The 144,179-nt window shown below is 36.6% G+C and overlaps 9 protein-coding genes and 2 long non-coding RNA genes across 15 annotated transcripts; 7 read left to right on the forward strand and 4 right to left on the reverse strand.

Annotated features, from left to right (window-relative positions):
• Positions 1-7,042: 7,042 nt before the first annotated feature.
• LOC110901777 lies at positions 7,043-10,778 on the forward strand. Its single transcript, XM_035982382.1, has 7 exons — positions 7,043-7,742; positions 7,824-7,979; positions 8,112-8,243; positions 8,322-8,570; positions 8,642-9,741; positions 9,812-10,102; positions 10,177-10,778. The coding sequence occupies exons 1-7, from the start codon at positions 7,043-7,045 to the stop codon at positions 10,588-10,590; spliced, it is 3,042 nt and encodes a 1,013-aa protein (XP_035838275.1). The 3' UTR covers positions 10,591-10,778.
• An 11,954-nt stretch (positions 10,779-22,732) lies between these two features.
• Positions 22,733-27,221, forward strand: LOC110899427 (mitochondrial carnitine/acylcarnitine carrier-like protein). Of its 2 annotated transcripts, none has more exons than XM_022146314.2 (4): positions 22,733-22,894; positions 23,179-23,252; positions 24,528-24,919; positions 26,564-27,221. In XM_022146314.2, the coding sequence occupies exons 3-4, from the start codon at positions 24,528-24,530 to the stop codon at positions 27,060-27,062; spliced, it is 891 nt and encodes a 296-aa protein (XP_022002006.1). In that variant the 5' UTR covers positions 22,733-22,894; positions 23,179-23,252; the 3' UTR covers positions 27,063-27,221. The 2 variants fall into 2 exon arrangements, with proteins under 2 accessions (XP_022002006.1, XP_022002007.1); XM_022146315.2 differs by having other exon boundaries at positions 22,874-23,061.
• A 1,496-nt stretch (positions 27,222-28,717) lies between these two features.
• LOC110899426 (protein HAIKU1) lies at positions 28,718-30,893 on the reverse strand. Its single transcript, XM_022146313.2, has one exon. The coding sequence runs from the start codon at positions 30,181-30,183 to the stop codon at positions 29,026-29,028; it is 1,158 nt and encodes a 385-aa protein (XP_022002005.1). The 5' UTR covers positions 30,184-30,893; the 3' UTR covers positions 28,718-29,025.
• A 6,788-nt stretch (positions 30,894-37,681) lies between these two features.
• On the forward strand, positions 37,682-41,529 carry LOC110899425 (ribosomal RNA small subunit methyltransferase nep-1). Of its 2 annotated transcripts, none has more exons than XM_022146311.2 (7): positions 37,682-37,801; positions 37,908-38,213; positions 39,295-39,532; positions 39,636-39,746; positions 39,983-40,065; positions 40,800-40,857; positions 41,241-41,529. In XM_022146311.2, the coding sequence occupies exons 2-7, from the start codon at positions 37,917-37,919 to the stop codon at positions 41,318-41,320; spliced, it is 867 nt and encodes a 288-aa protein (XP_022002003.1). In that variant the 5' UTR covers positions 37,682-37,801; positions 37,908-37,916; the 3' UTR covers positions 41,321-41,529. The 2 variants fall into 2 exon arrangements, with proteins under 2 accessions (XP_022002003.1, XP_022002004.1); XM_022146312.2 differs by having other exon boundaries at positions 37,693-37,801; positions 37,878-38,213.
• Positions 41,530-43,408: 1,879 nt separating this feature from the next.
• On the reverse strand, positions 43,409-63,209 carry LOC110899424 (kinesin-like protein KIN-7O). The gene is made up of 34 exons (XM_022146310.2): positions 62,969-63,209; positions 60,060-60,149; positions 59,143-59,261; positions 58,905-59,018; positions 58,742-58,823; positions 56,796-56,863; positions 56,631-56,705; positions 56,391-56,536; positions 56,206-56,308; positions 56,019-56,099; positions 55,851-55,919; positions 54,998-55,057; positions 54,756-54,914; positions 53,697-53,753; positions 53,369-53,614; positions 52,705-52,770; positions 52,515-52,610; positions 52,274-52,405; positions 51,844-51,975; positions 51,415-51,546; positions 51,010-51,105; positions 50,129-50,251; positions 49,934-50,047; positions 49,063-49,149; positions 48,781-48,984; positions 48,184-48,357; positions 47,072-47,278; positions 46,477-46,566; positions 46,267-46,407; positions 45,969-46,145; positions 44,699-44,863; positions 44,502-44,621; positions 44,338-44,415; positions 43,409-43,803 (listed from the first exon to the last, which is right to left on the reverse strand). The coding sequence occupies exons 1-34, from the start codon at positions 63,090-63,092 to the stop codon at positions 43,582-43,584; spliced, it is 4,149 nt and encodes a 1,382-aa protein (XP_022002002.1). The 5' UTR covers positions 63,093-63,209; the 3' UTR covers positions 43,409-43,581.
• A 34,094-nt stretch (positions 63,210-97,303) lies between these two features.
• On the forward strand, positions 97,304-102,730 carry LOC110899423 (probable ADP-ribosylation factor GTPase-activating protein AGD9). The gene is made up of 7 exons (XM_022146309.2): positions 97,304-97,558; positions 97,664-97,782; positions 99,227-99,656; positions 100,366-100,626; positions 101,103-101,225; positions 101,352-101,453; positions 102,318-102,730. Exons 1-7 carry the CDS (start codon positions 97,490-97,492, stop codon positions 102,423-102,425), a joined length of 1,212 nt encoding a protein of 403 aa, XP_022002001.1. The 5' UTR covers positions 97,304-97,489; the 3' UTR covers positions 102,426-102,730.
• A 988-nt stretch (positions 102,731-103,718) lies between these two features.
• Positions 103,719-105,676, forward strand: LOC118485976. The gene is made up of 4 exons (XM_035982539.1): positions 103,719-103,944; positions 104,051-104,187; positions 104,253-104,350; positions 105,172-105,676. The coding sequence occupies exons 1-4, from the start codon at positions 103,827-103,829 to the stop codon at positions 105,386-105,388; spliced, it is 570 nt and encodes a 189-aa protein (XP_035838432.1). The 5' UTR covers positions 103,719-103,826; the 3' UTR covers positions 105,389-105,676.
• A 342-nt stretch (positions 105,677-106,018) lies between these two features.
• LOC110903271 (transcription factor GTE7) lies at positions 106,019-108,469 on the forward strand. Of its 2 annotated transcripts, XM_035982540.1 has the most exons (3): positions 106,019-106,313; positions 107,152-108,141; positions 108,214-108,469. In XM_035982540.1, the coding sequence occupies exons 2-3, from the start codon at positions 107,881-107,883 to the stop codon at positions 108,388-108,390; spliced, it is 438 nt and encodes a 145-aa protein (XP_035838433.1). In that variant the 5' UTR covers positions 106,019-106,313; positions 107,152-107,880; the 3' UTR covers positions 108,391-108,469. The 2 variants fall into 2 exon arrangements, with proteins under 2 accessions (XP_035838433.1, XP_022005020.1); XM_022149328.2 differs by having other exon boundaries at positions 106,019-108,141.
• Positions 108,470-130,514: 22,045 nt separating this feature from the next.
• On the reverse strand, positions 130,515-131,910 carry LOC110903270. Of its 2 annotated transcripts, XR_002571804.2 has the most exons (4): positions 131,530-131,910; positions 131,365-131,444; positions 131,154-131,270; positions 130,515-131,061 (listed from the first exon to the last, which is right to left on the reverse strand). It is a non-coding gene; the product is annotated as an uncharacterized LOC110903270 (long non-coding RNA). The 2 variants fall into 2 exon arrangements; XR_002571803.2 differs by having other exon boundaries at positions 130,515-131,270.
• Positions 131,911-132,672: 762 nt separating this feature from the next.
• On the forward strand, positions 132,673-133,901 carry LOC118485977. Its single transcript, XM_035982541.1, has 4 exons — positions 132,673-133,110; positions 133,198-133,334; positions 133,446-133,543; positions 133,610-133,901. The coding sequence occupies exons 1-4, from the start codon at positions 132,831-132,833 to the stop codon at positions 133,833-133,835; spliced, it is 741 nt and encodes a 246-aa protein (XP_035838434.1). The 5' UTR covers positions 132,673-132,830; the 3' UTR covers positions 133,836-133,901.
• A 150-nt stretch (positions 133,902-134,051) lies between these two features.
• LOC118485978 lies at positions 134,052-136,076 on the reverse strand. Its single transcript, XR_004877834.1, has 2 exons — positions 135,821-136,076; positions 134,052-134,259 (listed from the first exon to the last, which is right to left on the reverse strand). It is a non-coding gene; the product is annotated as an uncharacterized LOC118485978 (long non-coding RNA).
• Positions 136,077-144,179: the final 8,103 nt, after the last annotated feature.

Here is a 144,179-nt window from a genome sequence, read left to right on the forward strand (position 1 = left end):
ATTGAATGAATTTTACATAGGGTTATAGAGAGGTTATGCAGACGTTGCCATGAATGGAAGATCAAGGAGGAAACAATGCATCGTAGCTTATCAGTGTTCGTTTTCTCCTCCTATTATGGAAGTGCAAGTGTCGGTGAAGACTTGGTGTATAACTTATTACATAATAAATGTGAGTAAACCTTAAAAGTCATTTTTCTTTACTTGCTAAAATACAACTAACTTATAATTACCTATATACTATATATATTACGGAGTTCCTTCAACTATAATGCTATTATGCTATTAAAGGCTTGTTCCTTTTATTAGTTGTGGTGGGTATTGATTGGTGTAGTTAATAGGATATCCCTTCTTTGAATCACAAGCAAAATGGATTGCCCAGCTGTTGTCTGGCAAGAGAAGTTTGCCATCAAGAGATGAAATCCATTGAAGATTTCTATAAATTTAAAGAGTCTGTTGTATGTAATTCCTAGGCATAATATGCACGATATAGCCGATTTTTAGGTAACCATGTTCGTACTCCATATGCATACCAAGAGATGAATTTTTCTGATAAGTATGTCACAGATTGGGGTTTTTAGTAATACCAAAAAATACATTATTATTATTATTATTATTATTATTATTATTATTATTATTATTATTATTATTATTATTATTATTATTATTTTATTTTTATTAAGGTCATCTAAATTGATGTTGAACCTTCTGGTATATGTGGGACACTCGTAACGATTTGCTTTTTTTTAAGAATCAGTGGCGAAGCTTGAAAATTTCCACCGGGGGGTCGGAAGTCACCGAACTTAAAAAATCTATATAAGTTTAAAAAATTTTATAAAACCGGGGGGTCGAAAACGTATATACCTAAAAAATTCTACACGAAACGTACATACATAACACTATTGAGCGAAAAATTCGGGGAGTCGAGCGCCCCTCCCGGCCCCTTTAAAGCTACGCCCTTGATAAGAATGAGCCGATCTTTCGATAATATTGTGGATGACATCTTAGCTTAATTATCTTAATTTTAAACAATCAAAAATAGGACGAAACATCAAACTTTATCTAGGATACTTGGAGAAATTCCCCCAATAGTTGTTTTTTTTTGTAGGTTGTCTATTTGTTTTGATTTTTGCCTCTTTAGCTTGTATGTTTCCAGCTGCGCGCTGGCTGTTTTAATGTGATTATTTGTTGCTGGCGAAAAAACATTTGATGCCGAACCTTGAAATGGTTGTAAAACCTCTTTTGAATTGAATTATATGCAGAGAGGTGCTTCAGTTTAACTCAGATTCCTCATTTAAAATACAATTGTTTATGGCTCTATATGGCTCTGAGGTAGCCTTGCTATTATAGTAGGTCAAAATGTTACATGTGTATTAATGATAAGTCTTGAAAGCTCATCGTATAAAGCTATGTTTGATAGATTGATATACTTCGAGTCAATTTCGTGGCCTGCAACGCAACGCGCGCGGGTCCGTTTTCTAGTTATTTCTGAATAGTAACATAATAGTCGATGAGGTTCTAAAATAAGTTCGGTTACATAAATAAATGGAATTGGTACTCTTTTGTGTTTGCTTCCGGGGTTTGCTTCAGATTATATCTTAAAAGAATGTGTTTTTTGTATTGTGAGACCAAAAAATATGTTATTTTGAATACAACTCTGTTTTTTTCAACAGAATATATATGAGAAAAAATAAGTAAAAAAATGTTACTGATATGTCACTTACTAGAAAAACACTTTAAAGTATAAGTCATATCGAGGGCGGATCCAAAATAAATTCCAATGGAATCACTGCTTCAATTTCATAGAAACAGACATACAAATTTCCAAGTCAGATCAGGTTAGTTACATAATAAAAATACGATACAACAATAAAAAAAAATTGTCATTGGAATTTAAAAAACACAAAATGTTGTGGTATTTACGAATTCTGATAGAAAACTTTGAATTGAGTATTGGAAGTTGGGCTCATTTATTGGGAATGGGCTTATAACTTATAATTTATTGGGAAATTGGCCTGTAATAATCTCATCTAGACCTTATTGGCTATTAATAATCCCATCTCAGAATATTCCTCCCACCAGTCCCACTTTTCACCTATTTTTCCTACAATGGTCCCCCGTTAAAAAACTTAACGGAGTTAAGCTTTTTTCCAAATTTCAAACAGATTTTTAGGGCTTTTGATTAGAACGACGATACGAGTCCATTGATGTGAAACTTGCCTCGAAACCGTGCTCCAAACGATGAAAACGGCGCTTCAATTCGGGTGTTTAAATTTCCAATTAAACAAAATCAAGTCACTTGGAGCACCATTTCGAAATAAGTTTTACATCAATGGACTCGTATCATCGTTCTAATCAAAAGCCCTAAAAATCTGTTTGTAATTTAGAAAAAAAAAAAAAAAAAAAAAAAAAGCTTAACTCCGTTAAGTTTTTTTAACGGGGGACCAATGTAGGAAAAATAGGTGAAAGGTGGGACTAGTGGGGGGGAATATTCTGAGGTGGGATTATTAATGGCCAATAAGGTCTAGGTGAAACTATTACAGACCAATTCCCCTAATTTATAAAGAGTTTTTCTAAAACCATTTGTAGTGGTTAAAAAAAATAATGCTCTCTCCATGGGGCATTATCCGACACGTGGCAGTCTAGTCAGCATGGGGCGTTATTGCAAAAGTGGTGTAGTGGGAATAATGCCCAAATAATGCCCCTTCCAATCATTAAACAAAAAAAGGCAACCTAAATGATCATTGGTTAGTCAAACATGGGAATAATGCCTATTGGCCACATGCAGCGTTTTCTTAATAACGCCAAACGTGATTTTCTGAAATTTTTTTTTAATATAACGCCTAGTGTAATGGATGGGGGCGTTTTGGGGCGTTTTTTTCAATTTTTTTAAAAAATCACGCCCCACTACGGATGGTCTAATGTATCCATCAAAATTCATGGGTTATTTTAATTAATGGAGTCACCGTCCAAAAAAAAACAGTAGTTTCACTCGAAAAACCTGTATATACTAAGGCTATGAGGTGTGGATGGAGTCCCATGGGGCTTTATCAAATCCACATAGGATTCACGTCACCTATGGAGCCCCCTTTAATTTATATGGTGTGGATGGAGCCCCTATTAAACAAAATTAAAAAAAAATATTTGATTGGTTTAGAACTAGTGGACCCCACCAAATATGTGCCTATGGGCGCTACCGGGTGTTACCATGATGGAGCCCCATCAATGGCACCCCATATGGGTGTGGTGATAAAGCCCTTATGGGCGCTATAGCTGGTGATGTGGCGGGGATGGAGCCCCATGGAGCCCCCACACCTCATAGCCTAATACAACTCTATAAATGCGAAAAGTAAATGTATTATGGGGACTCCATAGTCCTAAGTATAGATGATAGTGGTTCAGGTATGGCTAATCTTATACTCATACTCGGTTGTAAAATCTTATCTTATCTCATACCCAGTCAATTACCCGTCATGTATTTGACGAGTATTTAGCCATTGAGTAGATCTGTTAGGGTTTTCATGTATATATATTTTTTTCACTTTCCTTTATAATTTTTATGTTCTAAAAATCCATATAATATATTAAGTTATGATAAAATAATATATATATATCATCATCGCCATAATAGTTGATATATTTAAAAATGTATATATGATATAATATTAATCTCAAAATGTAATTTTGCATTTCATAGCATATAAATATTAATAATATCATAAAAATATATATTTGAAATGAAAAGTTTATTTTTCAAATAATAAAAAGCTAAAAGAATGAAACATTACTAACAAATATGAATACTTGAAAGTTTTCCGGTATATATTTTGGTAAACGAGTATATAGTTTCGGGTAATCGGGTCGGGTATCGTCTAATCCCAAACCCGCGAAATATTTTTTCCATACCCACACCCGATCCAATACTCGTCGGGTATTGGGTATACCCATCCCAAATGCTTCGGATTTCGATATATCCGTCGGACTCGGGTATATTTGTCATCCCTAGTCCTGAGTGTAAGTCCATCCATGCTGGCCTTTAAACCTAAAAAAACAATCCCATGACATGACCTTCAACTTTTATATATGTTTTGGGTAAATTGCTAAAATCGTCCTTAAGATTTGGGTATGTTTGTCAGTTTCATTCAAAACAACTTTTTTTATCATATTCTCCTTCACATTTGGAATCTTTTGACATTTTCATCCCAATGCCTAATTTGCTTTATTTTTTCTATCAGACATTGAATGAAAATAACAAAAAAAAAAAACCCAAATCTCAGGGACTATTTTAGCAAAAAAAAAAAAGTTACACGTTTGAATGAAAATGACAAAAAAAATTCCGAAGGACAATATGGTACAAAAATGTTGTTTTTGATGAAATTGTCAAACATGTTCAAACCTCAGGGACGATTTTGGCAATTTACTCATATGTTTTTCAAATTTTGTAGAGGTTCATATGTATTTTTTTAACTTTTATAAATGTTCATACATATCTAAAAAGTACTACAACAAATAAAATAATTGTTCTCAAATAACATAGTGTAGTTCAAATTCTGTAAGGTGTAGACATAAAAGTATTTAGAATTATATTAGTATAATGCATAAAAATAAAAAACAATTAATTGTTGAGTTGACAAAAAGAGAATCCCTTAACTTAATCTTTAGTTTTTTTTAACGGTAAGGAATGATGTGTCAATCACCGTGACACCGGGCGATGTGGTCAAGGTTGACTACTTGACCGTCGTCGGCACCTTAGTTCTACCCCGATGCGCGGAAACCCGACCTCCAGCCGCCCGAATACACGACAATGGAATAATCGGTAAAACCTTCTCTCTCATCCAAGTCGAATCGGCGCCACTTGTATTCGCTCTTCACTTGGATGTCGCAGAAAATAATGAGGAGAGTGGGAATCGAACCTGAGTCACAAGGAACAATAATTCTTTCCCCAATTTGGCAACTTAATCTTTAGTTAATAGGAGGACCAGTCCATATTAAATATAAAACGTTAGGTACAACCGGAGACATAAAATCTACTAAGACAACCCACCAAAGCAAGTGTTGGCATAAACACTAACTCTTGACTTAAACCCTAAATACTTTATGATAAAAAGTTCATACATATGACCTACGTTATTCTTGTATTACCACAACATGTTACTAAAAAAACATATTTTGACCGACGAAACATTGATCAACGAAAGTTCAGTCCACGGATCTAGCGATGCGTAACTTACCTAAAAGAAATTATAATTTGTCGGTAATATTTCGAAAATTGGCGTTGGATAAGAAAACTGATATTGTGGATGGATATTTGCGGAAGTCTTTTCAATATATGTCGGGCAAACTTGTGTGATCTGTTCTGAAGAAAAAAATAGATTTCGGATAAGTTTTATTACATGTATTTCAAGTATTTGTCTAAAATATGGGTTTGATTACATATACTCTTAAGACCTCACTAATTTCCACATACTACATTTGAAGAAAATTGAGGGTGAGTGAAGAAACACGAGTTCTAATTAAGGTATTAATTAGATGGGTTTATGTTCCTTTCATAGAGGTTAATCTTCCTTTAGGTATTTGAGCTCCGACTGGCTACTCAACCTGCAAAACAGAACACCGTTACTCGTTAAGAGGGGAATGTGGGGGTTTCCCTCTTAACCGGGCTCCGGCGTGAGAATAAGCGATTGCTTTGAGAGTAATTAAGTAGTAAAGAGTGAGAGCCGAGAGAAAAGAATGAGTCACCTGAGGAATGAAGGTCTCTATTTATAGCCGGAGAGGTGTAAGAGGTTGTGGGCTGATGGGCCTTGGGCCAGAAACGGACAACAACGAATATACTCTTTGCCTCGCTGGCCTCGACTGCTTAGTGGCTTCTAGATGCTCGTCGGTGCTGGCGCACCTTGATTGGAGCCACGTGTCATTGTTGTCGGCCTTGTTGTCCCTTCTGTCATCAGCAGACAAGTGGAGATCGTGGGACAGTTGTCCCCGTCTCTTGATTGGTGCCATGTAGGCGTCCTTGTGTACTTATCGTCAGAAGATCGTGGCGCACGATTGAACAGAGCCTGCTGGACGCTCATTGGCTCTTTTTACTGCCACTTGTACCCTGTGTACCTCTGTAGGTAACAGCGCGTCTTCCTATGGAGAGGATTTTGTTTGGTGGCAACTAACCCGCGCGGGGTTAGTGTGCTCACTTATACCATTGTTTTTATACTAAGTGTTGCTATCTGAGTTTATTATGTGCTCTTCCTCGCGCGGGGGTAAGTCACAATGTGATGTGAGCTGCGCGAGGTTGTTATTATCAAGTTGTTATGCTAAGGAGTATGGTCTCACGTGCAACCTGTTATGAGGTTTGCGCGACTTTTTGGGACCATACCCCTTCAAGTCCCCCCAGTCCAGTGCTGCACCATGCGCAACGCAAGTGGTTGGAGCTCTGGACTTAATAAAAATAAGAGAAGGGAAATTGTCCTTTTGGTCCTGACTTGTAAGGCGCATGTAGAAAACTGTTGTTTTCGATGCGCAGGTACTAGGCAGGTGTCGAGTGATTTCTTGTTTGTCCTTTTAAGCGCGCGGGGTTATAGTGGTTTACGTATATCTGGCGCGACTCATATGACTTCTGCATGAAGTTACTTGCATGTTTTATGGCGGGAAACTTCGAAATTTGAACTTCTGACAGGTTGGTGAGATAAGTCGCTGAGGGCGACGTTTGAGTTGACCCCTGGCACGGGTGTCATCATGCCGCCTGCGGCGGTTGCACTTCATGTCAGGAGAGTGAGGCCCACGCGCGCGTGGTAACCGTCACTCCTGGTTTCCCGCTTGACGTGGCAACCTTCTGTTGGTTAGCCTAGCGGCTAGTGCGGCACGGTTACCCATCGCATTAAATGCGATGGGTATAAATATCCGAAGAGAAAGGTGAGAGATTCACTTTCTCTTCGTTTCTTCTCCGATTTCCTCTCAAAACTCTTTGAATCTTCAAAGTGTTCTTCATTTTCTTCAAGATTTCTTCAAATCTTCAAGCCTTCTTCGAGCCTTTTTTCCAGATCATCTTAAAAACATGAGTGAAGAGCATCAAGAGGTTGCTGCTAGTGAGGAAGGACCGGTTCCAGTCCTTAGATGGGACTTAGGTCTGTTCGAACAGATCGTTCGAAGTTTTAGGTTTCCGCCGGAGTGGGATGCCCGGTACCCTGCTCAGGGTCAGACCGCGGCTGATGCCCCACCCGGTTACATTACTTTGTTCGAAGACTTCTTCCTTCAAGGAAACTTCCGGCTGCCGGCGACTAACTTCTTTGGTAGCATCTTGTCCTACTACAAGTTTCATATCTCACAGTTAAGCCCACCTGGGATGGTGAGGGTGAGGCACTTTGAGTTCTTGTGTCAATCCCACGGCATTGAGCCGACGGTGAATAAGTTTCGTGTCTTCTATCAACTGCAAAGAACAATGGGGTTCTTTTCTTTTGCTAGCCGTGGTACGGCTAAGAAGATTTTGTTGAATCCTCCCAAGAGTTTCCATGACTGGAAACCCAAGTTCTTCTTCATCCGGGAGGAAGTCTTGCCAATAGCTATGCCGTTTAGGGAATGGACCGAGGTTATACCAAAGGAGGACCTTCCTATACCGAAGTCTGCTCAGTGGTATCAGCGGCTTACCGCAACCCCTAACCGGGTATTTGGGGAGAATGTTCTGGTTGCTGCCAAGATGAGTGACCAGTGGTCACCTAGTAGCAGGGAACTCCCGGTCTTGAAGATCGGGGATCAAGGTTAGATACTTTCCCCCTTTTTGTTTTGTTTCCGAGTACATTCACTTAACTGGTTTCTTATACTTTGTTTTTGTTGTGTAGAGACGCAACTCTATCAGGCTGCCTTCCCAGCCTTTGGTGGCTCCATGGGCGTTCGCCCTCTGCGCGATGATGAGGAAGGCTGGTATGACCAGATAAAGGGGAACTTCATGCTTCCTGCTGCTGACGCCTTCGCCTCGCCGCCGGATGCAACTGAAGGTGCGCACTATCTTAAACCTCGTCCATTGCGCTCTGTGACTTCTGCTGGGAAAGAGACTTTCTATCTTTCCAGCGAGGAGTCAGTAGGGTCTTCGAATGGCGAGTTAAGTTCGTTGCCTAAAATCTTTGCAGGTGTGTTGCGCGATCTGGGGGTTGACCCAGAGGAGAAGAAGAAGAAACCTTCGAAGAAGAAAAAGAAGGCGGATGTTGAAGTGACCAGCAAGGGTCCTGGCGCCAGTCGCGCAACTACTGCTGCTGTCAAAGGTACGCTTCGCCTCCGGCAACGTGACTTAGACGATTACGTGATAATCAGTGACTCTTATGAAGGTTTATCATATGCAGCTATGGGAAAGACTGGCGCTGGTGGGTCAAAGGGCTCTGGGAGCGCGGGTTCTCGTAACCCGGATGCTGACGCAACTCCATCTCATCCTGAGGATGAAGAAGAAGAGGAAGAAGAGACTGCCCCGTTGATTGGAAGAAAGAGGGGTAGAAGCGAGGCGACAACTGGTATGGCCTCTGCGCCTGTTTCAGTTGTTATTCCCGTTGTTGGGAAGAAGAGCAAGTTGCGCTCGTTATACCAGTTTTCTCCTGGTATGCTCTTATCTCCCTTCTTTATAATTTAACCTCTTTTTTGCTCAAGTGCGTTTGCTTTATTCTTGTAGAGATCAAGAAGAAGACCCCTGAAAAGGGGGTTAAGTTTGTTGAACCCAGCACGAAAAGACCTAAGGTTGCCACTGAACCTTCCGATTCTGCTGCGCGTGATGCTGCGAAAACTGCTGAAGCGCAGCAAAAGGCAGAAGAGGATCGGAGGAAAGAAGAGAGTAGGATTGCTGTGCAGAAGAAGGCTGAAGAGCTAAAGCGCAAAGAAGAGGAAGAGAAAAAGAGGAAGGAGGAGGAGGAGAGAAAGCTGGAGGCGGAGAGGAAGAGAAAAGCGGAAGAGGAGAGAAAGCTGAGGGAGGAGGCGGATAGGCAGAGGAAGGCGGAAGAAGCGAGGAAAGAAAGAGCTGCCGATCAGTCTTCTGTTCAAGGGCAGTCTGGTGTCCCAAAACCTCCCCCCGCTGCGCCGATTGTTACTTCTAAGGGGTTAGGGCGCTATGTGTCTAGTGGTGCAAGCTCTGGAGGAGCTGGGGGCTATAACCCCAATGTGATAGGTGCGAAGGATACCGTCGGGGATATATATTATAAAACTTATACTGAAGAGGAACGTGGTGATGCTCCTCATCAAGCCCCTTGGAGCTTAAGGCAGAAGGATACGTTTGTTGAATTTGGTCCTTCTCGCGATTGGTACTTGAACCAATTCACTCCTGGCGAAGTTAACCGTCAAAAGGCGAAGCCGCATGAAATGTTGTACCGCACTTACATTCTTGCCGAGGCCAACGCTCGATCTGCTAACCATCAGATAGTTCGTGAATGGCGAACAATGGTCAGAGAGCGCGCCGACTGGGAGGCTTACCGAGAGCGTGTGCTAAAACGTGTTGGTGAATTTGAGAAGGCTAAGGCCACATTTGATGAGGAGAAAGCCAAGTTTGAGGCTGATAGGAAAGCTGAAGAGTGGGGTCGCGAGGGCCTGCAAAAGAAACTTCATAATGTGGAAGAGCAACTGGCCAAGGAGAAGGCCGAGTTCAAGCGCATCTGCGCCCAGGACAACGAGCGCGCCTATGCGGCTCGACAAAAAATTGTTGGTCTTGAGGCTAAGATAGCGGAGCTGACATCGAAGGTGGAGGAAGCGCAGGTTGAGACAGCCGCTAAACAACAGATGGAGGTTAGTTGATTTTCCTTTCGTTTTCTCCTTTGTTGTTTATAAAATTTCTAAGTCATTTGCCAACTTCCAGGTTGAGTTGTCTGAAGCTAAGGTTCAGCTGTCCACCAAGGACAAAGATCTCCAGGCCAAGGACGTTGAGATTGCGGAGCTCAAACGTCGCTTGGATGAACAAATCGACAGATGTGAGTCCCTGGAGATCGACCTTGAGGCAGAGAAGGTCAAGGCCATCGATGCTGAGGAGGCGCGTGCTGTCAGCACTGCGGCGCTTAACGTGGCTCAGACAAATTATTCTGAGGCCCAAGGCATTGTGGACACGCTTGTTTCTGAAGCAGAATGGATGCGCACTCGGGGAATAGTGCTGGTAAGTCCTTTTTGCCTTACCTTTTTCTTTAACATGTTGAAGAGTTTATTCTTAATGCTCCTCTTTTGATGAAGGTTGCCAATTCCATCTTGAACGCCGGCGAGCTAGATCGCGCTGTTGCTGCTCTTACGGATGCGGCGCGTGCAGTTGGTCATCGAGGAGGTTACCTGGAGTGTGCTGATCACGTTGAGCGAATGCTGGGACAAGAATTCGATACAAGTCATTGCTCAGTGACGGAACAAGCTGATGCTGCGCTGGCCAGTGCTGAGAACTCATATGACAACCTCTCCTTGCCCATCATGGACTTGGTTGTTAGTGCCTTGAAAAAGGATGATTGGTGTCAGCGCCTCAAGGTGATCCTTGATCCACCGATTACTGTTGAATCATCTGATGAGGAAGCAGCTGGTGATGATGGCGGAGGTGATGACGATGGCGACGATGGTGAGGGGAACGAAGATGATGATGGTGAGAAGAACGAAGACAAATAGAGTAGGTTGTTAGTTTGTTGATAGGCGTTTGTGCCTTTGTTTCTGACTTGATTGTAAGTGATGCGCTTTTGCGCAGTTTTAATGACAATGAAATGTCTTCGTTTTTTCTGTTGCAATTATTGCATTGCTGTAAAAACTTAGGTTAAATTAGCTCGAATAAATGGAAGCGTTTTCTAAGCATAAGGTGGCTACCCGGTCTCGCGCTTTGTTTGCGGAGGACCTTGGAGGTGGTTTTGAACCATCTCAAAATGCTGGAGTGCTTTCGCGCTAATCAGAAGTTTAACATGCATTTGTAACGAAAAAACAATGTAATAGAACATGTCGTATGTTTTTATTCAAATCAGAAGTTGGCTCTTAGGCCTTCATACATATATGCCAATGGCTCGTAGCCGGCGTGGCGAAATTGAAAAATGGCGCGAGGTCGAAAAGGTTACATGTAGCATTTGCGCAATTGTTGCGCATTCCAAGTTCTTGGTAAGATGTGGCCATCTAAGGTGCGCAATTTGTAGGCCCCTTTGCCTAGGACCTCATGAATCAGATATGGGCCTTCCCATTTAGGTGCCAATTTCCCTGGGCGTTCCGCATTTGACGCTTCGTTGTCGCGAAAAACGTACTCCCCTGGATTGAAGGTACAAATGCGAACCCTTGTGTTGTAGTACCTTTCCAGCTGGGTTTTGTATTTGGCCTCTCTGATTTTTGCGATTTCACGCCGTTCTTCTAATAAGTCTAAGTCTAGACGCCTTTCTGCTTCATTGTCAACCGTGTTGACCGTGGTCATTCGCGGCGAGGGCAAGCCAATCTCTGCCGGGATTACCGCCTCTGAGCCATAGACTAGGCTGAAAGGGGTTTCGCCGGTACTTGTCTTTGGCATGGTCCGATGAGCCCATAAAATGCTTGGGAGCTCATCGACCCATCCGCGCCGCCTTGTTCCTAATCTGGCCTTTATCCCTTCGACGATGCTTTTGTTCACACTTTCCACTTGTCCGTTGCCTTGTGGGTGCGCAACGGAGGTGAAAGTGTGCTCAATGTTCATCTCCTTCATCCAGTTCTTAAGATCGTCTGACGCGAAGTTGGTGCCGTTGTCTGTCACGATCTTGAGCGGGAGGCCGAATCTGCATATGATGTGTTCCCATATGAACTTGCGCACAATCATGGCTGTGGTGGATGCAAGGGCTTTGGCTTCTACCCACTTCGTGAAGTAGTCGACAGCTACTATGATGAACTTTACGGCGCCGGGGGCATCCGGGAAGGGTCCTACCATGTCAATTCCCCATTGCTGAAAGGGCCATGCGGTGGACACGGGGATAAGATCATTTTTAGGCCGCAACGTTTTTGGAGCGTGCCTCTGGCAAGAGTCACACTTGCGGATCTCCTTCATTGCGTCAACATGCATACCCGGCCAGTAGTAACCGGCGCTCATGATCTTCGCGACGACCATCCTTGGTCCGGAGTGGATGCCGCAAATCCCTTCGTGGATTTCCCTTATCAAATAATTCGCGTCCTGGGGGTCCACACAGCGCAGTAGTGGTCCCAAGAAGGATTTTCGGTACAAGATACCGTTGTGCATTTCGTACTGTAGGGCTTTGTTTTGGATCTTTCTTGCTTCCGCTTTGTTCTCAGGAAGCACCCCCTCTCCCAAGTATTGGATGATAGGGGTCATCCATGATGTCTGCCCTGTTTCGATTACGTTAACTTGGCGCAGTAAAACCGATGGGTTTTTGAGTACCTCTATCCTTACATCCTTGGCTAGATGTTGAAAGGAGGTCGAGGCGAGCTTGCTCAGGGCATCTGCGGGCTTGTTTTCTGAGCGATTGATATGTATGACTTCGTGGGTTTTGAATTGTTGGAGCAATTCTTTCGCTTGTTCCAGATATAAAGCCATGACTTCACCCTTCGCGTCGTATATGCCATTTACTTGACTGGCTATCAGGAGTGAATCCACATGTGCGCGCAAGTTTTTTGCTCCCATCTTGATGGCGAGGCGTAAGCCTGCCAGAAAAGCCTCATACTCAGCTTCATTGTTGGTGTTCTTGAAGTCGAGCTTAATGGCGTAAGTAAACTCGTGCTTTTCTGGGCTCACTAGACGTAAACCTGCTCCCGCGCCATCTTCATTTGATGCCCCGTCAGTGTAAAGCATCCAAATCTCCTCTGCTGTGTTTTCCTTGGGCGTCTCTACCATCTCACACTCCTTGATTTTATCAGCCGGCACTTCTGTGATGAAGTCGGCGAGGACCTGCCCCTTAATGGCTGGGCGCGGCCTATACAAGATGTTATGGCCGCCCAGTTCAATGGCCCATTTTGCCAATCTGCCTGATGTCTCAGGCTTCTGAAGTATAGTGCCAATGTGGAAATTGGTAAGCACAGTTATCACATGGCCTGTGAAGTATCGGCGCAATCTTCGGGAGGCGTGTAGTAGCGCAAGAACCAGCTTTTCCATTGTGGAATATCTTGTTTCTGGGTCTGTGAGTATCCTGCTGACGTAATAGATCGGGGTTTGCACGCCGTTCCTGTCTACCAACAATACTGACCCTACTGCCTTATCCGAGGAGGACAAGTACAGCACAAGGGGCTCTTTTTCAAACGGTGCCGTCAGCGTAGGGAGTTCGATCAGACACGCTTTCATTTGTTGAAAAGCTGTTTCGGCTTCCGGGGTCCATTTGAACTCTTGCTTCTTCACACAGTTGCGCAACGTGCTAATGAAGGGATACGACTTTGCGGCGTGATTGGAAAGAAATCGATTTAGCGCGGCCAGCCGGCCGGCTAGTCGTTGCATTTCCTTGATGTTCCTTGGCGAGGGCATTCGTTCTATAGCTTGTACCTTCTCTGGGTTCACCTTGAAACCGCCGTTTGTGACAATGAAGCCCAGAAACTTCCCTTCTTCCATGCCAAAGGAACACTTGGCTGGGTTTAGTTTCATATTTACGCTGCGCAATGAGTTGAACGTTTTTTCGATGTCTTTTAACATTTGGTCCTCTTCGGGACTTTTCACCACTAGATCATCGATGTAAACCTCAATGTGCTTTCCGATGTCACCTGCGAAGGTTTTGTCCATCAAGCGTTGATAGGTCGCGCCTGCATTCTTTAAACCAAAAGGCATTTTGGTGTAGCAGAATATTCCAAGATCAGTCCTGAAGGCTGTCTTGTCTTCATCTTCTAGCTTCATCTGCACTTGATGGTATCCTTTATAGCAATCCAGAAAGCACTTCCATCGGTATGGCGCGAGAGAATCAATTTTTTTATCGATCTCAGGCAAGGAATAGCAATCCTTTGGGCACGCCTTGTTGAGATCAGTGTAATCAACGCACATGCGCCATCCGCCATTTGATTTTTCTACCATCACAGGGTTCGCGACCCAGCTTTGGTATCTTACCTCTCTCAGGATTCCAGCCTTGAGCAACTCACATACTTGCTCATTCATCGCTTTTGTCTTATCCGCGCCTAGGCTGCGCCTTCGCTGGACTTTTGGTTCTACAGAAGGGTACGTGTTTAAGCAATGCTCAGTTATGTTGCGCGGGACGCCGGTCATGTCTGACGGGGTCCAGGCAAATATATCCATGTTGCGGAACAGCAGTTGCTTTAAATGTTTTCTGATGTCTGACGAAATGGCGTGGCCAATTGTCACTGTCTGCTCTGGGTACTTGCGGTTTAAGACCCATTTTTCTGGCTCGGTCGTAGAGACCTTCGCCGCTTTTGTTGGGCGCAGCTCTTCAGTTGACATCACTTCTTTCTTGGCGTATATGATTGCGACGCCTGTCTTGGTAGGAAAACCTATGGCAGAATGAGGTGTTGAAGTCACCATGTTTAGTTCGCCTTGTGTTTCCCTTCCAAGAAGCACATCATGCCTTGATTTCACTGGCATTACCATAAAGTTCACATTTGTTGTTCTTGAATGTTTCCCGTCAGAGAGCGTGACAGGGAAACTGATTTGGCCGAGAGGGAAGACCATTTCATTGCAAAAGCCGGACAAAGGATAATCGACTGGCTCGAGTCTCGCTTTGTCTTCTTCATCGAATTGATTGAAACATTGTTCGTAGATGATGTCGGCTGTGCTTCCTGGGTCGATGAAGATGTACTCTGTTTCATAGTGACCAATTATACCAGTAATGACGACGGGTCGTGTAGCGCGAGGACCGCCGCGCACTACTGGGAATATGACTTGCTGTTCTTGCCAAGAAGGCTCGTAGGGCCGTTTGCCTTTTTCTCTCGCGGTGTATCTTGGTCCGTTGACCATGTGAGTCTCTAGCCGTCTCACTTTTTTGTGGCTGCCTTCATCGTGACGCTGGAGCTGACGGGTGTCCTTGCGCACATTCTTCACTAAATGGCTTAGCTTGCCGCTTTTGAGCGCTCTTTCGATTTCCTGGCGCAAACTGTAGCAGTCATCGGTCAAATGCCCCGAGTCTTTGTGAAAATCGCAGTACAAGTTAGGGTCTTGCCCTTTCTTGTTTGTCATTGGCCTTGGCGCCTTGAAATCGACATTCTCCGTCATTAATACCTCCTTTGGAGTTTTTGTGAGCGGAGTCCAGTGTTTGTCACGGTTGTCGTCTCTGATTGCTTTCTTGTAACCGATTCGGTCAATCGTATCTCGCGCATCTTCTCTGTAACGTGGCCTGTCGTCACGGCCTCTGGGTCTCTCAGACTTCCAGTCATGACTCTTGTACTTGTTGCGCTTGTTGTTGTTGTTGTCGCGCGGCCTCTCGTTTGCTCTTGAAAATCGATCTTCGGAGTAATAACCCTTTCCACCAGCAAGGGACTCCTCGGTTTGCGCGACGATCTTTGCTGCTTCCATCAGTTTATCCCACTCTTTTGGCATCCCATCTTTGCCTGTGATGGTTCTAATGAGGCTATCACAGCGTATAGCCTTCTTGAAGTGGCAGCGCATGAGTTGCTCACTGACGCCGCCAATCTCTAAACATTCTTTGTTGAAACGCGTGATGAAGTCCTCCAGACCTTCACCATCCCTTCGCCATATGTCTTCTACTTCCGCCGTATCACGCTGATAGCGACGTTGTTGGCTAAAATAGCTTAAGAATTGTGTCTTGAAGTCTGTCCATGACTTAATTTTTCCGGGCGGAAGGCTGTCAAACCAGGCGCGAGCCGCTCCGGTCAGCGTTTGAATGAACAGGTGGCACCACATGGGCATGTTCCAACCTCCCATGCAGCCCACACTCGTGAATGTTCTGACGTGGTCGTCTGGGTCAGTCAACCCATTGAATTTCCCAACGGTTGGGGGTAGCTTCTCTCGTGAGAGTGGTGCGAGTGCGATTTTCGGGATAAACTTGGAGTGTTCCGCAGCTTCCGCTGGCCTGTAAGCCAGGCGGAAATCTCTTTCAGCCTCTTCTGTATAGCCAATGTGTTGTCTTGGCTTATAGTACTCGTGGTTTTTTGGTAAACGATTGAAGACTGACGACTCTTCATCACCTTCCCATGTAGGATCATATGGGTCGGTTTCTTCCCATTCATTGTTCATGTTGCGCGGCGTGAGCCGGCTGTGAACAGGGCCTCGTTGAAGGTTCGACGGATATTCATAGTGACTATCCGTTTCCCCTCTTGTATCGCGCGTGTCTTGTACGCTTACACGTCTTGTAGGGGGAGGCCTGTTGGTTTTGCCTTGAAGATTGGCTGGTGGTGGCATTTGGCGCACCCCCTGACTAGGAGGAGTGACCAAGGACGGTTCTGCCGTCAACATTGCTTGCTGCGCGATGAGCGATTGGTATGCTGCATTGATAGTGGCGATGTTCTTGGCATACCACGAGGCTGGGGTTTCGCCCTCTGGTAAGCCAAGTAATGCAGATACATTTTGAGGTGGCACCGGGTTGGACGGTCCTTCGCCGTTGTTACCTGGGGTGGCCATTTGTGTGATACGGGTAACGCTCCCGCGCTGACCCCCCGTGTTGGTGATCTCAACTTCACCTATCTCTTCGATTTGGGCTTGGAGGTTTTGGACTCCTTCACCCAAGGCCGTGTTGGAGTTGGCTCCGAAGCCGAACTCTGGAAAGATTCCTTGACCGGTCATAGTCGAAGGATGAAAAGATGTCAAAGGCTCAAATAAAGAAGATGAGGGTGGTTATAGAAAAAATCGGTGGGCGCCAATGAAGAAACACGAGTTCTAATTAAGGTATTAATTAGATGGGTTTATGTTCCTTTCATAGAGGTTAATCTTCCTTTAGGTATTTGAGCTCCGACTGGCTACTCAACCTGCAAAACAGAACACCGTTACTCGTTAAGAGGGGAATGTGGGGGTTTCCCTCTTAACCGGGCTCCGGCGTGAGAATAAGCGATTGCTTTGAGAGTAATTAAGTAGTAAAGAGTGAGAGCCGAGAGAAAAGAATGAGTCACCTGAGGAATGAAGGTCTCTATTTATAGCCGGAGAGGTGTAAGAGGTTGTGGGCTGATGGGCCTTGGGCCAGAAACGGACAACAACGAATATACTCTTTGCCTCGCTGGCCTCGACTGCTTAGTGGCTTCTAGATGCTCGTCGGTGCTGGCGCACCTTGATTGGAGCCACGTGTCATTGTTGTCGGCCTTGTTGTCCCTTCTGTCATCAGCAGACAAGTGGAGATCGTGGGACAGTTGTCCCCGTCTCTTGATTGGTGCCATGTAGGCGTCCTTGTGTACTTATCGTCAGAAGATCGTGGCGCACGATTGAACAGAGCCTGCTGGACGCTCATTGGCTCTTTTTACTGCCACTTGTACCCTGTGTACCTCTGTAGGTAACAGCGCGTCTTCCTATGGAGAGGATTTTGTTTGGTGGCAACTAACCCGCGCGGGGTTAGTGTGCTCACTTATACCATTGTTTTTATACTAAGTGTTGCTATCTGAGTTTATTATGTGCTCTTCCTCGCGCGGGGGTAAGTCACAATGTGATGTGAGCTGCGCGAGGTTGTTATTATCAAGTTGTTATGCTAAGGAGTATGGTCTCACGTGCAACCTGTTATGAGGTTTGCGCGACTTTTTGGGACCATACCCCTTCAGTGAGTGAGGTAGAAGGACCTACAAGCATGATTGCAGGAGTTGTAAGCACATACCAAGGATAAACGGAAGTGTGTCGAACACCTCCAGGTGCAACCAGTGGGCAGTGGCAGATCTAGGAATTTTTTTTCAAGAGGTTCCTTTTGATAGATTCTCACTTTTTTTTTTTAAATCATACAAGGTTTTCACAATTTTTTTCCAAACCGAGAGGGTTCCTAGAAACCCGAAAACCCCTTGGATCCCCCTCTAGGTGCAACATATCCAATTTCATACTTTCTTAAAAGAGAAAGTCAGTGTCCAATGCCACCGACCACCCTTTCCTTTTATACGTTTAACCCTTCATTTGTTTCTTTTCACCATTTTATTCCCTCCACTCATTTGCCTATGCATTTACTGGATAAAAGCATTCATTTAGAATTTGTACACGTTGGGCGTTGGCTAAATAATGGCTTTATGAGTTGTAACCGTCAAACCCATTAGACCAAACTTAAAAAAAATTACAACCCATGTAATACATTTATTTAACCCATGTAATATACCGTGTTTTTAAAGATATACTTTTTTTATATATTTAGTATATATAATTAGATTTATTTAAAGCACAAAGTCGGTGGTTTTTACGCCACCGACACCCCCACTTTTATACTTTGCTACAATCGCCCCCTTTACTTTGAATTTCCACAATCTAGCCCTCGCCTTTTAAACTTTGCTATTATCACCCCTCTACTAGCTTTGCTTTTCCACTACCCCTTAACTTTTACGTATTTACGCCACAAATCATCTACTTTTTCATTTATACTACCACCCCTCATCTTTTACACACATTTCTGCCATCACCCCTCTACTTTTACACTTTGCCTTTTCCGTCGCCACCCCTTCAACGCTTTTCCGTCACCATCCCTCTACTTTTATACTTTCCATTTTTACCCTTCTACTTTTATTTTCCCTCAAATTTTAGACTTTGAATTTTTATCCTTTGCAATATTACTCCATTTTAACCCGTAGATTACTACTCTTACTTTGCAAATGCCAATGCATTGTGTTTTACAAAATGTCTTAGACATTGTGTTTTACACTTCATTTCTACCTTTGTGTTTTACTTTTTTTTTTTTTTTGTAATTGTGTTTTATGCATTATGTTTTACATTGTTTTAAATTGTCTATTACACATTGCGTTTTATGAATCGTGTATTGTCTTACTACATGTTTCCACCCACCGCGTGCCGCCGTGTGCCGCCACAACGCGCGGCGGGAAAAATCCTAGTTAACTATGAAGATGGATGAGTAGGCTCGTCTGTCTAAGCAGTTTGACGCCTTTATGTCACTATGTGTCAAGATTGCCGGCCCTCCTCTTCCAACTAGAAAATAATGGTATTGTATGAACATTTTTTATATTATTACACATTTACATAGAACTGTTACAACTTTTTTTTGAATATTTATTGATTTACAAGAATTTGTAAATGTTTTAAACTATTATGTCAGAAAATAAGAGTTAAGCTTTTTTTAAGGCTGGATAGTGTGGTATAAATCCTCTAGGGGTTTTATCACGTCACCTCAGTATAATGTCAACGTCACGTCACAAATGGGGCTTTAAAGTCTCATAATCATTACCTAATTATTATTTTTATTTTTTATTTTTTATTTTTTTAGTTTATATACCACTAAATGATATACAAGAGTCATATAATATTTCACAAAACCCTTTAAAAATTACACCAAAACAAAACCCCCTTAAAAAAAGACAACCTTTTAGAAATCACTTAAGTGTCTTCTCCCTCGTACCTTTCACACCTCACCACCTACCTTCTCTCAAAAACAGCCATGGAACCTGCAACTCAAAAAAATGGTTATTTTGACCAACCTTCCCTCGATCTCCTCAATGTTGCTCGTTAACGTGGTGGCGGAAGAACCATGGCGTCCTCCCTTTAGTGGCGGCGGTATAGAGGTTGGCGCCCTGGGGCGCTAAAAATGGTGAGGTGGTCGGGTGGTGCCATGCCACACCCTCCGGCCTAAAAGCTAATTCATTATGTTGTTATAAAACATAGGTGTTGTTTGTTTTTTCAGAGGTAAAACGTCTGCTGTCTGCGGACCACATTTGCAGACATCTGCAGCTGAAGAGGTGGACCAAACCTCCGCAGTCTGCAAGAAGAAGAGTGTTTGTTTTTTAACTTAACAAAGCAAAGATCTGCTGAAAATTCCGAACAATTCTCACAGTTTAACATGATCAATTTCCGAACAATTCTCACACTATCATCACGCGTGTACAAGGAGAGATAGGGAAACAAACAAGAGGGGATGGCACTGAACTACTCATATTAGTCTACATTGTTTTATGTTTACTTCTGTAAAATAAAATCATCACTACATGATCTTGCCCGTTCGATTGTAAACTTTCAATCAAACATATTGTATTCAAAACTTTCTTGTTCTTGTTATATTTCATGCGTGAATTGTGTCTTATTCTTTGTTGATTACATTTTGTTATCATCTGCAAGTTTCTATCTTGATACACGCTTCGGCACTTCCTACACACGGTAGTCGTGGTAGACGGTGGTGGGTGGTGGACGGTGGTGGACGGTGGTGATCGGTGGTGGTGGGTGGTAGTGTTTAACCCGCTGCAGACCTTAGAAGATCTTAGAAGTGGCTGGACCAAGTCTGCACCAAGAAGACCTCGCACAGACCTTTTTTAATGAAACGTTTTCGGAAAAACAAACAGTCTGCTCGTGACAATGTTTGCTCGTGGTTTGCGCCGCGCACACAGAAGAGGCTGCGCAGACCTTTTATGAAAAACAAACAACACCATAGTGCTTTTATGTGTTTTCTTATACTGTTTTTAATTTCAGTTTCACCTCTCATAATAAATGATTTCAATTAATGACAAGTAGGGATGAGCTCGGTACCGAAAATCCCCAAAAGTGGGTACCGGTACCGAATATACTCGGTATGGTACGGTTCGGTATCGGTACCGGTACGGTACCGGTATTTGAGGGTAAAAACAGGTAAATACAGGTACCGTGCCGGACCGGTGCCTAAAATCTCAAAAGTCGATGCCGAAAGTGTACCCGGTTCGGTAAATTTGGTACTAATACCGAACCATTTGTTCATCCCTAATGACAAGTGACACTTCCTGCTTCAATTTATTAATAATATTATTCACTTAAAGAACTTGGTGGTGACGGTGGTGGCGGTGGTGTAGTGGTGACGGTGGTGGTGGACTGGTGGGTTTGCGATGGTGCTTGGTGGTGGTGATGAAGGCAGAGAGAGAGAGAGAGATCGAGGGAGGAGAGTGTGACGGGGGTGGGTGGTTGCGACGGGGGTGGGTGGTTGTAGATGGTTGTGGCGGTGGCGATGCAGAGAGAGAACAGAGGTTTGTGTGTGTTGAGAAGTGAGAAGATCTTTTTATAGAATAAAAAACAAACCCTCTTCTCCTTGCAGACTGCAGACCTTTGGTCCAACTCTTCTCCTGCAGATGCCTGGAGATGTGGTCGCAGAATCTTTTCCCGCAAGAAAAAACAAACAGCACCTAACTTAGAGAAGAGACATCCATGTGGTTTAGGTGCGAAGTCAAATCGTCACCTTTTTTCTGCAACTCAAACTCCATTGTTGATTGTTCACCTCTTTCTCTCTTTCAATTACACGGAGAACAATGTCAGTTTCAATTTCAGAGTTTAACACGATCTTCACCACATGCAATCCAAAACTCTTAACACAATGATGACAATCGTATCCCACTCAATTTTCCCCTTCTCATCCGTAGTGCCAACAAAACCACCATACTTGACCAGAATTTTCCCCGATTAACGACCATAAGGCTCCAATTATACTAGGAACCAGATCAAACACAAGTCTAAAGAACAAGTTGGCTCGAACCTCAGTGATCTCGTTTTGGTGTTTAAACTTAAAGAACTTCCATTATTGAGCCATCAGCCAAGATTCAAGTTCCCCACATCGTCATTTGTATCTGTATCCCAAAGCGTGGACATCCACAAAATTCCTAAATCGATTATGAGCCCTAATTCTCACTCACCCCCAAATCTAGAGTTAATGCCATTTTAGTCCATGTGGTTTGGGTTATTTTGACAGTTTGGTCCAAAGGTTTGAAACGTTTCCATTTTAGTCTAAATAGTTTCAGACATTGTCATTTTAGTCCACTTGGTTAACTTCATTCATTTTTTCTGTTAATTAGAATGGCAATTTAGTCATTTTTTATGTAATTCTGCTAACTAGAAGGGCAATTCAGCAAATGACCGAATTGCCCTTCTCGTTAACATAAAATGGGATAAAATTAACCCAGTGAACTAAAATGGCAACGTTTCAAACTATTTGGACGATAATGGCAACGTTTCAAACATTTGTACTAAACTGATAAAATGGCCCAAACCAGAGAGACTAAAATGACATTTAACTCCCAAATCTATTAATAACCAACGAATTCCCCAATTTCTACAATTTTGTTAATTCTACTCATTGATTTCATTTTTTAGTAGGACGTTACCGGTTTATCAATGGAAACACTTATGTGAGCCCCCTATTTCAACACTTACGGTTTATAACAATGATTCTTGCTAATGTTTTGATTTTATCGATCAGTTTTTGTTAGATGGTTATCTGGTTTTGTCAATCAAATTTGATTATATAATTTGATAATGGTGGTGGGTGATGGTGGTGGTGGTGGTGGTGTGGTGGAGGTGGTGGTAGGGACGTAGATTAATGACTAGAATCAGTTTAGTGTGAAATGTTTACTCTGTTAGCTCCAAGGACTCAAGTTGTAGCGTTTTTCAAGCCATATGGACTCAAGTTTCCAAAATTTTCCTTAAGGGACTCAACTTGACTCCGTCCCTAAACCGCAGGGATGCAAATTGCACTTTACTCGTTAATATTATATAATTGTTGAATAATTACCACAAGAGCAAAAATCTCTAGCGTAACACACAATGGGACGAAAACCTGGTTAAGCTCGGGAGTCGAACTGACAACCTCACACAAGGCGTAATTCAAATCTTTCATCGTCTATACTCACCTCATATGATACAAATAGGAACTAAACACTTGAGTATACGTTAGAAAACCCAATCATCACTAAGCCACAAGTGGTGGATATATTGACTAGCATTTAACTTTTTTTTTGGGATATTTGACATACCACACGATTAATAAAAAGAAATTGCTACGTGTGAATCAACCCATGACCCTATTTAGCCAATCGAATAGCCTTATAAAAAGGGCGAATTGACTCCAAGATCGCCGTATCTTGTAGACTTTTTCACAGCCTTTTGACAATTTGATGATCACCAACTCCAATTAACATTAGTGGATGATGAATTCAATATCAGGTCACAAATTCTCAGATTCATCTCGTATATTAGGGCCCATTTCCGAATTCATTCGATTCAGATTTGCCCATTTCTGAATTGATCTCAAAATCTCTGATTTCCGATTTCAAACCCTTTAATTATCGATTTTGAACAAACCCTTTTGACCCATTTTGTTTTTATTAATGGTAGTTAACAGTGGCGCTTGTTTAAGATCTTTGCTCTGTTTTTTACTCTGTTCTTGCCCATCATTGTATATTTCTTCTCTGTTTCATTAATGTTGGTTTGTTTTATTGTTGTTTTAGATTGGATTCTTTGAGGGTTTGCAATAAGTGTTCGCTTGCTGTTCTCTGTTGGATTCGTTTGATATTCTGCGGAGGTATGATTTCGTTTGTTAAAATGCAGTATTCGTGTGATTTCGTTTGTTGTGATTTGCGGCGGTGTTTCACATTCATCACACTCATCACGCGGGTTTTCACAGGGGCGCATTCCCCCCTAATACTTATTAGGGGAGTGGATTTCTGATACGAACTAAAAACACGACACGAACCTAACACGAAGTTCGTGGGTTTAGGTTTAGTCTAAACGGGCTAGGGTCAATTTCAGGTTGAACCTGCGAACCCGTTTAGGTTAATGGGTCGGGTTCGGGTCAACCCGGTCGGGTTGGCATGTTGACCCGTTTAAAATGTATTAAATTTTTTTACAAGATGTTTTATGTCATAAATTAAATGGGGTGTTTATTTTTTTTTTCCAAAATTATAACTTTAAAAAAGAATTTAACATAAGGTTTTATAATTTAAATATAATTGTATTATATACATTTGTATTTATTAAATAAGTTTTAATTTTAATATATTAATTTCAAATATAAAAAATTCAGGTTGAAAGGGTCGTGTTCGGGTCAACCCATGAAATTTTGAGTCGTGTTCAGGTTCATATGTATCATAAGATTTTCGGGTTGGGTTTAACCCGCAAACACGGCCCGTTTAGCACTCCTACCCCTTATTGGGTGACCGTGAGAACCGGTTATCGGAAATTCACAGAACCCCACCAGTACGTCCTATCCAATGGGGGTCATATAAAACGCAGCTTGTGTTGTGTTGGGTAGGTAGCCTTCAAGGGGAAGTTGGATTCGAACCTAAGGCCTCTGCTAGAGTTAGGGGTGTAAATGAGCCTAGCCCGAGCTTGTTTACACTCGAGCTCGGCTCTTTTAACTTACAATAGCTCAAGCTCAACTAGTTTCGAGTTCTAACTTAAAGCTCGAGCTCGGCTTCTTTATTATAATTTTATATATAACAATTATCATTATGTATATATATATGTTTATTACATTAAATAAAAATTCATATAAAGGATGGGCTCGTTTAGGCTCGGGCTTGGGCTCGTTTAGGCTTGCGAGCCTACCCGAGCTCTATAAGTGAAGCTCGGGCTTGGGCTCGCTTATTAAACAAGCTTAATTTTATAGTCGAGCTCGTTTAAGTTCGACTCAGTTCAACCTTTTAGTGAGTAGCTAACGAGCAGCTTGGCTCATTTATACTATTTACACTTTTAGCTAGAGTGACTCGAAATGCTTAGTGCCACCCATAATGGTTTACTTTGGTCAACTATGAAGGTTGAATTTGTGTTGGTTGACATAAAAGTAATAAAATTGCAGATGGCAGAAGTAGCAAAGGACTTAACTGCAGGAACAATAGGAGGGGCCGCACAGTTGATCGTCGGACACCCTTTCGACACTATCAAAGTCAAACTCCAAAGTCAACCGACCCCACCACCAGGTCAACTCCCTAGATATTCTGGCGCAATAGATGCGGTTAAACAAACGCTAGCAGCTGAAGGTCCACGGGGTCTATACAAAGGCATGGGGGCCCCACTTGCCACTGTGGCAGCCTTGAACGCTGTTCTGTTCACAGTTAGGGGTCAAATGGAAGCGCTTTTGCGGTCTGAACCTGGTGCACCCCTCACAGTGAACCAGCAGGTGGTTGCTGGAGCCGGTGCTGGATTTGCTGTCGCCATTTTGGCCACCCCAACTGAGTTAATCAAGTGCAGGTCAGTGGTTTTTCACACAACTAGTTACCTTAGTTGAAAGATTTTGACTTTTTAAAATGTCAAATATACAAATTTGCAGCTTCGAAATTGATTGATCAGCTCTTTAGTTTTCTTGAAAAGTTTAGGGATTACTTTGTCAAATATTTGAGTAAAGTACAAGGATGGTCCTTGTGGTTTACCAAAATTTTGGATTTGATCCCTAGCTTTCCAAAAGTACATGGTCACATGGATGGTCCTTGTGGTTTGCACTTTGTAACGCATTTAGTCCCCAACTTTTTTCCAAATGTATATGGATGGTCCTTGTGATTTGCACTTTCCTTTAGTCCCTAACTTGGACCTGGTAAAACTGTAGTATATGAATACCATCTAATTCGTCAAGGACCATCCATGTACTTTTAGAAAGATTGAGACTAAATCCAAAATTTTGATAAACTACGGGGACCATCTGTGTACTTTTATAGCATTATTACAGATGCAAGATGCAACTAATAGATCACATTATGGTGGTTAGTGTTGTTCAAATATATAATTTGAAACATTTAAGTTTGACCTCTAAAAATCAAAGGTGAGAGTGTTTAATTAATTATCTAATTAGGGTCTTGATTTAAAAAAAAAAACAAGAAGCGCACAAAAGCGAGGAGGTCTAAACCGGATGGTAAAGCGCAAAAGCGGCGGGTTTTTCGTACCCGAGCGATTATATATATTTTTTATATATCCCATAGGGTTTTAGCATCCCTTATCCAAACTATAGTTATAAATAATGTTTATATATGATTTTACGTACGTATACAAGCGAAAAAAACCTATTGTACTACAGTTTGATGCATAAAAACACCCACAATACAAAAGGTGCGAGCCTCGCTCTCAAATTTTCCCAAAAAATGCGCTTGTAAAAAGTGTGCCTCGGCCTACAAAAGGCGCCAGCGGTTGCGCCTCGCGCCTCAGGTGCACTTTTTAAAACCAAGATTAGGACAAACAGACGCAATCGGTTATAAGGTTATTTAATTATTTAGAGGCGAGATAATTGGTTTCGTACTACTTGCAACAAACTTATAATCAAAATGTATAAGAAAATTACCTAATTACATTGTTTTTTAACCTAACTAGAAAAAATTTCCCATGCAATTGTGGCGGAAATTTGGTCGGTATTGTTCGATTTGTTACGTGTCGATACAGTATTGCAACTTAGTATAGCAATTAAAAGATAAAACCCAAAAAATAAAGTTGTGAAATGTCATATCAACACATGTTTTACATCGTTCGAAAACCATAAAAACAAATACCGGTATCACTTCCAATAATACCTGGAGATATATAAAAATAAGCACATCGTAACGCTATACTCCAAAATTTACAAAAAGATGATGTAATAAAAGTAAATTATGACAATAAAAATAAAACAATAAAAAGTAGACAAAATAATAATGAAACAATACATGACTTATCTCCTTTTTCACTTAGAATTAGTGAAAATGTCCTATGAATATTATATATTTCAATAACTTAAATAACAAGAATTTGACATTCAACTTACTAAATGATTTTTACAACTTCTAACAACAAAAGGACATTGGTTAGACTTAATTTGGTTATCTGTTTTCTAAACACATATCCAAACACCCCCTTATACGTTTCGAAATGTAGATTGCAGGCCCAAAGTGCACTAGCCGATGGAGCAGTAACCGCCGCAGTGAAGTACAGCGGTCCATTAGACGTCGCTAAGCAAGTCTTGCGGTCAGAAGGAGGTGCGAGAGGTCTGTTCAAGGGACTAATTCCCACAATGGCCCGTGAAGTCCCGGGAAATGCAGCCATGTTCGGTGTCTACGAAGCCCTGAAACAGCATTTTGCTGGTGGGACCGACACATCAGGTCTAGACCGTGGTTCATTGATCATAGCTGGAGGTTTAGCTGGAGGTGCGTTTTGGGCTTCAGTTTACCCTACGGATGTTATCAAGAGTGTGATCCAGATTGATGATTATAAGAACCCGAAATATTCGGGTTCGATCGATGCTTTTAAAAAGATTGTTAAGACTGAGGGATTTGGCGGTTTATACAAAGGTTTTGGACCCGCAATGGGAAGAAGTGTCCCGGCTAATGCTGCTTGCTTTTTAGCGTATGAAGCTGTGAGGTCGAGTCTAGGTTGATCTTAAAGGGTGATTTTTCTACGCGTTTTCTTTGCGTTTTAGAAACAAAGATTGTTATGATAGTTTGATTTCGAGTTGCTTCGTTTGCTTCGAGCTCGGCCTAGAACATTTTATTTAACAAAATGATTTTGAAATAATAGGTGATTTATGTTACTTGAATTTTGGCTTTGTTTTATGTTTTGTTTGGCTTTTTTTCTATTTTAAAGGCTCAAAAGCAAAGCTTGATGCCTAAGGCGCATCAAGGTTCAATTAATCCTGTGTGAGCATAACTAGTAAAGAACTCTAGACACTTCGAGTCACATGCATACACATATGATTGGTTTTAAAAAGCGAGAAGCGCACAAAAGCGACAAGGTCTAAAACCGAGACGCAAAGCGCAAAAGCGGTGTGCTTTTCATACCTGAGACTAAAGATGATTATATAATTCTTTTATAGATCCTATAGGTTTTTAGTATGGGTGAGCAGAAAACCGATTTAACCAAACCAGACAAAAAAACACAAATAACCGAATCCAAATGTATGATTCGGTTGCGGTTTTGCATTTTATAAAAACCAAAAAAATCCGAACCGAATAACCTAAAAAATCATATTTTTAATGCTTTTTATATATCGATTTAAGAATTATTATTTTTGTTCTTAAATGTTAAGAACATTATTATTTAGTATATATGATTAGATTTATTCAACCCGTACAATCACGGGTTTTTATTATTTGGTATATAAAATTACATTTATTCAGTACAATACATGGGATTCTTAGAGATATAATTTTAATATATAAAATTACATTTGTTCAACCCATGTAATAAACTAGATTTTTAAAGAATAATTTTTTTAATTTAGTATATAAATTACATTTATTCAACCCGTGTAATACACGGGGTTATAACCTAGTAATAAAATATAACATAAACATTAAATTATTTTTTAAGGAACGATCGCTAAAACCGAAAACAATCGAAACCGAACGGTTTTTAAAAACCGAACATTTCGGTTTCGGTTTTACCTAAAAATTGTGTGCACCTTAATTTTTAGCATCCCTTGTCCAAAATATAGCTATAAATAAGATTTATACATGATTTTACCTAAGGCTAAAGGGTGTGGTCATGACCCCCCACATAATCGCCATATCACTCACCTCTAATCCACCATTCAAAACCACTATCCCCTTTGTTATTTTCATATATTTTTGTCTCAAAATCATCAAAATGGGAGGGTTATGGTAATCGTGGTTCAATCCACGCCAACCACCATCAATCAAGAAGGGGGGCGGTGTAGCCTTTCATTCATGTTCCTACGTGGCGAATCATGTTCCAACCATGACCCCCACACCCTTCAGCCTAAATGTACAAACCAAAAAAAAACCTATTGTACAACAATTTGATGCATAAAAACACCCAAAATACAAGAGGAACGCTCCTCAGCCTTGATATTTCCAAAAAAAATGTGCTTTTCCTGCGCTTCTTGTTTTGCGTGCGCCTCGGCCAACACAAAGCGCCGGCACTTGCGCCTCAAGTGCGCTTTTTAAAACCAATCACATATGACAACTGATTTCAACTTCCATTCAGACCAAGTCAATTCATGATCATGACAAATCATAAACCATGAACACATACTGTGGAGTTCAATATAACCCAATATATATATACGAATAGTTAGGCATCACATAAAAAGAACAAATTCCAATAACCATAAACGTATCTTGCAACAAGTCTACAAACTGAAATAAATTTAATGTTGACTCAACCTGCATTTTCTGGTCAACCACCTAATGTAAAATTTTTCAAGAAATAAACGGATCATCAGTATTACCAACTATATAGTCTAAACAACCATTCAAAGTGTATAAACAGAAAAACAAAACAGCTTCCAACAGACTATTTTACCGCCAATTTACCTTATGTTAAGGTACTGCTGCAGCGATGAATCCATACAAAGTTAGCGTCTTTCTGCCGTTATCCGTCTAATCCCTCCATCTCGGACTTGAAATCGAGAAAAACCCTGGTGACGGAAACCCCATCCCGGGCGAAGGTGGCGGTTGCGGTCCGGAACCGAACATTCCCGGTTGCGTCATCGGTGAAAACGAAAAATTTGGCGTCAACGGTGGCGGATGCTGGTATCCGGGAGAAAGTAACGGGTACGGTGATCGAGGCGATAATAAGTTTAGGTAACCGGTAGGTGACGGCAGAAGAAACTGAGACGTTGGTGATGGTAATGGCGGTAACAGCGGCGGTGGTGGGCCGTTCATTCTTGGTGAATGTAATGGCGGAGGTGGGCCGTTCATTCTTGGTGATGGTAATGGCGGAGGTGGGCCATTCATTCTTGGTGACGGAAGCGGTGGAAGAGGTGGACCCGGGCCGCCGTTCATCCGATGTGACGGAAGAGGTGGTGGACCGTTCATACGAGGAGACGGAAGTGACGGCGCGAGCGGGTAAGGTATCAATCCCGACGACTGTTGCTGATGTTGCGGTTGCTGATGCGGTTGACTTTGCATTTGGGATTGACCTTGATGATTTTGATTATACTGAGGATTAGCTTGCGGCTGAGGCGGTCCTTGTGTTGAATCGATTATCGAATGCTGAAGGTACCGCATATACGCAGAGATAGGAGACTCCGCAGTGTTCGACCACCCCGTATGATCACCAGAACCCGGTGGTGCCGCCATAGCCGGCGGTGGTGGCCGTTGCTGACTGTTATAAGGCGGCCTAGCAAGATTACTACCACCATTATAAGCACCATGAACTGCACCATTTATCGGGCGTTGAGGGGGCATCTGTTCCTGCGGTGGCATATGATGAACGGCCATTCGCGGTCTACTTACGTTCAACGGTGTTAACGGTGACGGACGGTTCCTCTGCAACCGCATACTAGGCGGTCTAGGCGAGTTATGTGGCGGTCTAGGAACCGGTTCCTGAGACTGTCGTGAAGGTGAACCCGTAAGCTGTTGAACAATACTCTGAAAATCATTCTTGTTAATATTGTACACTTGAGGCTGCGGTTGTTGTCTAGCCGGATTAGCGAAATTCGGTTGGTGTAAAGGACTCTTTCTTATATTCTTCCCAATCTTGTTCACACCCAGATAATCATTCCCCCGATTCCTCGAGTAATCTGAATTATCCATTTAACCTAAAAATCGAACCTTTTTTCTCCGAATTAGCAAACCCTAAACCCTAACAATCTCGAACAGTCGAATGATCAGAATTATCCATTGTTAGCCTAAAAATCAAACCTTTTCTCCAAATCACCAAACCCTAAATAATCAGAATCACCCATTTTTAACCTAAAAATCAAATCTTTTTTCCCCAAATCACCAAACCCTAAACCCTAACAATCTTGAACAATCAGAATCATCCACTTTTGACCTAAAAATCAAATCTTTTCCCCAAATTACCAAACCCTAAACCCTAACAATCTCAATCAAACCCTAAAACAGTTAATAATCAAGAAAACGAACACACCTGTGGATGAAATCGAGTTCAAACTCCGTACGATCTCTGATTGTGAGGTAAATTAGGGTTCTAAAAGCACTTATTATGGTGGGTGCAAAAGGGAATTTGGGGGGATTGACTTTTGAGTTATGAAATTGGAGAAAAGTTGCGTAAGATTTGAATGTTTCTTGGAATCTTTTTGAGTGAAAACGATTAAGGGTTTGAAATGATGGAATTTTTGGAGTGAAAACAAAAACCCTAAATATGAGGGAGCGTGTGGATTGGGGATTTGGAGTCAACGATTGATGAGAGCGAATTGAATTAGAAACAAAAAAAAATTGTAAAGAATAAAAGATGGATTAGGTTACAGGGGAGATCTTCATTGGCCAACTTGGCCCTCTTGTGTGTGTGATGTAATGCATACGTGTTAATATTTGTGTTTTTATTGTATGGATGTTGTGACACTTTGATGATGGGTGGAAAGGTAGTGGACCCCATTAATCAAAACCGTCCAAGATCGCTATCAGCCTAAGAACGTGGGGTGTGGGTTGGGGTAGCGGTTACCAAGCAACGCTGGCTAGATTACATCGGGCTAGCGTTGACAATGGTTTTACCCCGCTGGCGTGAGGATTAAAGGTGTGATTATGTTAAGATGTATATGGGCGTTAACCCACTACATGTAGTCTGATCATTGGGTATATCGATGCTTTATGGATGGTTAGATGAACGAGAGATGGTTGAACCAAGGGAGAGAGGTAACAATGTCAAAGAGAAAGCAGATCGGGGAATCTATGCCACTAATCGATTCGTAGAGGAAGGGGATTTTGTGAGAGGGAGAGGAGAGAGGTAGGTTCATGAGCTCATTGGATCTTTATGAGAAAAAATCCATCGGTTTCTGAACTTCTATGCACTAGTGAACAAAAAATATGGTAAAAATCAATCAGAAGAAGTTGTGCTTTTGTCCTTATTTAATGGTTAACGGGTAATTAAATACTAGCTAAAACACCTTTTTGAAAAAAAAACCAAATTAACAAAACGGTCATTGACTTTTGATTTTTCTAAAAATATATATCAGTTATGTGGTAACACGTGACGGTGCAGGTATTGTACATACACCCCCCCCCCTATTTTTTAATAGTTCAGTGACTTTATAAAATAGGACAAAAGACTAGGTTGAGTGGAGTCGTAACATGTAACACTTTTATGGGTTTGCAAAGTTGGTTCGGTTCAGTTATGGAGGTTTAACCATGAAACACCCTAACACGCTTTAACTGAAAAGACGCAGCGGAAAATACTTACCATAAAATTTCTTTCATTATGAATGTCTTATCATACTTGAAGTTCATTCTTAAGGTGACACATTTACAATGGATACAACAATCGAACTCATTTACAAAATAAAAACATAAACTATGTTTACTAAATTAGCTATCCAAGCATTCCCGTACAATCTAACTTGTGACTCGGCCTTCGATCTCCACGCCTCGGTAATCCTTCGGGACTCGTACGACCTACACTTACCATACAATTTCAAACGTTAGTACTCATTATGAATATAACAATAGGGTAGGGATATGGTAAAAAGTGTCTAAAATGTAAGAAGGGTAAGAAGTGTTTTAAACCATTGGATATTTGATCTAATGGTTGAGATCAATAGGGTATAAAAATGTAAATTGTGTTTTAATTAGAGGGACCTTATGTAAAATTGAAGGCCAATAGTGTCTTTTTCAATGTTTGAAATATGGTAACCATATCATACACGACCAAAAAACTCCTACATTCACTCCTTTTTCCTTAAATATCGGAATTAATGATTCACCTTAATTGTAGGAGGTCTTTGGTTGCATATTCGTCATACATTATCATAAAGAAAACTGTAATCAGGTTCATGGCATGGTGTTTTAAAACAACTGGATAAATTGACTATGATTCAAGTCATGGTGTTTTATCTGGAGACATTGTATAAAAATCGTAAACCCCATGACTATGATTCAAGTCATGGTGTTTTATCTGGAGACATTGTTCATGGCGTGGTGTTTTAAACATCTATGCTTCAAAGTCATGGTGTTTATCTGGAGACATTGTTCATGGCATGGTGTTTTAAACATCTATGATTCAAGTCATGGTGTTTTATCAATACACAACATTCCCAGAACATCTATGATTCAAGTCATGGTGTTTTATCAATACAAAATATTCCCAGATTTTAAAACACCATGACTATGATTCAAGTCATGGTGTTTTATCTGGAATCCAAAAAACATTGTAAATCATCAAACAAACAGACGATTCAAGTCATGGTGTTTTATCTGGAATTCAAGTCAGATAAAACACCATGACTTGAATCATAGTCAATGTCTCCGGATGTTTAAAACACCACGCCATGAACAATGTCTCCTGATAAAACACCATGACTTGAATCATAGTCAATGTCTCCAGATGTTTAAAACACCACGCCATGAACAATATATCCAGATGTTTAAAACACCACGCCATGAACAATATATGATTAAAAGATGTTGCGATTAAAAGATGATGAAGAAGATAAAACAATCAGATGTATAATGTTTCCTAAAATTTCTCCTAATTCAAAATTTGATTCATCCCTATAAAAACTCATCGCAAGTTTTTTTTTTTTGGCAGTTATCTTTGAAAACAATTAAATGATAAGAAAGTTAAATTACTAATATACCCTTTTGAATTAATTAGGATAAAGGACACTTGTCACTCCCAAATTATTTCTCACACTTCTTACAAAAGTCCCACTTTGTACAGGATCCTCTACCTATAACAATATTCATACACTTTCACTTTCCATTTCGTAATCCTTCGCATTTAGGCATTTCCGTCTGAGTATCCACTCCCTTGTGAGACTTCAACATGCTACCTGTATTATTCTACATTCTCAAGATACACTGTCATTAACGTCAATACTCAATCGTATTGAAGACATACGAGCATACGAACTTACCTACTGGCATACAGATGTACATACACACTTGCATGCATACATAAAACGAATCATAACTACTCATGTGTATACCCTCACTCACACGTACATATGCTTACATAAATACATAAATACATTCATCCATACCTATTAACTCGTACATACCACTTACCTAATTCCCCATGAATTACTGTCGTATCATAAATGCAAAACTTGGTATTCATACCCACTCTTATACCTGCTTATTTATTTGTTAATCGTATTGGAACAAGGTTAAATCTTTACATGCATATCCAATACTTAGTTCATTACCCCGCATACTCGCTCCCACACCCCTACTTTACTCTCCCATCATAAACGCAATTAAAGTGTCATTTGGGTATGTTTCGGGTCTTAAGAAAGAGTTCCATACTCACCCGTAACTTGCATAACCGTTTGGTAGGGTTGAGGAACATTATAAATGCTTAACGAGGCTTGGAATGGGTTCATGGGATACGAAATCGAAGGAAAAACAAGGAACTTCATAAACTACACATTTGCATCAGCCCTCCACCGTAAGCTACGGTGGCTACCGTAGCTTACGGTGGCCCCCAAAACCCTACGACAGCTTTAAACTGCCTTACGGCAGAAATAAGGTTCCAGCTCCCACCGTAGCTTACGGTGGCACCCTAAGTTACGGTGGTGCCCAGATCAGCACCCCATTTTCACACTAAAATTCGCATAACTCGCTCGTTTTGCATCCGTTTCACTTGAAACTTGTTCCTAAACATCCGTAAAACAATTCCTTACGTATTAGCCTAAGAACCCTTGCCCGGGTCCTTAATCATTACATATTTTTATTACCAATTCCTCACTCATACTTATTTATTCGACCCGTTTGGTCCCACAAACTATCTTCGACTATCTAGATCATTACTTATCTTAATACCTTCATTTATTGTATACCATACATAATTTCCCTTCCTTCAAAAACAATAAAATTCTTATGTATACTACGAAGTGAGTCGGGAGTCACTTACCTTAAGCGTTAGTGTTCATGACTGCTTCCTCGCCTCCGCTTGACCCGTTAGTCTTCCATTCTTTGGTCCATGCTAGTGAAAACTCCTACCCATTCATGCCATCATATTCAAAACATTGTTATTACATATATTCATCAACACTAGCATTCAATTACAACCCAAACGGTTGCTTGACTTTCGTTAAATAACTATTAGCATGCATAAGACTCGCATTAGCAATTTTACTTATTCTAATCCATGCTAATTTCATTCACCATCATGTATAGCACATTAAATAATTTAACTTGTATCCCGTGATCTCTCTACCCTTGTAAGTGCATCCAAAGACCTAGTCGTGCTATTCATACATTGTTGACTTTCAGAAAGTCAACCATCTTACTTACATACTTTTATCATATGATCATATACTCATCTAAACCTAGTCGACCATACCAATGATACCATTTACATTTCATAATCATGGTGTAGGACACACACACATACATAAGTACATGATCAACAAATTACATATATGCACACGTATCGTCAACTCAACACATACTAACATAATCATGATTCTATAGTTGGTAACCATATTCAAAGCTAGAATTTGACATAATCTCGACATTGTTCTTTACTAGTAAGTCCACAAACTAACCATTTAGTGCATATCCATATCCAAAATCACCATTTAGTCACTAGTCCAACACATGATATGCACCTCATCATTCAAGCATAGAGTGCAACTCCTAATGCATAATTCAACCCAAATCATACCATCAACTATCCCATCTTACTAAATCCTTCTTCAATGTATCTTCTCATGTTTAATTGTCATCAATCATGTTATTATCAAACTCTACACATGTTCATCCATTATTTAACGTTTAATTTCACATGCTAGCTTATACTAGGCATTTCATCAAACGTGTGCGTACACCTTTTAATGCACAATGTACAACTAATTTATGCATATTCTCCTAATCTCATACATAGTTCATCCAATCCTCTTACTAATTAGTATTTATCATTCATACATAACATCAAGGATATCAACACCATATTTCTTTCAATTCATTTAACAAGAATTCATCATACCCACATAGTAAAATCAACATGCAACAAGAATTAGACATGGATGATGATTCAACTCATCATTCTCACCATAACTAATGGGTTTCACCTTTAAACGTCAAATTAACCTAAATAATGCATAACCCATGTTCTATATTATGATTCTAACATATCCTCATGCTTAAATTTCATTCCAATTCCCGATTTACAACATAACCCACTTCGTGGATAATCACCAAACTAGAATTTAAGACATACCTTATGATCCCCTCGTATAGGTGATCACAAATTCGTGTTCGGTTCTGGATTTGAGCTTCGTTTACCCTTCCAATTTGATGGATTAGATGAAGTTAGGGTTTTGGCTTCATGAGAGTTTCTGCTCTCTCTAGAACACACGATCGTGTGTGTGTGTTTGTGAGTGACATTTTTTTTATTAATTCAACTTTCAATTTAACCCATTTTAGCCCCTCAAGTTGTCATTAATTATAAATGGGCATAACTTTCATTCCTTTAATTGTTTTTGCCATTTTGTTAACTTGGTTAAATAACCTAGTCATTCATTTCTTGATGTACCATACGAGAACGTTTAACGATTATAAACATTCGGATTTTGGGGTGTTACAAACCACAACTATAACCGAGTTTCGATTATGGAAGATTAACCATAATCATAAATGACGGTTGGTTACGGGTCGTTTTGATTAAGTTTGGTCAATGTTTCGGTTGTTGTGTTCCAAGCTTGGTTATGTAGGTTCCAATCTCGGTTATGGTTAATCTCAGCTAACGAAGTTACATTAACCATAACCATAACCTAATGGTCGGTTAATCAAATTCACTTAACTATAACCGATCGGTTTTGTTGATTATGTTTAATATCACGATTCGTTTTTCAGTTATGGTTAGTTTTTTTGCTCACCTCTAAACACACTAGACAACTTCCACATAGGTCGTGGACAAAAGTGAAACTAGGTTCATAAGGAGTATCAAACCGCAAATATTACCAACACATTTTATGCACGATTCTTATGGGTAAGAGGAGAACTCTACACTTAGGTTTGCTTGAGCAGGAGTGCACAAGATCGATGTTACGTTCGTTTTTTGTTTTTTTTAACAAAAAATGTAATTTCTACTATATTACACAAATAATCCTACATTATTTCCCTTTCTCCATCTTTAAACCTGAAACTTCTTCGTTAAGAAGCATATGCATCTACTAAGTAGGATAGTCGCATGTTAGCCAGATGTTGCATTCTTTTCCTGTCTCTTTTTTTTCGGACGATAAATTTGGATTACTGACAGACCACTGGAGTATAATCGTGACACCATCGGAACCACCCGATCATATCCATCTCCACTAGGCATAATGCATCTAATTTAGGAGTAAGCTTAATAAATATGGGAAAAAAACCCATTGTGGAAATCAAATCCCAGGATCTATTGGTCTCAAAGTCTTAGCTCATCCCCAAAATGTCACAAGGTTATAGAGTAACGGGCTCTCTCTTTTTGCTATAATTAAATGCCATTTTAGTCCCTGTGGTTTAGGTCATTTTGTCAGTTTAGTCCAAAGGTTTAATTTTTCGCATGTGGGTCCAAAAAGGTTTCACCGTTTTCATTTTAGTCCGCCGGTTAACTTCATCCATTATTTATGTTAACGAGAAAGCAAATTCGGTCATTTTATATGGCCGAATTGCCCTTCTAGTTCACAGAATTACATATAAAATGACTGAATGCCCTTATCGTTAACATAAAAAATGGATGAAGTTAACCTAGTGGACTAAAGTGGCAACGATGAAACATTTTTGGACTCACATGCGAAAAATGAAATATTTGGACTAAACTGGCAAAGTTATCCGAACCGCAGGTACTAAAACAAAATTTAACTCTTTTTTTAACGGCAAGGTGTCACAATTTTTTAACGACGTGCCTCTCTTCGACCAGACGTGAGTGTCTTAACCGTGCCCCAGCTGGCATCAGAGAGTGACCGACGTCCAGGAAAAAACCCCACAGATACCTCACCCTCACTAGAGTTTGACGAGTCAAGAGCCACCACAGAGGGGAATAAACCGTCTCAAATGAAATCAAACTTGGGTATCATAGGTAAAACCCAAATGCACGAGTTTGACTAAAATCATTCCTTTTAACTATAGAAACTATTATTAATATTTTTTTCTTTTTTTAAACGGTTAATACTTTTTCCTTGCCGATTTGCTTCAATACCTACGAGTTGAAACGAAACTTAACCCACGCAGCCGCCACCACTCTTCAATCTCTGCCGCTCTTCACTCCAAGGTACTATTCTTCATCATCACCCATACATATCCCCTGTTTTTCATACTAATTTGAACACCCATTATCCCAAAACCAGTACTTATAATTCTCATCAAACAAACAACAGAAGAAGAAGATGGTGAGACCATATGCAGTTAAAGGCCACAAGAGGAAGAAAAACAAAAAAGAAATATATGATAAAGAAGAAGATGAACAAGAAAATGTTGAACAAGAATCAGAAGAAGAAGAGGGTGTGCAGAAGAAATTGAAGAGTGGAGTTACAGAATCAGATGAAGAAAAAGCAGAAGAAGCTGCACAAGAACTTGTGGGGATTCCTGTTAGTTTGAATGAGAAACAGGGGAATGATAAGAATACTCCTTCTGTTGTTTTTGTTCTTGAAAAGGCTTCTTTGGAAGTTGCTAAAGTGGGAAAGGTTAGATTTTTGTGTTTTTTATTTTATTTGAAGTTTGGTGCTTTATGCTTGATCATGATGTGATTGATGTGGTTTGATAAAATTGAAAAAAAATGGTAAATGAAGTTGCTAGATTAGTTTTTTTAATGAATCTATATATGTAGAACTAGGGCTGCAAACGAACCGAATGAAACCTTGTTTTGTGTTCGTTTGTTAACAAATATATGTGTTCACGGACTGTTCGTGAACACTTACCGAACGAGATTTTATGTTCGTGTTTGTATGTTAAGAAAATGGATGTGTTCGTGTTCGTTTGTTAATTTTAAGCAACGAACGAAAACAACGTTCATAAACACAAATGAACACAAACTAATTTTCATGAACACAAATGGAAACACACGAACACAAACGAGCGTTTATGAAAACAAAATATATTATACACTGAGACTGTGGGGTATGGTGGGGCGGGGGTTTGGGGCATGGGTTGACACGTGTAATTTCAAAACTCAATTCTCAAACCCACTTTGGATGGGGGGTATGGCGGGGCTTGGGTTGGGGCTTGGCTTGGCAGTTTATTAAAAAAAGACACATGGCCACCAAGCGAATAGGAGCCCGCCACATAGGACCACTAGCCCGCCCCAAGCCCGGCTTAAAACTCCCGCCCCAAGGGGCCACACCCCAACCCAAGCCCCATACCCCATAGTCTGACACTTGTTAAATATTTTATTTGTCGGAATTTTGAAGTATTTAAATAAAATATAAAAACTAAAAACATCAGTGAACTATCAAACATAAACGGACATGTTACCGAACGTTCACGAATATAAATGAACGAACACGACCTCTATTCATGTTCGTTCATTTAACTAAACGAACGAAATTTCTTGTTCGTGTTCGTTTGTTCTTTATAAACGAACGAACTTCCCGTCGAACCGTTCGCTGAGCGTTTGGTTCGTTTGAAGCCCTATGTAGAACCCATTTCTCTTTTTGCTGAACTTGGACAATGGATCCTATTATGATGGTAGCTTCTTGTAGTTCAACATTTTTTGTGGTTATTTTATAAAGCCATTTATTGATGCATTTTATATTTTTGTTTGTTCAGAGTTATCAATTATTGAATTCAGAGGATCACGCCAATTTTCTGAAGAAAAATAACCGAAACCCTGCAGAGTACCGGCCCGACATTTCTCATCAGGCAATATTAAACATCTTAGATAGCCCACTGAATAAAGCTGGTAAACTAAAAGCTTTGTATGTGAGAACCGAAAAAGGTGTACTTATCGAAATCAAACCTCATGTTCGTATTCCAAGGACGTTTAAACGTTTTGCTGGAATCATGTGTAAGTTCAATGGGTGTAACTTTAAAGAATTTAACCTAAGTAAACGTTTATGACCTGTTTGACTTTATTAACTTTGACTGTTTGACTTTCTTGATACCAACAGTGCAGCTACTTCAAAAACTGAGTATTTCGGCTGTTGGAAAACGGGAAAAGCTTTTGCGTGTGATTAAGAATCCTGTAACTCAGTATCTCCCGGTCAATTCTCGCAAAATAGGTTTGTAATTTTGTTTCAAATCTCAATCCTTTTGGTTGATTTAATATTACTCTCACCGTTCCGTTATAATCTGTAATGTTGATTTTAAATGGTTTACATAAAACACTCGATTTTATCAAATATCTATGAATTATAGCAGTCTCTGCATAGCTTTTCACAAGAACTTTTTTATTTTACATTTTTACTTATTATTACAATGCGAAAAAAAATATATCTAATGTCGTTTTGCGGAGCAGGGTTTTCGCATAGTTCAGAAAAGTTGGTTGATATGCATGATTATGTGGCCACGGTGGACAACGATGCAACTCTTGTTTTTGTGGTATGTAATTATTGTCACAAGCAGTATAGGATTAATTTATTTTAGAGTTAAATGCCATTTTAGTCCCTGTGGTTTGGGTCATTTTGCCAGTTTAGTCCAAAGGTTTCATTTTTCGCCTGTGGGTCCAAAAAGGTTTCATCGTTGCCATTTTAGTCCACTGGGTTAACTTCATCCATTAGTTTTGTTAACGAGAAAGGTAATTCGGTGATTTTATATGTAATTTTGTTAACTAGAAGAAGAATTCGGCCATATAAATGACCGAATTGACCTTCTCGTTAACAAAAATAATGGATGAAGTTAACCCAGTGGACTAAAATGGCAACGGTGAAACCTTTTTCGACCCACAGGAGAAAAATGGAATCTGTGGACTAAACTGGCAAAATGGCCCAAACCATAGGGACTAAAATGGCATTTAACTCTTTATTTTAAATTCAATATTTGGCGTTCCAAACAAATCATCGTTAGAATGCCAAAAGAAACTTTTTTTTTTTTTTTTTTTTGTAATAACATACAAGTGTAGACAAATTGTATATATGTGGAGAAAAAAAAAATCATACTTGCCATTTACCGTCTATTAACTTGCTCATTTATGCAAAGTCTAGTGTTCTTTTGGCATTTTAAAAAGAATAATGTTGAATTGCAAAAAAAAAAAAAAAAGAAAAACGAGTTTGGTCAACGGCTCCAAACGTCAATTGGTTGTTGGAAAATATTATCTTAACATATCTAATGCTCAGGTTGGTGCAATGGCCCATGGCAAAATCGAATGCGACTACATAGAGGATTTTATATCAAGTACGTTCGTTTTATACATGCATAACGTTACAAACTGCTTAAGATGTAGGGTGTCAATCTTGTCGGGTTCGCAGATTGAATTGCTGAACCCGAAAATAACTCATATATTTATATGTTAAAGACATCAATTCTAACCCGAACACACTTAAAATCATGTAACCAGAACACGACCCTTTTATCTAAACGAGTCAAACAGATTGTCGTGTTGTAAACAGATTGGTGGGCTGTTAACAGTTTGACGAGTTGTAAAGGGATTGTAATCAAGTTAATAATTGGGTTAAACTTGTTAACACAACCTCCGAAACCTTATTAGTTTCGGGTTGGGTGAGGAATTGCCGCCCGTTATTATGTTTATTTTCTAAATCTTGGTACGTTTTTTGCAGTTTCTGGGTATCCGTTGAGTGCGGCATACTGCATTACAAGGATAACCAATGCCTTGGAGCGCAAACACGGGATTGTATGAACACGGTCCTACTTTTACTTGTAATTTTGATACATGATTAAAAGATGACATTTTTAAGATAATTTTCATGTTTTTATTTGTGATCCAGTTTTGACATTCAACTGTTTTTTCGTTTCGGCTATTAACTTTCAGAAACCTAAAACACTGTAGGTTTGGCTACTTATGATTTTCTAAGTGTAAAATCTTCAAGATTCCAGCTTTGTTATGAATTTCTAGTGGTTCAGTCATACAAGTAATTTCTGTTTCCAAGCTGTTAGCTTTTCTAAATATTCAAAATTCTACTTAATTTAAGAATCGTATAAACCTTTATTGTAAACAGTATGTGAACCTAACTCATTGGTTTAACCGAAAAAAAAAACCGCGCAGTTCAACCCTTGCCAGCCACTGGCATGCGAATCTGTAACTGATCCGAAAAATAATTTGAAACCGATTGATGGGGAAACTGGATTTTTTTGAAACTGGATACAATACGGTGGGATCCGGCAGATCTAATCTGAATTTCAAAAAATTTCAACTCGCATTATTTTTTTCCGGATCTTCTTACATTGGATCCAATCCGGATTTTAAAAATCCGGTTTCTTATTTTATATATGAATTTTATCGAGTTTTTCTGTTATATGTATTATTTGTTTGGTATATTTTTTATCAGGTTATGTGATATTACCTGTAAAAATCTACAAGGATGAACTTTGAAGAGTTTATTTTACTTGTTTGTTAATAAATTTATGTTATCTAAAACCCATAAACAATTTTATAAATAAACAATACATGATTTTTGTTAGTTTAATCTAGGGCTGTTCAAATTGCTCGGCGCTCGACGCTCGTTCGATGCTCGCTCGGAAAATGCTCGAAATTTGCTCGTTCGATTCAGCTCGATTAAAAAAATGCTCGGTTCAGATCGGTTCGGTTTGTAAACGAACCGAGCACGAGCAAAGGTCCGCTCAGTTCGGTTCGGATCGGTTGGCTCGATTTATTTTTTAATATATATATATATAGAGTTCTGAAATGAACTCAACCCAATATATATATACATATATATTTGTGTTTGTGTGTGTATCATTTTTAATGAAATGACCACAGACCAACATTAACAACGGTTGGTCCAAGATCCAAATAGAGCTCATTTTTAAGTAATTAGAATCGAAATTCAATACCAATTGTCCACTATCCAATACTTAAATGTCCATTTGAGTAATTGGGTCAAAATTTCAAATACTAAAATGTGAAGCGTCGTCGATCAATACTCAAGTCTCAACCCCGCTATTTGATTCAGAAGTGCAAGAACATATCAAAGCCCCCATTGGCCATCGTTATTCGATTTCTCTATCGCCACTCGCCAATACGCCAACTCGTCAGGGTTTTGCTTCAATTGATTCATTCAATTTCAAACTTCCGATAGAACAAGGATATGTTTCAATCGGTCGACGATTTATCTTCCCGCTTAGTTAATCTCGATAGAACTAGTTGAGTGTTTTTGTATTCCTTGTTCTTTGTTAAATTTTTACTTGTGTTCTATTGGACGAAATATCAGAGATGAAAACTGCACTTTATTCTAATAACTAGCACTCCCATCGTCACTTTCCTTGTTTATTCTGAGACGCTCGATACTCCTCGACGTTTGCTCGAAAAATGCTCGGATCGAAAGACGCTCGCTCGACTTTGGCTCGGTTGAAAAAACGCTCGGTTCGGTTCGGATCGGTTTGTAAACGAACCGAGCACGAGCAAAGGTCTGATCGGTTCGGTTCGACTCGTGAACAGCCCTAGTTTAATCTATATATTTATTAGTTTTAAAAAATCCAATATCTGGATTTTTGAAAAATCCAATATCTGGATTTTTGAAAAATCCAGCTGTGGATAATCTAATCCAGGTGTATAGGATCGAGTTTTATGGACCTCCGAAGTGGATAATATCCGATGCGGTTTTGACCATCGTTTTGCTTTATCCAGATCAGATAAAATCCAATTTGTGCACCTCTACAATAGCATGTGAACTAAACAAATGAAGGGTTGATTTTATTTGGTTACACTAGTCGATGATGCACAATACGTACATACAACACATAAGAACGAAACACCCAAATCTTAACAGAATTATAACATCCAATAATACATTATAGTTAGCAATGTTTACATTACAATTTGTAGAAGACAAATAAATTAGACCCTTATCATCCTGCCCATTTCTACCTCCAAAGACGATCAAAAATGTGATATCCGACGTGTTTTTCAATTTATGACAAACTCTGTACACAAACAACAAATCATGAGGAAAGAGCAACAAGTTGTTTCTTGAGATTGAGGATCTCACTTCCTCGTGACACCAACTCTTTCTTTAACTTCATCGTAGCTTCTTCAAATTGCTTATGCATGTACTCTTTCTCTTGTGCTTGTTCTTTGCATCTCACCCGAATGCTATCCAGCTTTGTCTGTGCCCCATGCAGCCTCATTCTCAATTTTGCTGATTGTCTGCTGTTTTTACCCTCCTGTTTAAAAAAAAAAACCAAAAACATAAATAAAAGATGTCGAATTTGAGTTATTTGATATATTAATACGAGTAAAATGCTATTTTCGTTCCTGAGGTTTGGGCAATTTTGCAACTTTTGTCCAAAGCTTTGTTTTTTCCGCATCTGGATCCAAAACGTTTAAAAAACTTGCAATTTTCATCGGGCTCGTTAACTCCAGCCATTTTTCTCTGTTAAGTCAGGGGTATTTTCGTCTTTTTTATTTAGTAAGGGTATTTTGAATACTTGTACATTATGCTAAATGCTTGTACATAAAGTGAAAAAGACTGAATTGCCCTTTAAGTTAACAAAAAAGACAAAAATACCACTAACTCAACGGAGAAAAATGGATGGAGTTAACGAGCCAGATGAAAATGGCAAGATTTCAAACCTTTTGAATCCAAAGGCGGAAAAACAAACCTTTGGACGAAAGACCCAAATCCGACCGAACCTCAGGGATGAAAATGGCATTTTACTCTATAAATAAATTTATTTGACCAAGAATAAAGAGCTTACAATATGAATCTTGGGTTCTAGAGTGGAAGTAGATAGTTTCATTTTTAGATCTTCAACTTCAGCTTTTAAATTTGAAAGCTGATAAAAAATAAACAAAATATTAACATACCGTTAAATAAAATCCCTGATAACAACAACGAAGCTTAAGTCTTTTACTGTTCTACCTTTTCGTTACATTTTTCCATGAGCAATTGTTGTTCGGCTTTATGATTCTGCAATTCTTGAATCTGAGTCAGCACTTCGTCTCGTTCTTTTGTAATTTCAAGAAGCTGATTTTGTAATTTCTATACATAGAAGATTATAGAATTAGTTTTTGCTTGATGGTCAACAGGGTATCAATATTGGGAAACTAAATTGAAACCTTGAAATCATCTATAGGCACTGAAGTTTGACCGAACTCCTTCACTTTGACTGCCAAGTCATCTCTTTCCTTACTAAGTGCATCCAGATCCATCATAAGTTTATCGACTTTTTCACACGCATTTCGATGATCCAAAGAAAGAGTTTCTAGCTTTGACTTCAAAGCCTGAAAGATTATCAGTATTTGCACGTAAAAAACACACACACACACACATATCAATAAACAAAACTCTGTGGATTTTATGTTAATTTATAGGAAACAACGTACTTTTCGTGAATTTCACATCTAAGCTTACATGCCCAACAAACCCATATATATTATAACACCGAATTTATCAAAGTCTTCGTGATCTTGTGTTAATGAGTGTAAAAAAGACCCAATCTCAGTTGGTTGATTCAAAACCTACTAAATCCACAAATAAAAATGAGTTTATTATATTGAGGAAAGTGAGAAAAAAATTAGATCTGCAGCTAGCAAGTGATTTTAAAAATTAAAAAAAAAATAACGTGTAAAGAAATCTCGTAAATATTATGAAAGTAATTTCATATTGAAGTTATAGGAAGGACTCATAAATAAAGTAAATTCATGTATTCTATTCAAATTTAGATTTAGAGTGAACTAGCAAAGTTACCCGCGCTACGCGGCGGGGTTTCTACCGGTATCACATCGGTTTGGGACGGTACCACTACTCGGTATAGCAATCGAAAAAAATATGCCAAAGAAGATGTCGACGTGTCAACGATCCAAATCGTAAAGAAAATTAATTTATATTGAATTGTATTATTGTGACACACTAAACCGTAGGAAAAGTTAACGTTTTCAAAAACACAATAAAGTTCTATAAAAATATAACTTCAACACTAAAACTTGTGGCAAGAAAGAAACACCAAAACTATTGGACAGTTGTAGCACCATCCAAACACAAATGAAAATGGTGAAGGTTTGATAAATATTCTTAAAGACACATGTAAGCTTACAAGCAAGAGTGCATACCCTATTGTACAACATGTTAAAACTCTTGTAATTCACTGTACAACCTCTTCAAATTTGTTAGTATATATAATTTGTGGAGGCAGTTTAAAGTCAATTAAACAAAACTACGTAGTTTTGATGTTAATTTATACAAAACAACATAGTTTGAGTGAGTTTCACATGTAAGCTTACATGCCTAACAACCTCATACTCACTTTCCCCATATATCTATGTATTGAAGGGTATGGTGACAAATTAGTGTAAAAGTAGAATATAGTTCAGAAAAGTATAAACTTACATCTTCGGTTAATCTTCTCTGATCATCAAGCAATTTGATATCATTCTTTAATTGCTCAACTTCAAGTGATTTTTCCGCACTGCACACCTTCTCCGCTTTCACTTTCTCCTCCGCAAAAGCCAGTTTTTCACTGATGACCTGACATTCTTCTCTGCAGACCTCTAATTCGTCCTTCGCCTTAAAGTAATGCAAAGATTATCAATTATTGGAAATTATGAGAATAAAATATTCCAATGAAAAAATGTAATATATAAATACAAAAAAAAACAGAAAAATAACTTGACCGATACGGCGATACCTTTGACATTGCATCTGTTAACAAAGCAATCTCAGTACTACACGATTTTGCTTTGTTTTCGATGGCTTCAACTGAAGCTTTTTCTGTCGTGGACCATATAGCCCTTTCCTCCTCGATCGCCAGAAGAGCATCGGTAAGTTGCTGCATGTCACCCGACGTGTTAACAAAAGTCAACCAATAATATTATAAACAAACTTACTAACTCAATACCATAGCCATTTCTTCCTTTTCCTCCAGCAACCTACTAATAGAGCTATCTGCATTCTCATTACGTTGTGCTACCTCTTCTAGTTCGGCCCTCTGAAACAATAAAAAAATAATCATTCTCGAAAACACAACTGACGCAAATACATTCAAAATACGACTGAAAGAGTAAAATACCAATTTCGTCCCTGAGGTTTGGCTAGTTTTGCGACTTTCGTCCAACCGCATCCGGATCCAAAGGGGTTTGAAATCTTGTCATTTTCATCATGCCTGTTGACTCCATTTTTCCTCGTTAAGTCATGAGTGTTTGTCTTTTTTGCTAACTTAAAGGACAATTTGGTCTTTTTCACTTTATGTAAAAAAAGAACGAATACGCCTGAAAAAGACCGAAGTGCCTTTAAGTTAACAAAAAAGACGAAAATACCCCTAACTTAACTTAACAGAGAAAAATGGATGGAGTCTACGAGCCGGATGAAAATGACAAGATTTCAAACCTTTTGGATCCAAATGCGGAAAAACAAACCTTTGGGCGAAAGTCGCAAAATTGGCCAAACCTCAAGGACGAAAATAGCAGTTTACTCCAAATGAAATCAGAACTTACAAGACTTGAAACCAGCTCCTCTAATTTTTGCAACTCTGAGTTGGAAAAGTTTAGTTTTTCAGTTAATTCTTCTACTTCAAAGATAAGTGTTTCAGATCTGAACACCGCCTGTTGTGTTTCGTCATTAGCAATTGCTAATTTTTCTTCTAGAGAACCGATAGTTGTCTCCATCTCAAATGCAAGAACTTCGAGTTTTCTGTACTCTTCCTGTGAAAAAAAAAACAATAGGGATTAATTATAAATTCAGCTTATATATTGATATGAAATCCAGATAGCTTACATGCTAGCAAGTCTTTTGATGTCAGACAGAGATCTTATTCATTGGTTTATTCCCTTTTCCTTTTCAATATTTTGTTCTATTACTATTTCATTTCAGGAAATTAGCATGAAAGGTAAACAAGGATCCCAAATTTGATAATAAACTAGGGGTGTTCATCAAATCGAATCACGAATTTTTTAATTACTCGAATCAAGTTTTTCAAATATTTTTTTGCTTGGATTCGAATCCAATTAAAAACTGGTCAATTCGAATTCGATAAAATCGAATAAATTGGTTTTAATTCAAATCATTTAAAATATGTAAATTCGTTATGGGCTATTTGGGCTTAGTAATGGGTGAATTTAGATTATTTATACTAAAGCCCAAATTTATATGTGCATATTGTACATAAATATAATATAATAAATAAATATGCATAATTTAAATTCAAATTTAGAAGTAAGTTCGTATTCGAATCTTATTCGATTTACTAGACTCGATTTCGAATCGAATTCGAATTTTAGATGATCAAATCGAATAGAGTCGACTTTCAAATTTTTGGAATTCGAATCAAATTTTGAACACCCCTAGATAATATGAAGATCATGAAATTCTCTCATTAAAAGGAAGGAAGATAAAATTTGGGATCTTTTATTTACCCTTGTTGCCAATTTTCCATTTCTCTTATAATAATATTTCACCTACTAGGCTACTAAAACTATGTTGTAAATAGCTCTTATGGACTTCTGGATGTTATAAAAGCGGCATCATCATATCTTAGTCCACTTAACAACCCTTATTTTTCGTGCATTATTACATACTCTTATGCAATTAGAAACCAACTTCAAATCACCTGATCAACACCAGATCCTTTGACTTTTCTTGAGTCAAAAATATTTGAGCTTCTATCCATAACTGAATCACGCCTTCTCCCAGCAATTGTCTCACGTTTGGTCATATCACGTTCAAGAATAGCCTTCTGACTGTGTAACCGTTTTATTTCTCTCTCTGCGGATGCTTTTTCACCCTATATATAAAATATTTAAATATACAATTAGACAAAACTTTTTGTTAATCATTGCATTATAAATAAATTACAAGAACGGTCCCTGTGGTTTACCAAAATTTTGGATTTGGTCCATAGCTTTCCAAAAGTACATGGATGGTCCATGTAGTTTGCACATTGTAACGCATTTAGTCTCCAGCTTTTTCTAAAAGTACATGAATGGTCCTTGTGGTTTGCACTTTGTAACGCATTTAGTCCCCATCTTAGACCTGCTGAAACCTTTAGATTTGTTGCCTGAGGGCTAAATGCGTGACAGAATGCATACCACAAGGATCATCGGTGTACTTTTGAAAAGCTATGGACCAAATCCAAAATTTTGGTAAACCAAAGGGACTATTCGTGTACTTTACTCTTGTATTAAATATCAAGTAATGAAGATTTTACCTCTAACTTTGTTTTCTCTTGAATTGTATTTCTTAACTTAGACTCTGTTTCTTTAAGTTTTGCTTTTGTTTTCTCGAGATCTTTTCTCAAACTTTCCTTCTCTTTAAACAAGATGGAAGATGAAAGGCGTGATATCTCATCTTGGAGTGTTACGATTTCAGAAATAAGTTCGTTTTTTTCTGTTTCATAACGTTCAGAAAGTTCCTGGATAACAAAAATAAATAAACTCAGTACGTGTTCACGTATGGGAGAGCATAGAGTTACGGTTGACCGTTGACATACTGTTAAATCCCTTGCTGAGTTTTCACTGTTCAAAAACGCTTCTTCAATCTTTTTCTGCAGGTCCTCAGATTGATTGTACATAAGAAGCTACAACCACAAAACATAAGAACTATGAAGATAAAAGAGCATGAATGTATGTAGAGGTGCTGAGATTGCAAAACGGTCAGGTTGGGCCGGTTGGATAAGGGATTAAAACGGGTAACTATTTTGTACGGTTTGAAACAGATTCAGTTGACTGAAACATTTTGTGTCCAAAATAAAGAATAAAATGCCATTTTCGTCTATGAGGTTTGGCCAGTTTTGTGACCTTCGTCCAAACGTTTGTTTTTTCGCAGGATCTAAAAGGTTTAAAATCTTGACATTTTCATTCGGCTCTTTTAACTCCATCTATTTTTCTTCATTAAGCCAAGGGTATTTTCGTCTTTTTTGTTACTTAAAGAGCAATTTGGCCTTTTTCACTTTATGTACAAGCGTTTAGCATAATGTACAAGTAGTCAAAAAAACGGAAATACCCCTTTAAGTTAACAAAAATAACGCAAATACCCCTTTAAGTTAACAAAAAAGACAAAAATACCCCTGACTCAACGGAGAAAAAATGGATGGAGTTAACGAGCTGGATGAAAATGGCAAGATTAAACCTTTTAGGTCCAGATGCAGGAGAACAAACCTTTGTACAAAAATCGCAAAACTGGCCAAACCTCAAGGACTAAAACGGCATTTCACTCAATAATAAAATATAGTTTGAGACTTTGGGAGACTTTCAACCCATTTGACCAATTCTCTTGTAAGCTATTTTGTAGTTGTTCACTTGTTTGAACTGTTAAAGACAAAGTAACCGAATAGACCCATTCATAAAGTAAATAAATCATACCTTTTCGCGTTCGAGGTCATCTACTTTGGATTTCAAGCCAGCATTAACTTTTCCATAGCCAGCAAGTAGTGTTTTTATTTGAATAAAGTCAATGGAAGAGAAAGACCTAACACCCTGCAAAAGTTAATAAACTGTAACAAATCATGATATTTACCAGGCTTATAATTTACTGATCATGAACTTGAAAAGACTCACAGCAATAAGTTCCGACAATTCACTACAAGTTTGCAAATGTTCATCCATCATCGACTGCACAAGAGTTTTTGAATGTTGAACTTCAGATTCTACTTCTTGGAGGTCTGCTGATAACTTCTCATCCTACATCACATTATGTGAGTTTCAGGTGATATGAGTAACAGTACAATTATACATACAATAAATATGCTATTTTGTCCCATCAATCAACTTTGGCATTAACCAACTTTAGCCCCTCAACTTTAATAATGACATGTTTAGCCCCTTAACTTTAATAATGACATGTTTAGCCCCTCAACTTTAGTAATGACATGTTTAGCTCCTTAACTAAAACAACTGTAGCCCCACATTTTTAAAATTAAACAACTTTAGCCCCTAAACTTTAATAAGACATGTTTAGCCCTACATTAAAAAACTTTAGCCCCTCAACTTTCATAATAAAAAACTTTAGTCCCTCAACTTTAGCTCATCAATTTTAATAATGACATGTTTAGCCCCTTAACCAACACAACTTTAGCCCCTCAACTTTAATAATGACAAGTTTAGCCCCTTAACTAAAACATCAAACTTTAACTCTCATGATTTGCTTATTTTATCTACGTTTCGAACCCGCTACGGAGCGCATGTGGTAACCCACTAGTTAAAATTAAGAATTTATCAGCTGATATTTCTCCCCTGCTTTTTATAGATTCCAATGGTGTTGAGGTTCCGTGTAACTTTTATATAACTTACTTTCACTCTTACCCTGCGGAGCGCATGTGGTAACCCGTAACACACTAGTTAAAATTAAGAATTATGTTTTTTCTAGTGTTTTCACTCTTCTAATCAATATAACTTGTTTAATAGTATAAAAAGAAAATCAAAGATTCATGAAGTCAAACCTCTTCTTGCTTATTGCTGGCATGCTTATTTTTCTCTGTTTCTAATACAATAGCAGACTCCAAATTCTGCAACCTTTCCATCTCCAACATTGAAATCTACATTACAGCATGAAAAAAAAAAGATTTTGTTACGATAAGAATTGAAATGAGAATCGAAAGAGATGGGAAACGAATTCAGTTCATTATCAAGATAACCAAAAACTAACTATTACACCGGTATGTAACGAACTCAGCTACAATTCGTTAGTAATTCCTATAAAACTCCCTAATACACATGTTACAAACTAGGACCTCAACATATTACAACTCAACAACATTTATTAAAATGTAACAGATTCGTTATATGTTGAAATTAAAACTCACCCCAAAAAAATATCAAAAAAATATCAAAAAAATAAACCACACCTTTTCCTGAAGTTGCTTGATAACAAGATTCTTCCCCTCCATTTCATTTGCTTTTTCATCAATATTTTTCTTTGTTTCTAATACAATAGCGGACTCCAAATTCTGCAACCTTTCCATCTCCAACATTGAAATCTACATTACAGCATGAATAAAAAAATTTTGTTACAGTAAGAATTGAAATGAGAATCGAAAGAGATGGGAAACAAATTCAGTTCATTATCGAGATAACCAACAACTAACTATTACACCGGTATGCAACGAACTCAGCTACAATTCGTTGGTAATTCCTATAAAACTCCCTAAATACACATGTTACAAACTAGGACCTCAACTTATTACAACTCAACAACATTTATTTAAATGTAACAGATTCGCTATATGTCGAAATTAAAAATCACCCCAAAAAAAATATCAAAAAATAAACCACACCTTTTCCTGAAGTTGCTTGATAACAAGATTCTTCACCTCCATTTCATTTGCTTTTTCATCAATATTTTTCTTTGTTTCTAATACAATAGCGGACTCCAAAGTCTGCAACCTTTCCATCTCCAACATTGAAATCTACATTACAGCATGAAAAAAAATATTTTGTTACAATAAGAATTGAAATGAGAATCGAAAGAGATGGGAAACGAATTCAGTTCATTATCGAGATAACCAACAACTAACTATCACACCGGTATGTAACGAACTCAGCTACAATTCGTTGGTAATTCCTATAAAACTCCCTAAATACACATGTTACAAACTAGGACCTCAACTTATTACAACTCAACAACATTTATTAAAATGTAACAGATTCGTTATATGTCGAAATTAAAACTCACCCCAAAAAAAAATATCAAAAGATAAACCACACCTTTTCCTGAAGTTGCTTGATAACAAGATTCTTCTCCTCCATTTCATTTGCTTTTTCATCAATATTTTTCTTTGTATCTAATACAATAGCGGACTCCAAATTCTGCAACCTTTCCATCTCCAACATTGAAATCTACATTATAACATGAAGAAAAGATTTGTATACATCAAAATTAAACTCACCCTAATAAAAATATATCAAAATAATAAACTAACTGAAGTTGCTTGATAACAAAACTTGCCTCTATTTCATTTGCTTTTTCATCAGTATTAGATGTGTTGTTAGCCTCCACAAGTCTTCTTGTTAAGTACGCAATTTCTATTTCACTCTTTGTTCTCTTTAACAATAAAATATCAACAATATGAGACAAACTGACAAACTTATACTATTTTTAGAAAAAGAAGCAGCAGAAATAACAAAGACAGAAAGACCTGAGTTTCAAACTGTATAAGCAAATTCTCGTATTCCTCTTGCATTTCTGTTAATTCAGCACTTTCCTGAAAAAGAAACAATTAGGTGCATTCCTCCATACAAGGCTGCAAACGAACTGAATGTTCAGCGAATAGTTCATGAACCCTTCAGTGGGAAATTTGTTTGTGCTCGTTTGTTTAATAAATGAACGGACACGAACAAGGAATCTTCGTTCTTTAGTTAAATGAACAAACATGAATTGAGGCCGTGTTCGTTCATTTATGTTCGTAAACGTTCTGTAACATGTTCGTTTGTGTTCGATAGTTCATTAGCGTTTTTAGTTTTTATATATTATTTACATATTTTAAATTCCGACAAATAAAATATTTAATAAGTATCAGTGTATTATGTTCATGAACATTTCTTTGAGTCGTTTGTTTCCATTTGTGTTCATGAACATTAGTTAGTGTTCATTTGTGTTTAATTTAACAAACGAACACGAACATGTTCAGTTCCTTAACGGACGAACACCAACATAAAATCTCGTTCGGTAGGTGCTCATGAACAGTTCGTGAACACATATATTGCCTTAACAAACGAACACGAACAAGGCTTTGTTTCTGTTCGTTTGGTTCATATGTTTAAAAAGGTAAGTATGATCCTACACAAAACGGTAAAACTAACCACAGGTAAGCTCTTTTTTCTGGCAGAGGCTTTTCGTCTGCTTGTAACGTGTATCAATGATCGTGGATTTGGAAGACTGAAGTTACAAGGTCCAACTTTATTACGATCACTCTCTTCACTCTCATGCTTGAGTGCATTTGAGGAGTTATCATTTACTAGTTCCTCAAATGGTAAAAGTGGTCCTCTCTCACGGTCGTTTTTAACGGGTTTTACTGCAGAAGCTTGTCCCCGGATAGTGGAAGGTAACTGATTTTACACCGGATAAGACTTAAAGGTAGAAATAACAACTAAAATATCGCGTTATATGAAATTATGAATATGATATTACCTTGTTTACCATCTTTTCTGGAAGTTTCCCTGGACACCAGGTTTCACGCCGCTTTTCCTTTTGAAAAGAAAATAGGAAACAAAATGTGTAATTATTAAGAATATAGGCAAATAAATGCAAAATTTGTGCACATCAAAAGAAACAATTTTAGCCAATGCACAGCATAAAGAAATTCATAGCCAAGAAAACAGAACGAGTTAATACGCTAATTATATGATTTTTAACAAAGTATCTAAGACAATCCTAAAGTGTTTACAACCTCTAGAAATTATTCTATCCCATAATGATTTATATATGATAGCTAATCAATTTTCACATGATAACACTACAACCTGCCTATGCAGTTAATGCAGTAAAATATCGGATATCAGTCAAGGACCGATATTTGAGATACAGGTTATCACGGTGGGATATCGGTAATATTAATAAAATGAAAAATTTATATATATATATATAGCAATGTAACACTAACAATTCAGTATATTCTCCTACCATTAACAAATTAACCTTTTGCAACTTGCAAAACACTAACAACTATAGCAAGTAAAAACTGATTAAGACTTAAAACACTAACATTTAACACTAATAATTAACAACTAAGACTTGAAATACTAATAGCAGCAATAAGAAAAAAGACAAATGGTAGAACTAAGCAGAAAGGTACTGATATCGGGAAAATCGGTGATATATCGGTCAATATCGCCCACAATATCGGTAATTCTGGCCAATATTTGACACCGACATACATTTTACATGGAGACTGATAACTGATATACCACCGACATTAACTGCATAGCAACCTGCATGGTTAAAATTTGTAAGCAATAAGTAAAACTAACATGCACTCAACTCCCATAAACGATTAATTTGATAGTTGATACTCGCCGTTTCTATAGTAAAATGTGAACCAAATAATAAAGTGCGATTGCGACATATTTCAAGTAGTAGATTAAGAAAAAGGGGATCTCTAAGTAAAAAACATAACTAGTCAAAAAAGGCGCATCAAAAGCATTAAAACTAAAAGATTTGTAACAGAAATGAAATTATTTTTAATCAAACCTTGCGATGATTGATAACTTCGTCTCTATTAGAGCTTAAAACCATAGAACTCAAGTTTTGAATCTTTTTCGCTTGCTCAAGCAACATCTTATCTCTTTCAGCTTGAGCTTTCTTTTCTTCTTCTAGCTCCAGAGCTATTCTCTCCCTCTCTAGTTCACTCTGCATAACAAAATTGTATTTAACAATGTATACAAACGGTTCATCATATGCAATCATTTAGCTAAGATCTGTTACGGTGTTACCTGTAACAATGTATTCCTCAAGTTGAGTATCTCCTCTCCTAAGTGATCTGAATGAGAACCCTAAAAGATAGTACAGAAAACTAAAAGAGATAATTATACCAAGAATGAATCACAATCATATGTTAATTAACATCTCTTCTAGGGCTGCAAACAAACCGAACGTTCAGCGAACAGTTTGTGAACCATTCGGAGGGAAGTTCGTTTATTTAATAAATGAACGAACATGAATAAAAATTGTGTTCATTTAATTAAACAAAACAACATGAACACACGTTTTGTTTGTTCATTTATGTTCGTGAGCATCCGCTTATGTTCGTTCATTTATGTCCGTCGTTTATATTTGTCCGTTTAAATTTTAATAAAATCATAAGTAGTTATATTTATATAAATGTAAACATAAAAGTGTAAAATGGGCTTTCTAACTACTTACACAAATATAACCAATTACAAGTTGGGTTTTCTAATAATATAAAATGGTTTTCAATGAAACGTATCGCATTTAGTCACTAGTTTATATAAAAAAAAACTACTTTATGTTCATCAATGTGTGTTCATGTTTGGTCAGTTATGTTCATTTTTGTTTGTTTATGTTTTTTCAATTATGTTTATTTGTGTTGTTTTATGTTTGTTAAATTATGTTCATTTAAGCTTGTTTGTTTATGTTCATGAACTGTTTGGTTTGGTTTAAACAAACGAACACGAACATGCCCATTTTCTTAATGAACAAACATGAACAAAAAATTGTGTCCGTGTGTTCATGTTCGGTTAAAGTTAAATGAACAAACACGAACATGCCTCTGTTCGTGTTCATTCGGTTCGTTTACAGGCCTATCTTCAAGCGTGAACAGCTAACCTGCAGCTTTGCTCGAAGCTCCTCAATTTCTTTCTTTTGGCGTTTTAGTAAAGCAGCATCTGTTAAAATCTTCCAAAATAACAAAATAAAAAAAGTATTGAGTTGATGGAAGAGTGAATTACAGAACAAAGATATATGATAGTATAATATTTGTTGTTAAATACAAACCTCGTTCACATGAACACAGTTAGTAACACGTAAAGCTCGGCTTGCAAACATAAGGCTGCTTTTAGTCTCATCAGCATGAATCTACCATCCAATGAAGAAAAAAAACCGCATAATGTTAGTGAGGTAAGTATAGAACAAAAGAACCGCATAATGCTTTAAAATACTTCATGCCAATATCTAAGTTCACCTGTGCTAGCGTAATGTTACATATTATGGCTGTGTTTGCATTCCCACCCAGTGCAGGCTGCAAGATGCGCGTAAGTTTGCTATCTCGATAAGGAACATGACCCCTGTATTCAACAGCGAAACAATTTACAAAAATGGGTCAACCATCAAAGGTTACAAGATTATAAATAAAGACATCGAGCATACCCTTGGCTCTCAGCACCTTCACTCAGCTTTTTAATTACGGTTCCAAGTGTCATTAAGCTTTTGTTGATGTGGGAACCCTCTTTTAACCGAACACCTTCTGCACCAGTTTTTGCAGCTCGTTCTGAACCAGCAAGGTCTACCAAGTTCTTAGATGACATACAGGATTAAAAATATCAGCAAAAGAGTGTTTATGTGTTATGCTGCTGATGTAGATTAAATTGAATGTTGCATAAAGCATACCAAAACGGATACACGAACAGCATCACAAGAATTCTCAGCGTATTCATCTTCAACTTTATCCCTGCTTTCGATAATCTATACAAGCCGAAACTTTATATCATGAACAAGCACAATTTCCAATTAGAAAAGTAAGAAGAAATAATAATAGTATATAAGAATCCATACCATTCGGAAAATGGTATGAGACCTACTGCTGTGTAAATTCATATTTGTCTCCCCAATATGACGATGGGCTACAAATTATAAGAAGAAATAACCAAGCAGAATATGAGATCTTTAAAATAAAATTAAAAAAAAAAACCATTTGATCAAAACAGAAGAATAAACACTTTTGACAAAAGTACCGAAGCTAATGTTATGAAAAATTGATTACACAACTAGAGATGAGAGAAAAATATGATTACTTAAAAGAAATGAAAGAAAGTATGAGATCACATAAAAGTGTGAACACTATAAAAAAATAGTTGGTTATGACCCGCGCTCAGCGACAGGATAGAAACATAGATAAATATAAGCAAATCGCGAAACCATGTCGCGGGCTCGCGGCAGTATATTCAAAAGTCACAGAAATGTTATCGGTTCAGCTAATTATGGTATCACCACTTGTTATAACCATAACCATAAAAACGAATACTTGTGGCGGGTTCAAAACGTAATTAAAATAACCTACTTACGATGCTACACACGAAAAAAATTAGAAAAAAACCTTACGTTGAGAAATAACTAAAAAGAAACAACAAAACATAAGTGAAAGGAAAATAACTTAAAATTCAATGCCTAAATAGTAAGTACAATAAAGCATAAGAAGAAAAAAATAAAATATTGAGGGTCTAAATAGTAACTATAATAAAGTGTAAGGGTATATAATAAATATTAAAAGCACTTAATAAAGATGAGGGATTAAACAAGCTATTATTAAAATTGAGGGGCCAAAGATAGTTGATGTTGACAAAATAGCCTTTTAATATATATCTATACTACCTTATTAAGAGAACTAGGATTTTACCCTTTTGGTAGTTTTACATTGTGTACACATTTTGAAACAACATGTACAAGAGAGCCAAGCTATTTTAGAGGGGGTAAACTTGCACATTAGTTTTGTCTTGATTCTCTCAAAACATTCACAATATCATAACTCCTATAATTTGGGTTATGTGAGATTTACTACTACATCAAAAGAGTAAAGTATTTCTTAATATAATTTATCTTATTATTACTTTCGTAAATGTCAATTTTTCCGTAAGTTTGATTTAACATCACACCTCAACGTTAGTTGTGACTTGTTAATATTTGATGCTTAGGGGGGTGTTTGGGATTCCTTCTCAAAAACAACTTATTAACTTATATAAGTCATAAGCTAGAATTTCTAACTTCTCAAAAACAACTTTTTCACACACAAAAACAACTTAAATAAGTTAAACCAAACACTATAAAAACAACTTATTAACTTTTATAAGTCAATAAGTTATAAGTTGCTCCAAAATAAGCTAACCCAAACACCCACTTATATTTAGTAACAGTAACATACAAAATACATAATTATTTTGAAATGTGATAAAGCAGTTGTTACATATATTATTGGACAAACATATTCATGTTTACGAATGATTTGTGAAAAAAAAAATTAGAAAAGAACTATTCATTACCTCATTTTATGGTAGTAAAGTTAAAGAGGATTATGTCAGTTTTTTTATGATATTTATTACATACTATCTTAAAAAAATGTTACTAAGTTGGTTTACTTGTTATACATATGAAAACAATATAACTTGATTCATCATTATTTTACTGGGGAATATCATGTTATCTTTTTTATTCGATATCACATAAATGACTAACAAGGTGGAGGAGCTAGATATTTTGATCTTGAGTTGGAAATTGTTACTGTGGAATTTTGTTTGCTGACCACCAAATTGAATATAGTTCTTGAGGGATATAAAGTATGATGAATGAATGAGAAGAAAATTATGCTTATAATCCACGGGGCCAAGTATGTCTTTTGTGGTGGTGGATGGATATAAATTACGTAAAACCCGTCACACAATGTGCGCCAAAAAAATAAAGTATCCGCCGCACCGCGCGGACATTCCCGCTAGTAAGAATAAGAATACCTTCTCCAAATTCCATAAATTTGAGCACCTGCTCTGGGCTAGAAACAATCTCTTCTTTTAAACCAGCAACGAATATGCCACGCTGAATGTACATAATTAGAGAAAACTATGAAAACATATGATGGTTAAAAATAAAAGAAAATGGGCATTTTTAAACTAGTACCTCAATGCTTTCATGGATTTGTAGTTTCCGGTGCTCTGGGGCCAACAAATCATTTATTTCCTCATTGTAGATCTCCATGTAGGACATCCTCAAAAGAAACTCCCGATCTATTTCCTTTAAAAACACAAAGGAAAAGTGTATACATCATTTCTTCTACTGGAAATTTATTTCCATATTAAAAAAGAATGTTCAGGTTTTAAATAGATAATAACAGAAAACTGAAAAGAGGTCAAGTTACCTGTTGTATCATGTCAAAGAGATCATGCACAGCTAAAGGAATGACTCCAGGTTCAACGCTAGACCCACGCATAGTGTGTGTTTTGCCACTGTTAGTTTGTCCGTACGCAAAAACAGTGCCTAACAAAAGCATTAGCGTTTAATATATAAACATTACAAAATATATAACCAAAAGTGCTTTTGTTCTAATATCAGTTTGGTAAAAGAAGATACGAATATCATGGCACTCAAAAGCTAACTTTTTATATTATGCCCCGTGATTATCAATAAAGAACAAATTAAAATAGGGTAGCGTGTGTGACTTGTAATTTCTTCGTGCAATTTCTAAACTGTAACATATTGTCTTCAGAATTATAACAATTTCATCTAGCGCAATCAGCAATATTTGCAACAGAGATATTTATATGCAGAAAGTATAAAGATAAAAAAAATAAAAAAAAAAGAATCTTGAATATGTTGCTTTTGTTTATAGAAATGTTTAAAAACAGCCAAATATTATCACGTCATTAATGCCTAAATTAGATCTTTTAGCTGGAAAATACAAACAAGAATCAACCAAGATTTATCAAAAGCAACTTTTACAAATAACAAGTTGGTTCTTTGTATTGGTACTTAAAATTCAAATAATATGATGCTGATGTTAAATTCAAAGTCACTATAATTTGAACGTGAAATTTATTCAAGTTCATCTCAAATACTAAATTATAGTCCCTTTATAAGAAAGGAGCAATTTGTTAACCTGAAATAATATTAGTCACAGAAACCAAGTTTCCAACATATGATAATTTTTTTTCCAAATGTAAAGCATGTCATTGACATCAAAAGGATCGGTGCTTATCATAACTGATTGTGTTGACACTAAAAGAATATACCGTATTAGAAACCGCATCGTAAGATTATTTATTATTTAAGACATACCGTTAAAACCACCAATGGCTGCTGAAACAATAGCTTTCGTTCTTGACTCGTAAACGTCCGCAGTTTTACAATCCTCCCTGAAAATCCGGTCTACAGTTCACCAATATAACAAGATAAGACAAAATGTTAGAAATCAAATTAGGTAGTCACTGGTCAATCATTTCCAAAAGTAAAGAGCTACATATTATTTTTAATGTCAAAAATCAGAACCATAACCTTCCAACTGGAAAATCGATCGCGGCTTTGCCTCAAACGTAATGCAAACATCATTCAATTTACTAAACGTGTTCATGTTCGGTGAAACCAGCATTCATATCAAACAACTTGAAAAAAATACATGTTCTCAGTTTGACATAGCCACATAGGGCTGTAAACAAACATCAATTACAACATCTGAGCATCTGACTATTGTTCCAAAACCAATTCAGATCGTAAGGCGTTTTCCCTTCGCCTCACGAGGCCTAAGCCTCGAGGCGAACCGAGGCGTAAGCCCGAGGCGGAATTAAAAAATAAATATAAAATTATTTATCTTTTAAAAAATAAAATACTAAATGTAAAACATATAACTTTCCTAATGTAAATAAACTTGTGAGAATTGTTTTGGGTTAACTATGATAAAAGTTTAATGTTTAAGGGTCCTAATGTAAGTTTTTGTAAATCGAATGAATAAAAGAGCCGTCCTTTTTTCAGTAACCCTAAAAGAGTTACACCTCCATCATCTTCTCCATTCCTGAAACCCTAATTTTTCTTCGTCACTCATCGCTACAAGCCAGGTACGTCTCCATCTTTAATCTACCTTTGTATTTCGTTTCGTCAAGCCTCTTTCAGAATCAACCCTGTTTTCTTCGGTAACCCTATAAAACCCTAATTTCTCTCGCCTAAAATAACATGTACACCTCTTAATTTCCGTTCCGCCTCGACAAGAAACGTCCGCCTCATACCTTTGAGGCGTACGTATAAAAACAAGCAGTGAGGCGCCGCCTCTGATTCGATTTATTGACGTTTCGCCTTGAGGTGCGCCTCAAAACGGACGCCTCTAGAGCGTTTTTTTAAACCATGGATAATTCTAAACACATACACGTTTCTAGGGCTCAGAAAGGTCCTCAGAAGCTCCTATTTGTGCTCAAAGTTGAACTCGATTGAATCTAAAATTTTGACACAATTGACAACAGTTATATTTATCAGTTGTTTAGAAAGTACGGACTAGTTATTAAGTTCACAGCTGTCCATTGATTCCAAACATTTTTAGGAAAATTGCTAACGAATCTAAACCTTATAATATTGTCAGTTAGAAACTACATCAAAAATTGACTATAAAACCTAATTAAATGAATCTAACCACAACTATACACCTCCAGCATCTAGAGATCAAAAAAATCCTCATAAGCTCCTATTTATACTCAAATTCGAACTTGACAGAACCTCGAATTTAACATCCATTAACAACAGTCATAATTATCACACTTGTTCAAAAAGTAGACAAACTAGTTATTAGGTTTAACATTTGTTCATCAATTCCAAACATATTTCAAGAAAATCGATAACAAATATACTAGTCAAACATAAGTTTTTTTAAAAGTGTCTAAGTCGTGTTATGAATTTACATCAAGATAGTTGGTAAACGGGCAACAACCTGCGCCGCTACCCCTTTTTGAATAGCAAAACTAAGTCTTTTAAAAACTACGTCCATAGATCTCGGGGTCAAAACATCACTATGCATGACCCTTTGAACTCGACTAAGTAGGTCCACAGCCTCTGGCGCCAGAAAACCAAAAGTATCAAAAGCAAATGGATAAACATATGTTGGTTCAAGACACACTTTCTCATGTTTGGTCACTTTACCCGAAGCAGCCTGTAAAGCAGCCTGACCCACCGTGAAAGCACTACCCTCTAAGCCCATAAGCGGGGAAAACCCTGTTAGATCCACACAGGCATGTTTTCCTCCTACCCATCCAAAGACCAGAATGTCGGTTGGTCGAAGGGTAGATCTCCCTTCCAATGGGTCTGTTAAGAAATTAACGGGTGCCTCTTTCCTAGCAGAAATACCAGCGCGCCTGAAAATGTCAAAAAGGACATCCCTAACCAAATCACGTCGGTATTTGAACCCCGGGAGCTCTCTACAATGAACTGCATGCTCCCCAAAAGAATCCAAACACGCCTTATGACAAACAAGGCATACCTCATCAACTAGAAATAAAGGAATCATGAGGCGATACTTAAAGATAGTACGGTATTCCACCGGCGACATATGCTGACCTAACCCATCTATAGGTATAGCAAGAAGAAAATACTGTGCATGTGGTGCCCGTAGACACTCAAAAACGGCTTTTTGTCTAACGGTCAAGTCAAACTGTACTTCGATTTCGTGGACAACTTTACTAAAAAGAGCATTCGCCAATGCATGTTGGGCTTTAGAGGGGGGGGGGGGGGGGGCGGTGTCCTTATTAGTGAAACCGCTGAAGTCAAAACTTGGAATCGTATCACGAAGACAAGCCAAAGCACAAACATAATCAGTTGGAAACTACATAATAAATATACAAACTGAATGATGTCAGTTGGAAACTACATCAAAATTCGACAATTCATCCAAAATCTAGGGCTCTAAAAAGTCCTTATAAGCTCATATTTGTACTCGAATTCGAACTCGATCATACCTCATATTTATCATCCATAAACAATAGTCGTACTTTTCAATTATTAGGTTAAAACATTTAGAGAAAAAAACTGATAATGAATCTAAACTTCACAATAACTATTCGAATCAAATGATATCAGTTAAACAAACTACAATCAAACCTAAACCTAAACCATACACCTAAAGGGTCTGTTTGGCAACTTCTAAGCGTTCATCGAATACATACGTTTTGACGCTATTAGAGAAATCGAGAAGAAAAGAGATGAAACAGTACCGAATTCGAACTTGGTTGAAGGATTAGCGAAGACGATTGAGTTGCCGGAGATTCTCCAGGGGCTGGTTTTGGCATCTTCCGGTGACAGAGGCCGTGCTCTCACTGCGACGTTGATTCTCTCCATTGGTGAACAGATTTGAGAGGATTTGGTTGAAGTTTTGTTAGGGTTTTGGAAGATGAATGTGTTGTTTCCCGCCTTGTGTGGTGTTTGGTGAAAATTGTGAGACGTTTTTGGCGATTTGAAATGGTGGAGTTTGACTATGGTTGAGAGTCAAAATTGATGTTAAAAACTTTACAAAAATTGATTTTAAAAACTTTACTAATCATGTTTTAAAAACCGGTAAATACCGGCCGGTTATACTAGTATTACCGTTTCCAGGTGTAAATCCGGTACGAAACATTGCGGTAAATAAGTGAAACGGCATAAGGTTTGTACCTGCGGTAAAATCCGGTATACCGGTTTGAAACGTAATACCGGTACCGGACCAAGGTTATTCTAGTTTGGGTTGTTACTTATTTTTATTATATATGTCACTTATCTTGCGTAATTTTTATATATTGTAATTATTCTTAACTAAAACTTCTTACTAAATATTGTATGAAACGAAAATAGTTATTCTCTAGTTGATGAGGATAACGATAATAGTGAATTTCATCTTTTATGCGATTATGAACTTGATGTATTCAGGGCATGTTTGGATGAGCTTTCCATTTCTCCTTATTGACTTTTTAACATCCTTATCTCCTTGTTAGGACCGGTTTTAGACTCCGAAACGATTGTGAACCGAATGTGTGACGTGCAGAATCCGTACACGAACATGACCGAACACAAGAACGTACAAATAATGTGATTCTATTGAAAGATATGACGAGTACAACCACCGTGAATCACCTTTCTCTCTCTAAGCTTAGCTCTCCAAAATGTCAAATGAGCAAAACTCCTAATTCTAATCACTAAGGCATCTATTTATAGGCACAAGGCTTATAAGACCATATGTAATGGGGCTTTATAAGGGCATGAAAGATTTTGATAATGCCCTTACACCATTACTCATGGGCATTATAGGGACATGAAGAGTGAGGGGCATTTCTATAATAATGCCCAAAGAGAAGAAAAATAATGGAAAGTAATAAATGAAATGGGCATTAACCATTACACCTTTTTAAAAAGGCATTATGATGATGATGTGGTGAAAAATGCCCCTTAGTGGGCATTAACCATTACCTATGGTCTAAGGATTTATCCTTATTTACAAGATTGTCACCTTGCCTTTATAACTACATCACTTAACATAAATTCTAGTTCTCTTCTAATTCTGCTACGATTCTGATTGATGGAGGCGATAGACATATTACACTAACACTCCTTTTTGGAAAAGTCACAATCAATTGACTTTTTCATTTCTCTTTTTCAATGCCTAAAAAGCTCTTTTTCACTTTATTACCCAAACACCATTTCACAAAAACCCATTTTCCAAAAAGTTAATAAGTCATAAGAAGATAAAATAAGCTCATCCAAACATAGCCTCAACACTCAAATGACTTAAACATATTGTACACTTTCATTTAAAAGAGCTTGTTTGAAAATTGAATGATTTTTAATTATCTTTTAGATTATTTTTTACTAGTAGGGTGCCCGCGCGATGCGGCGGGGGCGACACTTTGCATTGCAAAACTCGTTTCTGGTAGTTTTCTTATTCGTATAATATTTATGATAACATTATTGTGGTGGATATATGTCATAAGTTTACATATATGTAAAAGTTTTGTTCTTTTATAAAAAATAATAACCAAAAGACAAAAAATATTGTTTTTTTTGTATAAAAATTAATAATCAAAAGACAAAAAATAAAAGATAAGTTGTTATAATTGTAAAGTTTGTTTATTTTATTGGTTAAATTATAAAGTATAATTTTATTCTTTAAAGTTCATAACTTTTTATAAATATCCACATAGTACTCATCTATAAACTTTAAGTTTAAAATTTTCGTTTTTATAGAAATAAAAAATAGTATTTGACTCGTAAGTACATTTTAGAGCTTTAACTTAAATTGTTAAATTTCCGGTTTTTACGAATATAAAAAATTTATATTTTTATAAGATTTCATAAACTGTTTTTATAAAAAATAGGATGATAAGAGTTTATATCTTTATTAACTTTATATGATACTAAGTTCAAATTTTTAGTTCCTAACTAATCTTATCTATATGAGTCTACTTTTAACTAATAATCCCTAAAAATATCCAACACAATCTACTACTATGTATCTAGTCAAGTTGGTAAATAATTATTTTAGAACTGACTAATATTATCTATAACAATATAGTTGAACTTATAATTCCTAAAAGTTTGGAACCCAGTTTAGAATTTATCTAGTAAAAATTTTAAATTTCTGGAGTATTTTATTTATATTACTTGTTATAAAAATGTTTATAAAATAATTATTTTTTATTAACTTTATATCATAGTAAGTTCAGTTTTTTAGTTTAGCTTTAAAGTTTATTACTTTATTACTTTTTAATTAAAAAATGCAAATTATTAGATTAGTATCCAAGAATAACTGCAATAATTATTTTTTTTATTAGTTGACTTATAATTCCTAAAATTTTGGGACATAGTTTACTATTTATCTACTAAATATCGTAAATTAGTATTAAATAATTCCTAAAATTTTGGGATATAGTTTACTATCTATCTACTAATCCGTAAATTAGTATTAAATAACTCCTAAAATTTTGGAACATAGTTTATCTTCTATCTACTAAATATCAAAGTTTTGTTTTGTTATAAAAATTAATAATAAATAAAGTATAGAAAAACTGTTTTAAACATGTAAAGATTCGTTTGTTAATAAAAAATACTAAACAAATGACAAAAAATAAAAAATAAGTTGCTATCGTTATAAAGTAATTTTATTTTGTTGGTGAAATGATAAAGTTTATAATTTTATTGTTTAAAGTCCATAACTTTTTTAAATATCCACATCATACTCATCCAATAAACTTTAATTTTAAAATTTTCGTTTTTGAAAAAGTAAAAAGTAAAAAATAGTAGGTGACTTGTAGGTACGTTTTAAACACCTTTAACTAATGTTAAATTTCATTTTTATAAATATTTAAAAAATCATATTTTTATAAAACAATTTTTATAAAAAAAAAATAGGATGTAAAAGTTTATATATTTATTAACTTTATCTTTTTATTTAAGAAATACAAATTATTCGAAAAATCTATAATATTATATAATTATTTTTTCATATCTCGTGCCGTCCACCAGTTTTTTTTTTATAGAAGGCACTAATGGATATATACGAAATCCTCGTGAAACATGACTGTTAAATTGAATAAGTTTAGTGTGCTTTGTAAATACAATCTTGAATTTCCTCCAAACCAAGAGGTAGTTTTCATGTTTTGGCCATTCTTGGTAATCGAATTTATCTCTTTGGAAATGATCAAGTACGAACATGTAAATTATATAATACGAACATGATTAAGTACTAAAGTATATTAGTTCAATCGAGATGTAAATTATAAGTGCAATAAAATAACACAAAACATAAACTTCAAATATAAAATAAACTTTATTATTCATGGGATAGTCTATATAAAAAAAACAACTGAAAATGAAAAAAAAAACATAAAAACACTTGATATATTTCATTTAAAATCTCTACTTTTTTATCCGTTTTTTCTTGTTTGTGCTCGAATCAGCAGTATCATCTAATTCATCTTCTTTCTCATCGTCCTCAGAATCATCTAAATTTATAACCTCGACCCATTTCCATTCAGAGAGTCTCTTAGATCTTTTCTTTTGATTCTCATACTTCCGATCCTTAAAAGACAAAAATTTAATAAAAAAGTTAAAAAATGATTAAATAAATCTAAAAAAAGAACAAATATTGAATAAAAAAATTTAAAAAAGATTAAATAAATTTTAAAATTACCTCTTCACTAAATTGACGTTGAAGCTTAGACTTGTATGGACTGAACATTGCACCATAAGAAATAATTTCAACACTATTATCACCATTATCCTACAATAAAACACCAAATAATAACATAACGAACTTGTTAATATGAAAGATTATAAGCGAAAATATTACTTAAAAACTAACAAAAGCTTGTTCGACAACTGGGGTGTTTAAATTGGTGTGTTGAATCTGAAAAATCAAATAAGTTAGTATTCACATAAAAGTAAATAAAAGAAAACAATTATTCATTATTGCGATATAACAAAACTTATCATAGAACCGACCTTAGATTTTTCAATATCGCATGCTTGTTTTTTTCGCATCAAGTGAATTCAGAACTGGCTCCATATTTTAAATCTGTTTAGCAATAGAAATGTAGAATTGTGAGTGTTTGCTATGTATTTATAGTAGTCCACTAGGGTTTAGTTTTAGATTGGTCATCCATTTATTTAGGAAGTTTGTTGTGAGTTTTAAGTTTTTAAAATAAGATGCACATATCCTGTTTAGTTTGTTGTGGCATGTTTAATAGGAAGTTTGTTGTGAGTTTTATCTATACTTACTATATTAAACATGCCACAACAAACTGACTCTGTACAAGTAAAATTAGGGAATATTTTAGTTTATTAATGCCGTTCAAAATAAAAAAACTTGGGTAAAAAACAAATGTTAATGTACGGTAGCTAGGTAATGGTCAAAGCTGGCTTGGGTAAAAAACAAATGTTGGCTTTAATCAATTGTACATTTACGCATCGGCTATTTGTACTTTATGAACGCACGGCAAAACTAAAAAAGACAACTATCGAAACGTTTAAAAAAATGTGCCGATCGCCATGGTACCTTCGGATTTTTTTAAAACATTACGGGTTGTAAGATATCGCAGGAATACATTAAAGAATTAAAGAGGGGGGGGAGTGTAACTAATTACCCATAATTATGTTAAATGTCAAGGATTTAAATGTAATAGATTGAGGGACTAAAAAATAATTATGGTTTAAAAGACCACTTTACCCTCATTCTAGGGGTTTATTTATAAATAATGGGGGAAGAAGTTCTTAACTTTTGAGAATCCTTCCCTCATGTATTATAATATAGTATAGATTATGGATTAGCTTTTGGATTATCTTTTAATATGTAATCATGCGTTTGTTGATTACTTTTCAATTGATGTTGTAATTTATTAAATTATAGAGTTAACTAGTCAACCAGGTTGAACCGCTCGGTACAACCTGGTTCAACCGATTGAACTATTTTTTAGCCTAATCCGGTTTAATTTAAAAACCGGTTTTTAAAACATTGTTAATCATTCATTTAGCGATTTGAAATGGTGGAGTTTGACTATTGTTGAAAGTCAAAATTGATTTTATAAATTTTACTAATCATTCATTAATTGTTAAGGTTTTTTTTAAGACACAATGATATATACCCACGTGTTACATGGGATATATGTAATGTGTGTGTATATATATAATTTATAAATCTTTAAATAGATCATATAACTGAAATTACATTTTTACATTTTGAAGAAACACTAGATAAATGGTCGGAACCGAGATATCTAGGGGGTTTGAATCCGCATAAAAGGTTAGTTCTCTCTCTATTGGTTCAGTGATTGCCGAGCTCCTTCTCCGGTGATTCTGCAAAACAGAGCACCGTTAGCCTCGTCAAGGGGAGAAAAGGGTCATCTCCTTGACCCGACTCCGGTGTGAGAATAAGTATTTGTATGGAGAAGGTAAAGGTAAGTGAGTAGTGAGATTGGATCTGAATTTTTACCTGAAGAATTCTCCTATTTATAACCGAGAGTTTGGGAGGGAAAATCTGTTATTGAAAAGATAACGGAAGATGCTAACACCGTAGCGGTTATCTTTCCTTCCGTTAAGTCTTTTTACTCTTCGTTAAGTTGCTTTGATCCGACGTAAGTGCACACGGATCACGACTTGATCTACGGTTGGGGAATTGCCACGTGGAAAGTGGTTTGAGTGGAGATCATTCTCCAATTACATGCTATCGTTGTGATTTCAGGAATGTTTGTGATGATGACACGTGTCCAGACGGTTATAACCGTCTGGGTGGTGCACGATTGTATTTCTTCTAGAAGATTACTGCTGTAATCTGGTGTGACACCTCTTAGTGTGTACACAGCTGAACAAATCCCAGTCTGGGTAAAATAACATCCAAGTCTGGATATTTGGGTGGACATTTTGGTCTCAGGGTTTTGACCCTTTTAAATGGAAGGCGGCGCAAGGGTTCAGTTTTCCCTTTGGGCGCGCGACTATTGTTCGTTAGTTTCTTTCTTCCTTCTGCAAGACCAATACGCGGCCGCACATGGTTAGAAAGGTTGGAAGGTCGGTTTGGTGGTATGGTCCCATATCTTTTTTGTGGGATTTTTGGGACCTTACCCCTTCAAGTCCCCCCAGTCTAGTGTTGTACTTATGCAAATAAGTGGAGCACTGGACTTAGAAGAGAGATGGTTTTTGAGCGCGAAAAAGTGAGAAATCTTCTATGAGAAGACTCCATTTTATTTTGGGGATTTTGGAAATCTTTTGTCGTTATAGGATGGTACAGCTAGGACTGTAGGTCAAGCTGACACTGTCAGGTATAGGCCGCTATCCGTGCCTTTCACGCGCGTGTGCAAACGCGTGTGTACTTTTTCTTCTCTTTTGAAGGACTGTGATATCCGAAAAAATTGTTGTGACGGTTCTCGATGCTTATTTATTGCGATGAGTATATAACGTTTGGGTAACCTCCTAGTGTCATCATTGTTTGGTTGAAACTTTTCCCCTACCTTTCTTTTCTTGAGAAAACCATCATTCCTTTTTTTATGTCGACCGGAGAAAATCAAGAAGGTCTTGCCGAAGAGATGTCTACTGAACTTCCACCATTGAAGTGGCCGAGGGGGTCTTTTGATGGTTTGATGCGAAATCTTAAGCTTCCGGAAAGTTGGGGTGCTCTGTACCCTGAAGAAGGGCAGACAGCGGCAGATGCTCCGTCTGGGTATATCACCCTTTTCTGGGATTTCTTCTGTGATGGCAACTTTCGTTTGCCTGCAACGACGTTTCTTCTTGACATCCTTACATTTTATAATATTCATCTTTCTCAATTGCATCCTATTGGTATGGTTAGGGTTCGTCATTTTGAGTTCGTGTGTCGGACTATGAATATTGAGCCGACCGTTCCTCGATTTAGGGTTTTTCATCAAATGCACTGTACCCAGGGTTTTTACTCTTTTGTTCAGAGAGCTACTGCAAAGAAGATTTTGCTCAATCCTCCGAAGTCTTTCCATGACTGGAAGCAGAAATTTTTCTATATCAAGGCCGGAGTGATTCCGGTGAGGATGGTGCTGAGGGGAAAAGAAGACGTTCCCATTGAAACACTCCGGACTCCTTCTGATGAAACTTGGTACCAGGATCTGAAGGAGGTACCTAATATTGCTTTGCCGGAGAAAGCCCTTGTCGGAGCTGGGATGAGTTTGAACTGGAAGATGGATCGAGACGACAAGCCTGTATACACAGAGGGGGGCCATGGTATGGTTTTTTCTTTTCTTTTCTCTTTTTTTTTTTTTTTTTTGAGTCTATCTCCTTTCTCTTGCAGTTGTTTCACTGTATGTTGTTGCCTACAAAAGAGAAGGGGGGAGAATGGGTACCATTAAGAAAAATCCTGATGAAGAATTTTGGTATGATCGTATTGCAAGGAATTTTTCCTTTCCACGGGACGCGGATTTGTCTGATCCTCCTGCTGCTGGCGCAAGTAAGATTGTGTATACTGTCCGTCTTAACTTTTTACTCGCGCTTTAATTGTTCTTTTGCGCTTTGTAGGTGAGTTGTCGAATTTGGGCGTAGGCCCTGATAGGAAAAGGCGCGCTACGGTTAGTAACGTTGCGCCCAAGAAAGGTGATGCGGGAAAGACTCAATCTTTTAAAGTTAAAAACGTTGAGAAGAAAGGTATGCGCCGTTCTTCTGACAAGTGTGATTATGTGGTGGTTTCTGATACTTTGGAGGGTCTTACGTCTGCAGTTACTATTCGACGACCGAAATCGGAACTGAAAGACGCTGCTGATATTCCTCCATCCAACTCAGATGATCCGATTGACTTGGAATCTAGTCCTGAGCATTTGGTGCAAAGAGGAGCGAGCAAAAGAAAACAATTTGATACTGGCGCGGAGGGTCAGCCTCCTAAGAAGATTCAAAGAAAGAAGATTACCCGAAGGGGGAATCTTGATGCTTTTGTTACGGAATCTGTTCCTTGTAAGCAGCATCTTCTCTTGTTTCCTTTTTACGGGTTAGATTTTTATGGATTATTATTCTTTCAGTAACTCCTGTTGCTCCAACCCCCATCGATGTTCAAGCTGTGACACATGAGGAACTTCCTCCTACTCCTCCGCATGCTTCTGCAACTGTTCAATCAAACGCTGCAGAAGGTGTTGATGACGATGCGGAGAAGCCTGTTGAAATTGAGAGGCCTGCTGATGCTGGCCTAGGCAAGGTGGATGATGTGGAGAATCCTTCGGCTCCTGAGGTGGTTACTCAAGACCAAGAGAGAGGTTCAACCGAAAAAATTCCTACTCCTGCTCCTTCAGATACTACACCGGAGCATATTGAGAAGACAACAGTTGAAGAACAAGACTCATCAGCCGGTGTTAGTAAGCAATCTCCTATCCGTCCAGAGGAAACTTTGGGAGATTATTATTATCGGAGCTATTCGGAGAAGGATGCTGCTGATCCTCATGTTCCTGTCTGGAATTTGAAGAAAGGAGATAATTTTGCGGACTGGCATGTGTGCCAAGATTGGCTGCAGGGGATAATTCCACCTGGGGAGGTCAAGTTTCAAGAAAGCCGATCTTGCGATCAAGCCTATCAGTCTTACGTTGCTGAGACCGCCTCTCATGTTTCTACCACCCATCGTATTGTTCGGGAGTGGTATAATATGCATAAGGAGTAGAAATCTTTTGCGGCGGCTCAGAAAAAATTCTCCAATGATGAGAGACGTCTGGCCCAATTGATGGCGAAACTAAAAGATGACCAAGCCAAGTTTGAGGCTGAGCGGAAGACTGAGGAGTGGTCTATTGCTGGTTGGAAAAGAAAGGCTGAAGCTGAAGCTGCTCTTCTTTCCGAGGAGCGAAAAAACTGAAGGAAGATTTGTGAAAAGGATAATGCAGAGAAGGCAAATCTCCGTATTATTATAAATAACCTCAAAGCTGATGTTGAAAAGCTGAAGAACCAAGATGCGGAGGTTGAGAGATTGCAGAAAGAGAAAGCTGACTTGGAAGCTTTGTTGGCAGAAGCTCGTGCTCATAGGGAACGTAGCGAGCAACGGGAGGTACAAGCTTTAAGCACTCTTGCCATTAGGGATAAGGAACTAGAGGAACTTACTGCTTTGGTTTCTGACCAGGAACAACTGAAAAAGGACCTGGAGCTTGCGCGTTCTGAACATGCTGAGTCTTCCCGCCGTTTGACTGCGACCGAAGAAAAACTGGAAAATTCAGAGACGGCGCGGGTTTCAGCAGAGAGCGAGCTTGAGCCCTTAAGGAATGACATGACCTGGTTGAAGGATCGTGGGATTGCCTGTGTAAGCTCCTACCTTATATATGTACTTGCGTTGACTTTTTTCTCTCTTTTCTTTTGTGTTAACTGCTACTGATTGGTTTCATAGGTTGCTGAATCTGTGTTAAACTCTAAAGAGCTGGATAAGACTGTTGCGGATTTAGTGGTTGCTGCACGGCGGGATGGTTATGCGCAAGGTTATGCAGAATGCTCCCATCATGTAACGAGTGCGCTGAAGGTTACTTGGGATGACAGCAAGTCTGCTACTTTTGGTGTGGATACTGCGGCCGCGCTTGCTTCTATGAAGGCGGAGTTTAATAACTTACAACTCCCAGTTATGGAATTGATAGATGTAGCGCTGCAGTCGGACGATCCGGTAACGCAGCTTAAAGAAATCTTTCCTGATGAGGAAGAAATTTTAGAGTAGGGTGAAATTTGTTTCTGAACAATTTGTCTTTTTCCCCCTTTTCTTTTTGTGGGATGTATATCCTTGTTTTGTTGCGCTGTTTGCGTAAAAATTCGAAACACTGCCGTGTTTGAATCTTGTTAGGGCGTATTTGTACGCTGAAAGTAATATGTTTCTATTTGTTTGAATGCCTTTACAATTTTTTGCATGAGTACAATTGCTTTTACTTAAGTAAGGCGAATGAAGTTGGTATGAAGCTCATGCGTGGAGTTTATGGTCGTTTGTGAAGTAATCACCGACCGCGAATGGAGCTTATACTACCATAATGTTTTCGAGCTTACTAAAAAGAAATTGCATGCATTTTGTAAATACAAATGATAGAAACTTTGTAATTTTTATTCATGGATAACGCGCAGAGGCATTACAAAGTCTTAATAATTAGATGGAACTTAACTTAGTTTTGCCATCTTTGACGTTTTTTCCTGCGGGGATTTCTGCAGAGTCTCTTAGGTCTTGGCCCGTTTGTTGGAGGTTTCTTCTCCCCGGGTGATTTGCTTTATCTCCTTGCGCATATTCTGGAGTAGATGCGTAAACTCCCCATTTTGAGGGCTTTCTCTATCTCGGTGCGTAAGGAAATGCAATTGTTTGTGGTGTGTCCCGTATCCTTATGATATTCGCAATACTGCGCTAGGTCCTGACCACGTTTACTCTTCATCGGGATTGGCGGTTTAAACTGATAATCCTCGGTACTCAGGACTTCCGTCGGGGTCTTTGTCAGTAGGGTCCACTGCCTCTCCCTATTTTCATGCTTGTTATCTCTCTGAGCAGAGAGTTTGTTAATTGTTGCGCGAGCATCTTCAGAGGAGCGGCTTCAAGATGACTCGCACCATGATTTCTTGAATCTTCGTTCGCCCGTTGCACTTAAATCTGTGGGCCTGCTATGTGGTGGTGGTGGTCTGTTTGTAGTAAGGTTTTTCTCTGTTTGTGCGTAAACCTTGGCCGCCGCCATTATCTTTTCCCAACTCTTGGGGAGGCCTTCTGTTCTGGACAGCACTTTGACCATATCGTCACATCTAACCGCGTACTTAAACTGAGCGCGGATTAGCTGTTCGTGGACACCACCGATCTCCAATACTTCCTTATTATACCTGGTTATAAATCTTCCAAATTCTCATCATCTCGACGCCATATGTTCATGACATCAGATGTATCCCGCATGGAGCGCCTTTGCTGGCTGAAGTGTGTTAAGAATTTTTGGCGCAGGTCTTTCCATGACTCGATTTGCCCCGTTGGTAGATTATCAAACCAGATTCCCGCTGGCCCCGTTAATGTTTGAACAAACAAATGACACCAAAGCGGAAGAGTCCAACCGCCGACCAATCCTGCGCTGGTGAAGACCCTCAAATGATCATCGGGATCAGTTAACCCATTGAATTTGCCGACGTTAGATGGTAATTTTGCCCTTTCTAACGGAGCCAGAGCTATTTCCAGTATAAACTTCGAGTTTTCCGCTGCTTCTGCAGGGCGGTAAACTAGGTCGTAATTATGTTCTGCCTCAGGGTTGTACACCGCTCGAGGCCTGGATTTGTTAGAGTTTGGGTGCAGCCTGTTGAATACGCTGGTGTTTGCGCTCAAACGATACGTTTGGTCAGATTCATCGGTGTGGGCATCCCAAGGAGAGCCCAACCTATCATGAACTGATTGCCTTTGACGAGGCTGTGACTCATGGTGTTGTTTCTGATAGCTGTTCGTTCCATCATTCGTCGATTCTTCTCGTTGAGAAGCATGAGCTCTAGATCCCGGCCTTCGTGATTGTGTTACGGGAGCGGTTTGAGCACACAATTGTGTATACACTGCATTTAATGCTCCTTGTGACCGGACATACCATGATATCGGAGTTTCCCCCGGTGGTAGAATTGATTTGGTGGGATTTATGGGAAATATCCCTGGAGTAACAGGGTTATTTGCTCCATTAGATTGAACCTCATTATCGTCTGAGGCCTCTTCCACCATCCCTTCGACTGGTAAATTGTTTCCGACATTTGGTCGAGGACCGGATCGTCGGTGAGAAGATGAATTTTCTGTCATATGGAAAAACAGAAAAATGAGATGAACTGAACCGAAACGAGATAGGAACTAGAAAAACTGAGAAAACGGTGGGCGCCAATGAAGAAACACTAGATAAATGGTCGGAACCGAGATATCTAGGGGGTTTGAATCCGCATAAAAGGTTAGTTCTCTCTCTATTGGTTCAGTGATTGCCGAGCTCCTTCTCCGGTGATTCTGCAAAACAGAGCACCGTTAGCCTCGTCAAGGGGAGAAAAGGGTCCTCTCCTTGACCCGACTCCGGTGTGAGAATAAGTATTTGTATGGAGAAGGTAAAGGTAAGTGAGTAGTGAGATTGGATCTGAATTTTTACCTGAAGAATTCTCCTATTTATAACCGAGAGTTTGGGAGGGAAAATCTGTTATTGAAAAGATAACGGAAGATGCTAACACTGTAGCGGTTATCTTTCATTCCGTTAAGTCTTTTTACTCTTCGTTAAGTTGCTTTGATCCGACGTAAGTGCACACGGATCACGACTTGATCTACGGTTGGGGAATTGCCACGTGGAAAGTGGTTTGAGTGGAGATCATTCTCCAATTACATGCTATCGTTGTGATTTCAGGAATGTTTGTGATGATGACACGTGTCCAGACGGTTATAACCGTCTGGGTGGTGCACGATTGTATTTCTTCTAGAAGATTACTGTTGTAATCTGGTGTGACACCTCTTAGTGTGTACACAGCTGAACAAATCCCAGTCTGGGTAAAATAACATCCAAGTCTGGATATTTGGGTGGACATTTTGGTCTCAGGGTTTTGACCCTTTTAAATGGAAGGCGGCGCAAGGGTTCAGTTTTCCCTTTGGGCGCGCGACTATTGTTCGTTAGTTTCTTTCTTCCTTCTGCAAGACCAATACGCGGCCGCGCATGGTTAGAAAGGTTGGAAAGTCGGTTTGGTGGTATGGTCCCATATCTTTTTTGTGGGATTTTTGGGACCTTACCCCTTCACATTTAATAGTGGAAACGATCAATTAGAGTCGTATTTTATCGTAAAGATTCAACTAAGTGACATGTTTCATTTTTAAAAAAAGCAAAAAAGTGAAATGATAAAATGTGTCAAAAGTATTTGAATACTTAAAATGTTCTTATATCATACTTTTAATAATATGTTTTCGCTACTCGTAAAAAAATAATCAAACATTACAAAATGTATATATAAAAAAATAAAATGCACAAAAGGTGTTGAAACGTTGGCCTAACACTACTCAAATCCTTTTGACCTGTAAAAAATCACCCGTTTTGACATGAACCTGTTACAACCTGAAAAAAATGATAAATAAGATTCAAACACTTCTCATTAAAAAAAAAAACAAAACTCCTATTACAAATATGTGATTGACCTGAGTAGTTCATAGTATTCACCTTGAGCAAAAATTATTATGAATAGATCACAACCATAACTAATAGGTGGAATACGAAAATTATAGATGATATGAAAAACTTAAGCATAATTATTCATTTTAAAAACTATTAAAATCATAGGTTTTAAATTTATAGATAACTACCGTTAAAAAAAGTTGAAGTATTCTTTTAATAAAAACTTGAATTATTTTTTTAATCATTAATTGAAATTAGATATTAATTAAATAATGTTATTAATGATTTGAAGAAGAAAATATCCTGTTGCATTATTTGCAATTTTAAAGATGAAAATGTTATGTGGCATTTTAGTTGGAGTTTTTTTATTAGAATTAAATTAATTGTTACGTTTCTTTTAAAACTCTTTTAGTAAATCTTTACTTATTTCTCAATCATTAGCCTTTTAAAAAAGGAGTTTTTTTCCCCAAATAGGTGTTAGAGGAAAAAATATTTACCAAAATTGGTGATTTCAAAACTATTTACAAAAATGGGTATTTTGCTATATTTTTTTTACATTTTATTAATCCGATAAAAAAAATCAAATCACCTAATTTCTATCATCTTCAATCCACCAGCCTCCCTTTTTCTTCGTCTTCCTCATTTGTATCCCCATCAATTCCGGCGATCCACCGCAAACACCGCTGCAACCTGTTCGTACAATTACCTCATTTGCATCCACCACAAATGTTACCAAAACATACAAATCCAATGCACAACGCTACCCCAAAACTCCGGAAACGGCCTCCATAACTCACTTAAACTTCATGTCAAGCAACCACAACCATCTCTCCATCCGTTCACGAATCAAACTCAATTTGCTTATTTTCTTCAGATGTGTAAGCAATGAAATGGACCAGGCATCATGGTCCACGTATAGTGGCCTACTTTCCCCTAAACTAGAGTTTGAATTTTGGGATTTTGAGATGATTCATTAGAACTCAATTGAGAACTCAAAGAGTTTAGTATGTAATGTAAAACTGAATTTTAAGAAACAACACATTCAAAATAAAAAGGTAACATCTTCTGGTTTGCTCTATTTTTAGAGATTTTTGGGTGGGAGAGATGGTGTTTTCGGTTTATCCTCGGTTTGATGGTGGTGGCTAAAGAAACAAGGTTCACCATATATGTTAGAGTTGTTCTTCAATGGCATGTTTGGAACAATTTAGGAATTTCCACCATGAAATGATTCTCCATTGAGCAAGAGATTCTCAAGTTGAAGGAGATAATTTTATAAATTATTTAAAAGAATTGGGTAAATTAGTTAAAATAATTAATAAAAAATAAGGTAACAAGAAAATACCTATTTTGATAAATAGTTTTCAAATCACATATTTTAGTAAATATTTTTCTATTAACACCTAATTGAGAAAAAACTCGTTAAAAAGAGAGAGATAATTGTTGCAAGCCTTATAAAAATTGAAAAGATAACTTTAAAACTTCTTTTTTAAGTATTGACATACAATACATAAAGCATTTATTGTTTAAAAATACAAGTTACATTTTAAAGTATATTTATAAAAAAGAAGACCGACATGAACACCAAAAAAAAAAAAGTTTAACTATATTAATAGAGTTAAATACCTGGATAATCCCTGTGATTTGGTTTTTTTTCATCTTTAGTCCATAACTTTCTAAAAGTACAACTATAGTCCCCAACTTTTTAAATTTCGTTCCCGGATGGTCCCTGAAAAGACTAACCTCCATCCGCGCCAGGGACCATCAGGGAACAAAAATAAAAAAGTTGGGGACTATAGCTGTAATTTTAGAAAGTTATGGACTAAAGGTGAAAAAAAGGCTAAACCGCAGGGACTATCCGTCCATTTAACTCATGTAAATATATAAAATTTTCTTGTTTAAAACTAGAGTTAAATGCTCGGATAGTCCCTGTGGTTTGACAATTTTTCACCTTTAGTCCCTAACTTTCTAAAATTACCTATATAGTCCCCAACTTTTCAATTTTCGTTCTTGGATAGTCCCTAGCGTGGATGGGGGTTAGTTTTCTCAGTTAAGTTGGTGTAAAATGACTATAATGCCCTTAAGTAAAACAAAATGAATAAATTAAGTATTATGTATACCAGCCACATATCTCTCTCTACTCTCTAACTTCTTTGAAAATCCGTCACTGCAACCACCATCACCTCCACCTCTACAGGTGGTCAACCGCCATCACCTCTCAGCCACCACCACCATCATTGCAAAAACCAGCACCGCCGCCATCATCACCAGCAAATCGTCTTCACAACCACCACCATTAATCATGTTCAACAGATGTCAAACAAATTGAACCAAGCCTTCAATCCTTCACCTGTAACCAAATCGGAATACCCAAATCAACACCGTGACGGTGGTGGCAGCGATGACGGAGGTGATTGCAGAAGCGGGTCTGGGGTGTATTGCATTTCTCGCGAATGTTGACACAAAAGACGATGCAAATGTTAACTTCAATGGCAATTCTTATCACTTGCCTGCTTGGTCTGTTAGTATCTTGCCTGAGCCTGACTGCAAGAATGTAGTGTTCAACACTACCAATGTTAGTTTGACTTTTAATATCAAACCTAGCCCTTAGAGAATTCACTGATCACATTGTTTTTTTTTTCAACAAACACCAAGAAGATACTTATTTTTGGTATTTGTTATAGATGTAACTATCAAATTTCCATACATAATATGAATTATTGTTATAAATGTTGAAGTTGAATTTGGTCTATCTAAAAGCCAAACACGTTGACAAAATTGAGCTTTGGCAGATAAACTCTTTGGCTACCATCTGAAGGTTTGTAGCTACAAATGTCTGTATTAGGCTCCACACGCCCCCGTGTTCGCTGGGCACGGCCCTGTGTGCAGAAGCGTATCTGTACTATCAAGATTTACAAGATTCTGCAAATCTTAGCGTTGATCAGGGCCCGTGTTGAGTTGGGCACGCCCCCATGATGGGAATCGGAGCTTATATAGCTTTGTCTTTTCTGCAGGCATCTGACCACACCCCCGTGTCCGCTGGGCTCAGGGCCGTGGTCAGCCTTTTGTTTCTTGTTTTTGCTTGTGAAGATGTTGTCGAGGGGTCGGGCATGCCACGTTTATTCCTTTTCTTGTATTTATGTTAGTTTTTGCTGCATATTTGTTCCTTTTGTTCATTTAAGCCCATTTGGTCCTGAAAATACAAAAGGAAGACAAAAACACATTTTTTTCCAACATTAGTACTAAAAAAGGGTTATTTTATGCCTCATTTGATGTAATTTATATGTTGCATTTTACACACATCAACGTCCCATACCATCAACATATAAAGTAAAAACAGTTATTACAGACATTGTTCTCAAAGACAAATAAGTTGTTCCCACAATTCAGATTTATTGAATGACATTTCTAGACCACCTACTTGATTCATCACTACAAACATAGCATCCTGAACACCTGTCACATACGTCCAAATAAAGTCAATACACATAATGTAAAGGTGAGTACACAAGTTTAAGTAGCATATAGTAGGGAAAGCGTTTACGCATGACCAACATGTAACACGTAGAAATGTGAAGCAAGTAAGATATCGACAATGACATTTGCAACCGACATGACTGCGAGTGTAGAATGCGCAACACATTATCACCATTATGACCATGTGAAGTAAAACCCTTAACAACCCCTGTCCACGGCAGGTGCTGAGTCCAAACTATAGTACTATCGTTGCTAAGGTGTTAGGCAACAATCACTGTGTAAACATAACATACAAGCATTCATCGAAACACATATAACATGCGAGAGCGGTTAGCATTGTGTGTTGATATGATTTGATATAGATAACGTATGTAACACCCAAAAGTGCCTTAAGCGAAAAAGGGTTCGAGTATACTTACAGTATGTGTTTAGTAAATAAACACAGTCTTGGATTGAAGGGAACGCGTGGAGATTAGCTTGAGCATAGAACGATAATGTAATCGTTGATCAGTGTGTAAACAGAGTGTCGAACGAGATAAGTGTCAAATGGTGAGTCGAACGGATGGTCATCCGGATAGATGACCATTCGAACAGCTGATCATTCGAATGAATGAGTGTGTTTGCAAAATGCTTTGAATTTTTTAAGTTTTCGTTGTAGTATAAATCAAGTCATTCGATCGGATGGCTATTCGATTGAAAGTGTGATATTCTTTGAAGTTTTGTCAAATTATTTAAGTGTTGAACTCACAAGTTACCTGGTCGAATAGTCATCCGATCGGATGGTTATTCGATTGGCGATCTGATGTTTTGAAAATTTGTAGAATTTTCTAAGTTAAAAGTTTTGGAGTTTTTTACGGAGACGACATGACGACGTGTCAAACAACGGGAACCACACCAAGTGAAGCTCAGCCGATCGGATGGCTATCACCCCATTTGATTAGGCCCAACTGTTCTTGGCAGAGTTTCATGTTCAACCCTCGAGTCGGTCGTCTCTCCGGTGGATGTCCGTTCTCAGACCGGTTCTCAGCTAGAGAATGAGTAGAGAGCCTGAACGAATCCAGATTCCAACGGTTTTTTAGTAAAATATGAAGAAGGTTTAAGAAAAGTATGAAAACAATTGGAAAATGTTCAGATCTCGTGAAGATTCGTGTTAAATAGTGTACAAATCCTTTAGATCTGGACAAACTTTGGTGTGATGATGTCACACTTCAGTGTTCATAAGAAACCGAGATGACGTCACCTTAAAGCAGTCCAAATCAGGCGATTTCATGGTGAAAATGTAAGATTTGATGGAGAAGATGATGAGAAAGTGTGTAGTGATGATGGAAGTACAAGATTTTAGGAGGGAAAACTTACGAAAATAGCCTGGAATCGAGTGAAATGTGCTTGAGAACGAGCTGGGAGCGAGTTGGTCGGATAAGGCTGTCACATCAGTGAACAGTTGATGTGACAGGTGAGTATTTGTAGGTGAGAGGGAGATAAGGCAGCGAGAGTTAAGTGGGTCGGATGGCCAGTCGATCGGATGGCCATCCGATCGTGTGGCACCTGGGGAAAATCCACAGTCATCCTGATTTGACACTTTGCCACCTTCGGTGTACTTATCAAATTTCGGGACAAAATTTCTTTCAAGTTGGGGATGATGTGACAACCCGAACTTCCAAGGTCGTTCCTCGACACGTTATCCTTACTTACTTACAACTCTGTTTTCGCGATTCGGTTGCGTTGTATCATGTGCACGTTGGATCTATGATTAATGTGACACCCCAGCAAAACCAGTAAACGATACAACTTACCTAGCTTCCTCGGTAATCGCATGCTAAATTTCGGGACGAAATTTCTTTCAAGTTGGGGATAATGTGACAACTCGAGTTTCCGAGATTCCACTTTCGCATTTATTGCACGTTCACTGTTTGTTTAGTTGTTTACTTGCACAACTGGTTGCGTTGTAACTGTATACGTTTTGGTCAATAAAGTGTATTGTGATTGTGCATGGTTATGTGTTAAGTGTTGACAAATACATGAACTTAGTGATGAAATTGTAAATTATATTGTGATGGGTGTTTTATGTAAAAGATGATACTTAGGGGTGAGTAGAGTAGTTAGTGAAATTTTAATCACTCTTAACCCTAATCTCCTTCACTAATCATCACACAAAATCAATACACGTACTTTCACATCCTCCAATCCTCTCTACAATCACCTTCTTCATCATTGGCACAAGCTCTCAATCATCACTCTTGATTCCTCTCTTCATCTCAAATCAATCCAAGGTAATTGTTTAATGATTGTTTGTTGTTAATCATTGGCTAATTGATTCTTGCAAAACCCTAGTTCTATAAACAATGACTTTGTGTTTATTGAAAAACCTGATTGCTCTTGCAATAGTTTTGTGAATATTTGTTTAATCGAATGCCTGACAATTAGATGCATGATATGTTAGAATCGTTTGATTTCGATTTGATTATAGCATTGACAAGTATGAAATTAGGGTTGGAATGATCGTGGAAACGTAACTGTTGATTGTAGAAACGTAACTGTTACAATGAAGGTTGAATGTTCGCATGATTTGATTGATGTTAGTCCGAATATTATACATGTTAACTAGGTCCGAATTTTGTATGTTAAAGGAGACCGACTTTTGTATGTTAAAGGGATCCGACCTTTATGCTATTCATGAGGTCCGAACTTTTAAGAGTTTAAGGGGGAATGATATTGGTCCGAGTTTTTATGTTAATTACCCTGTCCGAGTTGTTACAAGTGACTTGGTCCGACTTTTATATGTAAAGGGGGGGTCCGACTTTCCTGAATGATAAGCACATGGTCCGAATTATTTAAGGGTTATGTAGGTCCGAATTTTAAAGAGGCCATGGGGTCCGAGTTTTGATTGATTAAGTGTTGTCCGACTTTTGTAAGATGTAAATGTGGTCCGGGTTTGTTAAAGGAGGTGTTGTCTGACTTTTGTGATATTAAACACCTTGTCCGACTTTGTGATGTTATTTGTCCGATTTTTGTGATGCTTGATACATAGTCCGATTTTTAATGTTGTTACACATAGTCCGACTTTTTGAAGTGGATATTCATAGTCCAAGTTTTACACTTAATTGAATGCATGTCTGAGTTTATAAGTGATGTATGAACCGAGTTTACTTGTAAACACCAGTGCTAGAGCCTACTGTATGTTTCTGTACATTACAACATGCTACTGTATGCTGCTGTATATGACTTGTTTATGACTGAATGATACCGAAAGTTACTGGATGATGTTGCATGTATGAAGTATCTATGTCATATCATTCTGTACACAACTATCACACGAATCACAACTGTTTAGACATCAAGGACTTGTAAACCCTAATTGAACGTAAACACTTACATCGAGTTATATGCAATGTACCCTAGGTCGTGTGTAACGGACCTAATCATTTATTTACACTAGAAGCAATAACATACCGAGCAAACCAAGGTGAGTTCACACTCTTACCAAGACATGGGATTCCCGGGGTTTGGGAATGGGATTGAATGAATGAGGTTGAATAGATACCTGTACTTACACTGTTACTAGACTATCTACCATCGTCCTCGGATGCGCAGGACACATACGTAAAACCTACGTATACTTGTACTCATCACTGTCCTCAGGTTGCGAAGGACACTCACGTAAAACCTACGTGAACTTATACTCACTACTGCCTCGGCTGTGTCAGGCACTTACGTAAAACCTACGTAAACCCCCGCGTACCCCTGTCCTCGGTTGTGAAGGACACTTACGTAAAACCTACGTAAACTTTGTACGTACTACTGTTCTCGGTAAGAAGAACACTTATGGTTACAAATAGTCTAGTGTATATGCATTTATGGGAAGCCCCCACCAGTAGAACATACTATCGGCCCAGTAGAGCCACACGTTACGAAAGGAACTTACTATAACAAACTTACTTACTGTGAACTCGCTCAACTAGTTGTTGACTCTCTGTTACATGTCTTGCAGGTCGTTAGGTATACATGGAGCTTGCACTGGGAGGCGCGGTCGTTGTGAACAAGGATCGTGAATGTTTGATTTAAACATTATGGCATTACATACTTTATTTGTGAATGGACTTTTACTCATACGCTTCCGCTAAACTTTGTTATGATACTTATGTTTTGGAACACCATTCTTATGGATTGGTTTGGTTTAATTACATTTACTTTTACTGTTTACATTGTTCTATATGATTGGTGGCTTGATCCTGGTCAGTCACGCTCCCAAGCGGTGATACTCCGCAGGTGGATTTTGGGGGTGTGACAATTAATGTATTGTATTATTTGGTTAAGTAATGAAAACTTTGGTTAAGTAATTAAAACTTGTGAATTGTTTAAAGTTATAACACAACACATGGTGTTTCACCATCAACGTGAGTTTCGTCGTCCCTCATGCCACTCGACGAAACACTCGTGTTTCGTCATGACCGTATTCGCCAAAATGGGCTTCGGCCCAAGTAAAGCCCATGTACAACTCGAGTATATGTTATTGCATGTGTGCGGCAGTTATCTTGTAACAAAACCCTAATCTTCATATCACCCCTCCTCTTTCGAAACCGACGGCAAACCTTAGCTCGATCCAAGTTATCCTTCGATTCCGTCTTGTTTAAGGTTAGCGTATGTTGCCCAAACGTTCTGTTATTCTATTTGTTCTACATGATTACGTGATTTACTGGTGTGATTGGAACAATATCCTTGTTTTGGATTGTATGTTGTTGTGAATTGTATCAAACACCTTTTGATCAGAATGTTGTTAATTGCTGTGATGATCTTCTGTGATTGTAGGGTTTACTTTACTAGAAACTGTAATCTTAAGTTGTGATTGATTAGGGTTTGGATCTTCACTACATAGATCTAATGATTCAGGTTGCAGTATGTATATTATGATATCTATTGTGCATAATCTTGATTTGATCTGAATGGAAACTGTCAAATTGTTATGAGGGCAATCGGTTTGATTATGGTTTGCAGTAACATGTGAATCCTGAAACTGTTGAGTATGTTGACGAAACGCAAGTGCCGACGAAACACCTTTGCCGACGAAACATGTGAGGTTTTGTCACACTCACATGCCGGCGAAACATGTGAGGTTTAGTCACACTTCCATGCTGACGAAACCTGTGAGGTTTCGTCGCTTTGAGGTTTCGCCATAGGTCAGAATCTCACAAGCAGGATGTAGTTTGGTACGAGTATAATAATGTATGATTATATGTTGACCTTTGTCTGTTGAAGATATCAGTTATACATGAGGAAACATGAATCGGTTTTGATTAGCATACTTGACTATTGAATATTGATACGAATCATACATGTGGGTTTGAATATACACGAGTAGAATAACTGTTATGTGTCATTCGGTGATTGTTGCATACACACACACTATGATTATGATTCATACGTAAACCTTATGAATGTAAACTAATATCGCATACGTGAATACCATAGGATGTGATCGTTTAAGTGTGAACTAATAACTTTACATCATGACCAATGTTTGATAGAGCATTGGGGAAGGGCAGAAAGGGCCGTCTGTGATATCGAGTTATTATCAACATAACAGTCATAACAAATCATAACCCACTACTTGGTATTAATCGGATTAAACAAATAGTGAACTCACCAGCCTGTCTGACACACTTTTTTTGCATGCTTGCCGAACCTTAGGTACACGGTTATGGAACTTGCTGTCTGGGACACTAGAGTGATCATTGGTCGTGGCATTTGGAAAGCTTCTCAATCTTGCATTGTTAAACACTTTATTTAAACAAACTATTATGCTTCCGCTGAACATGATGATTTTATTAAATGGTGTTTGAATGATACATTTACATTTAATGAAAGGTTTTATTTTATCTTATCAGTATATGGTTCAATGTGATTACTGGCTAGATCCTGGTACGTCACATGCCTCGCGGGGGTTTCCGCTTGTGGTATTTTTTGGGGTGTGACAGGTCGGATGTCCATTCGACTGAGTGGTCATTCGATCAGACGACATGCGTAAGTTGGTTTTCCGACTTTCGTTTCGTGCGTTAAGCGTTACGTTGCGTTTAAGCGAGTTGTGAGTGAGCATTGCGATAGTACTAAACAAGTAGTTACACAAATAACATAACACATAAAAAGCATAAAATGAAATCTGCATTTCGAGTTGCGATGAGATGGCGTTGCGATAGAGTTGCGATTGCGTTTGCGAATAACATCGCAAAACATATACGAGGCACACACAAGTAAAGCACATAATAACACACACAGAACAATACCGGTAGTTGCATTTCGAGTTTGCGTTGCGTTGCGTTGTGATAGCGTGAAGTAACAATGCGATAAAGAGCGTTTTAAATGCGTTAACTGTGTTTTGAATAAACGTTGTGAAAACATAGCTTAAAATATCGTTTAAAATCGTTAACCAATTTATCGTTATCGAATCTCGAGAGTACAAAGCAATAACTAAGCAAGAAATGATAGAATGAGTAACAACATGATCTGACCTTGACTTTGACGTTGACTTTGACTCGGAAAGTCGGGTTGTTACATTAGGCATCCCTCATCTCTCGTATCCTCTCCTTTCCAACTTTTTCATTTGTAACTTAAATGTGTGTAAGCGAGTAGACTCCTTGCTAAAGGAGAGTATTATGTAAATATCAAGAAGTTCTTCCTTAGGTAAGAACAATTATGAATAAAAATTATCAGTTTCCTTTTATCCATTATGTTCATCTTTAAAATTTTGCAAAACCTGGAGCCCTGGAGCCATAAAAGTACCGTTTAGGCAAGAGGCCGTAGGGAAGAATTGGTTGGGTTGGTCACTTGGAAAAATCAACTTAAAGATTTACTTAGCCAGATAAGGAAGAAATGTATATTTTATTTTAACTGTTAAATTACTTCAAACTATTTACGTCAATCTCTCCTTAAGCATTTTTATAAACATCTGTTTTTATAAACATATACAAATAACAATCAATTAACCATTATCGATTAACCATTATCGATTAACCATTATCGAAATCAAAAAATGACTATAAAAACAGAATTTCATAAATTCAAAATTATGAATTTTATAATGAACGACATTCTTTTGTTCAATCTACTACAACAAAAGTAAAAAAATGATGACATTGTTGGTCAACAAAAGCCAACCTTATTTGTCGATCAATTTACTACACATTGTTAGTCAACAAATGACAACCTTTTTTGTCAATCAATTTACTACACAAAAGTCATCTACACATTTTAAATGGAATCTTTGTCATTTAATTTACTAGAACCATTCCGCATTTGGTATTGATCGACAAATAAGGTTGTCACTTGTTAACTAACAATGTGTAGTAAATTGATCGACAAATAAGGTTGTCTTTTGTGACTAACAATGTCATCATTTTTTGATGACACTTGGCTGTGGTCACCAGTTCGACAAACCTTAGTTTACCGCTCCCCCTCCGTAGGGCCTTATACACCACTTTAACAAACTTTGAAATAACAAAACTATTAAATTACACTAGTTTGGTGCAAAAACACTTCACAAACCAACCAACTAGACAATAACTCATTAACTCACAAGGGCATTTCCGTAATCATCTCACCACATAAACTAACTATTCAACCTATATATACATACATCTTGTACGTATACCCATTCTTCCATTTCACCTTCACCAAATAATAATAATAAAATAATTTATTGTTCCCCTGAGGATCCATTCCTAAGTCTCAGATTCAGAAATCTCCTCCTGGGAACCCTAACCCTAATTTTCACTTTTCTCCTTCTAAATCCTTCTTCGTCTTCTTCTTCAATTCAATTCAATGGCTTCCGAAATGTTCACCGACAAAACCGTCGTTTTCCGGAAGCTCAAATCCAAATCGGAGGATTGGGGCTTGGATCACATTATTATCATTGTTGTCGTCGCCTCCATTTACACTGTTGCTAAAATTATCGTCACGCGTACGTTTACTGGGGTGAGCTTGTGAAGGCTCAACAGGACTTTTAACAGCAGCGACGATTGTCGGGATAGCATTGGCTATTCCCTGAGCGATGATGTTTTCGATATCTTGCCGATTTAGAAAGTGATCCTCATTATTGTGTTCCGATTGATTAACTTCATTAACTGGTTTATTAACAGCGTGTTCCATCTGATAATTAACAATATATATAAGTTATTGGCACAAATAAATACAACCAAATGCAATAAAGTAATCGCACAAAATCACGCCAACATGTATAACCAAAATTGTCGACTTTGCGACTTTCATATTTTATATATTTTAGTATGCATCCGTACACACTAGTTATCTTACAAAAGTTTTATTTTAAGTTATTTCATATGATTATTTTTTTTTATTTATTATTATTTTATTATTATTAAACACATAACCACACAACACCACCACAGTCAGCTGGCAATTTAGAAACGACGCTCCCTCTCGTCGTATTTCCATGAAATCTGTTCTCCCACTTCACGGATTCGATTTCCTGCATCTACCAGCTCCTCTCCATAATGGCGGAGTTCAGCCAAGTTCTTAGTGCTCATAGGTGGGTTTGGTGCAGGCTCAGGGTCAAACTGGGGGAAAAAGGTGTTAGGGTTATTCAAGAGGTTCTGAAATTGCCAGTCAGTGGTCCACCATTCTTCCAGCTCTCCTTATAGAGGTCGGGGATTGACAATGGGATCTGGGATAGCAGGCTCTAGATCAACTGGAAGTTGTGATTCTACTGGGTAATTGAAGAGGTTTTCATCGGCAGGTCTGATGAGGTCGCTGAGTGCCAGTTTACGATCCAGCTCCTCCCATGATGGCATTTCCTGGGCTTGCCCAGAACTTTCCCCAATCACTTTTCCTTTCCCCTTATCCTTCGGATCCTTAGTTTTTATAATTTTCTGTACCGCTGGTTTCTTCCTACACATACGCCTCCAGCCTACAAGCCTTCTTCTCTTTTTCGTCTTTGGTTTCTTCTGCGGTTGGGCCTGGAACACCATTGGCTCTTTCGTATCAGCCTGGTAGCCACATGGGTTTCCTATGATATCCATATCGGTGGTATGGATAGTGAAATTTCGGAGTGCCTCTGATAGTTCGTTCATGTTGTTAGCACACATGAAGACACTCACAAATTTAAGTTAATATTTTGTTTATTATAAATTAAGTTTCCACAAAATCACAGAATGGCAATCAGAAAAATTAAGAATTTCTAAATACGTAATTGGCTTAAATCAGTGGCTCTGATACCACCTTTTTCTGTCACGGCCCCCGTCCCGGTGTTACCCGGTCCAGGAGCCGCGGGACAGAAACCCGTGGTATTTATTATTTGATTTGATAGCGGAAGTTTAACAGGATCTTTAAAATTTGAAAATGCCCAATTATTTTATTTCACAATTTGGGATAAACCCCTATAATTTATAGTAAAGGAAATTTCACGAGGAAATCCCTTATTTTACAAAACATGTTTATTTATTTTACTGAGCCACTACTTCAAGCTTGTTATTGCTCCGTAGCACTTTTTCTTGATTCACCGTAAGTCACCTGAAACATGTTTAAAAAGATTTTATTAGCGGGGAAATACTGGCGAGTCACTCAAGTTTATAAAACGACACTTTAGTTATAATTTACAGCATAAGAGCGAATAGAGTGGCTACGATCTTATTTTTATCTGGCGCCGTGTCACACCCTGGTGACGATGGTCATACCACTATTGGGTCCTTTCACCCAAGTAGTGATGCTTATCACTGTTAGGTGGTGAACCTAACCATGAGAAATTAGTAATGTGCACAATACCCCACTTGCCAGTGATTCAAGATAACCAAGACTTAATCCCTGTAATTATAACTGTTGAAAATAATTTGAGTATTGTAAAAACATTGTTGATAAAAAGAAAATGACTCACATTGCAGGTTTAATTGGGCAGAGTTTAGCCTGCTGATTTAGCCTTGTAACCTAGTTTAAATAACAATGCACACGAAACTAGGTAAGTAACTTAATACAACATTTACGATAACTCACGAAACCAAAACCCTCACGACGAATGACAAAATATAGCCCAAATACGGGCAACACTTAAACATCCATCGGATTAGTTTCAATCGATCGGACATTATATCGTAGCAGTGATCGAGTTAATACCCTGTAATCGTAGCAGCGTTTCCCTACTTAGAATTTCGATTTTGAGCAGTAGACTTCGTTTTTGAACAAAGTTTTCGAACACATAAGCAAGTCCCATGCACATGCAATTTATAGCATATTTTAAGGTTTTACGCGGCCCACGTAAACCTTAATAAGAACTTACGCGGCCCTCAGGTTTATTGCAGCAACTAGAAATGCCGATATGGAAATGGGAATTGATAACAATGGACTTTGTTACCAAATTTCCCAAGACACGAAAAGGTAATGAATGCTACAATCTGGGTAATTGTAGACAGATTAACCAAGTCTGCTCATTTCTTACCGATGAAGGAAACTTTCAGTATGGAACAGTTAGCCAAGTTATATGTAAATGAAATAGTTTCATTACATGGAATTCCTTTATCTATTGTATCTGATAGAGATAACCGTTTTACTTCTCATTTTTGGACTAGTTTCCAAAAGCAATGGGAACCAAGTCAAATCTAAGCACTGCCCATTATCCTCAAACGGATGGACAAAGCGAAAGGACAATTCAGACAACGGAAGACATGTTTAGAGCTTGTGTAATTGATTTCAGAGGAAATTGGGACGATCATTTACCATTAATAGAATTTTCCTACAATAATAGATATCATACCAGTATTAATGCCGCACCATTTGAAGCATTTTACGGACGAAAGTGCCGAACCCCAGTCTGTTGGGCAGAAATTGGAGAAAAACAAATGTATGGACCAGAGATAGTACAAGAAACAACAGACAAGATTATTCAAGTCAAGGAAAGTCTAAAAGCAGCACGCGATCGTCAAAAGAGTTATGCTGATTACAGACGAAAACTGTTGGAATTTCAAGTAGGAGATAAAGTGTTATTAAAAGTTCCTCCATGGAAAGGAGTAGTCCGATTCATAAAGAGAGGAAAGCTAAGCCCCAGGTATATTGGACCCTTTGAGATTATTATAAGGATCGAACCAGTAGCTTACCAGCTACAACTGCCATAGGAAATTGCAGGAATACATGATGTATTTCATTTATGTAATCTCAAGAAGTGTTTAGCAGATGAAGCATTCGTGGTACCTTTTAAGGACATAGAGGTAAATGAGAAACTTAAGTTTGTAGAGAAACCCCAACAAATTGAAGACAAAAAAAATCAATAATCTCAAACACAAGAGATTAATTTTAGTCAAAGTAAAATGGGATTACAAGAGAGGACCAGAGTACACTTGGGAGCTCGAGTCAGATATGCAGAGGAAATATCCACACCTGTTCCAGTAGACCTCGAGGACGAGATCTAAAACAAGGTGGGGAGGATATAACAACTCTCCCAAAACCCTTAAAACATGTCCTATACGTCCAAAACTATACCCCGTATACGAAAAACAAGCCCAAAATACCTTTATATTATTAAAAATCAAATAAAACAAAAATAATTGGTCACTCGCGGGGCGCGACCCAGTTAGGGTAAGACTGTCGCAGGCCGCGACAGCTTGACACCAGGCGACAGGCGACATCCTGGTGTGCCACGTGTCCCAGTCGTGTCAAACCTACACTGTTGATTCATCAAGGCTAGATCCCTAGCCTACGTTCTCGCGGGCCGTGAAGGATAAGCACAGAGAGTCGCGGGGCGCGAGCCGCCCCTGATCAGACCCTATAAATGGCAAGTTCGAGCTCAGTTTCAGTCGTTCACGATTTTCTTTCTCTCTCTCTAATATTAAAGCTATAACTCTCGGGAATAATACCCCTAAAAAGCGAAGTGCTGCCTCGTTGTAAGTATTATAACCCCCAGTTTCGTATTAGTTACTCTGCCCGATTGATCTAGAGCTCCATAACGCATGTCCGGGCTCTGCCTGACTCAGTCGTTGGAGTTCTGTATCGGGAGGAGGGTATAGCTAATGTAAATTGGGTTATCTTACTAACACATGTGCATTGTTTAATTTTAATAGATTATAACCAGGAAGTCACCAGGAATTATCTAAAACAGCAATGTGAGTTATTCCCTTTTTTGTAGACTGTTTTTACAAAACCTCAATTGTTTTAAATTATATTTAACAGTGACTGAGTATTTGTGATTCTACAATTACTGTCGGTATGTTGGGGTTTTGTATACATTACTTGTTACTACACTGTGAGTAGTAGCATGACCACAAGTCAGGATTAATAGTATCGTGGGTGGTAATTGAGTAGATGTAAACAAATGTAATTGCGGATGCCCTCAATACTGTAAAGTGATAAAAATTGTTTTGATTAAACTGGGATGCACTCGCCAGTATTTCTTGCTGATAAAACTTTTTAAAACGCGTTTCAGGTAACAAAATGTAAAAGCCAAATAGAAGTCATCTGGATAGCACTGAAGGCTTGGGAAAGTGGCTATAAAAGTTACCTAAACAAGAAATAAGTTTTATTTCAATAAAATAGGGTTTATCCCTATAAACATATTGTAATGGAATCTTGGGTTTTTCCCATGTATTTATTAAATGTAAAAGTTTGGTGTTTCACTCTGATAAACTATTTCCTAACTACGGTCCTGATGTAATTTCTGCTGCCAAATTAATAAACACCGATACCATTATACTGCCCTTGCGACCGCCCGCTCCCGGGGTAGGGGTCGGGGGTTGCGACATTAGGAGATTTCATATTCATGACCAACTGAAATCATCAACTAAATTGATGATTTTGTGCTTTGGTGAATCTTAATAACGAGGTTAAATTGATGGAATTCACCCTACTTCCATACATGGCTAGCTATGCTAACATATATACGTAATATACTTACAAAACAGAACCCTAACTTCAACTAATTCATGATTGACAGTTATGAGTTATGGTGTTCATCATCCTAGTTCTTGATTCCCCGTTTCAGATTCTAATGGGTGATTTGGTACCCATGAAAACACACTAAGAACCTAGTGTCCGAATGAGTGTCTAGACAAATGTATTTTCATATAATATCATATTTTCTTGTTATAACCCTTAAACTCCGAACCTAACTCATAATCAAACTCCATTGACTCACACACCTTCGTTTCCCATTGTAGGGTAACTTTGGTGTTTCAATCACCCCATTCATATCCACTCACGTTTGGAAGCTTTAGCAAACCGTGAGTATACTTGACCTTTTTTTACGCTTTAATGCACTTTTGGGTGTAACATGTATAATCTATCAAAATTCACAATGCACACAACCAATCATATTCAATCACCCAATCCACCAAATATGCTATTTGTTATGCTTAGGTTGTTCATGCTAGAAAACATTCATGCACTCGAGTTGTCATTTACTTAGCTAGCTCACCTTAACAGTTATAGCGTTATAGGAGTAGCAAACCGCCCGTTTGTTGGGTATTGTTAAGTACTCAATCAACTTTTACCGTCTCATTCACTTCTATGACGAGGGTTCGCATAATAATCAGTAGACACAAGGGTTTGACCTTTAGTCATGCATGTTAGCTTCAACTTAGTGTACATTTTGCCATGTTGGATTTGAGACTTTTATGATATGCTATGTAAAACAAACTTGTATGCTCACCGACCATTATATGTTGACAAATTATTTTAATACATGTTGTAGGAAATTAGTCTTGATGATTTGAAGAAATTGGTTAGGGTGAACTAGATACGCACCCAAATTTCCATGTCATGTAATTCCTTTATGTTTACACCAAATTGCAGGCGCTATCATTTAGCGCAAAAGTTGACAAGTTTTGTACTTAATGTTCTAAAATCTTGCACGTTATGTCCTTTAGGTCAAACCTAGTTAATTTTTTTGGTTAAATATGGTCACGTGCCTTGCACATGAGGGCTTGTCATTTCAACTTGCAAGGGGCTATTGTGTAAAGAAATTTTATTTAGGGACTAATTTGTGCAAAATTAAAACTAAAAAGGTTATATAAACCCCTGTCTCTTTTCTCTCTCTCCTCTCTCTGTGAAACTCCCTTTCTCCCTCTCTCTTCTCTCTCTAACACAATTTAAACCCTAGCTTATTTATCCAAGAATTATATGGCGAATCTGATTCTGATATAACAAATTCATATAGGGCTTTTGATCTATAAAACAAGGCGAAATATTGCATATGAAAACGGTTGTGGATGGTGATGGTGGAGACGGTAGGTGGCAAGTGTAGGTGGTGGGTGGGTTGTATGGGTGGTATTGGTGTAGTTGCAACGGTGGTGGCTGGATGGTGATGGTGGGGTTGCACTGGATATATGGATGTTATTCTCTGCATTATAACGATGAGTTAGGTTGTGAGGATGATTCAAATTATTGTTTCAGTTAGGATAAGTTGTGTTACAATTTACTTTTTTGTGCATTACAGATTTACTACAATTGAAGTGTTTTACAGACCGAGTTTGTGTAAGTCATTTGTGTGAAGTTGAGACGATTCTGCTACGGATTTAGTAGATTTAGGTGGTTAAATTAAGATAGAATTATTGTAAACACTCAACCCTGTGTAAGGTTTACATTAAAATCATTTATAGTGATGAATTAGGTTGTGAGAACGATTCGACTTCTTCTTTCAGATAGGATAATGTGTGTTAGATTTGACTTTTTGTGCATTAGAGTGTTGAACAGAGTTGTGTTATAGATTAAGTTTCTGCTAGTGATTTGTGTAAAATTTGTGTTATTGTTAGTTGTTTAGTGATGGCTGGTAAAAGGTGGAAAGTGTTGAAGATTTGTTGGAATTTGAAACGATTCTGTTACGGATTTAGTTGATTTAGGTGGTTATAAAGGATTTGGCAAGATTGGGCCGATCAGCTAATTACTGAGGATGATGGTGTAACGCTAAATTGGAATGAGATTCTTGTTGACACTACTGTTGCTGATCAAACTCCAAAAGATAAGAAAGGGATTTTCAGTTTAGAGAGAGAAAGATTATATTATATGTCTTATCTTTCAGTTTATTTCAAATCAGTCCCTAAATATAACTTGTTTTATACTATAGTCCCTAAAGAGATGAAATGACAACAGTGTCCTCATGTGCAAGTCACATGACCAGATTTAACTAAAAAATTTAACCGGATTTTGCCTAAAGGACATAACGTGCAAGATTTTGGAACACCAAGTACAAAACTTGTCAACATTTGCGCTAAAGGACAACGCCTGCAATTTGGTGTAAACATAAAGGACTAAACTTGTAATTTACTCTTTTTCATAAAGACGTATGAATGTTTTCTATACGAGTTTGAAAAACGTTAATTATGCATCTTTGAATATGAAAAATAAAGAATACGATTGAACACACGTGTAAATTATGCATCTTTGATAAGATGAATCCGTTTAGACATGACAAAAGAAAATCAAAAAAGAAAAAAAGATTAATAAAAAAGAAAAAGGAATAAAACATAACACTAAAAACATGAACAAAAGTAATCCAACCATTTTGTTTCATTATACACTACTTTAACAAACTTTGAAATAACAAAACTAGGAGTGGCAAAATGGGTGGGTTGGGTAGGTTTAGGTAATAGGTTAGGATGGATTAGGATGAGTTTGAGTTAGGATGGGTTTATTAAGAAATGGGTTAGAATGGGTTTAGGTCAGGATGGGTTTTGTCAAGATGTATTTGGGCTTGATAAAAAATTCTAAAAAATTCAAAAAACTATAAAAAATCAAAAAAAAAAAAAAATTCAAAAAAATAATAAAAAAAATCCAAAAAATTCTAAAAAATCAAAAAAATAATAAAAAATCAAAAAAATCCTAAAAAATCAAACAAATTCTAAAAAAACCAAAAAAATCGTAAAAAATCAAAAAAAATTCCAAAAAATCAAAAAATAAAAAAAACAAAAAAATCTAAAAAAGTCCTAAAAATCATATAAAATTGTAAAAAATCAAAAAAATTCTAAAAAACCCAAAAAATTAAAAAATATCAAAAAATTCTAAAAAATTTAAAAAATAATAAAAATTCTAAAAATTCTAAAAAATCAAAAAAATTCTAAAAAATAAAAAAAAATCTAAAAAATCCAAAAAATTCTAAAAAATCAAAAAAATTCTAATAAATCCAAAAAATCAGAAAAAAATCAAAAAAATAAAAAAATCAGAAAAATTCAAAAAAATCAAAAAAATAAAAAAATCAAAGAAACTCTAAAAAATCAAATAAATTCTAAAATATCAAAAATTTCTAAAAAATAAAAAAAAAAATTCTAACAAATCCTAAAAATTTTTTTAGAATTTTTTAGAATTTTTTAAGTTTTTTTGGATTTTTTATTATTTCTTTATTTTTCATACTTTGTTTTTATCTTTTTAGATTTTTAGTATTATTTGATTTTTTTTTGATTTTTTATTATTTTTTAGAATTTTTTTGGAGTTTTTTTATATTTTTTTAGAAATTTTTGGATCTTTTACAATTTTAAGGATTTTTTTTATTATTTTTTATATTTTTTTTGATTTTTTAGAATTTTTTTGATTTTCTAGAATTTTTTTATTTTTTATAATTTTTTTTTGGATTTTTTGGATTTTTTAGTATTTTTTTTAATTTTTTTAGAATTTTTTGGATTTTTTATTATCTTTTAGATTTTTTTCGTTTTTTTACTTTTTTATAATTTTCTAGATTTTTCTAGATTTTTTATTCTTTTTTAGAATTTTTTTTGATATTTTAGATTTTTTTTTAATTTTTTTTACATTTTTTACATTTTTTAGAATTTTTTGGATTTTTATTATTTTTAGAATTTTTTGAATTTTTTTATTTTTGATAGTTTTTTTGAAATTATTGGATTTTTTAGATTTTTTTGGATTTTTTTATTATTTTTAAGACTTTTTTTGATTTTTTAGATTTTTTTTGATTTTTTATAATTTTTTTGATTTCTATATTTTTTTTGATTTTTTTAGAATTTTTTTCTATTTTTTTCTATTTTTTGGATTTTTTTTTGATTTTTGATTATTTATTTTTTGATTTTTTAGATTTTTTACTATTTTTTTGAATTTTTTATTATTTTTTTATTTTTTATATTTTTTTTGGATTTTCTATTATTTTTTGGATTTTTTTAGAATTTCCTTATTTTTATTATTTATTTTTATTTTTTAGATTTTTTTTTATTTTTCTGATTTTTTTTGAAAATTTTTATTATTTGTGAAGCTAACATCTACGAACACTCGAATAAAGATGAAAAGTGTGCCTGTAATGCTCTTTTTTGAGTTACCCATTTACCCTGCGTAATACCTATCTTTACCCACAAATTATTTTAAATAGATATCATATAACCCATCCTGAACCATTGTCATTTTTAAAATGACCCAAAACAACCCAAAAAACCCAAATGGGTTTGTTTTGCCAGGCCTAAACAAAACTATTAAATTACACTAGTTTGGTGCAAAAACACTTCACAAACCAACCAACTAGACAATAACTCATTAACTCACAAGGGCATTTCCGTAATCATCTCACCACATAAACTAACTATTCAACCTATATATACATACACACATCTTGTACGTATTCCCATTCTTCCATTTCACCTTCACCAAATAATAATAATAAAATAATTTATTGTTCCCCTGAGGATCCATTCCTAAATCTCAGATTCAGAAATCTCCTCCTGGGAACCCTAACCCTAATTTTCACTTTTCTCCTTCTAAATCCTTCTTCGTCTTCTTCTTCAATTCAAATCAATGGCTTCCGAAATGTTCACCGACAAAACCGCCGTTTTCCGGAAGCTCAAATCCAAATCGGAGAATAAGGTATGCATCAAATTGTTCAAATTCGTCAGATCTGTTGTTAGATTTATGTGAATTTTGGCTTAATTTGATCTGATTTGGCTTTGTTGTGGTGTGCTTGTGTGTCAGATGTGTTTTGATTGTAACGCGAAGAATCCTACTTGGGCGTCGGTGACCTACGGGATATTTTTGTGTATTGATTGTTCCGCTACGCATCGGAGCCTCGGTGTTCATATTAGCTTCGTTAGGTGATTGTTTTTTGTTCATTTGATCTTCTTAGGGCACATTGCTGGTTGATAATTATTAGGTTGTAGGATGAATTAAAGGTTATGTAACTTAGAATTAACTTATAAATAGTTAAATGTAGTTAGTTATTGATCGAGTTTATTATATTTTTAGATTGTTACTGTGAGGATCGGTAGATCTGGTTAAACTTAGTTTATTTTTAAGATGATGAACTGTAACAGCCTAAGTAAAGCCATGTTAGAATATTTTCTGCTTTGCCCCTGATGGGTTGCCAATTTAGGAACTCATGGTTTTGTTTTCACCTGACGAATTGCTCGCCGTGGCAAAATGCGCCCGGGAATCAGGTAGAGAAGGTTTCTACTCCGTTATAAGGAAGGATTCGTTCTCCTTGTCAACTGATGTGGGGCTTATATGAACACACTCTAAATGTTTGACGTTCAAATAATTGGTTATTAGGAATTAGTCTATTTCTAGACATGGATTAGGTATGTGTGTTTGGTTGCTAAGTTGGGGAAATGAATCTTTGGATCTTACAGGGTTGTTGTAATGCGTTATGAGTTGTTTTTTTAGCGCAAGGGTTTCACACTGGTTAGGATTTATGATACCTGTAAGGATTTATGGGGCCATAAAAGCCATTGAAGTATTAGATTTTTGTTCAACTCATCATACTTTTAGTGTATCACTGTGAGGATCACTAGGTCTTCTTAATTTTGAAAGTTATCGCTAGGATTTATGGGGTCATAAAAGCCGTTGAAGTTTACATTGTGCATCTCCGTTGAATTGTTTATAACTCATTAGTTATTTATTACTTTAGGGGCAACCTTTGAACTAGGCATTTATGATGCTTTGACTTTTACATAGCAGCATGGCTAGTGGCTGCTTTTTTTAAGTTGGATCATTATGCTGGTCTAATAAAAATCAACAAAAAATAAAGAATTTTAAGTGTTAAAATTATAAATCTGGATACCTACTGTGCAAATGATGGGAAAACAACTTCTGTAATTTTGGGAGGTTTAGAAATTTGAACCTTTTAACCTTTCTCTTTTAGGAATAATTAAACTCATAACTCTAGGGACACAATGTTATCCTGCAATTCTGTTGTGGTGGTTTACTGTTTAATCTCTAAACTTGTGGACTGGGAATTTGGGGAAACTTACCAATCAATTAGAATCTTTTCCCACTTTCCTATTTTATGTAGCAACTGTTCCTGCGTATTGGTATGATCGCCTCTTAGAGTTATTGTTTTCCAAAACTCTGTATGGCTGTACGTGAAGATTTCTATCGCCTTAGCTATAGCTTCCTAAGTTGACTAAAATTAGGTACTTAAGTAGAAAACATAGTTTCCGTTTTTTATTTATAAGTGGTTATATCTTATTGACCCATCAAGCTGTTAACCTTTCAGGAGTTGTTATATCTTATTGACCCATCAAGCCGTTAACCTTTCAGGTCAACCAATTTAGATTCATGGACACCAGATCAGTTAAAAATAATGAGCTTCGGTGGCAACAACCGTGCCCAGGTCTTCTTCAAGCAACACGGGTGGACAGACGGAGGAAAAATCGAGGCCAAATACACCTCAAGAGCTGCTGAGTTATACAAACAATTACTCCAAAAAGAAGTTGCCAAAAGTTCCGCAGAAGACGTTACCTTACCATCATCAACTGTTTCCGCCAAACCAGTTGACCCTTTTGATGGACCTTCTGACTTCAAGGTCATTGAACCCCCAAAAGAGACCCCTTTAGCAAAACCCGACACAAATGGATCTGCTCCAGTTAAAACTGTTTCATCCATTCGTACAACGACTGTCAAAAAGCCTATTGGTGCAAAAAAGACTGGAAAGCCTGGTGGGCTTGGTGCAAGAAAGCTTAGCACTAAGGTACATATGAATATCACGCCAAGAATCATATATTAACTAAATCCAGAATTATTTATCTATACATATAACTATATATAAGAGTAAAGTACACGGATGGTTCCCTGTGGTTTACCAAAATTTTCGATTTGGTCCCCATCTTTTCAAAAGTACATGGATGTTCTCTGTGGTTTGCACTTTGTAACACATTTAGTCCCCAACTTTTTACAAAAGTACATGGATGGTCCCTATGGTTTGCACTTTGTAACGTATATAGTCCTTAACTTAGATTTGTTGGCTGGGGGCTAAATGCATTACAAAGTGCAAACCATAGGGACCATCCGTGTACGTTCGGAAAGCTAGGGACCAAATCCAAAATTTTGGTCAACCACAAGGACCATCCGTGTACTTATGAAAAAACTAACTATCCCCATGATTTTTAAGTGGTCATAACTTTTTTGTACGTTAATTTTTTTTTTTTTTTTAAATTACACCCTAAAAACAAGTATTTTATTCTCTTTAATTTGAGTACAGCATTGCTATAGTTTTTTAAGTAAAACAATTGATATGTTACAATGTTACATGATTAACAGTGTCTAAGGGTGAGGAATAAATGAACCGTTAACCGAAAACAGACGAAACCGAACTGAAATCAACCAAAATCCGAATTAACCAAGCATCGCGCGGGCACCCTTCTAGTTTCTATAATATAGATTTTACTGATTTTATGCAGACAAGTGAAAGCTTGTATGATCAGAAGCCTGAAGAACCAGTGGTACAAGTGTCCACCTCAGCAAGTGGCATGACACCGGCAGCTCCAACGCCTCATACATCTCGATTTGAGTATGTAGATAGTTCTCAAACAACCGTGGAGACGGGTCCCGGAGGTGTGAACACACTTAATCATGTTGCGCCACCCAAGTCTAACAGTTTCTTTGCGGAGTATGGCATGGACAGTGGTTTCTCCAAAAAAAGCACTTCATCAAAAGTTCAGGTCGGAAACATATGTTACGAGCCTTGTTGTTGGAATTGTAAAACGGAACATTATGCCCTCATGTGAGTGGCATGTGTTAAAGGGTTAACAGAAAAAGTTAACTGGGTTAGGGCAAAAGGACACCGCCTGATGAGAAACTGTTACATAAACCATAAAGGACATCTAGTGTAATTTCGTTAGTTAAAGGATAGCGCCTGCAATATGGCTCAAACTTAAAGGACGGAAATGCAATCTACTCTTGATAAAATATGCCTATTTTGTGTGAACCTATTTTGATACCCCCTAAAATGACCCGCTTCAACCCGGCCCTATGTTGTTCAGAACCCGTTTTGATCCGAACGCAATTGACCCACATGTTTTGCCAGATTTATTTTTTACTGATGTCAATTGGGTTATCGGTTGCAGTATACGTAGAACTTTTAGATTCCTGTAGGATGATCCATCATTCTTAAATGATTACTATTTGTCTTGTTCAGATACAGGAAACCGATGAAGCAAGAAAGAAGTTTTCTAATGCTAAATCTATTTCATCAGCGCAATTTTTTGGGGATCACGAGAAAGCTGATCTTGATAGTCAGGCGAGACTTGATAAGTTTAAGGTATAATCAATTAAAAATGTCACGTGAACCATCTTTTTGTTTCTTTAAACTCTTTTGGGGCATAGATAGAAACAGTACGGTTTTAACAATGACTGAAACAATTCTAATTTTAATTTGGTTATCCAGGGCTCAGCAGCCATCTCAAGTGCCGATCTATTTGGTCATGACTCGGATGATTCCAACCTTGATATCAGTGCTAGTGACCTCATCAACCGATTGTCTTTCCAGGTATTTTCGACTGTTAAATGTACATTGGCATACAGTTACCACTTTCCACAATTAACAATTTAAGAAAGCAATAATTTTACGCTAGAAACGATTAGGGGTGTTTAAAAAGCCGTGGCTCGCTCGTAAAAAACTAGGCTGTAAACGATCTGAGCTCAAGCTTGGCCTGGCTCGGCTCGTGAGTTTGCGAGTCGGCTCGAATTATTTTATTTTGTTTATGTTTATATTAATTTTAATTTGAAATGTATTTAAAAAAATATGTGGGAAGGGGTTGAAGTGTTAACATTTTAAGTTTAATTAATCAATAACAAATAAAGATATGAGAAAATAAACATAAATTATACATATAATACTTTTAAGATGCCTTTTGATATTTAAAATTTAAAAAAGAATAAAAATAATAGATATTGATATGTGTGTAACTTATTTTTTTTTTGTTTTTTTGGTTATCAATATTTGTAAAACAACTTAAAACAATTCAAAAAAGTTTACGAGCCGGCTTGATTTGGCTCAAGCTGGCTCGAACATTTTATGAGCCGAGCTCGAGGTCGAATTTCTAGCTCGATAAAACAAACGAGCCAAGCTTGCTCGTTTAAGTTCGAGCTCGAGTTCAACAGCCCTAGAAACGATCCAGTTTCTAAAAATAGGGCCACTTTGGGCCTATACTTGATCCTGGCCAATGTGTTCTTGACCTAACCTGGTTACCTGGTTTAGTGGGTCAAACCGGATTTATTTATTTATTTTTCGGTTTTGGTGGGTTCAGCCGGTTAAGAGACCGATGGGTAGCAAAAACATTTATCCTAGCTACAACTTTAATAATCGAGGTTGATCCGTTTTTTTTTTTTTTTTGAAATATTATAATTTCAGGCACAACAGGATATGTCATCTCTAAAGAACATAGCAGGAGAAACAGGAAAGAAGCTGAGCTCCATAGCCTCGACCATAATGAACGATTTTCAAGACAGAATCCTGTGAGAAAGTTGTGTTAATTACAGAAAGACCCTTATAAAAAATCTTGTTATGTGTAAAGGGTGCTCGTCTTTTATCATATTTTGTAGCTGGAAATTCTTTTAATACCGTGATGTGTGTCTTATCGTTTTCTTGCCTTGAAATCTAGAGAGGTACAAGGCGTTTATCGGATTGAGTCTAGACATTTTATTTTTTTGTGCACCTGCAGGTGAGATATATGTATAAGGTTGAATCCTCCAGAAACAGGCTCTGTATTACATTTTCAAGACTATATCATATTTAGATTCTTGATGCATTTTTGCATACTTAAAGATTTTATATCTGTCTTTATGGTTATAACGCGATTCTTACATGCGAAAACCGACTTCGTTGACTTTAAACTGTACAACGTGCAATGCTGCATGTATGTGCGTCTAGCGATGGGTGTGTTTGCATGTGTGAATGTCCAAAAAATGTAGTTGAAGCAACTTCGGTGTTAATAAGTGGCAAATGATATAGTTTTTTTTTTTTTTTTTTTTGCATAGTACCGCTAGGCCATGACAAACGCGTCTGTGGCCTAGCGGTTTTAATTTTTTGATAAGACTTTGCCTTAGCAAATGGTGAGAGTTCAATCCCTGAAAAAATGTAAAGTTTAGTATTAGAAGTATAGAGTGTGTGAGTTGCGTTCTATAAAAAAAAAAAGCAAATTATTTATTGTAAAAGGTAACGAGTTGTTATTTTAAAGACAAAGGGTCTTTAAACATAATTTTTGTATAAGGACTTTAGTATAATAAAACTAGGGGCTTTAGTATAGAGGGTTCAAAGACCTTTTTGTGGGTTTTTTTTTTTTTTTTTTTTTTTTTTTTTTTTTTCTTTTTGAAATGTTTATAGATATTAATGTGCCAAAACTATGTTTAAAGATTTTTTTTATGATATTAATTTTGAATCAATCAAGAGTGTTTGCGAGTACTGACACGACGGATTTAACCAATACCCGGTTTTATACCAAAAATTGTACTTGGTTGAAAAGTTTAGTTCTCTATGAAACTCCAAAGTGCATAGAACTGATTTAGACAATAAAAACCCTAGAAAATAGATCCAGGTCTTTTGGATATGCATCAATTACTTAGTTTAACCTCTAAAATCAAGGATTTGATTATAAAAACTAAGTTAATTTTCTTGATCATGTAAACCTTTTGTTTTGGTTTGTTAACATTTACTTACACCATTATAAATACTTAAAACACACTCAACCAAAATCCCTTTTCTCTCTTGCTCAAATAATAAAAGATGCAGTTTCAAAACCATGCATGGCGCTGCCACCAGCGCCACCACCGCCGTCAACCAACTTCAAACCATCACCGAAAATGTCTACGTCATGATTTTGGTCCGAGAGAGTTAGATGAGAGAAAGGATGTGTTGATAGTGATGGACGCCACAAAAGAATTTTCAGTTGAAACACTTAAATGGGTACTTGAGAACATTGAACTAGATAGCAGCTGCACTATTACTCTTTTAGGGATCAAGCCATGGTTAACCTTTGTGTGTAAGTACCTAAGTACATGTTATTCTAACCAACGATCATAAAATTTACAACTGTTTTTGGTAATAAAATAGCAAAGATTACGTGACAAATGTTTTGGTGATTGCAGTTTCATGCAAAACTGAGACGGACATATGGAAGATGAGCATGGAAGACTTGTTGAACATGAGAGATACCGATGAATGGAGGAATGATATACGGTACCAAAAGGCTCAAGAGCTAGTTAATCTTTGCTTGAAATACAAGGTAATGTTGTGACTATGCTAAAGCTAACATATGACAATTAGCTAAACATGGAATGATTCACTCAGGTCACACCTCACATAGAGAGTGGGCAAGGGTTTCCTAAACATTTACTTGTTCTAGAAAGAATTGCAAGCGCCTATGCGACATGGGTCGTTTTTGACAGGTACAAAGATTCATTTTTGATAGAAATGATATAACAACAACCGCACCCAGTAAATCTAAATCCCACCAAAAGCAAGCGATGATATTGGTAGGGTCTGGGGAGGGTGAGATGTAAGCAAACCTTACCCCTATCCCTAAGGATATAGAGGTTGCTTCCAAAGAGACCCCCCGACTCCACGACAAATACACCATAAATATTTATATACACATCTACCCTTGGTTTTAAATTATGTGATGAGCTCCAATGCATTTGGTCCAAAAATCTGATGCAAGATGCGTGATGCACGATGCAAGCTACGAATGCGATGTGCTCTTTATAAAAAATACTAAAAAATTATTTATGCATAACAACTTATAGAAACATAATTTAACTAAAACAACTGACGTAATAAGAAGATTGAAGTTATGCTTTTAGGTTAAATTCAAGCATACAAAAATGTTTCTAGAACCACAAAAAGTGTTTAGGAACCATAATGGTCCAAATCAAGCATACTAAGATATTAATTATTGAAAAACCCAACCCATTTCATAAAAACTGAAAAAAAAAAAAAACATAACAAAGAAGAATAGAGACAAATATAACCTCAAGAACACAATACATACATAAAAGCAGGAAGGCAATCACAAGCAAAGCCCCCCAAAAATGTAGACAAAATCTACACCCCTACAAACAAATCTAAAACACAAAAGTATACCCTCTCCTAAAAATCTTTAATCTTAAGCCTACATCTCCACGGACTCCTATCCTGTATCATGACCTCAGAGACGTGCAACCCTAGATATGATATGATATCTACTAACGGTTGAGAATATGACTTGCAGGCATCACAACAAGAAAGACATAGAATGTATTGCCAAAAAAGTCCCTTGCAACGTTCTTGCGATGAACAATAATGGGGAGGCCGAATTGATCGACGGCTATTCAACTTTTGAAAGCAATGATGAAAGCCCAATGATATTCACAACTTCCACCATACCCACACCGCAGTTGATGCTTTCTGACGAATACAAGCGGAAGCTCAGGGTCACTAGTACCTAAGCAATGTGTTACATACTTGTATTATGATCTTATACAAATCTACAATAAGGGTCATTTAGGTCCATTCGGTTCACAAATTTCACAATAGCAAGGAAATAGACAAGGAAGGAGAAACTATCAGACATCAGCTAAAATTTCTTGAGTTGTTGTAAGATATTGTGGGTATTGTTATGGGTGTGTGTATATATATGTATCCTAAATGTTGAAGTGTGTACTTTATTGTAATAAATAAAGTGGTTATTTGCAACAACCTATTTACACCAATGAAAAGCATCACTCTTATTCAAATAAAATCAAATTCCATTAGTAGCTTTTTAAAAGCTGAATTACATACTTCCAATAATATCATAAAGCTACTCGGTATTGGTGAGGCTCATCCTTGGAGGATGACCCTTTACGTCAGCGCCACGTAGGATGGGTGTGAAGATGGGCAAAGAGAATGGACCTAAGGAAATGGAGGATGGACCTAATATATATATAGGACAAAGATCCGTTAGGAACCACCCCTTATTGCGAGAACCGCGAGAACCAGTGTGAACACTTGGCAAAATTGTAATTATGTGGTACTTATTATAAAACACGCGCCCCTCTGTTTCATAACTCTGTTCACGATCAGTAGCTAGGGTTTCATTCAACAGATCAGAACTTTGTATACATCGACGACGGTGGCCGACGACGTTCACATAACTCACCGGAGTTCACGACGGTGGCATCCGGTCACGGTGTTTCCAGCGGCATTCACAACGACAACCCACCATTTACACCCTCTACATGACAGCCTCTGATTCATCAAGTGTCAATTATCACACATCTGATGTTCCTCCTCATACATTTTATGATAATCCTCCTCATATCTTCATGGCATCATCTGATTCATCAAGTGTCGATTCTCACACATATGATGTTCCTCCTCATACATTCTCTGGTAATCCTCCTCATATACATCTGATGCTGTTCTAAATTGTGATCTGGTTTGTGTCCTAGGGTTAAATTTGAGTTCTACTTTTCGTGTGTATGCGTTAGGAACAAGCTATGAATTGGTCATGATCTAAGTTGTTCTTATGAGTTTCCATGAGTGTAAGGTAGGTAAAAGTAAAGTAGAATGAAATAGGAGCCAGTTGAAGCTTGCTTGGGTAGCCGATTTCGTATGGTGATCTGCCAGTATTTGTGTTAACCGAGGTTTTTAAGAACGTACTGATAGTTAGGTATGGAGAAGACTGTTATATAATCTTTTAGTTCTACATCTGCAAGTAGTCTTGTGGTATTCTAGCAGAGACGATGAGTTCATGGACTTAATAAGATTGTTGTCGATATATTTTTTCGTTTTGTAGCTTTTAGCTAATTGCATATGGTGATCTTCCTGGATTTGTGTTTACCAAGGTTTTAAACTTTTAAGTATCTACTGAAAAATAACTATTGAAAAGACTATTCTATAATCTTTTAGTTCTTCATCTGTAAGTAATTTTGTGGTATTCTGGCGTATAAGATGAGATCATGTACTGGTTAAGATCTTTGTCGATATATCTTTTTAATTTGCATGTTGTAGATACTCTGTAAATATTATATTAAATGATATGCACATATGCATTATATTTACTGTAAATGATCTTGTATTAAATTATATGCACATGTGCATTATATTGATTGTAAATGATATTGTATTAAATTATATGCACATGTGCATTATGTTGAAAATTAGAATATATCATTGATGTATGTATTCTGAACAAGTGCCTTATAGATAACTATCCAATTATGTACAGAATGGCAGCAAACAAAGGGTCTTGGGTGGCGGATAACTACAAAAAAATAGGGGAGTTGACTATGTGGGATTGCAAATGGAATAACTAGTCGACAACCGGGGATTCATGGGTGGAGTTTATGCAGCTTTTGGCACTGCTGAGAGACACCAGAATGAAGACGGGTCAATATGGGTGGGGTTGGCACTCGGAAAAATAAGTCGACTTTTACAGATAAACCTATACTACTGGACTTGGGTTTGGTTAAGTTGAATTTGTCCAAGAATATGTATTCTAGTCCACTTGATTTTGCCTCCGATGTTCGGTTGGTGTTTGAGAATGCGATGCTTTATAACCCCAAGACGGATGAGGTTCATGGAATGGCTCATCAGCTGCTGTCCTATTTCGAGATGCTTTTTAGACCGATTCAGGCGAAATTGCCTACTAATCAGCGTGTGAATTGGTTTCTGCTGTAGATGAATTCGATGGAAGTTCGTGTGACGATATACAGACGCCTGATAGATCCAAGAAGCCGAAATTTAGTGACCCGGTTGCTCCTGTTTTAAACAAGCAAAATCACTCGACTGCATCTAAACCGATCATCCCACCTGTTGTTCAGCCGCCAAAGCGGACGCCATGCCAATGCAGGCTGCAGAACCATAACCAGAACAGATCAAATCGTAATCAACTATAACACAAGGAACTGTGCCGAAGCTGCCCAAGCCCAGAGCCAAGGATCTGAACAAGAGGGACATGAACATGGAAGATAAACATAAATTGGGGTTAGGGCTGCAAAGTATGCCACCAGATAAGATACGACATTTGTTGCAGATCGTATGTAAGAGGAACGATCAGTTGGCGCAAGAGGGTGATGAAATAGAGCTTGACATAGAGGCTTTGGACACAGAAATGCTCTGGGAGCTCGATCGGTTTGTCACCAACTGGAAGAAACTAGTGAGCAAGACGAAAAGGCAAGCACTTTTAGTAAACATCGCAACGGTCGACATTGATGATGTAAGCTTTTCAATTGTTGGAAATCTGGAAGACTTTCTTGTTTTCTAATTTGAATGGTTGTGTTGAATTCAGGTTGAGGGAATGAAGAAAAACAATAAGGAATCAGGGGAAGAAGATGTCGATATTGGCGATGAGATGCTGGAGAGCAGCTTCCCACATGTGGAGATTGAGAAAGATGATGGTGGTGGTCAGGGTCAAGCTGCAGGTCATGGAAATGAGAATGCAAACAGCAGCTCCAACGTACCATAATAATGGACATGTGCATACATGTTTTATGTTTAACTTAACATGGTTATTTGATACGGAATAAAAATATGCACACGCGCAATATACGTGTTATAATAATGCTAATGTGCACCCATACACATTTTTTAATAACAAACTAGCACGCTTTGATACGTATATACATTGCTTTAATATACATAATACATCCTTTGATATACATAATACATCGACATATGCTTACTAATTTTGAATAATGCACATGTGCATCCATACATAATTTATCCTATACAACTACTGTCAACCAAATATACACACAGCACATCAGTTAGCCGCTTACTACTGCCCAAACAAAAAAAAAAAAAAAAAAAAAAAACACTACGTGTTTCATGTCCTTGAATCATTCACATATAACATCCATAACATCATATTATCTGTTACTTTTCCCAGTTGTTGAGCACACCCCATCATTCCTATTGCTTCAACGCCTCTTCTTCTAACATCTGCTTAACTGTTTCATCTGTCAATCCATGTATTTTGTTCCATCGATGATCTACAATGAGCATGTGTATCAACATTAATTTATGATCGACATATAAGATATGCACACATGCATCATTATATACATGTGAATAAACATTAAATACCTTAATAACCTATGTTGACAAACTATGCACACGTGCATATTAACCTATTATAACAATCTATGCACATGTGCATAACTATATATCACACAACTATACCTTATTAACATAATCCAATATGAAATACACGTTCTCATAACTGTATAACACACCAAAAAAACACCTACATAAAACTAAATACCGATTACAAATCATTGATGCATAGGTGAGATTCCTATTCGAAGTCATATGCATCAACATCATCTACCTTGTCAAATTATTATTGCAAACTATGCACACGTGCATATTAACCTATTATAACAATTTATGCACATGCGCATAACTATATAGATCACAAATTTAGTTTATTATCCTGTTATGTTTAATCATATTATGTCAAGCTATGCACATGTGCATAAGTATGTATCACACAATTATACCTAATCAACATGTTCTGTGTAATCCTGTTCTGTCAGAACATATGCACATGTGCATATCTATATAGATCACAACATTACCTTATTATCCTATGCACATGTGCATAACTATGTATCACACAATTATACATAATCAACATGTTCTGTGTAAGCCTGTTCTGTCAGAAAATATGCACATGTGCATATCTATGTAGATCACAACGTTACCTTATTATCCTGTTCCGTGTAAACATATCTATCAAAATATGCATATGTGCATAACTATAGCTATGCACATGTGCATAACTATAGCTATGCACATGTGCATAACTATAGCTATGCACATATGCATTAACATGACATAACTTATCAACAGTTACACTCTGTGTTGCATCTAATGGTTCTTCAATCAATCATTGTCTACATTAAACTCAAGATTCGGTCTCTTTTAGCCTATTAACTTGGCTCTCTGTTGCTCCGCCTAGTCATCTTATGCTTGACATGGCCCTTGTTCTTAGGTTGACCCTTTTTCTTTCCAGCTTTGCACTTCTTATCTACCTGTTGACTTTTAAATTTTGACTTCTCAGGTTGCATACGCTTTGGAGGCCTACCACGACGTTTGTGCTTGGGTTTATCGTCAAGCGGTACCTTTTCTAGCTGCTGATCTTGCTGGTATCCAATCGGATCCTGCACTTCTATTGAACTTGGAGCAGCAGTTGGTTCATCAGCAGGAAACTCGGGAATCAACTTCTTACCTGACTGTTGACCCTTAGCTTTTGACTTCTCAGATTCCATAGGCTTCAGACGCCTACCACGATGCTTGTACATGTGTTTATCATCAATCGGTAGCTTTTCTGTCTGCTAATCTTGCTGAGAACTAATCGAGTCCTGCGCTTCTGTTGAACTGGGAGCAGTGGTCGGTTCATCATCAGAAAACTGAGTAATCAACTTATTAGGTGACTGTTGACTTTTGACTTTTGATATCTCAGATTCCATATGATTCGGATGCATACCACGACGTTTGTATTTCCGTTCATCAACAAGCGGTAGCATTTCTGGCTGCTGATCTTGCTGAAAACTAATCGGATCCTGCACTTCTGTTGCACTTGGAGCAACGGTCGTTTCATCATTAGGAAACCGGTAAATCACCTTCGAAGACGTTGGCTTTAAGAATTCTATCATCGGCTTATCCAAACTTGTACTTCTTGATATCTGTAGTGGTTCGATATCAACCGCGCTCTTCACTTCGATAATCTCCATTGCCTGTTGTTTTTCGTTCAACAAATATTCAACAATGTCGGGCTTATCTTTTGACATATTTGCATAACCTAGAGAGTCTGTTAACTCTGAGCTACCTCCTAATGCATCTTTCTTTAAAACCGTCTTCAACTGTGATCTAGTCCAAATCCCGTTTTCCATTTCCGTGTAATACGGGATTCGAACCAGGAGATTCTTCAAGCTGCAAAAGCTCGGGATTCTTCTTCGTTTGAGTTTGCTCTAAGTTAACGTTACCAGAATTATCACGGTCTGACACTTGACCCGCCTCATTTTATTCTTGAATTTGTATGTCTGGTTCTGCTCAGGTGATACGTCATCAATTACTTCATTATTTTGTTCCAGATTTGCTTCACCCAATAGCTGAAGTTCAGTATCCTCACATGTTATTGCACACTATGCACATGTGCATATTGACTTATTATTACAATCTATGCACATGTGCATAATCACATATTACATAAGAATTACCTTAATATCCAATTCTGTTAAACCTATGATGACAAAATATGCACATGTGCATAGCTATATATCACACAATACAAAACGAATTTTGAATCGACAAAATTATCTATCATATTATTACAATCTATGCACATGTGCATAATCACATATTACATAAGAATTACCTTAACGTAACCAGAATTATCACGGTCGATTAATTTGAAAATATCTATATTACAAATCCGTCAACGGTTCGGTTGGCGGCGGTGATTCCGACGGCGACTAATTCCGGCGATACCGTCGTAGTGACACACTCATTGAATCATCTATTCTTATAATAACTGGATGAATTTTGGGAACTAACCTCGATTATATGATGAAATATGAAATATCTGGTGGTAAAATTTCAAATCTAAGATAAAATCTCAATCCAGATGCTTCAATATGGTGAACTGATGATGGTGAAGTGATGATGTATTCGAGATGATGATGAAATCGATTGTAATCGACGAATTCTTGATAGATACGGTTTGAGAAATGCTGAGATACTTTGATGTAATGAGAGTGGACGTGAAAAATTGTATTAAATGTAATTTAACTTTTGTTTGAAGTCCGGTAGTAAACGGAAGCAGATAAGAGGGTTTTTTAAAGTTATTTGGTATTTACAAAATTGCCCCATGTTCACATTGGTTCTCGCGGTTCTCGCAATAAGAGTGGTTCTCGCATGAACCTTACCCTATATATATATATATATATATATAGGACAAAGATCCGTTAGGAACCACCCTTTATTGCGAGAACCGCGAGAACCAGTGTGAACACAAACAGTAATACCTAAAAAAATCTAAAAAACACCCAAAAAAATTTTTTTTTTATTTTTTTACTATTTTTTATATAAAAATCGCTACTTTTAGTATAAAAAAAAAAAAAAATTTTTTAATTTAAAAAAAAAAAAAAATTTTTTTTTTTGCTACTAAAAGTAGCGATTTGAACATAAAAAATAGTAAAAAAATAAAAAAAAATTTAGATTTTTTTTTGATTTTTTTTTAATTTTTTTAGATTTTTTAGGTTTTTGGGGGGTTTAGTTTTTAGCATTTTAGCTTGGGGGGGGGGGGGGGTTTAGGTTTTTGGGGGGTGGGGGAGGGGGGTTTAGGTTTTTTTGGGGGGGGGGGGTGGGGTGGGGGGGGGGGTTAGGTTTTTTTTAGGTTTTTTGAGGGTTTTAGTTTTTAGCATTTAGCTTGGGGGGGGGGGTTAGGTTTTTTTTTGGGGGGGGGGGGGTGGGGGGGGTTTAGGTTTTTGGGGGGTGGGGGTTAGGTTTTTTTTAGGTTTTTTTAGCTATTTTAGCTTGTGTTCACATTGGTTCTCGCGGTTCTCGCAATAAAGGTGGTTCTCGCATGAACCTTACCCTATATATATATATATATATATATATATATATATATATATATAGGGGAAGGATCCACTAAAAAGTGGATTTTGCCTAAGTAGCCTAAGAAGGATTGTGATGATGACATGTGGCACCCCTTTTGTTTTTTAAAAATACAAAAAAAAATCTAGTACAAAAAAATATAGCATAAAAAATCTAGTACAAAAAATTTAGCACAAAAAATGTAGTACAAAAAAATATAGCACAAAAAAATCTAGCACAAAAAATATAGTACAAAAAAATATAGCACACAAAAAATGTAGTACAAAAGAATATAGCACAAAAAAATCTAGTACAAAAAAATATAGCACGAAAAAATTCAGCACAAAAAATGTAGTACAAAAAATCCAGCACAAAAATTGAGAAAAAAAAAGAGTTAATTACACAAATGGGTCCTGTGTTTTATACCTAATTTCGCCTTTGGGTACTAACTTTTTTTTAACAGGTTTAGGTTCTATGGTTTCAATTTTGTAACACCTTTGGGTACTAACACCAAAATTAGTTAATTAATGACTAAAATACCCTTGCATTTTTTTAAGTTTATCAATGTAACACATTTGAGTACTAACACTTAATTTTATTTAAGTTTAAATCAATTTTACAAAATCTATTTATTTTCATCTTTTTATTATATCTTTTAATTAACCTAAACTCTATTAATTTTTTTTATTTTCATATTTTTATTAAATTTCTTATTTAACATAAAATCTACTTGTTACACCAGTATTTTTTTTAAATAGATTTTTTAAATAAAATCTACTAGCTATAGAGTTTTATGTAAATTAAATTTCTTACTCGTTTTCAATAATGTAAACCTTACTCGTTTTCAATTTTGGATTGAAATGATTGATAATAATAAATATCTTTCATGTAAAAAAATTTAAGCCTTTTTTTAACTCGTTTTTTACATGAAAGATATTTATTATTATCAATCATTTCAATCCAAAATTGAAAACGAGTAAGGTTTACATTATTTAAAACGAGTAAGAAATTTAATTTACATAAAACTATATAGCTAGTATATTTTATTTAAAAAATGTATTTAAAAAAATACTGGTGTAACAAGTAGATTTTATGTTAAATAAGAAATTTAATAAAAATATGAAAATAAAAAAGTAAATAGAGTTTATGTTAATTAAGAGATATAATAAAAAGATGAAAATAAAAAAAATAGATTTTGTAAAATTGATTTAAACCTAAATAAAATTAGGTGTTAGTACCCAAATGTGTTACATTGATAAACTTAAAAAAATGTAAGGGTATTTTAGTCATTAATTAACTAATTTTGGTGTTAGTACCCAAAGGTGTTACAAAACTGAAACCATAGAACCTAAACATGTTTAAAAAAAGTTAGTATCCAAAGGCGAAATTAGATATAAACCACAGGACCCATTTGTATAATTAACTCAAAAAAAAAAATTAAGACAAAAAAATTAAGCACAAAAATATAGTACAAAAATCTAGCACAAAAAAATGTTATACATCATAGAAATACAACTCATTTTAGTGGGTTTTTTTAGTCTTCATATTTTATATAGCAATATGGTACTCAAATTAAAGATAAAAAGACGCTAGATTTTACGGTGAAATTCTATGAAAAAATAATGTCGTATAAAAAAGTTATGAACGTTTAAAAAATGAGGGTGGAATATGCATGTGCCTTGCATGTGGAGAGAGAAAGTTCATAAATAGGATTTTCCCAAGATACCTTTACACTACTCCTTTCTCTTACACTTTCATCTTAACCAATGATTTGAAAAATGAATGGTTAAGATTCTTTCTCATCCTACTTAGGCAAAATAAACCTTTTCTTTGATCTTACCCCTATATATATATATATATATATATATATATATATATATATATATATATATATATATATATATATATATATACTAGGTTTTTACCCGGGATTGCTTCCCGGGCTCGGGAAACTTATTTAGATTAATTAATTACTATTTGTTTGTAATACGACCACATTACATCAACCATCTCATTCGATTCAACATCAATGTCTTCAAATCACCGGATTAGATCATGAACTCATATTAGAGGACAAACAAAAGCACAACAGGACCATATGAATAATATCATTTCCAATTTTACATCAATGCACTTACATGATAGGGTGATTTGGAATTTTGAAAAAATCTTTGTTTTTGTACTTCTTTTACAAAATAAGGTGTTGACCAAATTTGAAACAGATGTTAACCAAAAGTCAATAACATATTGACAAATAGTTAAACAGATGTGGAGCTTAAACAGATGTCTGGTTTAAGGCCAAACATCTGTTTATGGCTAAACATCTGTTTAAGGTCAAACATATGTTTAAGTCCAAATATCTGATATAGAAGAAGAACATCTGTTTAAGGCAAAACATCTGTTTAAGGTCAAACATGTGTTTAAGGTCAAACAACTGTTTAAGTCCAAACATCTGATATAAAAGGCCAAACATTTGTTAAATGCCAAACATCTGTTTAAGCCTTAACAGATCTTTAACTTGTTAAGATCTACTGTCTTCTAACACAGTTTTCCTCTTCAAAACACTGTTGAACCTAACATGGGTTTCCATTAACTATTGACCAAAAGGAAAACAGATGTTGAAACCACTATTTGTTATTGAAGTTCTTTAAAAAATTAGATAGAATTCAAGAAAATGGAACAATTGTTGTGAAACTAGCCTAATAGCAAAACAATATAATAGAGATGAAGGGAGAAAGGGATTGCTTTTTTCATTAATTAGGTCTATTTACAATGAGATACAATAGTGGTATATATAGGTATACAAAACTTGGAGAGAAAGCTAATCTATTTTTGGTGTTGATAACCACATTAATAATAAATATATTCATAACACTCCCCCTTGGTTATCAACATAATACGCTTGATGCTGCCTCGTTAAAAACCTTGCTAGGAAAACCCGGTGGGACAAAACCATAGCTAAGGGAAAAAGAGTACAGCGTGTAATGCGCATTAGTTCCCCCTGATACTTCTAGATCAGGTATGTTGCCTCATTAAAAACCTTACTAAGAAAACCCAATGGGACAAAACTTAGTCAAGGGAAAAAGAGTGCAACTTAAATAAGTCTCCCCCTCATTTTAACATGTATCCTTTAAGTGACGTGTGTCCATCTTCCTTGAAAGTTGATCAAAGCTTTTGTAGTCAATGATTTGTCGCTTGATCCCTTAATGTGCAATCCTTTATGTTGAGCAATGTTGTATAATCTTCTAACAAGACTTTAGGTGCCTCCTCCCAAAAAATACCATATGTCCACGACTGTGTTTAGTTACATTCCTGCATCTACAAGACTAACCAAACTTGTTTTGATGGGTTAGTAAAATATAATCAAATATTGTTTATACCTGAAATATTTCGTTGAACTCATTCCAATGTCTCTTCGCTTAACAAATGTCATATCATGACAATAAGCTCAAGTGAAAGATATTATAACCATATATAGCTAGCAAAACATTTTAGTGCACACATGCATTTAATGATGGTACTTATAGAATGAGAATCTCTACTTTGGTAGGAGATGATAATAGACATTTCTTATAACAAATGACTTAACAACCTTTAATGTACTTTTAAGGTTCAACTATGTCTATACTAAAATATCCCAACATCATCTTCGAGATGTACTTTAGGGATTGATAAAATATAATTACATATATACTCGAACTGCAGTTCGAGTAATAATTAGATTGTGCCAAGGTCATTAAAAAAAATCTCCCTCTAAAAGCTCAACAGTTTCTCTCGACGATGTGTAAACATCATCACTGTAAACTGCGATTATAGTGAACTTTTAAAAGTAAAATTTTGATAAAACATGGCTAATTTAATCAAACTTATATCCCTCTTTATGCGAATATCTCGAGTTGTACAACACTCGACCCAACTATTTTAGCCATACGTATTTTGCCATCTTCATATAGTACATTCTTGAGGTTTTTTTATATCAATGCTTCTGACATTATCAATCAATGAGGGAATTCTGCCCATCTTATCCAACAATGCATGTGCATTCACTCTTCATGAGTTTTGCTACATAAACTTACCCATATAACACATAGCTATCTATATCATATGCAAAATGTCATGAACACTTGCTTTTATCTCCAAAATCCATATTGTACCATGCGCGTACACTATTTATTAAGATATCACAATCACTGGATACAAGTTTTCTATGTATGTTTATTAGGGCACAAGAATTACATCCTTAAGATGTTTTAACTAACCTTATAAGCACTTAAATGCTTTACGATACTCATTAGGAGTTCCAACTATATTCAATGTATTCAAATATGAATTTGTATACAACGATCATATCGTTCTCGAGAACGCATATTACATTATTTTTGATAATTCAAATCCTTGAGGGACTTTCATGTAAACTTTTAGTATCAAGTGATACATAACATTCATAAGACGCATATCAATTCTCTCTTTATATTACCAGACTAATAAAATATTGGAAAGTCATTACATCCACCACTAGAGAATGTTTCTCATTATAATCAATTATGTGTTTTTGCGAAAATCCTTGTGCACCATATTTGCCTTATCTCATTTAATTTGATTTTCACATGATTCACATAAAAGCCCCATTAATATCCAACATACTTTACAAATTCAGTTTTATGGACTGTTGGTCCGAAAACTTTCGATTTCATTAGAGAATTTAAATCTGCCATACTTTGCGTCTTTCCATTTTTGGCCAATCATTTATTTATTTTCATTCATAGGCAGATCTTAAATCTTGATCCTTGTCATTTCATCATTTCAAGCGCTATATTATATACAAAAGTATAACGACGTCGATTTTATTTCGATTCCATACATATCTTAGACATGATACAACTTATCGAGATCTCTTTATTTTCAGGTACTTGAGGTTCTTCTTGAACCATCATGTCTATTGTCTCTTCAGGAGATCTTATTACTATAACCTCGACTTGACCATCTTAATTACTTGCTCCAATTTTCGAGGAATTTTATTATTGGAATCAACTAGTCTACCACGCTTTAGGCGTGCAATAGACTTATTACAAACTATGTGGTTGTCCTCTTGGGACACAAATATAACTGGAGCATAAGCAGTTGATTATGTGACTTACTTAGTCACTCTATTTAGGTTAGTGAACTTGTCTGGCAATTTGTTCTTTAATATTGATAAATGAATTATTCTTTGAACTTCTGGTTCACCGTTTATAGTCTAAGGATCAAGATGACATGATAATTCATTCCACTTTTCACTTTCCAACTGCTTGTTATCTCCCCCTAATGTTGGGAACATTCATTCACTAAAGTGAAAACCAATGAGCCATAAATAAATTTCTCACTAATGGCTTTAAGTATTCAATCAAAGACGATTATTTATACCCAACATATTCTCAAACTTTTTAGAAGTCCCATCTTTGTGCGGTGTGGTGGATGAGTTTCAATATATGTCGCACAACCAAAATCTTTGATGAGACATCTTTGGTTCCTGACCAAAAACCAATTGTATGGGGAGAACTATAACTTATTGGCTTAATGTGAATTAATGGTACTGTATGTAAAATTACATGTACCTAAATGAACTTTTGTTCCTCTCATAATCATTGGCTTTGTAATCAGTAGTAGATGTTTAGTCATCATCTCAATAGTAACACTTATTCCAATGATCGTTAATAACTTGGGAATCAAATTCATTATTACCAAATAAATATACTAATCTGGATTAAGATGCTTGCTATCACATTAGCTAAGCCACAATCACACAAACTTCAGGTTGTGGATTTGATAACCATTTAGACGATGCATCGATTTAAAACACTAAATAGTATTGTGTTGGGATATTCATATCCTCTAACCATTTCCAGAATATTTAGGGAAACACACCCTACTTTATTTGGAAAATATATAATTTCCTTTGAGAGCAAACATCAATGTATAATTATCAAGAAGAATCTTCTAGTTCTTTAATAATTTCACATCATCATTGACTCGGTGTGGTCTAACCAGTCATGCCAATTAATTAAATAATCATGATCTATAATCTTCTGATTTATGATCGTATACATATTACTTGCTCGCATGTAATACAAAACGTAAGATACAAGAGAATGGTCGATCTCACCTTGCTCGTATGAACTTCCTTTGAGTTCAAACCATCATGTTAATTATTATAGCTCATTATTAACTCCATAGTTTGTCACTTTTTGTGGTCCATCTCATTATAAACGTGACCGTCATTACAATTCTAAATGGTCTCGTCATTACAACTTTCTCAATTATGTCCATGATCACTACCTTTACAATGTTCAATATGTAATCACACTTCAGGAAATGTGATAGAATCTGAAAACGTTAGATTTTCATTCTTTGCTCATTATAAAATCACTTCAAACTTTTCATACCTCTCATAATGATTTTGTTATTTCAAGAGCATATGTCTCAAGTGTGACAAATAAAAAAAAATCACTGATTTTTCCGTGTAAATGATATTCTCTGTGCTTAACACAAATAAAAAAATAACTTGATAATGAGAATCGAGGAATATAACACCTTGGGTGTCAAATAGAAGCATATTTTCTACTTTTTTATGGGAGTAACAATAAACCACAACTTTGGTTTAATCATTATATCCGATACGATGTAGAGAAAAAAAAATTATAGCATATAGAATACAAGGTATCCATAGCGTCAAATCGTACACTACATGAGGTTATAACATGTCACCACATAAATACGAATTAGAATAAGCATTTAGGCCTTTATGAATTAAGAAACCTTTTCATCACTAATAAGCAAACACATATATAATATGTGTAATAACTTATCACGATATAACCAATCACAAAAATAACTACTCAAGGGTCTATAACCCTCTTTTTTAAATTGAACATCACCCTTAACTTATTTAATATAACAAAGTCATAGAAAGCAAACTAAATGAATAAATTTTCATGTGTTGAACAAATATAGTTGATTTATATATGCAATTATTATCACAATCCTGACCTCCCATTTAAATGCAGAGAAGCATATATCATATCAAAACAATAGATATCAAAATAACACAAATTATAACGGATTGTAATGATCAGTTAAACATAATTCATATCAATACAATAAATATCAAAACAACACAAATTATAACTGATTGTAACAGTTAAACATAATTCTCTTGGTTTAATTTAATAAACTATAACATTTGTTTGATATTACGTGAGAGAATAATATTTAGCTATTAGTGAAAGTTTATCCTTATCTCTCTGAAATAATTCGTTTATATGCCAATTAATTAAATAATATTTGGATTCAAAATAAATCACAAAGGATGTTCAAAATAAATAGCCTTTCCTATATATTAAAATATATTAGTGATTACTCAATACAAATTAAATCCTACCTTATAAATAAATTATTTTCATACCGGAACTTACGTCTCAAGTATCTAAATATCTCCTTGTTAGTTTATTTAATGTATTATTTTAATAAAGAAATACAAACAATAATTCATCGTAGAAAAATAAAACCAAAAAAATTCTCCTCATTAACAACTTGTAAGAATCTAAAAATCAAAATTGACATACAATATCAATTTAATAGTTTATATTGGTAAAAAGAAAATCTAATAAATAACATGGATAAAATTAAATTTTTGACTAATAACATTCTTAAACCAATTCCATTAAATTTGATTCATAAAAATCTTTAACAAAAACCACAAAGGGGTGACACTATAAATATTATCAAAATATTATTAAGTGATAATAATAATTTATCGATCCTAATAAAATAGTTTAATGTGTATATGCATAAAAAAAAAATACTGACAATAATCCAGATCATCTTTTGATTTGTAATATTTATTGAAATTGGTTTAATTGTGTTCCAGTAACAAGTAACATAATACAACTAAATGAGTTTGTTTTCAAAATTAAAATAATAGGAATAATATAGTTGTTTACACCTAGTGAAACACTTTTTTTTTATCTTATTCAAATCTGTCCATTCGAAATCATACTACGATTTTAACAATTATCTCCCAAATATTTACTCCAATAATTAAGTTTCAAAAATTAACCGACTATGATATATTTACCTTTTGTAGAAACGAAGCATGTCAGTCGGCCACATATTCCCAATGATTATTGGATTTTGTGAAGCTGCTATTTGCCACGGATCGATCAACTTGTTGAATTCAAACTCGTTGAAATAAAAGGATAAAAGGTTTTTGAACAGAGCACTTTCGTGCTAATAACGTGTTGTGAAACTAGCCTAATAGTAGACATTAGTATATGTCCATTTGGAGGAAAGGAGTATGGGGCGTGGACCATGGCATGAAGACCACTACCGGAAACAACGGCGAGCAACTGAAAAGGAGATCACGTTTTATGTGGCAAACTTGCCAGATAGAACATCCAACACCCTTTTAGGAAGAGCCTTCCAACCGTTTGGCACGTTAACGGACGCATATGTGGCAAAAAAAAGAGACTCAAGAGGAAATTGTTTTGGGTTTGTCAGATATGTTGGTGTAAATGATATTCAAGAGGTGTTGAGAAGCATGAATACAGTGAAAATCTACGAAGCAAAGCTCTCAGTTTCTCTCGCAAAGTACAATAAAGACCATCAGAAGTTCAATCATCAGGAGCCACCTATAGGCCGGCAGACTTGGGTTCCGAAAGCAACCATTCCCCCAGCATCAACTGGGGTTAAGGAGGGCCGTATGTATTCAGATGCACTCAAGGGTCAGGTCAAGGTTGTCCAGGTGGAAGGACCAGGGCCGTGCTACCCCAACCATTGTATGGGCAGATCGGTTCTAGGAGTAGTAAGGAGTCTTAGGACTCTCGACAGTATTGACCAAGTATTTCAAAGTGGGGTTTTTACGAATGTGAGTTTGTCTTACGTGGGGGGTATGACGGTGATGGTCACTTTTAAAGATCGGGGCACGGCCACTAAGTTTTTGGAAGAAGGGCGACAATTCTGGTCAAGCTTTTTCTCAAAAGCGAAGATTTGGAATGGGGAAGATATGGATTTTGGTCGCATAGCCAAGCTGGTGATCCATGGGGTGCCTCTTCTGATTCGGGACAAATCTGTATACGAAAGTGTTGGGGCGCTGTTTGGAGAAATAGTTCAAAGATCAGATTTCTCCTGGGAGAACATGGATGTTGCTGAAGGTTCATGCTTCATTCTCACCAAGTCTGGGGGCCGGATTGAAGAGGAAGTCGTAGTGCAGTGGAAAGGTCAGTCTCATCGAGTCTGGGTCTCTGAAGAAGCACCAGCCTGGAAACCAAGCTTTGGGGAGTTACAATCTGTGAAAGTCTCAGAATGGAAAGAGAACATTATTGAATCGACAGCGGAGGAGGCGGAGTTGGAAGAAGGTGAGCTAAGGTGTTCCCGTGAGGAGGGTAAATCCGATGGCCGGAAGGAGGTCGGTGAGTCGGTACCGGAAAACCAACAGACTCCAAGCGCCCCTCCAGTCTTGGAAAACGTCTTGCATGGGAACTCTAATTCGCCTGTTGGAATTCCGAGACAACAACATGATGGGGGAGTAAATGAAAATAACACGTCAGTGGGAGAAATTAGTGGCCCCCACCACAATTTTTTTAACATGAATTGCCCTAATGCTGGTGGCCCATCAAGTACTCCATGCCCAACCCCAATAGTTGCACTGGGTAAAAGAAACAGGAATCAACGCAGCCCACCTTCGTTGGGCTCCACCCAAGGTCCACTTACGAAGGCTTTCTATGGCGATACCCCTCCAGCGGCCCACATAGATCTTAATGTCACGCTCCAGTCTCGTAGTCAATCAGTTTCTGATGATTTTGAACACAATACTGTAGTACCAACTACCCCTCCTGAGGTAACGGGTGGGGAGAAGGGTATGGAAACAGAAGTCGTCGGTCAGAGCCGAAGTGGTTCACCGGAACAGGAGATGGACGCAACCGTGGAAACAACTGCCACGGTTCAGGTAGGCGACGCAATAGGAGTCAATTTAGCTGGGTTTGAGAAAGATACGGTCGAAGTTATTCTTGGTGAAGGCGTTGCAAAGTGTTATCAATGAATTGTTTAACAATCAATCTACGTGGTGTCCGGAATTACCGGAAGGTAGAATGGATTAGAGGGTTAAAGACAAGCAATCGGGTTCAATTTTTAGCAATACAAGAAACGAAATTGGAGGATACCAAAAGTTTTCAGTTTCATAATTTTTGGGGCCGCACGATGTTTCGGATGGCAACGGTAGACGCGATAGGGGCGTCAGGGGGTTTGGCGTCTATGTGGGATCCAACTGTGTTCACATGTACAGAGGTAATTTCGTCTCGCTTCTTTCTGTGTGTTTGCGGTCTTTTGATTCCCACAGGGATGCGCCTGAATATCGTTAACGTCTACGCCTCAAATGACCCATCAACACGCAAATTACTGTGGCTAGATTTGTTGCATCTCAAAAACTCGAAGCAAGGCTTATGGATTTTTTTGGGGGACTTTAATGAGGTTCGTGACGAGTCGGAGAGGGTCAATTCAGAATTCAATGCAACTAATGCAGTGGCATTCAATGACTTTATACTATCTGCGGCTCTTCATGACTTGCCTCTTGGCGGAGCTCAGTTTACTTACATCTCAGACAATGGTGACAAATTGAGCAGGTTGGACAGGGTTTTAGTGTGCCTTGGCTTCATTGAAAATTGGCCGACCACGGCCTTGACTGCACTGGATAGATACATCACTGACCACCGGCCACTTCTGATGAACGTTATCCCCTCAGATTTTGGTCACATTCCGTTCAGGTTTTTTAATTCATGGCTCGAATTTCCTGGTTTTGTGGAATACGTCATGTTCTTGTGCAGGTCGTTTCATTTTGTCGGTCCAGCGGACCTTCGGCTGGCCACAAAGTTGAGATGGTTGAAAAACAGGATAAAAGATTGGGTAAAAGCGGAGAAGAGTCGGGGTAATGAGCTTTATGTGGAGAAAAGAAAACTGATTGCAGCCCTCGAATTAATAGCGGAAGAACGAGAGCTCTCGCCAACTGAGCAGGAGCTAAGAACTGAATACAAACAATTTATTTGGGAGCAAGATCGGTTGAAAGACCTCGATACGCGTCAAAAATCTAGAGCCAGGTGGGCCCTGGAGGGGGACGAAAATTCCAGGTTTTTCCATGTAGTGGTTAAATCAAATACAAACACGAACAGGATAAATGGGGTACTTGTTGAGGGGGAATGGGTAACGAACCCGGTGACGATAAAACAACATTTCTATGAGTTTTATTCTAAGATGTTTTCGGAACCCATGTCGACCCGCCCTCCCATTGTGTGTCCTAATCTGAAGTCTTTATCAGCAACCGAAGCTGAATCGTTGGAGGCCACGTTTTCATTGGCGGAGATTAAAAATGCGATATGGGAATGTGATGGCGACCGCGCACCCGGGCCAGATGGATTCAACTTCAAGTTTATAAAACGATGTTGGGAGGGGCTGCAAAATGATTTTCTGAACCTATTTGACGAGTTCTTTTTTAACGGGAGTATAAATAAGAGTTGTACCTCTTCATTTATCACCCTTATACCAAAAATAAAGGACCCGTTGAGCCCGGCGGATTTTCGGCCTATAAGCCTAATAGGTTGCATAAACAAAGTAATTTCCAAAGTTCTGGTGAATAGGTTAAAAGGAGTGATTGGAAAGCTAATCTCGGAGGAACAATACGCATTTATATGTGGTAGAAATATTACCGATGGGCCCTTGATGCTTAACGAACTCCTCGCTTGGATGAAAACGGCAAAAAAGTCGGGAATGTTTTTTAAAGTCGACATTCATAAAGCATATGATTCGCTCAATTGGAATTTCCTTCAATCCATTATGATGCAAATGAACTTTCCGGCAAAATGGATAACTTGGATAATGGCTACATTGCACTCTTCACATGGTTCCGTGCTAGTCAACGGTTCGCCTACAATGGAGTTCAATTGTACTCGTGGACTTCGCCAAGGGGATCCGTTGTCTCCATTCCTTTTTCTCTTGGCCATGGAAGCTCTTTCCGGAATAATGAAAAAGGCTTCTTCGGTTGGTCTTTTCCAAGGGATAAAGTGCGCGACAAATGGTCCTACTTTGACACATTTGCTTTATGCCGATGATGTCGTCTTTATTGGCACTTGGTCTTTGTCAAATGTACTCAATTTAAGAAGAATACTTAGATGTTTCTACTTGGCGTCGGGGTTAAAGGTCAATCTTTGCAAAAGCAAACTATTTGGCGTGGGAGTGGGTTCTAGCGAAGTGGATGAAATGGCCAATACCTTGTATTGTAAAGCGGGGGCCTTCCCGTTCAAATACTTGGGACTACAAGTGGGTGGAAACATGAATTTGGTGAAAAACTGGAAGCCCGTTATGGAAGTATTCAAGAATAGGTTGTCTATATGGAAGGGTAAAACGCTTTCTTATGGAGGTAGAATTACATTAATCAAGTCAGTTCTTAGTTCGCTTCCTACATATTATTTCTCCTTGTATAGGGCCCCGGCACAAGTAATTAAAAATCTAGAAAGCATTCGGAGAACATTCTTTTGGGGTGGTACGGAAGATAAATCAAAGGCAAATTGGATAGCGTGGGATAATGTTATCTCTTCAGTTGAATATGGTGGGGTTGGTTTCGGCTCACTCAAAGACGCCAATCTCGCCATGCTAGCGAAATGGTGGTGGAGATTCAAGGTCGAGAAAGAAGGATTATGGCGGAAAGTGATTTGGGCAATTCATAACAAATCCAGATCTTGGAACTTTATTCCGGCTAAGATTTCGATTCCAGGACCATGGAAACAAATATGGCAAATTTCGGGAGAACTGGAAAGGGCTGAATTGAATCTTACAAAACAGATCAGAGGAGTACTTGGCAATGGAGCGGATATTCTATTTTGGGTTGATACCTGGGTAGGCGAATCGCCGCTTGCATACTCTTTTCCAGCTTTGTTTAATTTGGAGATGGATAAGATGTGCACAGTAGCGGATCGATTGTGGAATGAAAATCACTGGCCACAATGGAATTGGAACTGGAATCGGGCCCCCTCCTCTTCAGCCGAGATAGCAGAATTACAACAACTTATTCAATACACATCAGGGGTACAATGTGAAGATAGAAGGGACCGTTGGGTCTGGGATCTAGACCCTAACGGCTTGTTTTCGGTTCGAAGTATCAAGAACCATGTTCAAAATCATAATAGGGTGGCGCCGCAATCAATTTTTAAGTGGAATAATTGGATACCTAAAAAGGTTGGGGTAGTCGGGTGGAGGGCGATGGTGGAACGACTTCCAACTAAGGTGGCACTCCTCTCGAAAGGTATTCATCCAGAATCGGTGACCTGCATTTTCTGTAATGAACAACCAGAGACAAGTGAACATATTTTCGTCGATTGCCAATTCGCTCAGACCGTGTGGACCGCTATCGCGCAATGGTGTAAAGTTTCAGCCTTTTATGCTTTCAGCCTCAAAGATGTTCTGCAGGTCGGCGAGTATGTGGATGGGTCGGCAAAGCGGAAGAAAGCCATACATGCTATTTCGCTCGTTTACCTTTGGAGTGTGTGGCGTATGCGGAATGAAGTAATTTTCCAAAATGCTTCAGTATCGGTTCAAAAGGTGGTCGAGGAAATTAAAAGGATGAGCTTCCAGTGGGTTAAGTATCGCTCGAAAGAGGCTTGTCTTAACTGGGAGAGCTGGAGAAGGTTCAATGTTTTTTAATGTTTAATTTCTGTTCTGTATGTTTGCTCCAGTTTGGTCCTTAGTTGTTTTTATGTTGTTATTATAGTATTTTGGTGGACTGTAAGTGTGGTGCTAGCCCCTTGCTAGTTTGGTGAATGAATTTTATGTTGGCCTTTCAAAAAAAAAGAAACTAGCCTAATAGCAAAACAATATAATAGAGATGAAGGGAGAAAGGGATTGCTTTTTCATTAATTAGGTCTATTTACAATGAGATACAATAGTGGTATATATAGGTATACAAAACTTGGAGAGAAAGCTAATCTATTTTTGGTGTTGATAACCACATTAATTATAAATATATTCATAACAACAATGACTTAAAGGACTATAATTTAACACATAATCTAATTGGCCAAATTTAAAACATAAAGTGCTAATAACAGTGTTTTATCATCTTAGCCATACATAGCAACAAATCATCAAGTTAATAATTTAAGAAAGAGTAAATTACAAGTTTTGTCCTTTATGTTTGTCCCAAATTTCAGGCGCTGTCCTTTACCTTTAAAATTGATGACTTTTATACTTAATGTTTGAAAATGTTGCACGTTATGTCCTTTAGGGCAAACCCAGTTATAATTTTCAGTTAAGTTATGTCATGTGCACTGTACATGAGGGTAGAACAGTCATTTCACCTCCCCACTTGTCTTTCACCCCTTTTAATACTCTAATTTCACCTCACAGAGAGAACGCCCTCATTGATTGTTTTGTTTCTCAAATTCTTCACATGTTCAATGATTATTAACACTTCTGTTAGTGCTGTTGCAGTTGCTTTATTTCATAGCTCATTAGGAGGTTGTTTGGTTTCAACAACCCAAATGTGTACTCCTTCTGTATTCTGTAAATGTGTAAAGGTTATTTGCTTTTGCTGTAGCTAAAAAGTGTGAGCTGTCATAATATTTATGTGGTATGCTCGTATGGGGTGATTGGGATTTGTTTGTTAAAATCACAACACGTGGTTTGACAAGCTCGAATGGTGCGTTCAAAGGGGTGTGAGAGCCAAAATCAATCACACATGTTTTCGTGATAGAGAGTAGTCATCTTAAAATAATGAGTAGCATAAATCTAACTGTCTTGTTTTAAAATAAGACATAAAATGGTTGTAGAGTTTTGAAGTGACATCAATTTTCACAAAGCTAGTGGAATAAACTCTGTTCTTAGAACAAATCTTCACTTGTTTCTCATCAAATCTGTCCCACACAATCGGTGGCCTCTCTCTTCCTCGTAGATCCATCAATGAACCTGTTTCTTTCATCTGAAACTTTAGTAAATTGAGTGCTGGATCTGGATCTATAAGTTCAAATGTTCATCAAGATTATGATTCTTGTTCTTGAGTGATTGATCCAAACTAAAGATGAAGGGGATGATGGTTCAGATGAGAAGGTTGAAGATGAAGTAAATTAGGGTATTAAAAGGGGGAAAGACAAGTGGGGAGGTGAAATGACCGTTCTACCCTCATGTGCAATGCACATGACATAAATTAACTGAAAATTATAACTTGGTTTGCCCTAAAGGACATAACGTGCAACATTTTCAAACATTAAGTACAAAAGTCATCAATTTTAAAGGTAAATGACAGCGCCTGAAATTTGGGACAAACATAAAGGACAAAACTTGTAATTTACTCTTTAAGAAAAAAAAAACCTACATCACCATCAAAAAGTTCATAATTAGTATCTGCTAATAGAACAGACTTAAAATGTGTTTGTTAAACTGATGTAACTAAAATATGCAAAATATGAATTTCTTGAGCTTTGAACTTTTAAAATAAAAAAAATACTTTTTAAAAAATAAAAAAAAAAATACTTTTTGACTATTTGTTGCAAATCTAATCAATAATTAATGGTAATTTCTTGAGTTTTGGACTTTTAAAATATGCAAAATATGAATTTCAAACTGACGGTTATTATCTCTTAGTTAATAGTTAAAGTTAAAGTAAAAATTAGAAAAGTCATTATGACAATTTCTTTCAAATCAGATCACTGATAATATCAGTAATTTTGAAATTTTGAAATAAAAAATATGTAAGATGGTAATTTAAAATTGACGTTCTCTTTTTTTTTTTCCTACTTTGCATATCAGTTCCCAAAAAATATCATCACAATTGCTTTCAAATCAAATCAGTAATTACTAATTAATATCAGTAATTTTTAAATTCAAATTTCAAACCATATATATTTTTATCTTATAAATAAGATACAATTATCTGATTTCACATTCAAATCTCGCTCGCTCATATATGTGAGCGTATCTTTCTCTCTCAAATGCATCTTTCTTGTGATTTAGCAGCTAATTTCCCATTACACTTCTTTGTTCGAATGTTTGTTGATAAAGATGAAACAACTGTTCAGTTATTAGTACAGATGAAACCACCGAAGTGATGTGATAAAAACAACTGTTCCTAAACACTGTTACATATAAACACTGATGCCATAAAAATGGTTACATATAAAACACTGACGTGATGACAACTAACAACCTAACAGTATATAAAACATTCATGGGGAAAACATTGTTACATATAAACACTGTTAACATAAACGAATAAACAAACATAGAATAACTAAAGTTGATGCTGAACCACTGTTGTAGTTTGACACTGTTGTTGGACGTCATAAATTTCAGATTTAATTTCAAAGGGAAAAGTAGTGTATATTCTTACATGCTGCTTTATTAAAGTAATTAAATATTAGAAATGATATGCAAGGAAAAAAAAGAGAACGAAAATTTGAAATTGCCATTTTGAATATTTTGAATTTCAAAATTACTGATATTGTCAGTAACTACTGACTTGATTTGAAAGCAAATGCCATAATGACTTTTTTAAATTTTATTTTAACTTTAATTAAGATATAATAACCGTCAATTTGAAATTCAAAATTTGCTTAATCAAATGTCCAAAGCTCAAGAAATCAGCATTAATTAGTGATTTGATTTGAAACAAATAGTCATCAAGATTTTTTTTTATTTTTTAATTTAACTTTAAATTTAATCATAAAAATAATGTTGGTGGAACTCTTATGTAATTGGAATGTAAAGATTAGGTAAAATGGTAATTTGATTGTAATTCTAGTTTTCATTTGATAAATTCAATGTATCACAAATTAACAACATCAATAATAAAAATGTGAGCACTGACTATTTTTTAGGGAAACCGCTGATGGTCAATATCAGTGAATGTCAACAATGTAAAAGTGAACAGTGGCTATTTTTTCGAATCAGTGGATACCAAGCATTTTTCGAAACCCTGATGTTTGGTTAGTCAGTGGTCAACATGGAGATTGAAGAAACAAAGGTTGTATTTCAGCAGTGGAATACATGAACAATCAAATGTGATAAATAGTGTTACATATAAACAATAGTCCTAAACCTTGTTACATATAAACACTGATGCCATAAAAATGCTTACATATAAAACACTGAGGCGATGACATCTAACAACCTAACAGTCTTTAAAACATTGATGCGAAAAACACTGTTACATATAAACACTGTTAACATAAACAAATAAACAATAGAATAACTAAAGTTGATACTGAACCACTGTTGTAGTTTGACACTATTGTTGGACGTCATAAATTTCAGATTTAATTTTCAAAGGTAAGTAGTGTATATATTTATACGCTGCTTTATTAAACTAATTAAATATTAGAAATGATATGCAAATTAGGAAAAAAAAAAGAGAGAGAACGAAAATTTTAAATTACCATTTTGCATATTTTGAATTTCAAAATTAATGATATTATCAGTAACTACTGACTTGATTTGAAAGCAAATGCCATAATGACTTTTTTAAAATTTATTTTAACTTTAATCAAGATATAATAACCGTCAATTTGAAATTCAAAATTTGCTTAATCAAATGTCCAAAGCTCAAGAAATCAGCATTAATTACTAATTTGATTTGAAACAAATAGTCATCAAGAATTTTTTTTTATTTTTTAACTTAACTTTAAATTTTATCATGAAAATAATGTTGGTGGAACTCTTATGTAATTGGATGTCAACAATGTAAAAGTGAGCAGTGGATACTTTTCCGATAGGTGGATACCAACCAGTTTTGGAAACACTGATGTTTGGTCAATCAGTGGTCAACAGGGAGATTGAAGAAACAGAGGTTGTATTCCAGCAGTGGAATATTTTGAACAATCAAATGCTTGAACCAATTTCAAGAATACTATACCCAAACAATCAAGATGAGGTGCTTAATATTCATCCAAGTGTATAGGAATTTTTTTTAGTATAAAAATGAAACAACTGTTCAATTAATAGTACAGATCAAAACACTGAAGTGATAGGATAAATTTTGTTACATATAAGGACTATTAAAATAAACAAAGATAGAATAAACACTGTTAACATAAACAAAGATAGAACAACTAATGTTGATGGGGAACCACTGTTGTTGGAGAGTGTTTCACATTTAGTTGATCAGTGCTTGTCTGGACTTTGGTCTTGATCAGTGGTTTTTCATAATTGAACAGTGGATGATGTTTATCAAACTTTATGTAGAACCATCATTATATCCAACACTTGTTAGGCAGATAATTGAACAGTGATTTGCCATATTAACTTGTTATAACCACTGTCATTGTAGGAAACTTAGCTGGGTTGTGCCTATTGTAGGAAACTTCAGTTTACCTACAAAAACTGATGAATTTAGAATAAATAACGAAAACTATTGTTAAGTCAAACAGCTGATGGAAAACTTTTTAAGCACTGCTAGTAATTAAAACACCGATAGTGATTAACAAAACTACGTTTAATTGCTCAAATTGAGATGACGGGAGATCTGCAAAGGATTACAAATGAATCAATGCTCCAATAAACAGTAAATCAAAACGTTAGAAATACCAAAAAATAAATCACACCAATTTAAGTTACCTTGCTGATGTCCTAAACTTTTGTACTGGTATCACCTATCAACACACTTGGTATCACCTTTCACATTTCCATCTCCTCAACAACCGTCCGGCAGAGGTTGCTTCTAATCAAAAAACTCTATAAACCAACAAAAAAGCTTTAGAAAGACAAAGTACAAAACATATCAAAATAAATCTACTCGTAATCACATGATACAACAAAGCAAACATACCAGAGTCACTGATTAAGAGGAGCTTGTACAAAAGCGTTCATCGAGTACGATAAGAAACCCTAGGAGATCTGTTTCTTCTTCTGAGGATAGAAAAGGTGTAATCATGTTCAGTATGAGAAAATAGATAAAACGAAATAAAATTTCTGAATAAAAAATAGATCTTACATGATTATTCTCTTCTTCAACCACTCGACGGTACATGATTTAGGGTTTCAAACGCAGAGGTATCCAATAGAAGTAACCTCTGCCGTACATTGTTGAGGAGATGAATATGAGAAGAAGAAGAAGAAGAAGAAGAAGAAAGATAAACATTAGAGAGGATAAACATCGATCGGAATAGAGCAGAGCAGAGAGAGAAAGAAAGCATTAGCCCTAAATGAGTAAATGAGGGATGATATAAATAGAGGAGGGCAGTGGTACTGTTGGGCGGGAAAAGAGAACTGAGGATGCCCTAATTAAGTGACACGTAACCCAAATAACTTTCACTTATTATTATTATATATATATATATATATAGGATTAGGTTCAATAGTGAACACTAGTGTAGCTTGCGAACTGAGTGAACTAATCCTGGCCATACACGTGTGTAGATCAATGGCCAGGATTTGTTCACTCAGTTCGCAAATACATTAGTGTTCACTCTAGAACCCCACCCTGTATATATATATATATGTTGTATGTATAGGTGTGTGTATAAAGAAGAAGAGAGAGGAGCGGCTTCAACGTCTTTTGGCCGACGTTCACAACGATGTTGAGGCTCGGCGACGGGCCAGGACGGGCCAAGCCGAGCCCCACACCGAGTGGCCTTAGGCACGTTATGATACGTAATTACGCACATTATTTGCATAATTACGCATGGGTTGGGTTAAACCCTAATTACGCACGTTATTTGCATAATTACGGATGAGAGGGTTAACCCCAATTACGCACGTTATTTTTTCACTTGCGCAACGTCGCACGTTAAGACTCTTTTGTATTTAAAACTATCACTACCACTCATATTATAAATAGATCAAACTAAGTTGTGTTTCATATTCTTAATTATGATTAACACACTAACTATTTGGCAACTTTTCAAAAATAAACAAGAGTTTTTGCGAGTCAACGATACCCTACCTCGTCGGTACATGTATTGTACCTTGGTGGAGTTATTTTCGAAACTCCAACGGTAATAGATCAGATGAAGTGATGAACTGATCTTGACAAAATTAAAACCTAGGAAATACAGCCAAGTCTTTTGGAATTTTGATATGGATAAGTTTCTTGCTTGGATATACTATCACCAAGGTTTGCCTGCAAAAACTAGGCTATTATTTCTTGCTCATGTCAAAGTTTCTGTTTTGGTTTGTTTTAAACATTTCCAATGAAAACAAAACTAACTTTTTATAAAAACTACACACACCCTCAACCTAAATCCCTTTGCTTTCTCCCATGCACAAATAGTAAAGATAGTTGCAGCCTAAGAAATGCAATTTCAAAGCCACATACGCCGCCAGAGAGGCCACCACCACCACCACCGCCGCCACCGCCAACAACCGACTTCAAGCCACCCTCGGATATGTCTAGGGCACAATTTCGGTCCTCGAGGCTCACATGAACCCTTTGAAAAAAAAGATGTGGTGATCGTGATGAACGCAACGAAGAAGTTTTCAGTGAAAGCACTTGAGTGGGTACTCAAGAATATCGAACTGGATACTTGCTGCACTATTACACTTTTCGGGGTCAAGCCATGGTTAAGTTTTGTGTGTAAGTATATCGTAAAACTCAACTTTTACAACTGTGTTATGGTAATAAAATAACAAAGATTATGTGACAAATTGGTGGTGATTGCAGCTTCTTGCAAAACTGAGACAGACATATGGACAATGAACATAAAAAACTTAATGAGTATGAGAGACACCGATGAATGGAGGAATGATAGTCGGTGTCAAAAGGCTCAAGAACTAGTTGATCTTTGCTTGAAATACAAGGTAATGTTACCTATGCTTTCTTGATTTGATCATTGCTAAAGCTAGAAGCTTTAAAGTTTAAAGAACATTGAAGTCTTTGACAGTTGGCTTAAAATGAAATAATCTACACAGGTCACACCACGGATACAGACCGGGCAAGGGTTCCCAAAACGGTTACTTGTTCTAGAAAAAATCGCAAGCGCCTATGCAACATGGGTCGTTTTTGACAGGTACAAAGATCCATTTTTGATAAAAAAAATTGATATATCTAATAATGGTTGAGAACACTTTCACAGATATAATAACAAAAAACACATTGAATATGTTGCAAAAAAAGTTCCTTGCAACCTTCTTGTGATGAAACGTAACGGGGAGGCCGAAATGATCAAAGGTCGTACAACAACTTATGAAAGTATTGATGAAAGCCCGACAACGTCATCTTCAACCATACCGCCCATACCCACACCCAAGCTGATGCTTTCCGATGAATACAAGAGGAAGCTCAGGATCACGAGTCCGTAAGCGATGTGTTATTATATTATTATGATCTTACTATGAGGGCCAAATTTGGTTCACAAATTTCACAAGAACAATGAAGGAGAAGCTATCACATATCAATAAAAGTTTCTTAAGTTGTGACAAATTGTGGGCATTGTTGTCTATATATTCTAAGTTGTTAAGAGTGTAAGTGTGTAACCAATAAGATGTTTATTTACAACAAGAGCATATTTACGCGGATGAAAAGGAAGCATCACTCTTATTCAAATAAAATCAAAGTCCATGAGTAGCTCAAAAGCTGAATTACATACTTCCCATAAGATCATAAAAGAAACAAAACCTGAATTAAATGCCAAACATTGTGAATTGAGATTCAAGTCCACTCACACTTCTACTTTGCAGCATGCATCAGCTCTTGCTTGTTCGCAGGCGTTTTAGTAAACTGGTCCTGTAAAATCCATAGAAACCACAATTAGTAATCTGCTACACAGACTAAACAACTAACCAAGAAATTAAAATGAACCCTAATTTGTAATCAAATAGCACAAATCACTCAAATTAACACAATCTTGATTCCAAAAGGTATCCACAAGCATTGTTTTCAAAGGCACAAGGCACACTCAAGGTGCAAAGAGTGATCCTTGGGGCCTTGGGCCTAGGCCCAAACCTCTTAAAAAGCGAGGGCCCAAGATAAGCAAGGCTCATAGCTTAAAAAAGCGAAGGGCTTTTGGCAGCATAGTCCACAATTAAAAACTGAACATGATTTCCATCCGAAGTGATCAACGAGAAGTCATTTGGAAGGAATCATAAAGGCTGATGTACTTAAATTTTCTAAGTATGGATTTACAAAAAAGCTGCAAGCCACGCAAAACTTCAAGTCACATGAAAGTTGTTGTGGACAAAGGTAACATTGTGCGCGGAAGTTTACTTGTTTACACGAAGGTTGTTGTATTTTGGAACTTAATCATTTATGTGAATGTAACTCCGGGCGAATAAATAGTCTAAGCAGTTAATGCGTTCAAAAATCGGATATCGGTCAAGGACCAATATTTGAGATATCAGTAATCGCGGTGGGATATCAGTAATTCTAATTTCATGCAGAATTTATATATATAGCAATTTAACACTAACATTCAGTATACTCTCCTACCATTAACAAATTAACCTTTTGCAACTTGCAAAACACTAAACAATTGTAGCAAGTAGGAACTGACTAAGACTTAAAGCACTACCATTTAACACTAACAATTAACAATTAAGACTTAAAACACTAATAGCAGCAATAAGAAGAAAGACAAATGGTGGAACTAAGAAGAAAGGTCCTGGTATCGGCAAAATCGATGATATATCGGTCCAAAATCAGTCAATATCGCCGATAATATCGGTATCAATATTTTGACCGATATTTTGCACCAATATCTCACCAGGGGACCGGTAACCGATATAGCCTGGTGATATATCGGCGAGATTAACTGCATAGTAAATAGTAATGATGTATTTGTAGTTTGTAGCGGTTATCAATTGCAAACTAACATCACTTTTGATTGAATGAAATTCACAGTTGTGTTAACTTTTTTGTGTTCATCATCTGTTTTACATCTGTGATCTTTAAATTGTTCTTGTTTAGTTGATTTCATATCAAATTGATGATACATATGTCATTGATGATACAGATCGAGTATTGTGTATAGAAGAAACTAACATTAAATCAAACACCACAGTTCTATGATTCATATATTTAATTAAGTAAGATCAGATCAATTCCGATTAATACACAAATTAGGGATCTGGCTAACCGATTCTAAACCCTAACCCTAATTATCTCCAAAATCCCCAAATCGGACCGAACCAATACGTTTAATTAGTTAATCGTATAACAGTACTATTGGAACATGCAACGTATTGACTGATCTATATGAGAAATTAACAACGAATAATAATAAAGAATTGTTAAAAATGTAAAATTAGGGTTTGCGATTTAAAGGATGAATGAGAATAAAAGTGATTACTTGTTTACGGAAGGTGAGATAGAGGGCGACAGTAGCGCCGGCGACACCGCCGAATAGCATCGCCGGACCGGTGAGCAAACTCCATTTTCTGTATATCATCTCTGATTCTGTGTCTGTGTGTGAATAATGAAAGAGATGACGAGTCCGATGAAAGTGAAGTGTTTTGTGTATTTAAACTAGTTTTATGCCCCACTCGCGTTGTGTGGTGGTAAACAAAATATTTCTCAGTTTGATAATGTATGTGTCGGTTTGATAATATATGTATTGTGTTTCGGTTTGATAATATGAGAAAAGATCAAATAGGAAGTTAATTTTCGCTAGAAAGGATAGGAAGCCATAGGATTATGACATGTGGCAAATTTTAAAATAAAGAGAAAGGGTATTTTAGTCAATCCAACTCCTTCTTCCTTTTTTCAAAACCCAGTAACTTCAAAACCCACCATTTTCAAAACCCACCATCTTCAACTATTTCTTCACTTTCTATCTCAATAATCACTACATTATAGTGCGATTTTCATCACCAATCAATGATTCAAAACCCGATCAACGTGTTCTTCAGCTTTTTTTTTTGAAGAAAACCCAGTTTAATTTCATAAAAAATCTCGTTTTTTCCGGTGATTTTGGAGATAATCACTCGATTCGAGCGTTGATAAGTGTTTCTATCATTCAAATTTCGTCAATTGATTAAGAAATCGGCTTCGATCCATGTAAGAAATTCTTTAATTTCATTTTCACGATCTGGGTTTTTGATTTAGGCATTGCGTTTTACGATCTTTGCGGGGGTCCGGGGGCGGCAGCCCCTGGTAGCGGGGTCCCAGGGGCGGCAGCCCCTGGCGGGGTCCAAGGGGCAGAGCCCCTGGCTGGGGTTGAGCTGCCCCCCAGAAATTGTTGTACTAAAAACGCATCAGAAAAATTAATTTTCCAGAAATTGGCTCATTTTGAAGACAATAATTCGTAGACAATTCAGACAGTTCACAGTGACAGACAGTTTTATGTGTCCATTGCGTTTTAGAAATAAGAGAGTTTTATGTGGTTTCTGGCTATTGCGTTTTAGAATGAGTCATTTTTAAGTGTTTTCTAGCCGTTGCGTTTTACATATAAGGCATTTCTTTGTGTTTTTGGTGCATTGCGTTTTAGGTAAAACATTTTTTTATGTGTTTTCAGTCCATTGCGTTTTAGAAAACATTCATTTTAAGTGTTTTCTGGCCATTGCGTTTTACAAATAAGACATTTCTTTGTGTTTTTGGTGCATTGCGTTTTAGGTAAAACACATTTTTATCTGTTTTCTGGCCATTGCGTTTTACAAATAAGACATTTCTGTGTGTTTTCTGGCCATTGCGTTTTACAAATAAGTCATTTCTTTGTGTTTTTGGTGCATTGCGTTTTAGAAAAATGTCATTTTTTAGGTTTTTTTTTTCATTGCGTTTCACGTAACTGGTGGTTTTTCTATTGCGTTTTATGCAACTGGGTTTAAATTTTTTTTTTAAAATATAGCTATAGTATACTCGTTTTAAAGATAAAAAAACGTTCGTTTTTTTGGTGCAATTTTTATAAAAAAATAATGTCGTATGAAAGAGTTATTAACGTTTAAAAAATGAGGGGGAATTGGAGGAGAGAGAAACTATTGGCTTGGATTGACTAGAATGCCCTTGAACAAACTCACGCGCCTCTTTTCTCCATTTCAATTTCCCTGATTTAATCTTAGCCCTTAATTAACTTAATGGATGGTCAAGATCACTTCCTAGCCTTCCTAGCCAAATAAACTTCCTATTGTATCTCCACCCTTGATAATATATGTATTGTGTTTCGGCTACTTGAACATACTACTCGTAATATAATCTAAAAAAAAAAGATTAAACCTTAATTTTCGTCCATATGGTTTGCTGATTTTAACACTCTAAAAGCATTCACATCCAAAGAACTAAATTGTGAGTGTGGGGTTTTTAAAATATAAAGAGTATAAAAAATTGTTGTGAGTGGAGGAGAGAGAAAATGTTACTGTTCATCTGTATATTTGGGGGGACACTGTTCACCCACTATAATTTTTTAATATATATTGAAAGTGGTTGTGAGTGAAGGAGAGAGAAAAATGTAATGATAAAGGTATAAAAATATTATCTAATTGAAAAGGAGAGAGAAAAAGTATTTGTTTTTAGTGGAAATATATTGATACATAAGTTGTTTTTTAGTGGAATGTATGTTTAATTTTAGGGGGCTGGATGTGAATGCTCTAAGTCCAATAGTTTAAAATTTGCATTTATCGTCTATTACTTTGCTGATTTTAACAGTTTCAGTCCATTAGTTTGCTGATTTTAACAGTTTCAGTCCACATCACTAACACTGGAGTGGACTGAAACTGTTAAAATCAGCAAACTAATGGATGATAAATGCAATTTTTAAACTATTGGACTGAGAGTGTTAAAATCAGCAAACCACAGGGACAAAAATTGAGGTTTACTCTAAAAAAATTACACCGCGATATAGGTAAAAATACGCTCGTCATAGAGTACCTTTATTAAATTCCATGAGTAGTATCGTTTGTCCACCAATAGCAAACAATCACTATTCTCCTGGGTTGGTTCGTCATGGTAGCCAAGGAAAAAGGCTAAAAGATGAAATACTAAAAGGAATAAAAGTAGATGGACTAATTATGTACACTATAAAAGTTAAAGCAGAGAGACTAAATACGCATATAAACAAAGTTAACTAATAAAAATATTTTTTTAAACAGAGGGGCTAAAAACGTATATTAGCGAAGTTGAAGGTTTAAAAGCAAAATACAAAAAGCCACAATCAATTACTAAAAAAAAATAAAAGTAGAAGGATTAAACATGTACACTACTAAAGTTAAAGTAGAGAGACTAAATACGCATATAAACAAAGTTAACCAATACAAAGACAACTTTTTTTTTGAGTTAATTACTGTTTTCGTCCATGTGGTTTGTCAAAAATCACTATTTCAGTTCATTAGTTTAAAAATTGCGATTTCAGTCCCTGTAGTTTCACTTTCGTAACCATTTCAATTCATTATTCTGTTAAGTACGGGGACTTAAATGGTTATGGGATGGACTGAAATGGTTATGAAAGTGAAATCGCATGGACTGAAATCGCAATTTTTAAACTAATGGACTGAAATAGTGATTTTTGACAAACCACATGGACGAAAACAGTAATTAACTCTTTTTTAAAGAGGGGCTTAACACGTATATTAGCGAAGTTAAAGGTTTAACAATAGAATACAAAAAGTTACGACCAATAAGAGGGTGCTAGAGAGTAGCCTGTCACTATTCCCCCTCATAGTCTTTGTATTATATATATAAACGTCTGTGGATGTAATCAGTAAATAACCAATTTTAAATAAAAAATGTTTTGTGTTGGCAATGATGTCATTTAGATTTATTGGTGTAATTTATAATAGCAGTAACATTTGCCATTAAAAAAATAGGGTTAAATTCGGTTTTAGGTATGATAAAAATTACCGTTTTACTCTAAACACTTTTAGTTAATGAGAGAGATAGGGTGTACTCGCATGGCAAGTTTTGTTACATGTTTAAAAAACAAAGGGGAAGGACTCTAGCGGTACTCCGGTTACTTTCTCTAGGGTAGTTCGTCGGTTAGAGTCTCGTTTGTGACAAAAATGTCATGCACGAGCCAGACATTTTACCATAATGAGTTTTCTTTAGAATTAGTGACAGATCGAGTCACCAGCGCTGTATGTAATCATGGGCGTTGGTGCCTTTTGCCAATGGGTGTATCCAGGTGGCTTGGTTTGTTGACGTTAAAAAAATGAGAGAGATGATGATCAAAATGTCATGAAAAATGAAAGAGACGATTATCAAAATGTCATGTGATTGAGTTAGACTTAATGATTGAGTTAGAGTTAATGAGAGAAATGAATGTTGGTATTTAAAAGCATGTGTTCATTGATTAGGTTTTGGTTTATTCGGTAGAAACTGGAAACTAAATCAAATTGAATTCAAAGAGTTTAAAAAAAAAAAAAAGAATACATTCATTTTCTTATTTGTTTTTCATTTACAATTATTTGTTATTTGATTTGGATGGAGTGAATATAATTGGGCTAAATTGTAATTAGATTGACTAAATTAAATTAAATGACCATTATTTGATATTAGGCGTATTTGATTTGAACCGAATTCAGATTTCCGAAAACCGAATGTGTCATTTTATTAGGCTTCAAACGGTTTCAATTCGATTTAATTTAATTGATTTGAAACGAAATAACGAGTACACCTGTAAGTGTTAATGTGATAGTGAGGAAGTTACACCGTTACAAAACCATCATAATCATAATAAAACAATATATACATGTATTTTTGCGTGAGACTCTCATAATAATAATAATATAAAATCTTTATTTTATACTAGAGTTAATTACTATTTTCGTCCATGTGGTTTGTCAAAAATCACTACTTCAGTCCATTAGTTTAAAATTTGCGATTTCAGTCTCTGTAGTTTCACTTTCGTTACCATTTCAGTCCACCTCCGTTAACACCGTCCATTTATTCTGTTAAATACACGTGAATTGACCATAATGCCCTTATTAATAAAAAACAAAATTATATCTAAATGAGTTAATTACTGTTTTCGTCCCTGTGGTTTGTCAAAAATCACTATTTCAGTCCACTAGTTTAAAAATTGCGATTTCAGTCCCTGTGGTTTCACTTTCGTAACCATTTCAGTCCAGTCTCTTAACACCGTCTATTTTACCGTTAAGTTTTTAATGAAACACCTAAATTACCCTTGTGTTAATTAAATATGGACTTATATGATTTTATTATTGGATTTATATGATTTTATTGTTGTATGACATATGGACTTAAATTGGATTGTAGGGTTCGACCCACCATGGCTTCGGTAGAAGTAGAAGTCTGGCACTATTTTTACATATATGGTTCCAAATTTTTAATTTTGGATTTTGGAATGAGAAAATGTCCAGGTAAACATTATTTTTCAAAGTTATTATGTTAATTTGTAACGCACCGCATTTTCATGACTTTCCTAATTTAGAAATCAAGTCTTAAAAATCTATTTTTAGAAGCTTGCCTCTTGCAAAATTATAATCCGTCGTATCGTTGGAAATCTTTTATCTTTATTTTAATTCGTTATAAATATGGTTAACTTTTCATCGTTTAATTAATTAAATTAATTAATTTTACAATTTTAAAAGTTTATTTTTTTTATAATAATCTTGTTCGTCTCGTTAAACTTTAAAGTTAGAAAAGGATACAAACTAACCCGGTTAATTTAATTGTAAAGATTAGTTCTTTTAGAATATACATATAACCTAGTTAGTTGGTCAACCATGTTATATAACTTAAACTAAGTTAACTTAGCTAATTTATTTAAACCCTTCAAAGGTTAGGGTTAGAATGGTCCTTCCTAAAACTAAAGATGCAACAAACCCTAATTTATTTCGTCACGGAACCGAACTTCATATAATTTGAGTTTGCGTAGAAATTATATATTTATATATTGTATTAGTGATTTGTTTATTGAATTTTGGAAAATAATAACGACAACTTGCATTGTAGGGATCATCAAAAAACAGAGGAGACTCTGCCCGTTTTTCGTAAAATTCTGTAAAACAAAACGTGTAAATTTTATAAAACGAAACCTATCAACTTCGACTAATTTTTATAAAATAGATATAAATGTATAATTATTTTTATTTTTGGACGACATTTCAATGACACTTTTGAAAGAATTAATTTAGAAACATTACTTAAACTATATATATATATATATATATATATATTATATTTACATTTATATCAACAAGTTATACTTCATATTCCACTTTAAATCCTCCGTCGTAATCCCGTTTACTCATGCACCATCATTGCCCATATAGGGTGACCGTGGTGTTCCATCCTCCCAAACTCGTACACTCGTCAGCACTTGGATAATCGGAAGCATTTGCAATATTGTAAGTATACTCGCAACCCCCTTTTTATGTTTACCACTTTTTGGGGTGTAACATGTTACCTTATTAAAACTACACTTAAACTTATTCTTTATGCAATGCACGAAAACAATACTTATACATGAATACTATGTTGTGATACTTGATGCTTACGTGGACCATACTTATGTGATATGTTTTAGTCATTAGCTTTCACAAGCCTCCATTAGACATGTATAGCGCTATAGGAGTAACGCACCGCCCCCCTTAAACTTGTGGTCATGTCGAATTAACTAAACTTTCTTGCCTAAACAGAGGATTGGCTAGAAATATTGCATGCCATGTTAGGTTGATCTTGTATAAACTAAGTTGCCATGTGGATTCGTTTTTAAACTTTTATACTTATACTTATTCTTAAACTTGTATACTCGCCTTTGCTTTTGCATTGAATTGTATTTTAAACATGTTACAGGGTGAGGATTGATGATGCTATGAAAATGGACTAGCAAAGATGCCTAGATACTCACTTAGACGTTTAGGTTTAAAGTGTTGTATCAATTTTGTTATGTTATGTTAAACAATGTTGTTATTTGAATTTCTTGGAATGCTTTAACAATTTATCTATGGTTGAATTAATTATTGTCACAAATAGTGTTATGAAGTCTCTTGCAATCTTGAACAAGTCCCACTCCAATGATTCCGCCATTGGTTGGGGTGTGACATATTGGTATCAGAGCCATAACTATAGGGAATTAGGAAAATTGCCATGCTTTTGACCTAGTCTATAGTTAAGCACCAGATTCGACCATATTTGCTTCACATGCTACTTGTATGAAACATCTTTACGTGTTATTCTTGAAATGTTGCTTATGAGTTAACTTCTTGAAAACGTATCCTATGTGTTAAATTTTTTGAAATGCATTATGTGTTATACTTGATTTAATATTTCAAACATACGTCTTCCTAAGGCATTTTACTCGTCTGTACTAAACTCAAAACCACTCGTGATACACAAATGAGACGACTTCACCAAAATAGGCGTGAAACCCACAATTTGGTGAACGACTCTCAATCCATCTATTCTTTTTACGCGAAATTTGCCACCAAGTTAGGAGTGAAACCCCCACCTTGATGGAGAATTTCCATTTCAAATTCCAGTGGACCCTCATCAAAGTGTCGAAATTAAATTTTGACTCGACGAGTGCCAAACACACTTAGGTTACGAAATCGTCAAGTTAGGGGTGAAACCCGCACCTTGTCGACTAGTTCCGCTCCTTGATTTTCAAAAGTCCCACCAAGTCTCGAATCTTCGATGGATTGGGAACATGTAATAACTGGAAGGGTGAGTACCGTTAGCCGAGATATCGGCGAGAGTATTCTACCTATTAGGCCAAAGCATGTTTCTCAATTTCAAAAGATATTTTGACCACTTTGGTTAGTCAATGTTCCGTTTGGAACCATCCAAGTTTTATTCGAGCTTACGCTTTATTATTTTCGATCGTTTGTCAATTTTGAACAATTTTTCGAGATTTCATTTTTGCGCAACATCATACTCTTACTTTTCATACGATTATACATTATTAGCATGCATGTTTTCACGTAATTTTTTATACGCTTTTGTAACAACGAGCAGAGACATATCATCGAGATAGGAGTGATTTCCTTACCTTGACGATTAACTCTGCTTCTTTTCTCATCTTACAACGACCTCACCAACGAATTGGGGTGATTCCCTTACCTAGGTGATCATTACCAATGCTCTCTTTTAAAAGACTATATTATGTAAATACGATTATGTTTATATCTAAATTATTTATCATTAGTCAAATCCCTAATTATTTCAAAATGCATTGTTATATAAATGAATATCTTATCCTACAATCTATTTTCATGTAGCTCACACACACAAAATTCTCAACTTATACCATAAACGCTATTCCTCGACTTTCAAAATTTCACGAAATGCTACTTATCAACCTAGGCGGGGTCTAATAAAATCATTGCCCACAAAATTTCATATTTCACGTGATTACTAAAACACGCTCGTCTCGCATCACTATACTAAAGAATACTATTTTCCAATTGAGAATCAAACCAGCTTTTCATACAAAATATTACAAATATTATTCAGTCGTTTACTAAAACTTCTTTTAAAATCAATAACACATTTTTATTAAAAGACGCTTTCCCAGCAAAACGCAAAGTTCATATACCAAGATCCTTTTCCTAAGGATGAACCTTTTCACAAAAAGCTATAAACTTCAAAACTTTCTAATACAAAGTTACTTAAACGATGCAAACTTGTTAATCCCAATAACTTTTCAAAACCTCGCTCGATACGTCAAGTAAATTCGAAACACGTGGGCAAGGAAACTTCATAAGGACGACAAATTTTCAACTATGTAAATTCTTTTAAAAACCATAGTAGCATTTCCA

Source organism: Helianthus annuus, chromosome 13 (assembly GCF_002127325.2).
Source record: "Helianthus annuus cultivar XRQ/B chromosome 13, HanXRQr2.0-SUNRISE, whole genome shotgun sequence".
NCBI lineage: Eukaryota > Viridiplantae > Streptophyta > Magnoliopsida > Asterales > Asteraceae > Helianthus > Helianthus annuus.

Coding starts and splice junctions, on each gene's coding strand:
- LOC110901777 (XM_035982382.1), top strand. CDS start 7,043: ATGAGTGAAGAGCATCAAGAGGTTGCTGCTAGTGAGGAAGGACCGGTT. Junction 8,571..8,641: donor GTTATACCAGTTTTCTCCTG/GTATGCTCTTAT, acceptor TTATTCTTGTAG/AGATCAAGAAGAAGACCCCT. Junction 10,103..10,176: donor GCACTCGGGGAATAGTGCTG/GTAAGTCCTTTT, acceptor CTTTTGATGAAG/GTTGCCAATTCCATCTTGAA.
- LOC110899427 (XM_022146314.2), top strand. CDS start 24,528: ATGGCAGAAGTAGCAAAGGACTTAACTGCAGGAACAATAGGAGGGGCC. Junction 24,920..26,563: donor ACTGAGTTAATCAAGTGCAG/GTCAGTGGTTTT, acceptor TTCGAAATGTAG/ATTGCAGGCCCAAAGTGCAC.
- LOC110899426 (XM_022146313.2), bottom strand. CDS start 30,183: ATGGATAATTCAGATTACTCGAGGAATCGGGGGAATGATTATCTGGGT.
- LOC110899425 (XM_022146311.2), top strand. CDS start 37,917: ATGGTGAGACCATATGCAGTTAAAGGCCACAAGAGGAAGAAAAACAAA. Junction 38,214..39,294: donor AAGTTGCTAAAGTGGGAAAG/GTTAGATTTTTG, acceptor TTGTTTGTTCAG/AGTTATCAATTATTGAATTC. Junction 40,858..41,240: donor CATAGAGGATTTTATATCAA/GTACGTTCGTTT, acceptor CGTTTTTTGCAG/TTTCTGGGTATCCGTTGAGT.
- LOC110899424 (XM_022146310.2), bottom strand. CDS start 63,092: ATGGAGAGAATCAACGTCGCAGTGAGAGCACGGCCTCTGTCACCGGAA. Junction 56,537..56,630: donor CTGTTCGTGTATCCGTTTTG/GTATGCTTTATG, acceptor ATGTCATCTAAG/AACTTGGTAGACCTTGCTGG. Junction 52,611..52,704: donor TTATACAGTTTGAAACTCAG/GTCTTTCTGTCT, acceptor TTATTGTTAAAG/AGAACAAAGAGTGAAATAGA.
- LOC110899423 (XM_022146309.2), top strand. CDS start 97,490: ATGGCTTCCGAAATGTTCACCGACAAAACCGCCGTTTTCCGGAAGCTC. Junction 97,559..97,663: donor AATCCAAATCGGAGAATAAG/GTATGCATCAAA, acceptor CTTGTGTGTCAG/ATGTGTTTTGATTGTAACGC. Junction 101,226..101,351: donor CGAGACTTGATAAGTTTAAG/GTATAATCAATT, acceptor TTGGTTATCCAG/GGCTCAGCAGCCATCTCAAG.
- LOC118485976 (XM_035982539.1), top strand. CDS start 103,827: ATGGACGCCACAAAAGAATTTTCAGTTGAAACACTTAAATGGGTACTT. Junction 103,945..104,050: donor GCCATGGTTAACCTTTGTGT/GTAAGTACCTAA, acceptor TGGTGATTGCAG/TTTCATGCAAAACTGAGACG. Junction 104,351..105,171: donor ACATGGGTCGTTTTTGACAG/GTACAAAGATTC, acceptor TATGACTTGCAG/GCATCACAACAAGAAAGACA.
- LOC110903271 (XM_022149328.2), top strand. CDS start 107,881: ATGAACATGGAAGATAAACATAAATTGGGGTTAGGGCTGCAAAGTATG. Junction 108,142..108,213: donor CAACGGTCGACATTGATGAT/GTAAGCTTTTCA, acceptor TGTTGAATTCAG/GTTGAGGGAATGAAGAAAAA.
- LOC118485977 (XM_035982541.1), top strand. CDS start 132,831: ATGCAATTTCAAAGCCACATACGCCGCCAGAGAGGCCACCACCACCAC. Junction 133,111..133,197: donor GCCATGGTTAAGTTTTGTGT/GTAAGTATATCG, acceptor TGGTGATTGCAG/CTTCTTGCAAAACTGAGACA. Junction 133,335..133,445: donor ATCTTTGCTTGAAATACAAG/GTAATGTTACCT, acceptor TAATCTACACAG/GTCACACCACGGATACAGAC.